The sequence below is a fragment of the Ranitomeya imitator genome, chromosome 2, assembly GCF_032444005.1.
Source record: "Ranitomeya imitator isolate aRanImi1 chromosome 2, aRanImi1.pri, whole genome shotgun sequence".
In the NCBI taxonomy this organism is placed as follows: Eukaryota; Metazoa; Chordata; class Amphibia; order Anura; family Dendrobatidae; genus Ranitomeya; species Ranitomeya imitator.
The window spans coordinates 561,097,937-561,242,115 of record NC_091283.1 but is presented as its reverse complement, the minus strand read 5'-3'; the positions used below and the strand labels follow the sequence as shown (position 1 = coordinate 561,242,115).

The window sequence follows — 144,179 nt, the reverse complement described above, 5'->3', positions numbered from 1 at the left end:
CACAGTCCAGGGCACCAGATCACAGGGCAGGCAGGGTCCGGCCGGCTTGGAGGCAAGTTAGGTGTCCCCTTGTCCAGGTGGAAATCAAAGCCTTCCTCTAGCGCCGTGGTGTTGTAGTCCCCTACTGCCTATGGCTTCAGATAAGGTCCTCACAGATGTTCTCTCTCTCTCTGTCCCCCGTATAGGATAGAACATAACCTGTATGACTGGTGACTTGAGTCTGTTTATAGGGACTCTAGCACGCCCCGGGCTCTAAAGGTGTCACCGTGTCTCCTGGGTATTAAGACGGACAGGTACCTTGAAGTTCAGCTGTCCTGCCGGTCTCTGATGTAAGTCGTAGAGGCCCTTACAACCTCGGTGTATCAGCTACTGGTCTCTGCGCCTCAGAAGGAGGCAGCCTGCTCGTGGCTGGTCTCCCACTGGAATCTTCTCCTGTGCTTCGCTCTCCTACACGCTCACTGCAATATATTCGTCTTTCTGTAAGTTTCTTTCCAGGACCTGCAGCACTGTGGCTCACAGCTCCGTAAACCCTCCTCTGCTTCAGACTGATCCAGTCTGTTTCCTGGCAAGAACTGTTCTCTCCTCTTTCCCTTCAAAAACTACCTTATATATGGGTTGTCACCTAGTAAATAGGATCAAAAGCTCCCCCTGGTGGCCTGGAGTGTGAATGTGTTGCATGCTTGTGTTTACCTGGCGACAGTTATCCCTTCTTGCCTCCAAATGTAACATCACTCTCCCCGTGAGTAAAGCCACACTCCCCCCCCATTAAATCCAGTACTCCCAGACTGGGAAAAGAAGAACAACAATATTTTAGCAAAAAGACATACAATTTTTGAAATGCTATAAAACAATTTAATTCAAGTTAATAATGAAACTGGAGCTTCCCTTTATGGGAGGTGCTGACACTTGAACGTTACAGGCACATATTTACATGGTGGGCCCACTTTTAATAATAGAGCAATTTAATAGAACAATGCAATAATTAACTAACTAGGCAAAGCTATTATCCGCTATGGGTATACTACCTCTTAAGGCTTCAAGTGCAAAGCAAACTTTATCTTTTATTCTAAGTGCAGAACTTTCGTAGCAACGGAGACTACCCATACAGGTATACTACATCAAGTCCATCTGATTCAAAAGTGCGACATTAGACATCTTTAATACTCTCTGCACACAACACTATCTAAACTCAAGTTTCAATTTTGTTCTTATTCAATATATTAACTCACTAATATAACCAACTAGCTGGCATATAGAGGACAATTCTAACTAACTTTGGATATTAGTTTAGCAAAGTGAAACAAGTTAACATTCCCTGCAAACAATATTCAAGTCTTTTAATACGGAGGTAGTGCAATTTAATACTCAAGTCAATCAATAACTTTATAACAGCAGCAACGATGCAAAGGACCCATCATTAACCCCCAACATTGGCTTGGGCGGGCTACAAGGCGTGTATCCAGACCCGGAATCCTGCCGCGCCAAACGGGTTTTTTTCTTCAGGCCTCTGTAAAACAAAGCAACTTTCACAGCAAGATTAGAAGCAGTCTTTTTAAAGCTTCTTTGTAAAACCAGTAGGAAGCACCTTTAAGAAGGTGCAAACTATTTACAAGACAGTTTGTGAACCATTCATCGTCCATGATCCAAATCTTCTTTTAAAGAAACAAACTCTGTAAACAAAGGATCCCTTTAAACGAGGGACCCCTTTAAATAGAAACCTGGTTAGGTTTAATGAACTCTTAAATTGTAGCAGTCATTTTTAAACTGTTAGCATCAATGGGCAAACTTTCAACTATGTACAGTCATGTTCAAATTTTTGCTTTACTGTGGCAGTTTCCATGGTAGTACCTGCAGATTTGGGCGGTTATTAGGTACCACATAAAGTGCATCAATGCTAGGGATAGGAGTCTGGGTGCAGACTGACCACTGATCAATGGTAACCTGTGTGGACTTTGAGCACATGGTGACGGGTGCTCTGCCAGAAGTGGGTTCAGGCATCACCTTGCCAGATGAGAGCGTTGGTGAGTAAAGCAGGGCTGTTTGTGGTGGTGGTTCAAGGTCACGAGCTGGCGGTTTGGTGACCTTCGGTATACACAGTTATGTATGTGCAGGGCATACCACCCTTTATCTCCCCAGTGCCTGGTGCAGGTGACGCGGTCACCAGGGTAGAGGTCCCTATCAGGGTGTCCCTCCCACAGGTGGGCCTCCACATCACACCTGGTGACAAATAAGTCTGGGTAGAGGTCGGGCTCTTTGAAAAAGCCCCAACCGGAGTTGAACCGGAACGCCACCACATTTCCATATCTCCGTGGGCCCCTGTCCTCATGACTCACTTTCCTGGCCCGGGCTTTGGATTGCAAGTCCTTTTCTCTTGCGGCCTGGCATCAGAGATTCTGCTCCCTGTCCTCCCATTCTCGCTGGAGCGCCTGCTGACGACGGTACTCCTCCCGGCTAATGGTTTCCACCTGCTCCCCTTCAGCTTGGGCCTCCCCGGGGAACGCAATCAGGTCGGTGCTGGTGTGCTTCCACCGGAATGTCACCCACTGCCCCTGCATGTCTAGGGCCTTCCTCATCGGCTGCAGCGGGGCATCAGTGGTATGTAAGGTTTCCCAGGGCTGTTCCCACTTGAGGAGACTACACACCCAGCCAGGTGGTAGTGGTGGCGGGGAGTCTATGGGCACTAGCAGGGTGTCCTCGGCGACCGGGGCAGGGTTCATGTTCTTACCTGCCGCCGCGGCGTCTCCGGTGCTAGTCTCCTCTGCTGCAGGCTTGGACTCCAGGAGTTGGCTGCACTGCTGCTCCCGGACGTTTGCGGCTGCGCGGTACCAAGATCGCCGGAGCTGATGACACAGCTCCTCCAGCTCCGTGCCGAGAACCTCCCTGTCCATCGATGATGATGGGGCCTTCTCTTCCTCCGATTGGTTGAAATAGGAGCGGGCTTCCTCCCCCTCCTCCGAGTGACCTCCGCTCGCCATCCAGGTTCTCTTCGGCATCTTCCTGTTCTGGGCGGTCTCTTCTCCTTCCCCCACCATCCCAGGCTAGGAGGTGGATATCTTTTGTTGATACTGTATACACAGTAGATAATATAGGATTCACCAATCACAATAGGTGATGTCACTGCTCACCTCCTCCTCCTCCCTGCATCCTAGATGAGAGCATCCCTAGAAAGCTTTGCCTCAGTATCGAAGTCAATGAGTCAGAGTGAGTCCTTTGCTACCTATGCCCATGTGGCTACTGAAAAGTGATTTGTGCAAAACAGGAAGTAGGGCATGACCTATTAAAAGGCTTAGTGCACAATTTGAAAAATGCAAGATTTCTGATTTTTCTTAAAATACAGCACACATAAAAAATCCTCACAAACCTGTTGAAATCAGATTGTTATCATATTAAAAAATTATCAGAAGAAGAATTTCACAACTTTTTCCACCTTTGATCTAACCTATCTGTACAAATGCATTGAGAAACAAATTGCAATCATTTTAAAGAGGGGAAATTAAAAAAAATAAAATTATGGGGTTATATAAGTGTGAATACCCTCTTATAATTGGGAATGTACTTGTGTTCAGAATTAGCCAATCACATTTAAACCCATGTTAAATAGTAGTCAGTACACAGTTTCCATTATTTACAGTTATTTGATTAACCCCATACGAAGTATAGCTGTTCTAATAGCATTTTCCAAAAAGTTTCTTAGTTGCGTTTTGGCAAAAGCCATGTTCCATAAACAGCTTACAACACAGCAAAGGGATCTCATTGCTAAAAATTATCAGTCAAGAGAAGGGTGCAAAAAATGACCAAAACATTAGATATACCAAGGAAAAATGTGACGATGGTCATCGCATAGTGGTTTAAATTTAGCACAACAGTGGCAATTGCTTAAACTTGACATCTCTCAAAAAAAGGCCTAGGCGCTTACAGCAACACTTAACGACCTGCAGGAATTTCTGGTGAGTACTGTACCGGTTGTGTACTGTATGTAGGTATGTATTCTTCATATTATTGGACTATGGAAGTAGGTTGGCAAGATCTAAGCCCGACAAATATTTTGCCGAAACCTGCATCAAGTCTGTCAAAAGCATGTGGATAAACGTCTTTATGTCTCACGAGACTAAGATTACAATTTTGGCCATAATTACAAAATGTTTGGTGCAAAGCCAACACTGCGAGTCACCAAAAGAACATCATGCCCACAGTTGAGCCATGGTGGAGGCAAAATTATGCTTTGTGGCTGTTTTTCAGAAGCTGGAACTGGGGGGAAAAGTGGAGGGATTTCAAATATCATTCAATTTTGCATCAAACCTTCAGGCCTCTTTTAAAAAGCTGAAGATGAAGAGGAATCTCACCTTTCAGCACAACACAGATCCCAAGCATACTTGTAAATGAACAAAAGTATGGCTTTGCCAGAGTAAGATCAATGTTTTAGAATGGCCCAGCCAAAACCAAGACCAGAATCCAATTTAACATCTATGGGTTAACCTGAAGAGGGCGCTGTACACAGGAGATGCCATCGCAATCTGGCAGATATGGAGCGCTACTGCAAGGAAGAGAGGGGGCAAAGACTGAAAATTCTAGATGTGCCATGCTTATAAACTCCAAACCAAGAAGACTGAATGTTGACAAAAGGGTACTTCAATAAATTATTAGTTTAAGGGTGTGCATATTTATGCAACACCATTATTTTACTTCATTATTTTTCTTTTTCCACCTTATACAATTTTAATTTGTTTATCAATTGAATTGTGCCAATTATAAGTGATATTAAAGGCTTAAACATTTCTGAAATTATGCTTCTTAGTATGATTTTTTTTGCATGACAAAAACCAGGGATTTTATCAAGGTTGTGTAGACTTTTTATAGCTACTCTAAATAGTGGTATTACAATTTAAAAAAATAATTCATACATTTATCAGAAAAACCCAACAAAGCGAATCTGTTAGTAGAAACAACCTTCCTAAACCATCTATATGAGCATATAGGCCGTAGCAAGTTGAATAAAATGATACCTTGTTTTTTTTGATCCGATGTCTTATTCCAGAGAAATGCATGTTTTTTAATATGCAAATGAGCTGTTAATGCAGTGCCTCAGAGTCCTGGTCGTTGCAGTGATGTTGTTCTTCCACCAGGGGGAGCGATGTTACGTCTGATGGCACCAAAGGAGTTCGCCCTGCCAGGTATCACAGCCACACACACACTTCACACGCCAGCCACCAGGGGGAGCAAAAGGTTCTATATATTAGGCCACTCCTCACACTTGGGTAAAACTGGGGATTTGGTTAGGAAGTGAGGGAGAGAGAAGCTGTCTGGAGGGAGAAGGAGATAGTCAGGAGGAGAGGAGCAGACTGGGCTCGGCCCAGGAAAGAAAGAAGGACACGGAGCTGCGCCTGCAACCCATGCGGCAGCCTCCTAAGAAAGGACAAGAAAGGAAGTGTGCCGTAGTGAGTGAGCACCGAAGTCATAGCAACAGGAGTAAAACACCAGTGGGAGACCAGCTAGAAGCAGGCTGCCTCCCACTGAGCGCAGATCCGGTAGCCGGAACACCGAGGGAGTAATAGGCAGGACAGTCGATTCCAAGTTGGCTGCCCGACCTAAGAACCTAAGCAGACAAGGTGGCAACGCGGAGGAGGGGCGACACTAGGGTCCCTATCAAATAGCCTCAGGCCACCACCGTGGGGGACAGTGAGAAGAGTAACAAGAGTGAGGACCCTATGGGAGCTAATGCACGTAGGGACCTACTACGTTACTGTGCGCAAGGGGAAGGCTACTGATTTCCACCTGGATAAGGGGACTCTGGAATTGCCATCAGACCGGCCGGACTCTGCCTACCCCGTCATCCGGCATCCTGAACTGTGGATGCTGAAGCCTTCAGTAAAGGTAAAGAGACTGCACCCATTGTGTCCTCGCTATTCACCGCGCCTTGCACCATCCACCATCACCATCTACACTTCTGGGAAGCCCTGGGGAAATACTTCACCTGTGGGAAGGTATACCTTCTAGCTGCCATTCCATCACCCCAGCGGACCCCTAGGCAGCGTTGGTCACCCTGACCGAATACCACAGGTGGCGTCACGAACACTACCGTTTTCTACAATCTCTAACCCCTTTTATTGGGCGCCCCTCATAGGGCCACGGTCCGGGTGGGGCCACCGTGACATCCCAGCCATGGGAACTGAAGGACTCGGTACCGAGTACCCCATTTCCCTTCCCTGGGGGCGCTGCATTTAGATCTATGATTGGACACAGATCTCCGGGAGAATCTGCCTCCATAGCTTATTATAAATAAAAGAGGGTGTTACCACTGTGAGACATGTAATGGTCCCTCTCTGCTCTCTTGCTGTACATGTCTTACACTGGTAACTCCCCTTTTATTTATAATAAGCCATGGAGGCAGATTCTCAGGGAGATCTATGTCCGGCCTATAGATCTTAACAGCTCATTTGCATATTAAGAAAAAGGTGGATTACCCTGGAATAAGACACCGGATAGTAGATTTCAAGGTATCATTTTATTCCATTTTCTAAGACCAACATGCCCACATAAGACAGCTTACAAGGGTTGATACTACTGACAGATTCCCTATAAACAATAGGTCAATTTCCAACTATGCAATCAATGCCCCCCCCCCAAAAAAAAAAAAATAAGTCTGTATATACAGCAAAATTGTACCTTTTAAAACATAAAACCTCATTTTTTTTAAAAACTGTCATACAAATTCATCAACGGAAAAATAAAGTTTTTACTTTCATTGATGATTAAAGAATGAAAAAGTTAAAAGTCCAAACTGGCTGCAGCAGTGAGGGGTTAATGTAACTATCGGGTATCTGTAATTCAGCAATTTTCTCATCTCATATTCCATTGTCTGTAGAAAACTAGATGTCCTTTCAGTGACAGTAGCTCTTGCTCATGATTACTATTATATACCAGACAATCACCTTTTCTCCTCATACATGATTTTCACTTCACACAGATGGTTTATAATTTATCTGAAGCAAATGCCTGCGAATAAATATGAGTACGGGCTCCAGTGTACTCTTCTCCTTTCCTTCAAATATTAGCCATTAGCCTTTGCATAAAATGTTCACCTTAATAGATGACATTGGAAATACATTAAGGACTATATGGTCGTCGGTATTGAATTTTCTGAGATGAAAATTAGTGTTATCCCTGTGGAAATGAAGCACTGAGTAGAACCTCAAGCCTTGTTTGAAGATTTCCATTAGCCCCCTCTACTTCTGTAATCATTTCTGCAGCCTTACTTTAACCTGTAGCTATATTACATTACTGTAATGGCAGATGCAGTGTTGATGAAATTTTAACACATTACTTTCCAGACTTGGCTAATCCCCCAAGGATACTCCTCAGGGCAATTTATACATATATTCACAACTAGTATCTTTAACAGCAAGTATCAAAGCTGACAGATATAAAGAGATTCAAGCTTCATGGTAAAAACAGATATTTATTGAAAATGTAATACAGTCAAACAACAATAAAAAAAAGACAGGACAGAAAGCCTCCAAAAAAGGGAGAAAGCACAGATAACAATAAATCCCAATATTAAAAATGAGGGATAGTCATATATATATATATACTAGATGGTGGCCCGATTCCAACGCATCGGGTATTCTAGAATATGTATGTATGTATGTACGTCGCGCTTAGCACAGCCACGTAGTATATAGCACAGCCACGTAGTATATAACACACAGCCACGTAGTATATAACCCAGCCACATAGTATATAACACAGTCACGTAGTATATAGCACAGCCACGTAGTATATAGGACAGCCACATAGTATATAGCACATCCACATTGTATATAGGACAGCCACGTAGTATATAGCAGCTACATAGTATATACAGCCACGCAATATATAGCACAGCCCATGTAACACAGACAGCCACACAGTATATAGCACAGCCACCACGTAGTAAATAGCAGCCACGTAGTATATAGCAGCCACGCAGTATATAACACAGCCCACATAATATATAACACAGCCCACATAATATATAGCTCAGCCCACGCAGTATACAAGACAGGCCACGTAGTATGTAACACTGCCCACGTAGGGTATAGCAGCCAGGCAGTATATAACACAGTCCACATAATATATAGCACAGCCCGCGCAGTATATAGCACAGCCCACGCAGTATATAACACAGCCCACATAGTATATAGCAGTGTGGGCACCATATCTATTCCTGTTAAAAAAAAATTAAAATAAGAAATAGTTATATACTCACCCTCCGGCGTCCACCGAAGCTGTCCCGATGCGCGCGATGATGGACGGCGGAAGGTGAGAATAGCACAATTTTTTATTTTTTAAAATTATTTTTAACATTATATCTTTTTACTATCGATGCTGCATAGGCAGCATCAATAGTAAAAAGTTGGTCCGGGATGGGGCGACACACTGGCACTGACTGGAAGGGAGTAGGGAGGGGGCACTGACTTGAGGAGAGTAGGGAGGGGCCAATTCGCGGCCTGATTAAGCCTTTGCTGATTGGTCGCGCTCGGCCGGCCGCGACCAATCAGTGACACGGAATTTCCATTACGGAAGTTAGTTACAGACAGACAAACAGACGGAAGTACCCCTTAGACAATTATATATATAGATATACTTCTATCCAAAAGCTATAACTCAAAAGAAATGCTGGAACAAAACTGTAGCGTGTAACCACTTAAGGCAGGCCGATGTATTTGGAATGAAAGCCATATCTGCATAATCATTAGGTGGTAAGATAAAATGCTAAGTGCAATATGTATATACACTATCTAAAGCATCCAGATGATCACACACAATGAGTCTATGCAGCCTCATAAGGTGCATAAATGCCATAAAGACAATAACAAGAAAATCCAGCCTGTACATGCTAAAAGGATAGTATTTAGCTGATCCAGCATGGTAAGAAATAACAGTAAATATGTAGTTTTATACCTGAATAGGAAACCACCAAATAGGGGAATCAGGTGCCATGTCCTCCCCAAACCCGACGCCATTTCGCCTAAGCTTCTTCCAGGGCATGTCCAACCAGAGAGAGCTCAATAATGAAATACTCTTAATCACCCAATAGGATGTAGCCATGTCACCGAGAGGGATGACCGCATATCCGAAATAGGTGGCGCATAGCGCACTTGCTCTGCCTCTTACAGCAAAAAAGGCCAAGAAAGCAAAAAATCTGCTGAGGTTTGTAAACTTTTGAGCACAAATATATATATATATATATATATATATATATATATATATATATATACACTGCTCCAAAAAATAAAGGGAACACTTAAACAACAGAATATAGCTCAAAGTAAATCGTCACTTCTGTGAAATCAAACTGTTCACTTGGGAAGCAACACTGCTTGACAATCAGTTTTAAATGCTGTTGTTCAAATTAAATAGACAACAGATGGAAATTATTGGCAATTATCAAGACACACTCAATAAAGGAGTGGTTCTGCAGGTGGGGACCACAGACCACATCTCAGTACTGATGCTTTCTGGCTGATGCTTTGGTCACTTTTGAATGTCATGATAGCATGAGATGGACTCTACAACCCACACAAGTGGCTCAGGTAGTGCAGCTCATCCAGGATGGCACATCAATGCGAGCTGTGGCAAGAAGGTTTTCTGTGTCTGTCAGGGTAGTGTCCGGAGGCTGGAGGCGCTACCAGGAGACAGGCCAGTACACCAGGAGACGTGGAGGAGGCCGTAGGAGGGCAACAACCCAGCAGCAAGACCGCTACCTTAGCCTTTGTGCAAGGAGGAACAGGAGGAGCACTGCCAGAGCCCTGCAAAATGACCTCCAGCAGGCCAGAAATGTGCATGTGTCTGCACAAATGATTAGAAACCGACTCCATGAGGATGGTCTGAGTGCCCAACGTCCACAGATGGGGGTTGTGCTCACAGCCCAACACTGTGCAGAACGATTGGCATTTGCCACAGAACACCAGGATTGGCAAATTTGCCACTGTGCTCTTCACAGATGAAAGCAGGTTCACACTGAGCACTTGTGACAGACGTGACAGAGCCTGGAGATGCCATGGAGAGCGATTTGCTACCTGCAGCATCCTTCAGCATGACCGATTTGGCAGTGGGTCAGTAATGGTGTGGGAAGGCATTTCTTTGGTGGGCCGCACAGCCCTCCATGTGCTCGTCAGAGGTAGCCTGACTGCCATTAGGTACCGAGATGAGATCCTCAGACCCCTTGTGATACCATATGCTGGTGTGGTTGGCCCTGGTTTCCTCCTAATGCAGGACAATGCCAAATCTCATGTGGCTGGAGTGTGTCAGCGGTTCCTGCAAGATGAAGGCATTGAAGCTATGGACTGGCCAGCCCGTTCCCTAGACCTGAATCCGATTGAACACATCTGGGCATCATGTCTCGCACCATCCACCAACGTCACATTGCACCACAGACTGTCCAGGAGTTGGCAGATGCTTTAGTCCAGGTCTGGGAGGAGATCCCTCAGGAGACCATTTGCCGCCTCATCAGGAGCATGCCCAGGCATTGTAGGGAGGTCATACGGGCACGTGGAGGCCACACACACTACTGAGCATCATTTTCTTGTCTTGAGGCATTTCCACTGAAGTTGGATCAGCCTGTAACTTAATTTTCCACTTTGATTTTGAGCATCATTCCATCTCCAGACCTCCACGGGATATTAGTTGCGATTTACGTTGATTATTTTTAGATTTTATTGTTCTTAACACATTACACTATGTAATGAATAAAGATTTACAACTGGAATATTTCATTCAGTGATATCTAGGATGTGGGATTTTAGTATTCCCTTTATTTTTTTGAGCAGTGTATATATAGATACATATATATATATAAATACTGTATATATATATCTATATATATAAGAGGCATCATGATTACTCGCTAATCCCGTCCCCTGCACAGTAGCTCCGCCTCCCACCACATCACCACAAAATCCCACCCTCCAACCCATCACCACACACAATCCCGCCCCCAACACATTACCACACACAATCTCGCCCCCCAACCCATCACCACACACAATCTCGTCCCCAACCCATCACCACACACAATCACGCCCCCAACCCATCACCACACACAATCACGGCCCCCAATCCATCACCACACACAATCCCGTCCCCAACACATCACCACACACAATCCCGCCCCTCAACACATCACCACACACAATCTCGCCTCCCAACCCATCACCACACACAATCTCGCCCCCCAACCCATCACCACACACAATCTCGCCCCTAAACCCATCACCATACACAATCACGCTCCCCACCCCATCACCACACACAATCGCGCCCCCAACACATCACCCCACACATAATCCCGCCCCCACCACATCACCACACACAATCCCACCCCCGAACACATCACCACACACAATCCCGCCCCCAACACATCACCACACACAATCTCACCACCCAACCCATCACCACACACAATCTCGCCCCCAAATCATCACCACACAATCCTGCCCCCCCACCACATTACCACACACAATCTCGCCCCCAACACATCACCATCCTTAATCCCGCCCCCACCCCATCACCACCCACAATCCCGTCCCCCACCCCATCACCACCCACAATCCCGCCCCCCACCCCATCACCACCCACAATCCCGCTCCCCCACCCCATCACCACCCATAATCCCGCCCCCCACCACATCACCACACATAATCCCGCCCCCCCACCCCATCACCAGCCATAATCCCGCACCCCCACCCCATCACCACCCATAATCCGCACCCCCACCCCATCACCACCCATAATTCCGACCCCCCACCCCATCACCACCCATAATCCTGCCCCCCCACCCCTTCACCACCCATAATCCCGCCCCCCACCCCATCACCACCCATATCGCCCCCCACCCCATCACCACCCATAATCCCGCCCCCCACCCCTTCACCACCCATAATATCGCCCCCCCACCCCATCACCACCCATAATCCCGCCCCCCACCTCTTCACCACCCATAATCCCGCCCCCCACCCCATCACCACCCATAATCCGCACCCCCACCCCATCACCACCCATAATTCCGACCCCCCACCCCATCACCACCCATAATCCTGCCCCCCCACCCCTTCACCACCCATAATCCCGCCCCCCCACCCCATCACCACCCATATCGCCCCCCACCCCATCACCACCCATAATCCCGCCCCCCACCCCTTCACCACCCATAATATCGCCCCCCCACCCCATCACCACCCATAATCCCGCCCCCCACCTCTTCACCACCCATAATCCCACCCCCCACCCCATCACCACCCATAATCCCGACCCACACCCCATCACCACCGATAATCCCGCCCCCCACCCCATTACCACCCATAATTCCGCCCCCCACCCCTTCACCACCCATAATCCCGCCCCCCACCCCATCACCACACACAATCCCGCCCCCCAACACATCACCACACACAATCTCGCCCCGAAATCATCACCACACAATCCTGCCCCCCACCACATTACCACACACAATCTCGCCCCCAACACATCACCACCCATAATCCCGCCCCCACCCCATCACCACCCACAATCCCGCCCCCCACCCCATCACCACCCACAATCCCGCTCCCCCACCCCATCACCACCCATAATCCCGCCCCCCACCACATCACCACACATAATCCCGCCCCCCCATCCCATCACCAGCCATAATCCCGCACCCCCACCCCATCACCACCCATAATCCCACACCCCCACCCCATCACCACCCATAATTCCGACCCCCCACCCCATCACCACCCATAATCCTGCCCCCCCACCCCTTCACCACCCATAATCCTGCCCCCCAACCCCATCACCACCCATATCGCCCCCACCCCATCACCACCCATAATCCCGCCCCCACCCCTTCACCACCCATAATATCGCCCCCCCACCCCATCACCACCCATAATCCCGCCCCCCAGCTCTTCACCACCCATAATCCCGCCCCCCACCCCATCACCACCCATAATCCCGCCCCACACCCCATCACCACCGATAATCCCGCCCCCCACCCCATCACAACCCATAATCCAGCCCCCCCACCCCATCACCACCCACTATCCCGCCCCCCACCCCATCACCACCCATAATTCCGCCCCCCACCCCTTAACCACCCATAATACCGCCCCCCAACCCCATCACCACCCATAATCCCGCCCCCCACCCCATCACAACCCATAATCCAGCCCCCCCACCCCATCACCACCCACTATCCCGCCCCCCACCCCATCACCACCCACAATCCCGCTCCCCCACCCCATCACCACCCATAATCCCGCCCCCACCACATCACCACACATAATCCCGCCCCCCCACCCCATCACCAGCCATAATCCCGCACCCCCACCCCATCACCACCCATAATCCCGCACCCCCACCCCATCACCACCCATAATTCCGACCCCCCACCCCATCACCACCCATAATCCTGCCCCCCCACCCCTTCACCACCCATAATCCCGCCCCCCCACCCCATCACCACCCATATCGCCCCCCACCCCATCACCACCCATAATCCCGCCCCCCACCCCTTCACCACCCATAATATCGCCCCCCCACCCCATCACCACCCATAATCCCGCCCCCCACCCCATCACCACCCATAATCCCGCCCCACACCCCATCACCACCGATAATTCCGCCCCCCACCCCATCACCACCCATAATTCCGCCCCCCACCCCTTCACCACCCATAATCCCGCCCCCCCACCCCATCACCACCCATAATCCCGCCCCCCACCCCATCACCACCCATAATCCAGCCCCCCACCCCATCACCACCCATAATCCGCCCCCCACCCCTTCACCACCCATAATCCCACCCCCCACCCCATCACCACCCATAATCCCACCCTCCCACCCATCACCACCCATAATCCCGCCCCCCACCCCTTCACCACCCATAATCACGCCCCCCACCCCATCACCACCCATAATCACGCCCCCCACCCCTTCACCACCCATAATCCTGCCCCCCCACCCCGTCACCACCCATAATCCCGCCCCCCCACCCCGTCACCACCCATAATCCCGCCCCCCCACCCCGTCACCACCCATAATACCGCCCCCCGCACCCCATCACCACCCATAATCCCGCCCCCCCACCCCTTCACCACCCATAATCCCGCACCCCACCCCATCACCACCCATAATCCCGCACCCCCACCCCATCACCACCCATAATCCCGCACCCCCACCCCATCACCACCCATAATCCCGCCCCCCACCCCTTCACCACCCATAATCCCACCCCCCACCCCTTCACCACCCATAATACTGCCCCCCACCCCTTCACCACCCATAATACCGCCCCCCACCCCTTCACCACCCATAATCCCGCCCCCCCACCCCGTCACCACCCATAATCCCGCCCCCCCACCCTGTCACCACCCATAATCCCGCCCCCCCGCCCCATCACCACCCATAATACCGCCCCCCCACCCCATCACCACACACAATCACGCCCCCAACCCATCACCACACACAATCACGGCCCCCAACCCATCACCACACACAATCCCGCCCCCCACCCCATCACCACCCACAATCCCGCCCCCCACCCCATCACCACCCATAATCCCGCCCCCCACCACATCACCACACATAATCCCGCCCACCCACCCCATCACCAGCCATAATCCCGCACCCCCACCCCATCACCACCCATAATCCCACACCCCCACCCCATCACCACCCATAATTCCGACCCCCCACCCCATCACCACCCATAATCCTGCCCCCCCACCCCTTCACCACCCATAATCCTGCCCCCCAACCCCATCACCACCCATATCGCCCCCACCCCATCACCACCCATAATCCCGCCCCCACCCCTTCACCACCCATAATATCGCCCCCCCACCCCATCACCACCCATAATCCCGCCCCCCAGCTCTTCACCACCCATAATCCCGCCCCCCACCCCATCACCACCCATAATCCCGCCCCACACCCCATCACCACCGATAATCCCGCCCCCCACCCCATCACAACCCATAATCCAGCCCCCCCACCCCATCACCACCCACTATCCCGCCCCCCACCCCATCACCACCCATAATTCCGCCCCCCACCCCTTCACCACCCATAATACCGAACCCCAACCCCATCACCACCCATAATCCCGCCCCCCACCCCATCACAACCCATAATCCAGCCCCCCCACCCCATCACCACCCACTATCCCGCCCCCCACCCCATCACCACCCACAATCCCGCTCCCCCACCCCATCACCACCCATAATCCCGCCCCCACCACATCACCACACATAATCCCGCCCCCCCACCCCATCACCAGCCATAATCCCGCACCCCCACCCCATCACCACCCATAATCCCGCACCCCCACCCCATCACCACCCATAATTCCGACCCCCCACCCCATCACCACCCATAATCCTGCCCCCCCACCCCTTCACCACCCATAATCCCGCCCCCCCACCCCATCACCACCCATATCGCCCCCCACCCCATCACCACCCATAATCCCGCCCCCCACCCCTTCACCACCCATAATATCGCCCCCCCATCCCATCACCACCCATAATCCCGCCCCCCACCCCATCACCACCCATAATCCCGCCCCCCACCCCATCACCACCCATAATCCCGCCCCACACCCCATCACCACCGATAATTCCGCCCCCCACCCCATCACCACCCATAATTCCGCCCCCCACCCCTTCACCACCCATAATCCCGCCCCCCCACCCCATCACCACCCATAATCCCGCCCCCCACCCCATCACCACCCATAATCCAGCCCCCCACCCCATCACCACCCATAATCCGCCCCCCACCCCTTCACCACCCATAATCCCACCCCCCACCCCATCACCACCCATAATCCCGCCCCCCACCCCTTCACCACCCATAATACCGCCCCCCACCCCTTCACCACCCATAATACCGCCCCCCACCCCTTCACCACCCATAATCCCGCCCCCCCACCCCGTCACCACCCATAATCCCGCCCCCCCACCCCGTCACCACCCATAATCCCGCCCCCCCACCCCGTCACCACCCATAATACCGCCCCCCCACCCCATCACCACCCATAATCCCGCCCCCACACCCCTTCACCACCCATAATCCCGCACCCCACCCCATCACCACCCATAATCCCGCACCCCCACCCCATCACCACCCATAATCCCGCACCCCCACCCCATCACCACCCATAATCCCGCCCCCCACCCATCACCACCCATAATCCCGCCCCCCACCCATCACCACCCATAATCCCGCCCCCCCACCCCATCACCACCCATAATCCCGCCCCCCCACCCCATCACCACCCATAATCCCGCCCCCCCACCCCATCACCACCCATAATCCCGCCCCCTACCCCATCACCACCCATAATCCTGCCCCCCACCCCATCACCACCCATAATCCCGCCCCCCCACCCCATCACCACCGATAAAAGGATGTTGATGTACTGTGAGACACTTTCTATGTATACAGAATACATACTAGTGATATAAACCTTAGTTGTAGAGCAGAATAGTACATAATAATACATAATACATCCATATAAGTGAATTAGGGAAATTTAGGGAACTGTGTACATTAAGCATATTATGATCAAAAAGAGGGCAAAAAAGGGGTAGAAGAAAAAGGAGATGCATTGAAAGCCTCTTCAATGCATCTCCTTTTTTCTTCTGCCCCTTTTTTGCCGTCTAAGTGATCCAGACAAAAAACATGAAAGTATACAAAAGTTCCAAAACGGTTCCAAAAAGTTCCCTTGTATCCAGGGGCAAAGCGCAGGAGCGCCACCGACATTTCAGCACACCATAACCACTCCAGGAACTTGAGGACAATACAGCTCTCGACTTATTCTGTTACACTTGGGACTGTCCCCATGCTATATTGTCAAAGTCATACAACAGCGTAATGAATAAGGCCTGGACAGGCTGAAACGTTTAAGTTTGACCACCGTCGTTCTGTAATGTATTTTTCCTGCGATTTGCATTCTCTATTTCTGATCTTCACTGCTGTGAATAAATGTTTGTCTTCCATCACCCAATTCTTAGTGTGTGCAGTGAATTTCAATTAGATTAATAGTGTAGTGACAGTGCATGAACGTTAATGAGGGGCAATCCAACTACTATATGTGCCCCAGTGTATAGTCAATTTGTGTTACAGTGTCTGAAGGCATTCCCTCACCATAGATTCTAAACTTACACATCCAAAGGAGCCCCAACAAAGCATAAATTAATGGATCCGATAACAGAAAAAATAAATCTAAATGCAAAATAATGGTATGAACATCCATGAGACAAAACTCTTAGGCTAGGGTCACATTGCGTTAGTGCAATCCGTTTAGCGCTAGCGCTAGCGGATTGCGCTAACGCAATGTTTTCTATGGGGCTGCGGTCGGGGTCGCGGTAACGTCCCCGCTCTCGCAGATCCCCGATCTGCGAGAGCGGGGAACGGACCGCGGGCGCGCCTCGGACGCTGCAAGCAGCGTCCGCGGCGCGCCAGGAATCACCGGCGCGTCGCTAGCGCGTGCCGAACATGGCACGCGCTAGTGAAGCGCGTTCCCATTACCTTCAATGGGTGCGTTAACGGCCACGTTGCACGGCGTTAATTTCGCCGTGCAACGCTGTCCGTTTAACGCGTTCCCATAACGCAATGGGAACCCAGCCTTATACAATCCTTCCTTGTTTTTCCCTTCTTACTATATTATAAGGGACCAAAGGAACTGGATCCTCATAAGGGCTCATCTCCACCTGCTAGGAAAACGGACGAGTGCAATCCGATAAAAAATCGGATTGCACTCGGACCAATGTTAAATAATAGGTGACATTCCATTTGCGATTTTTTTTCCCAGCCAAAATCGGACTGAGAAAAATCTGTGTCGTTTGAGAAAAAAATCGCAGCATGCTGCGTATTGCTGAGATTCTCGGACGAGACTCGCCAATGCAAGTCAATGGGTGCGAGAAAAAAAACGCACAGCACTCGCACCATGCGAGCGCTGTCCGATTTTTACGCACCCGTGTCCTTAGAAAAGCCGGCAATTCAGCGCAGAGTACAGTAAAATCACACTGACAGGTTAGATTAGAGTAGATATATACACATAGAATAGGTATATATACATATATATATGTCAGGGAGACACCTATATATATATATATTTATATTTAATGCAGCGCGAGACAGCTTTAAAGCTGGTAATTCAATTACCGGCTTTTGCTTTCTCCTTCCTAAACCCGACATGATATGAGACCTGGTTTACATACAGTAAACCATCTCATATCACCATTTTTTTTGCATATTCCACACTACTAATGTTAGTAGTGTGTATATGCAAAATTTGGCCGTTGTAGCTATTATATTTAAGGGTTAAATGGCGGAAAAAATTGGCGTGGGCTCCCGCGCAATTTTCTCCGCCAGAGTAGTAAAGTCAGTGACTGAGGGCAGATATTAATAGCCTGGAGAGGGTCCACGGTTATTGGCCCCCCCTGGCTAAAAATACCTGCCCCCAGCCACCCCAGAAAAGGCACATCTGGAAGATGCGCCTATTCTGGCACTTGGCCACTCTCTTCCCATTCCCGTGTAGCGGTGGGATATGGGGTAATGAAGGGTTAATGCCACCTTGCTATTGTAAGGTGACATTAAGCCTAATTAATAATGGAGAGGCGTCAATTATGACACTTATCCATTATTAATCCAATACTAGTAAAGGGTTAAAAAATTACACAAACACATTATTAAAAATTATTTTAATGAAATAAAAACAAAGGTTGTTGTAATATTTTATTTAACGCCCAATCCAATCACTGAAGACCCTCGATCTGTAAATAAAAAAACATAATAAACCAACAATATACATACCTTCCGCCGATCTGTAAAGTCCAACGATGTAAATCCTTCTGAAGGGGTTAAAATATTTTGCAGAAAGGCTTTCTAGGAAAGTTCCCACGATCTATGAACAGCCAGCAGAGGGCGCCTCACCGCAAATGCAGGTAAATATAGGTCATTGACCTACTTTACCTTCATTCCCTGGGGTTTTGCAGCGAGGAGTAGCGCTGCATTAGCAGAACTCCTGGCTGCAAAATATTTTAACCCCTTCAGAAGGATTTACATCGTTGGACTTTACAAATCTGCGGAAGGTATGTATATTGTTGGTTTATTATGTTTTTTTTATTTACAGATCGAGGGTCTTCAGTGATTGGATTGGGCGTTAAATAAAATATTACAACAACCTTTGTTTTTATTTCATTAAAATAATTTTTAATAATGTGTTTGTGTAATTTTTTAACCCTTTACTAGTATTGGATTAATAATGGATAGGTGTCATAATTGACGCCTCTCCATTATTAATTAGGCTTAATGTCACCTTACAATATCAAGGTGGCATTAACCCTTCATTACCCCATATCCCACCGCTACACGGGAATGGGAAGAGAGTGGCCAAGTGCCAGAATAGGCGCATCTTCCAGATGTGCCTTTTCTGGGGTGGCTGGGGGCAGGTATTTTTAGCCAGGGGGGGCCAATAACCGTGGACCCTCTCCAGGCTATTAATATCTGCCCTCAGTCACTGGCTTTACTACTCTGGCGGAGAAAATTGCGCGGGAGCCCACGCCAATTTTTTCCGCCATTTAACCCTTAAATATAATAGCTACAACGGCCAAATTTTGCATATACACACTACTAACATTAGTAGTGTGGAATATGCAAAAAAAATGGTGATATGAGATGGTTTACTGTATGTAAACCATGTCTCATATCATGTCGGGTTTAGGAAGGAGAAAGCAAAAGCCGGTAATTGAATTACCAGCTTTAAAGCTGTCTCGCGCTGCATTAAATATAAATATATATATATAGGTGTCTCCCTGACATATATATATGTATATATACCTATTCTATGTGTATATATCTACTCTAATCTAACCTGTCAGTGTGATTTTACTGTACTCTGCGCTGAATTACCGGCTTTTCAAAGGAGACCCGTGCGTAAAAATTGGACAGCAATACGGATGTCATACGGATGTTGCGATAAAAAAAATCGCATGACACTCGCATGGCACTCGCAGACGTTACATCCGTTTTTTCGGTCCGTAAATCGGACCATTTTTTTCTCACACAAGTGGAGATGAGCCCTAAATATTCCAGAGCCACTGTAGGGGTCAGGGACCAGGGCAGCAGCCATGGCCAACAGCAATCCCTGTATCACTCCCTGGACCCCTTCCCGCATAAGATCACATCTCTCTGTTACAGTACCTTGTAGCTGGCTCTCTGCGCCATCTGGACTTGCCCAATACGGGGATGTATTCCTCACAGACGGTTCCGAAATAAAGGAGACACACTCCGGCTTAACTTCAATGTTAACTGTTTTACTCAGCACAGCTTGTTCAAATACAGGCACTTGAAGTATCACAGTTGATTTCTTCCTTTCTGTCCCTTCTCTGTCCTTTCCTTCACTATGCTCAGCCCCGGGTCAGACTGAATATTCTGGTCCCGCAGAATCTGTTGCATCACATGGGGGAGTCCTACACCTTTTTGCCCCGGTTTTAAGAACTGCCGCCCAGGCAAAGATTTGCCACATCTTGTTTGTGCTGCCCGGCTGAATAATCTTCTTTCTCTCTCTAAGGGGACAGATTCCTTTAGCTGCGTCCGTAGCGCTGTCGTACTTCTTTCCTCCTAGAGGAATTCTTCGGTGCTGTGTATGCTATGCTGGGCCCCTTTCTTTAATGGTGCGGGGTGCAGCGACTCCTGGCCAAGCAGCCCAGTGAGCTGCACGGGCACCCAGGCCGCAACTGACTAAAACCAAGAAGCTTAACTATTCTTATCCCACCGTGCCCCCTCCTACTCTAGCTATAAACTATAGTGCCCCTCTCTAATGGCCAACTATGGACACTACGCCCCTAAAACTAAGCTGGGCCCAGGGACAAACTTTCCTTATCCACATTGTGCAAATTGTGCCAAATATGTAGAACAAATGTATGTATATATATATATATATATATATATATATATAATCAGAGCAATATACAGTAAGTATGCTCTTGTACACTGTGGTAATTCACTTTATGTGTAGCAGTACCACCGTGTACGAACACATTAATAACAAACACATAAAGGGGTTGGGGAGAAAAGGGAACACCAAACATTTCACATCCCCTACATTTCCCCCTTTCTTTTAAATTGTTGTCCTCAACCATATAAAATTTTAAAGTGAAAACATTATCAAACATTATAAAGGACTCAATAAGAGTCATGTCCATATTATTCTTCAATGGGGACACGTCCCCCTTCCTTTAAATATGGTACTCCTGTACCGGAAACATAATTCACTGGAGAGTCCTGCTTCTCCAGCAGAATAGGCACAATGGGTGCAACCAAAAAGAAAAAGAGTCCATAAGCTCTAAACATAGTACCCAGCTCGCAGTCCCCTGGGTCAGGCAAATGAACAACACAACAAGCACAGGTCCTTATGACCTCTTCCGGTCACGAAACTTCATTTCCACTGGGGAAAACAGCAGGGGGCTTCTCCTCTGCTCCGGATGGACGCGGAACAGTCCTTTTAGTATACAGTGCCATGGCACCACAAATGCAACAGTTCAGTCTCTTCAACGGCACGCTCCTCTCGCTGCTCCAATAATATCAGGTTCCCTTTTCCAGTCCCGGGTCAGGAGTGACTCTGTGGCTGCAGTAGTCACAGGCTGCCTTGGAGAGGCAGGGGTAGCAGGAGGTTGAGAGGCAAGAACTTTACGGATGCTCGACCATGCCAAGCTAAAGTCCACATGTTGTGCTATCACCTCTGGGGTATATAGAGCCACCACCACCACCAAAATATCCCCGTGGGCAACAGTCTTTGTAGAAGGAGACTCAGTCCCCTTCTTCCAGGAGTCTGGAGTGAATTTGACAGAGGTCGCGTTCACATAGACATTATGATGGGTCTCAACCTTGCAAATGAAGCCATAGCCTTGGCCTATTTCCACATAAGTCAGCTGGCCATAGGTGTGGCAACCAGCCATTGTGCCATCTCCCGGCTGGCACAACTCGGCCCAAGCTTCCTTCTCCCTCTTCTTCTTTTGTTCCATGACCCCGGTGATCCAGGCCCATTGGTCGGAGGAAGGGAAGGGACCCCACGAGGCGAGCAGGACCTGCGGCTCCCTGGGGTGCCTGGTGACACATGGTGCACCTCCCCTCCAGCACCTGGCGAGCTGTAGTATGGCTTTGGACCTCCGACTCCTCTCTCCCAGGGCGGTCTTTCTCTCTTTCTCCTCCGTGTCGGCTTCACCACCATATGGGGCTGTGAGATCCTGCCAACTATGCCAAGTGTAGGGGTCGGGGTCCAGGGCAGCAGCCATGGCCGACAGAAATCCCTGTATCACTTCCTGGACCCCTTCCCGCATAGGATCACATCTCTCTGTTGCAGTACCTTGTAGCTGGCTCTCTGTGCCATCTGGACTTGTCCGGTACGGGGATGTATTCCTCACAGACGGTTCTGCAACAAAAGGAGACACACTCCAGCTTAACTTCAATGTTAACTCTTTTACTCAGCACAGCTTGTTCAAATACAGGCACTTCAAGTATCACAGTTAATTACTTCCTTTCTGTCCCTTCTCTGTCCTTTCCTTCACTATGCTCAGCCCCAGGTCGGACCGAATTTTCCGGTCCCGCAAAATCTGTTCCATCCGGAATTCTTGCCTCACATGGGGGCATCCTACATTGCTTTGCACCGGTTTTAAGAACTGCCACTCAGGCAAAGATCTGCCACATCTTGCTTGTGCTGTCGTACTTCATTCCTCCTAGAGCAATTCTTAGGTGCTATATAGGCTATGCTGCGCCACTTTCTTTAATGGTGCGGGGTGTAGCGACTCCTGGCCAAGCAGCTTAGTGAGCTGCACGGGTGCCCAGGCCCCAACTGACTAAAACCAGGAAGCTTAGCTATTCTTATCCCACTGTGCCCCCTACTACTCTAGCTATAAACTATAGTGCCCCCCTCTAATGGCCAACTACGGACACTACGCCCCTAACACTAAGCTGGGCCTGAGGACAAACTTTCCCTATCCACAGTGTGCAAATTGTACCAAACATCTAAAACATGCACAGTATGTATATATATATATATATATATATACTCAGAGCAATATACAGTAAGTATAGCAATGCTCTTGTACACGGTGGTGATACACTTTATGTGTAGCAGTACCACTGTGTACAAACACATTGAGGGTACGTTCACATTAGCGTTTTGCGGGGCTGCGTCGGGCGCAGCCGCGGCGACGCATGCGTCATGCGTCCCTATATTTAACATGGGGGCGCATGGACATGCATTGTCTTGCGTTTTGTAACGCATGCGTCTTTTTGGCGCAAGTGTCAGGGCGCAGAGGACGCAGCAAGTTGCATTTTTTTTTGCATCCAAAATCATGCCAAAAAAGGACGCATGCGTCACAAAACAATGCGTTTTGCATGTGTTTTTGTTTGCGTTGTGTGTTGCGTCGCCGACGCAGCCCCGCACAACGCAAATGTGAACGTAGCCTAATTACAAACACTTAAAGGAGTTGGGGAGAAAAGGGGACAGCAAACATTTAACATCCCTTACACCACCAAAAGTTCGTATAGATGGAAAAGGGTAAATAGTATCCACTAAACACTGGAAAAAGTTCTTCTAAACCCCATATGCTTTCTGCAGGGGTAAAAACGCATGAAATCTGCACAAAATCCGCAGTAAATCCACACAAAATCTGCATAAAAAATGCATCAAATCCGCACCTGCGCTTTCTGTCAAGAGATGCAGAATCCGCACAAAAAATTCCAGAGGCAAATCCGCAACGTGTGCACATACCCTCAGACTTATGGCAGAAAAAGAACATTTTTGATTTATTTGAGTTTCACAAATTCCCTGCTTTTTGGGATGCACTGGTGGTGACTGTTTGCAGAACTGTTTAGACAAATTTATAAAAAATCGCCTTTTCAGGCATGTGCAGTTGCGCAGCCCTTCGAACTTACAGCGCAGGCGCCGGGGACGCTAATGAAGGAAGAGGAGGCGGTGCCCAGCGCGCAGAGGCCATGAGTGATGGACACTTGTGGATAGAGTTGAAGAAAAAAATGTATAAATACCCAAGTGTATCGACCAGTAGGCACCAACTTTGGGAACATGTAAAAGAGACCTAAGATCACATTTCGATCAAGACATGTTTGAATCTGATAGAGAGCATGCCCAGAAGGATTCAGGCAGTGTTGACAGGCAAAGGTAATAAAAATTACATTTTAGATTTTCATGGGGTAAAATAGTAACAATGCACTGACATAACAAGAATCTGCATATCTAACCATATACTAAATATGAAGTCAAATGTATCTATGAGATAGCTGTAGAAATCGCAGGAACGCGGGATGCAGTGATGAGCAGTAGGCAGAACAAGAGTTAAGGGGTTTAATACAGGGGATACTCCACTCAAGGAGAGTATTAGTGATGAAGGGGGGGTGAAAGCAAAACGCATAAACAAGGGTAACGAAACAGTTGGCTAAACAACAGGCAAACATATCAGTCTGAAGTTTTCGGGGCGATGAAGGCTTGTACTCCCACGGTGGCACCGTAGAAAGCGCGTGAAGTCCCTGGCTTGGTCCTGAAGGAAACCGAGGCACTGTCTCCTGAAGGAAGCAGTGTGTCCGGGTTCTCTGGAGCGAGGTCCTGCAGGGACGGAGCAACGTATGGGTCATGACACAGTCTCTGGTTCTGCCGGAGTGCTGTAAATTTCAGTGGCGGAGGCGGGATGTAAGCCAGACAGCTCCGGCTGATCTTCCAGGTCAGCAGTGGGCCGCGTATCCGTGTTAGACTGAGGAAAGGCACGCGCGGTCAATTCAGTGTTACAGCTGGGTGAAGGCACACAGTCAATTCCCTCACAGTCAGCAGGGGAGCGAAGTAGCGTATGGCAGTGAGGGTCGGCACTGTGACGTCGTCTCACGGAGAAGAGTTAACTGTTTCCTGTTGCGCACTCTGCCTTCCTGCCGAGTTTCTCCTTTTCCCGCTTGCAGCGCCTTTTATGTCTGTCACGCCCCCTTCAGATAAGTGCAAAGGTCCGTCCAGGTCTAAATGCTTTCCCCCCTGCAACACTGGTGACAGTTCCGATGGTTCCGGGACAGGTACAAGAGAGGCACCACCAGCCCAGTCCATATTCCTACATAGCCATGATGATTGTTTATAAAATGAAGGTAGTCTCACATTTGAAGCAGTAGTGGAGGGTGAGATATGGAACTTAAAATTCAAAAGTTCAAAACATTGTTACCCTTTTGCTCATCAATGTACATTTTCAACTTCAGGATTGATTGGGGAAAAATATTTTCTCATAACTGTGACACCTGCCTATAAGCCACAAATCAATAGTGGTCAGATGACTGACATCAGTCATGTCATGCTTACCATCTATAGAAAGGTAAATTATGATTAATAATAAGGCGGCGATCTCAAACTTCTGCGAACGTCTGCAGTGTAGATATAGTTAATATTGGGCGCGTGTGAGATCAGCAATGGGAGTGTGTGGGTGTAACTCAGGTGCTGATAAAAACGTCAAGGTGAATTATGATCTGGGTTCATGTAGAGAGATAGATATCAGTGAATGCACGATCCCGTCACTGGAAGTTTTTCAATCAAAGTGCTTTCCTTCGCTAAGCCGAATCATCTCTATGACCAGCATAGTAAGTTTCTTTGCTAATTTCCTGTTTATTTTATGTAGCTGTATATGCTGTATTCTTTTGCCTCCTTTGTAAAATCTGTTGGACATATTTATAAACACTGCCTATCGTTCTGGATTAAATATAAAATGTAATAGTTCTGTTCCTTTTACTCTGTAAACCGCATTCTGGAGCCATACACTACAAAATACAAGCATCCAGTCAGCCTGTATAAAAAAGACTGGTGGTAGCAGCAAGTAGTTCTTGGGTTATCGTGGAGCTAGCAGTTACCATACCAGGAGTATATACATATTCCATGCGTTGGAATCGGAGGTGTATGTACCATACGCTCACTGTCAGTTTCCTAATAAACGGCCTTATGGAAAGAGCAGTAGCCTCCTCCGATAATCGTCAGTCAACTGCGTAATTGTCCAGACAGTAGGGGGCAGCAGAGGGCTGTTCCTGACAAAAAGATAACAGCGTGGGTAGTTCAGTTACGACTCACCCCCCCGGCTGCGATATTTAACACTATCCAGCACTATCTCTAAACGTATATGACATCATATCAGTTTTCATTTTTCCAAACATCATTTTTAATTGGGTGCATATAAAATACTGCAGATTCATTTGTAGTAAAGTAGAGAAACCAAATGTCTACCACATATTCTGAAATACAAATATTCCACCTTTGAAATCTACTGTCTCTTAAAAAGTTGGCAATATAAAATTATTATCTAAAGCATAAAAGAATAATCAAACATTGCTTCAAAGTATACAGTATTTTATGTTTAATGAGAGGTTGCTAACTTTTATTAGACAATATATCTATTTCAGGATGAGGAAAAAGCTATTAGTTCCATTCTATGCTTAATATTCTATAAATAGATTGACAGCCAAAAGTATATAGATACTACTCCTAATTACTAAGTTCACATGTTTCAGCTTCATCCATTGCACATACAGTGGGTACGATAAGTATTCAGATCCCGTTAAATTTTTCACTGTTTGTTTCATTGCAGCCATTTGGTAAATTAAAAAAACACTGTAAGGGCGCATTCGGACGTCTGTGAAAATTGGTCCAAGAATGGACTGCAATGCACGGACTGGCTGGTGGGTGTCCCGACCCGAGCATGACAGTTTCATAGAAATACATGAAGCTGTCACGCTTGAGTTTGGAGACCCGTCGGCAAGTCAATGCTTTTCAGTTCAATTAGAACGGATGTCTGAGTGCTCCCTCGGTGACATCACCTTAAAAACTGAGTTTTACAAAATGAATTTCTATGGTTATGCAGCGGCACAAAAGCCTCAAAGATCTCAATAAGCATGGTCAAATGTAAGATTTGACATGTCCACATACTTTTGACCCGTTATCAGGATTTTGGAAAATAAATACAGATGTAGATGGAAAGTTGAATTGAGCTCTCAGCTTGCATTTGCGACATTTGATATAATGTGCCATTGAGTGTCTGGAAATTGATATTCATTTTCTAGACTGTGTAGGCCATTTACAACAGGAGCAAAATAAAAAAGTGTCAGATTCTAAATCATTATACCCAGTGATAAAACATGACTACTGTTTTATTGGATATGTTGCCAAGTTAACAAAGATTCTACTACTGAAGCCCCGTCCATATCTGGTGATGTTTGCCGAATGTGGCCATCAAGGATAACTCTAACAACCCCATTTTATAGCACTGCAACAAATCCCTTGCATAGTCATTCACATCATGTGATGGAGACCATTACGATATCTGTAAGTTATTCAATAGTTTAATGGCCTCTGATGCTGGATGGGACCTTGTAGACTTCTCCTGTTTACAGTTGAATCCAATTAAAATTTGACGACTTACACAATCACAGTTTCTCTTGTTTGAGTTAACTTGGGGAGGAGAGAATGGATAAAATTCCAGCTAGGAGAATAATGACAAGAGACCATTTAAGGGAAGCTTAGAGAGAATTTATGGGTCTGTCTTTTGCTACTGTGCCATCTAGAACAAGGATTATTCATAAACAAGTTCTTCCTGAAGGATCATTCCTTTAAAGAGGTTTGATCAAGATGAATGTTCAAGAGCATATTCCTCTTCTGCCTCCCAGCTTCTTGGTTGCCGCTTTGCACCTGGAGTTTGAGAGTTCAGACTCGCACCACTTGTTCAAACGGAGTGCTCCACCAGGCTGTTAGAAGAGCCATGGGAGAAGCAATCGAGTTATATAAAACAAAAATTTCCATAGCTCTAAAATAGTGGAATGAAGATATTCCTGTGGTATTGTTCTGTGCGACAGGTTCTTCTCACTCAGTTGCTGCAGTGATCATGAATGTGGGGCTAGACAAATCCTTCAATTTATTTGGTAAGGCACAATGAGGAAAGTTCCACAATTCATATAATTTAACTGAAACTTATAGGGAGACTGAGATTAGTGAAACTGACAAAATACTATCAAGTAATTTTGGTGAAAATGAGTTCAATTTAAGCTTAGCATTCACTGCCACGTTGGGTTTGTGTGGAATCCACAACTGCCCTTAATCACAACCTCCAGGGACTCCTTTGGTTAAGTCCATTTCCTGAGCTCCAATATTAGCGCCTTCGCTGTCCAATTCTTTAGTGCTATAGGGTTCTCTGGCAAAGATGTATTGCCTTAGATTGCCTTGGTAATAAACAATCAAGACTTTCCCCTTGATAACTTGATAAGATTCCAGACAATTTCAGGTGGTTGGCGAATAAAGGGCTCTTCTGTATACCAAACTTTAAAGACTGACTTGGTATTGAAGGCGTTATATCACATAGAAAATATATTTTAATCAACATGAGAGAGAGGGAGAGAGGGCTGGGAGCTGTCACACTGTATCCTGAAATGGGGAAACACATATACAGTGGGGCAAAAAAGTATTTAGTCAGTCAGCAATAGTGCAAGTTCCACCACTTAAAAAGATGAGAGGCGTCTGTAATTTACATCATAGGTAGACCTCAACTATGGGAGACAAACTGAGAACAAAAAATCCAGAAAATCACATTGTCTGTTTTTTTATCATTTTTTTTGCATATTATGGTGGAAAATAAGTATTTGGTCAGAAACAAACAATCAAGATTTCTGGCTCTCAAAGACCTGTAACTTCTTCTTTAAGAGTCTCCTCTTTCCTCCATTTATTAACTGTAGTAATGGCACCTGTTTAAACTTGTTATCAGTATAAAAAGACACCTGTGCACACCCTCAAACATTCTGACTCCAAACTCCACTATGGTGAAGAACAAAGAGCTGTCAAAGGACACCAGAAACAAAACTGTAGCCCTGCACCAGGCTGGGAAGACTGAATCTGCAATAGCCAACCAGCTTGGAGTGAAGAAATCAACAGTGGGAGCAATAATTAGAAAATGGAAGACATACAAGACCACTGATAATCTCCCTCGATCTGGGGCTCCATGCAAAATCCCACCCCGTGGGGTCAGAATGATCACAAGAACGGTGAGCAAAAATCCCAGAACCACGCGGGGGGACCTAGTGAATGAACTGCAGAGAGCTGGGACCAATGTAACAAAGCCTACCATAAGTAACACACTACGCCACCATGGACTCAGATCCTGCAGTGCCAGACGTGTCCCACTGCTTAAGCCAGTACATGTCCGGGCCCATCTGAAGTTTGCTAGAGAGCATTTGGATGATCCAGAGGAGTTTTGGGAGAATGTCCTATGGTCTGATGAAACCAAACTGGAACTGTTTGGTAGAAACACAACTTGTCGTGTTTGGAGGAAAAAGAATACAGAGTTGCATCCATCAAACACCATACCTACTGTAAAGCATGGTGGTGGAAACAATGCTTTGGGGCTGTTTCTCTGCAAAGGGGCCAGGACGACTGATCCGGGTACATGAAAGAATTAATGGGGCCATGTACCGTGAGATTTTGAGTGCAAACCTTCTTCCATCAGCAAGGGCATTGAAGATGAAACGTGGCTGGGTCTTTCAACATGACAATGATCCAAAGCACACCGCCAGGGCAACGAAGGAGTGGCTTCGTAAGAAGCGTTTCAAGGTCCTGGAGTGGCCTAGCCAGTCTCCAGATCTCAACCCTATAGAAAACCTTTGGAGGGAGTTGAAAGTCCGTGTTGCCAAGCGAAAAGCCAAAAACATCACTGCTCTAGAGGAGATCTGCATGGAGGAATGGGCTAACATACCAACAACAGTGTGTGGCAACCTTGTGAAGACTTACAGAAAACGTTTGACCTCTGTCATTGCCAACAAAGAATATATTACAAAGTATTGAGATGAAATTTTGTTTCTGACCAAATACTTATTTTCCACCATAATATGCAAATAAAATGTTAAAAAAACAGACAATGTGATTTTCTGGATTTTTTTTTCTCAGTTTGTCTCTCATAGTTGAGGTCTACCTATGATGTAAATTACAGACGCCTCTCATCTTTTTAAGTGGTGGAACTTGCACTATTGCTGACTGACTAAATACTTTTTTGCCCCACTGTATAGGGGAGTAATGAACTTAATTACATTAGCAAAACACAAGCTGGGCAAGGAATGACGACATATAAACCACAAAGTTGCACAAGAGAAGGAAAGTTTCAGTAAAAATAAAACTGATCATTCTTGAAACTCATCCCATTAGGATATTTAGTATCTAAACATAGAATCCAGTAAGCTTCCGTAAGAGTAAGCTGTTTTTGCCAATTACCACCACGTTTGGGACATGCAGCTTTCTCTAAGGCTTCTTTCACACATCAGGTTTTCAGTGTCAGGCTAAATCTGGCGAATGTAGGAAAAACTGGATCCGGCGCAGACTGGGAAAAACTGATGCGACGGATCCGTTTTTTTGACGGATTCGGCTAGCCTATCTAGATTATTGGATAAAAAAAAATTTTGGAGCATGCTCAGGTTAAAAAAACGGATCAGGCTGCCGGATCCGCCTTTTTCCGGATCCGGCACCTTCCGGCTCCCATAGGCTTCCATTTTAGCAAACAGCCGGAAGCGCCGGATCCGGCGCTTCAGGCTTTTTCGCCGGAGACAAAAAAACGTTGCTATGGACGTTTTTTCAAGAAACCGGAAGCAGCAGATTTGCCGGATCCGGCGAAAACCGATTGAAACGCAATGTCATCCGGCACTAATACAAGTCTATGGGAAAAAAAACCTGATCCGGTGGCAACATTCGCCTGATCTGGTTTTTTGAAAATTAGCCAGATTTAGCCTGACACTGAAAACCTGATGTGTGAAAGTAGCCTAATCAAAAAAAAGCCAAGTGTGTAAGAACCCCCTTGTGAACTGTGACAAAGCGTTTAGAAGCACCTGAGTATGTGCTGGTTTTGTTAGTAATATTAGCTATATGTTGCACTATCCTTTTCTTGAGTTTATGGGTGGTACAGCCTATATATTTTAATTTGCACTTCAAACATACATTACAGTACACAGCATACTTCGTATCACAGTTAATAAAAGAAATGACATTGTAATTGTTGTTCGGGGATATTACAAAGGAACGTGTTCTGTCCAGTACGAATGCCCATACGTTACACCTATTTCCCACACATTTGTGAAAACTAATGATGAGCGAATGTGCTCTGATAATGTCTTATCCAAGCATGCTCGGGTGTTATCCGAGGATCTGGGAGTGCTCGTCAATTATGTTTGAGTCTCTGCGGCTGCATGTTTAGCCACTGTTAGACAGATCTTTGAGTAATAATAAGTTCCACAATTGTATGTGTTCAATAAAAGTTTGCCTGTTGAGATCTTATAAATGTGCCCCTGTCGTGTTAGTGTGTGATGACTGTGTATCACCATGCAGGAACAGGGTCTGCACATACCACAGCTTCAGGTCATGGGAGGAAGGAAAAGAGAGTACACAGACAGGACAGCAAGGGATCACAACTGATTTTTTCCATGAGGTAAAGCATTACCCTGTCTGGTTTATCATATGAGCAAAAAGGGGATGACGGGCAGCTACATACAAGTACGTATAGAAAACCTACTGCGTCCAACTCCCTCCTGAGATGGGAGTCTAACCATCCTTTCCCGCTAAGGAGGGGAATCCCGAAGGGACAGTACCTACGAATTAGGAGAAATTGCTCGAACCCCTTTACTTTTAAAAAACAGGCGGATGACCTCAGGACACGTTTTCATGAACGAGGGTATCCCGATAATGTCCTTAGAGAAGCATTTATCTCAGCATCATCAAGAGACAGGCAAGATCTTCTTACCCCGGGTGAGAAGCGGGAGGAAAGTAACCCCACCAGATTCATCACAAAGTATACAAATGGGGCAAAAGACCTAAGAACAATCTTACAACGTCATTGGTCCATTTTACAGATGGACAATGACCTTAAAGATATGGTCACGGTTTCCCCACAGATTACTTTCAGAAGGGGACGATCAATTAAAGACAGGGTAGTCCACAGCCATTTCACCCCTCCCTCTTCACAGGCACAAGGTTGCACCTGGCTTGGCGGGCAAACGAAAGGATGTCATAGGTGTGGAAATTGCAAATATTGTGATTCTGTCAGTCAGGGCAAAGAGTTTGTTAGCAACGTGACAGGAAAGAGGTATGACATACGCCAGTTCATTAACTGTAAGACGAGGGGGGTGGTTTATAAAATGACGTGTGTGTGTGGAATGGAATACGTCGGGAAAACCAGTCGAGAATTTAGGAGGAGGGTGGGTGAACACCACAGAGACATTATAAATAGGAGAGATACCCCTATAGCAAACCATATCAATCGGTTACACAATGGCAATGTGAAAGGGATCAGTTTCATAGGGATTGAGAAGATTGTCCAATCACAAAGAGGAGGTGACTGGGACAGACGTATCCTCCAAAAAGAGTGCATGTGGATCTTTCGTCTACAGACTCAGAGCCCATTGGGCCTGAATGAACAACTAAACTTTTCTTCTTTCCTTTAGGCATAGTGGTCTGAGAGGGACTCTAGAGACAGGGACAGCCGCCGTCGAGTGGGGGCGCCACTGCGCAGGTCCTAGGGTGCCAACCTCCGCATTAGGCAGGACTGCTATTAGTCAGGGGTCAACAGGGACAGCTGTGAGTGTACCCCTGCTTTTCTGTCCTTCCTTTTACTCTGCTTGGACTAAGGGTCCGTGGTGTCTCTCTTAGTATTCTTGTGGCCCTCATTGCCTTATTATTCTCGCTTTGTTTCGCGTTTTTTCGCGTTTTTTCTCCTTCGCCAGTGTCCATCTGTTTTGGTTTTCATTAATTGATGTGATAAATAATATACGTGGATATACTAGTTTAGAAGTGGTTACATCTAGTTGAACAATATGCGTGGATATGCCAGTTTGTTAGTTACACTTAAATGGCTGATAGTCCTAGAGGTATATGGAGAATAGGGACCGCAAAAACCTGTACATTTTCCCTTTGTAAGGGACAACATCTAAAGCTATGTGCACTTTGACGCAGCTAGATGTCTTTTCTGTATATTTCTCTGAGGGTGGAATGGCTTGGTTCTACTCCTCTGTTTATCTGTAAGGTACCGGCACTGATCAGGTGATCATGCGTCACCATTTGATGTGTGCGGGTCAAAGCTCCTAAGCGTGCGTTCCAGCAGCAGGAAACAGGATGAGCACCTGTATAACACGCAAGGCTTAGAGCTTAAGGGCAGCGCACGATGTGACGTAGACTTTGTTACACATTATGCGCATGCTCGGAGAACCGGAAGTGACGTATCGGTGTCCGGAAACATGCGGGACGGTGAGGTGCATAGCGTCTATTTAAGACCGGCAAGAGCTTTAGATAATTAGCAATGCTCACCGATGTATGCTGCTAAGATGTCAGTACCCCCCTGATGAATATTATTATGAAACGTTGGGAGGCATCAGCTCTAGAGGGATTGAGGAACGGAGTGCTACGTTGCACTTATCAAAGAGAAGGATCCCTGGCACTCTGAAAAGGCACCGCTGGGAAGACCCGGTCCCATGGATGAGTATAAACCTTAACATATTTTGATATAAATCCATTCGATGCACCAATTGAACATATACCTAACAGTGTATTGAGAGGGGTATATATGTATTCCGGAAGCATCTATGGTTTAATAACATGAGAGAGGTTTTTGTATTCCTCTGTTTATTTATGGAGCATGCGTTTTATGTGTAAACACCATATGCAGTAATAAGTGACAGCAAGAGGATCCGCTGTGTTTTCTGGGCATATGCCAGCATGTACATTGGTTTGTTGGTCTAAACCAGACGGATTTTGGTCACATTATTAGGTTAACTGTGGGGTGAAATTTATAGCACTCTTTCCGTGTCCAGGGAAGGTGCTGAAAGAAAAAACGCCCCTCAGAGGTAACAAGCAATAATAAAGGGGACTGATGTGGTATCTCCATTATCTGCTATACCCAATAAAGGGCTAAAATTCTACTAACCCTGGGAAAGAGGCATATGTGTGGTTTGCCAAGATTTTCTTACGGTTTTATGTTTTGCACTATGTTGTGAGCACCGGCACTTTGTAACCACGTGGTAATATAGTGATTTTAGCGTATAATAATAAAAGCTATGTTTTAATAGTATTTTCTAACCAGCTGCAAATATATGAGCAAGTGTTTCTGCTGCATCTCCAGACCCCTGAGCTCTTCATAAATCAAGTCAATGATGTAGGAGCGCCAGCCGCCACTGAGCTCTTATGCCACTGATTTGATTATTTGCTCACAGGACTGAGACAGAGATGTGATAGAAACACTAGCCTATGTAGTGGCTTTTGAAAAATACTCATCCCCTTGGCATTTTTTATGTTTTGCTATCTCACGACCTGGAATTTTACTAGGTTTTTTAGGGTATGCATCAGTTCATGTAAAAAACATGCCTTCAACTTTGGTCATTTGGTTTTCTATTTATTCTACTGTAAAACAAATAGAACAAAATAACTGAAATCTTCAAGTCTGACCCCAGATTCTCAATTGGATTAATGTCTGGGCTTTGACTAGGCCACTTGAAAACATTTATATGTTTCCCCTTAAATTACTCGAACATTGCTTTAGCAGTATGCTTTGGGCCATTATCTTGTTGGAAGGTGAATCTCCTTCCCAGTTTCAAATAACTGACAGACTGAAAAAGGTTTTGCTCAAGAATATCCCTGTATTTCACACCATCCCTCTTCCCCTCGACTCGTACCATTTTCACTGTCCCTGCTGCCAAAAAAACATCCCCATAGCACGATGTTGCCACCACCATGTTTTTCTGTGGGGATGGTGTTCTCAGGATGATGACCTGTATTTTTTTGGTGCCAAACATAAAGTTTAACTTGGGGGCCAAAAGTTAAATTTTGGTCTTATGTGACCATAGCACCTTCCTCCATACGTTTGGGGAGTCTCCCACATGTCTATTGACAAACTCAAAATGAGACTTAAAATTTTTGTGTGTAAGTAAAGGCTTTTGTCTGCCCACTCTTACATAAAGGCCACCTCTATGGAGTGTATGGCTTATTGTGGTCGTTTGAACCGATCCTCCAGTCTCTGCTTGGGAACTCTGCAGCTCCTTCAGGGTTACCTTTGGTCTCTGTGCTGCCTCTCTGATTAATTCCCTCCTTGCCCAGGCTGAAAGTTTTGGTGGGCGACTCTCTCTTGGCAGGTCTGTTGTGGTACCATGTTCTTTCCATTTGATGATAATGGATTTGATGGTGCTTCAGGAGTTCATCAGAGATTGGGATATGTTTTTCATAACCCAACCCTGACTTGTACTTCTCAACAACTTTATCCCTTGTTTGGACACCTCCTTGGTCTTCATGGTGCTGTTTGGTTAGTGGTGCCTCTTGCTTAACCCCTTAATAACCATTGACGGACAGAGCATGTCATGAGCGGGTGTCAGTTCCCGTACCATGATGTGCTAAGTCCGTCATGCATTTAAACTGTCACGCAGTGACAGTTCCATGACGACAGCTGTCACAGACAGCTGAGCATCACAGGAAGAGGTGCAGGAACCCATGCCACAGATGGCTGTGATCGGTCAATCAATCTGACTGCGCTGCTAATGGCCGAGCTTCTGCAGTAACAGTCAGGGGCTGTTTTTTCCTATGAGCTTTTATAAAAATAAAATATTTGGGGCTAAAACAACCTTTCAGCGGTAAAAAATTAATTGTTCTTTCTTCACCGCCCAAAGAAATATACTTCTGTGAGGCACATGTGGTGTCAACATGCTTATTGCACCACTAAATGATTTCATTGACAGGTGTAGTTTGTAAAATGACATCACTTACGGGGATCTCTGATGAGTTATTACCTCATAAAGTGACACTGGTCAGATTAAAAAAATGAGGCTTGGTCATTAATGTACAAAGTGGCTCTGTCCTTAAGGGGTTAATGGTATTGCAGCCTCTGTGGTCTTTCAGAAAAGTTGTGTATATACTGACAGACCATGTGACACTAAGATTGCACACGAGTGGACTTCCTTTCACTAAGCATGTGACTTATGAAGGTAATTGCTTGCACCAGAAATTTTTAGAGGTGGCATGGCAAAAAGGGTGAATATATATGCACATGCTAATTTTTAGTTATTTTATCCCCTAAATTTAACTCCTTCCAGACTTTTGCAGTGATAATACATCCACGTGTCCTGGGCCTTATTGCAGGTGTGAGGGAGGGCAAGGGCTGTAGCCGTACAGTCAAGTCCCACGAAGGAATGAATGAAAAACTGCCTGCGCAGCCTCCCCACCTGACCGGACATGAACACATTGGCATGGGAAAGTTTCTGAACATTTTCCCACGCTGTAAAGTTCACCTCACATCAGGCTGTGAGGCTGCGCAGCCTCAGTGACGTCAGCGGTAGTCACTAAGGCTGCGCAGACTCACGGCCTGACGCGGTGAACTTGACAGCGTAGGAAAATGTTCAGAAACTTTTCCACGCTTATGAGTTCATGTCCGGTCAGGCGGGGAGGCTGCCCAGGCAGCTTTTCATTCATTCCTCCGTGGTTTACAGCCCGGCCGGTAGATTAGCGTTGCTCCGGGTTGTAAACTAATCTTACAGATGTGCCTTTTCTGAGGTGGCTGGGGGCAGATTTTTTAGCCGGAGGGGGCAATAACCATGGTCCCTCTCTAGACTATTAATATCTGCCCTAAGTCACTGGCTTTCCAGCTCTGGCGAGAAAATTGCACAGGAGCCCACGCCAGTTTTTTTCCGTGAATTAATCCTTTAATTTAACACCTACAATGTCCAATATTTGACACACGCACACTACTAACATTATTAGCCAGGGACATATATAAATCTAATGGATATGCAATGGTTTACTGTATGTAAACCATGTCTTATATCCTGTCGGGTTCTGCAATGATTTTACAGAACCCAACAATTGAATTATCGGCTATTCTGCTACCTAACTCTCTATGAAATATAAAGATATATAGATATATATGTGTGTCAATTGATAACTATTGCAGGTACCTGGATGTCTCCCTCATTTAGCCTTGATCGAGTGAAAATGAAACCCTCATGGATCATAAAAAGAAACTTTCCAGGAACCTATTAGAGCGAATCCCCTTGTTTGATTTCTTGCCCCCCATGGATATGGAGCACCATCCAGGGTCGTGGGGACACTCAGTACCGGGCCCGTTCTTAAAGTAATATATCACGGCAGCAGTGACCCTGGGTGTCCAATGAAAAATGATGATTAAAGGGAATAAAGTTTATGGGGAGATTGTTTGTGACGCCACCTGTGGTGTTCGGCAATGGGTGGCCGACACTGCTGTTCAGGTCCACTGGGGCAGTTGGTGACGCAGCAGAGTTGGTACAGCTCTCCACAGGTAGAGCTAGGCCCCAGGGCAGCGAAAGTGTTATGTGATGGTGGTGGTCGTAGCACAGTAAATAACTCAGAGGAAACAGCAGGGTGCAGTTTCCACACTTTACTCACAGTTCAGATGTTATTCCCAAGCCGGGGTGCTGTGTCCTCCAAGTCAGGGGTTCAACCAGCTCTCAGGTAGTTTGGGGTGCACTCCACCAGAACCCTGTTGTTATGTTCCTTTCCTGGCATTCTCTCTGTGCTGGCTCTCTCCTCTCTTGACCTGCACCTTCACACACACTGTCCCAAGCCAGCAGCCTCAGATCTTGTCGGGCGACGTCCTTTTGATCCCCTTGATCCTATATGGCTGCCTTTTCAGCGAATATGTGTGGATATGGCTGTGGCACATACAGATTACCACAGCCTCCGGTTGGCTAGATGAGTCTTGAAGTTCTCCTCTAGTCTTGGGGGCTGGTTCCCCCACTGCGACCTGGTCCCTCCACCCAACTAAAGTCGGAATGGATACGGGGCCCCACGGGTGTATTGCTCACTGCCTGTGCCCCTAGGACCCCTTCTCTCTCAGGAGCTTCTCTCTATCCTTTCTCTATGCTCTCTCATGCTGGGATGAGCTCCTCACTGCTCAAGTCCCCAGCTCCAACTGTCTCACTCCCTAACCAACTCCTACCTCTTGTTTCTATGGCAACTCCTCACAACTGACACTCTCTCCACTTTCTCCACCAACACCCTCTACCTAGTCCCTCCCTGGCCTGGAGAGGTCTAGTGTTGGATGCTAGTGTGTGGGTACTGGGTAGTGAACCCTCCTTACCCGAGAGCGGAGTGCCACGCCTCTTGGCTGAGGTGCAGTACCTCTGTGATGACTGGACCCTCAGGGGTGCCACAGATATAATACTCAGAGGACATGCAAATATTTTCTGTTCCATAAACTCATGAACTTAGTTGCCATTAGGTTTTACTTGGGAAATCAGGCCTTGAGACTTTTCCCCTCTTATTTCTGTTTATTTTGTGACTTTTTTTCATCTATTTCTACTCTTTTCTCTGGCTCTGGCTTTGGGGAAAAGCCCAGGACCCCTTCAAACACCATTCAGAGAGCTAAATTACTTTTGACCAACATATGATGGGGATATTCCTAGTAAATGGAGAGTGGATAATTTTACTCTGATTGTCTTACTAAAACCTAGTGACATGTGTATAAGTGATAAATGTTGTTTGTGGGAAAACAACTTTAGGCCTCTTTAACACATCAGTGTCTCCGGTACGTGTACTGACAGTTTTCTCACGTACTGGAGACACTGACACACGTAGACCCATTCAAATGAATGGGTCTATGCACATGTCTCCGTGTCATGGACCGTGTGTCTGTGTGCAAAACACGGAGACATGTCCGCTTTAATCCGGCAGCACGTACCGCAATATGTCCCGCACACGTGCACACGGAGAACAGTGTGCACTCTCCTCCATGTGCATGTACCGCCCGCAGGAGAGACAGCGCTACAGTAAGCGCTGTCCCCTGCTTTTGGTGCTGAAGCCGGCATTCATTCCTTCTCCCCAGCACCGTTCGCTGGAGAGAAGGAATGAAAAATCAAGGTTTTTTTATTTTTTTAGTTAAAAATAAGTTTGTGGGTCACCTCCCGCCTCCCATCCCCTGTGCGCCCGCCAGCTTGCAGAGAAATACTCACCCAGTTCCAGCGATGTCTCCTCTCAGCGGCCGCCGGCAGCTTGTCCTGTGTGAGCGATCACATGGTACCGCTCATTACAGTGATGAATATCACCATGTTTTGAATCGCCCGCTTTATCAATATGAAAAAATAATTCACTCTATTGCTAAACGACGTAACAAGAAAAAAAATGTCAAAACATCAGAATTACGTTTTTTTGGTCACCAAAAGATCGTATCTATACCAAAATGGAAGCTCGGCATGCAAAATATAAGCCCTCACCCAGCCCCAAATCACCAAAAATTGACACACCACAGGTCTCGGAAAATGGCGCCTTTTTTAACCAAAATTTGGATTTTTTTTCACCACTTAATTAAAAAAGAACCTAGACATTTTTGGTGTCTATGAACTTGTAGTGACCTGGAGAATCATAATAGCAGGTCAGTTTTTAGCATTTAGTGAACATGGTAAAAAAAAACAACAACTGTGGAATTGCATTTTTTTTGCAATTTCACCTCACTTGGATTTTTTTTTCCTGTTTTCCAGCACATGATATGTTAAAACCAATGGTGTTGTTCAAAAGTACAATTCGTCCCGCAAAAAAAACAAGACATCACATAGCTATATTGACTGAAAAATAAAAAAGTTATGGCTCTAGGAAGAAGGGGAGCAAAAAACAAAAGTGAAAATACCTCTGGTCGTGAGGGGGCTAAAAGAACTTTCAAGAAGTTCCAAGCATGACTTACAGTGGGGAATATAAGTACCATATATACTCGTGTATAAGCGGAGTTTTTCAGCACTTTTGTGCTGAAAATTCCCCCCTCGGCTTATACACGAGTCACGATACAGAAAGCCGGTGGGGGAGGGGGGCCGGTGGAGCAGCGGGTGCCAGAGGCCGACGCACACATCATACTCACCTACCTGCGCGCCCTCGGTGCTGGTGGAGTGCCCCCGTAGGGCTGTGGGGCATTCGGAGCCGGGCCCTTCTGTTCTCGGTGGGGATGTAACGGTGGCTGATCCGGTCCGTGGCCCTCGGGAGGTCCGTTGATGAATTGGGGGAAAGGTCTTTAAAGGGATAATGTTCGTGACGCCACCTGTGGTATTCGGTCAAGGTGACCGACGCTGCTTAGGGATCCGCTGGGGTGATGTTATGGCAGCTAGATGGTATACCTTCCCACAGGTGAAGTATGTCCCCAGGGCTTCCCAGAGTGTGGATGGTGGATGTTGTAAGGCGCAGTGAATAACGAGGACACAAGGTTTCTGTCTCTTTACCTTTACTGAAGGCTTCAGCATCCACAGTCCAGAGTAGGGACCACAAGGTAGGCAGAGTCTGGCCAGTCTGAAGGCAAATCCAGAGTCCCCTTATCCAGGTGGAATTCAATAGCCTTCCTCTAGCGCCTGGGGGTTGTAGTACCTCCCTGCTGAGCAACTCGGTAAGGTCCTCACAACTATTGTAGATCTTAAGGCTCTTCTCTCTGTCCCCCTGACGGATAGGACAAACCCGTATGACGGGTGGCCTGAGGCTTTTTATAGGGACCCTAGTGATGCCCCGGCCCCCACAAGCCTGCCTCCTGGGTAAATCGTCGGGCAGCTAACGTGGAATTAACTGTCCTGCCAGTCTCTGAAGTAACGGCATAGAGCTCTAGACTCCCTCGGTGTTCTGGCTACCCATCCTGTGCTTCAGAAAGAGGCAGCTCCGTGTACCTTCCTTCCGTAGGCCACAGTCTGGAGCTGGCTGGATCCCAACCCAGCCAGCTTCTGCCAAACTCGGTCAGGACCCACTGACTATCTCCTTCTCCCTCCAGTCAGCTTCTGTCCCTTTCTCTGACTAACTTCCTCCCCAACCCACCCGTTTTACCCAAGTGTGAGGAGTGCCCTAATAGATAAAAGCATGGCTCCCCCTGGTGCACTGGAGTGTGAAGTGTGTGTAGTGGTTTTGATAGAGCCAACCAAAAAGAACCAAAACCTACCCCTAAAATCATCAATCTTTATTTATTAATTACTTACAATACCAGGTATTGTACGTAATTAATAAATAAAGATTGATGATTTTAGGGGTAGCTTTTGGTTCTTTTTGGTTGGCTCTGTTATATACTCCCCTTTAAATAATTGGTTGGACAGTTGTACTTTTGTAGTGGTTGTGATACCTGGACAGAAGATCTCCTTCATTGCCTTCAGACGTAACATCACTCCCCCAGGTGGAAGAATAACATTACTGCAACGAACCAGGACTCTGGGGCGCTGCACTGGCACTGCATCTCGTTCCGGCCGCCGGTGCCTGCCAACAGCTCTTCCTGTGCTCAGCGGTCATGTGGTACCACTCATTAAGGTGATGAGTATGGACGTGTCTCTGCTCCCATAGGGGTGGAGCGCATATTCATCACCTTAATGAGTGGTACCACGTGACCACTGAGCACAGGAAGAGCTGCAGGCAGGCGCTGATGGCCGGAATAAGATGCAGTGCCAGCACCCAGGGCGAGCAGGTAGAGTATGATTTTTTTTTTCCAATAGGAAACATGCACACAGGGATAGGGAATAAGGAGGCATGCATACAGGGACGAAACTGGGATGCATGCATACAGGGACAGAACGGGGGAGGCATTCATACCAGGACAGGGAAGGGGGAGACATGCATACAGGGATGGAATTGGGCAGGCATGCATACAGGGACGGAACGTGGGAGGCATTCATACCAGGACAGGGAAGGGGAAGGCATGCATACAGGGACGGAAAGTGGGAGGCATTCATACCAGGACAGGGAAGGGGAAGGCATGCATACAGGGACTGAACGGGGGAGACATGCACACAGGGAAGGATCGGGGAGGCATGCATACAGGGGCAGGGATGGGGAGGCATTCATACCAGGACAGGGAAGGGGGATCCATTACTAGCAGGACAGGGATGAGGGGAGAATGCATACCCGGCTTATACTCGAGTCAATAAGCTTACCCAGTTTTCCATGGCAAAAGTATACACGGTATTTGATTCTCTGCCGATTTTGCAAGTTTTCCCACCTACAAAAACTGGAGAGGTCTGTAATTTTTATCATAAGTACACTTTAACTATAAGAGACAGAATTGTAAAAAAAATCCAGAAAAATCACAATGTATGATTTTTACATTATTAATTTGCAATTTATTGCATGAAATAAGTAATTGATACAATAGAAAAACAGAACTTAGTATTTGGTACAGAAATCTTTATTTGCAATTACAGAGGTCAGACGTTTCGTGTAGTTCTTGACCAAGCTGGCACAAACTTCAGAAGGTATTTTGGCCCACTCCTCCATACAGATCTTCTCCAGATCTTTCAGGTTTCAGGTGCTGTCGCTGGGCTACATTGAGTTTAAGCTCCCTCCAAAGAATTTCTATTAGGTTCTGGAGACTGGCTATCTTGTAGAAAAATTGGCATTCAGGTAAATGTTGTAAGCAGATGATTTTATTGTGTGCAGGTGTGAGGGAGGGCCAGGGCTGTAGTCGTGGCTGAGCATATCTGTTTACATGCGCCCTGGCCTCCCACCACATGAAAACAATGTCCCCTTTTTAGCATACCTTCTGTTACATCTTCGCTTCCACCACGGTTCCCTGCTCCCTCTTGCACTCACCTGTCTTCGGCGCCTCGGCGCGCCTCCTTTGCTGCGGGTTCCCGTCCGGCATCCTCTCATCTGCGTGCGCGCCCGGACTCTGCTTCTCGCCGGCTGCGCGCGCACGCTCGGTTCAGCGCTGTGCCTGTACGTCTCTGAGAGTCTCCCTGCCGCTCTATCTTTTCCTCTTTTTTCCCTGGAGGACTCCAACCCGGAAGTGCTCACAGCACTGGCCTTATTAGTCTGCCTCTTCCTCCAAACCTTGCCTTGTGATCATTTGTACCTGCAACTGACCTTGGCCGCACTATTGTCCTGCGTCTCTTTTGCCTGACCTTGTGCTTCTTTGTTTATCTCCACGTAGTCCTGCTTGCTAGTCCGCTTCTTCAGCACCGTCTCTGCTTCTCTCTCCAGCCTGTCCTCAGTTATCTTCCGGACTTGTGTTTCTTTCTTGTACCACTACTTCACCTTGTCTTCCAGCTGCCGTGGCGATAGTCTCTCGCGGGTCTGCCCCTAACGCTCCCTGTATAGGGGGCGGTTCCATCTGGTCAGCTCGCCCGTGGGAGGATCGTTGTCACGGTCCAGTGGGTCCACCCCTTCGTTCCTTTACGTCTCCTTCATTGTCACACTAGTCACAGTAGAAGTTACAGGACTGCACTCGGACAACATCTGAGTGCAGCCTGATTCTTACACACCCCTTCGTTCCTTTACGTCTCCGTCATTGTCACACTAGTCACAGTAGTAGTAGTTTCTGGACTGCACTCGGATGACATCTGAGTGCAGCCCGATTCTTACACCTTCGGCTACATCATCTGCACCATCAGGGTCTTATCTGAGCGGCCGAAGTTCTGCTACTGGTGTTGTTGCAAAATAGGGACAGAGTTCATTTTCAACTTAAAACAGCTAACTTTACTGGTTTCTTCTCTCAGCACATCCATGTCTTTTACAGCATCAACATTAGGTTCCACACAGCACATTTTCGTCGCTTTCCCTGTGCTTTTCAGTGTGTTCCCTGTCCGGCCTGACTACCTTTAGGGAAACCCCTGTCTGTTTAGCTCCAGTAGCCCCAGACATAAGGGCATCAGCCCAAGTAGCAAGCTGCCACATTTTCGGAGCAACCTGTAGTACTGTCCTGCTGAGACTCTTGCGGTAGCTCTTGCTCTCACTACAGCTGTCACTACTTCTTACACTGCTGTTGTCACTGCTTCTTGCACTGCTGCTGTCACTGCTGCACTTATTGCCGCTGACCCTGGACGGCTGGGCTTCCTGTTATGGACCTGGTGGTTAGGAGCACCCGGAACGACCTGATGGTTAAACTCACACAGGACAAGCTCTGGGAAGTGGGAGCTCTGCTGACCGCAACCCCTAATCCTATCACACAACTAGAAATAGCCGTGGAGCGTACCTAACTCTGCCTAGACGCCTCTTCACAGCCTAAGAGCTAACTAGTCCTAAAGAGAGAAAATAAAGCCTACCTTGCCTCAGAGAAATTCCCCAAAGGAAAAGGCAGCCCCCCACATATATTGACTGTGAGTTAAGATGAAAGTCACAAACACAGAAATGAAACAGGTTTCAGCAAAGGGAGGCCAGACTTACTAAACAGACTGAGGATAGGAAAGGTATCTTTGCGGTCAGCACAAAAAACTACAAAAAGACCACGCAGAGTGTGCAAAAAGACCTCCGCACCGACTCACGGTGCGGAGGTGCCACTCTGCATCCCAGAGCTTCCAGCTAGCAAGGCAAAATCATGATAGCAAGCTGGACAAGAAAACAATGAACAAATAATAAACTAGCAGGAACTTAGCTTCTGCTGGAGTAGACAGGTCACCAGAAAGATCCAAGAGCGAACTGAACCAGTGCAAGAACATTGACAGCTGGCATGGAGAAACGATCTGAGTGGAGTTAAATAGAGCAGCCAGCCAAAGAATAAACTACGTCACCTGTGGAAGGAACCTCAGAAGCAGAAGCTCCACTCACAGCCACCAGAGGGAGTCCATGGACAGAACTCGCCGAAGTACCACTCATGACCACAGGAGGGAGTTCGATAACAGAATTCACAACAGCTTCCCTCTTGGAACGTTGCGGGGCCCACTATGTTGCCCGGGCTAAGGCCCTACGGGACAGCCTGGGCCCTCTGGCTCTTCTGGCCTGTCTCAGCTCCCAGGCTTCTCTGACTAGAAAACAGGAAATTCCCCTTCTTACCCACAGCAGGCCCCTCCTAATTTAAACTAAATAGCAAAGCCACTAGAGTCTCAAGGTCTACAAATATTCAATTTTCAACAGCGGAAAAAAAAAAGGCAGCAACACTTACCTGCCCAGATCTTGGAATAAATGCACTGCAGGGTGCAGCCAGCCCATAAAGCAAGATGTTAGTGTTAGCCGGAGTATTACCACAGCAGCGCGTGTTACTTCATATAAGCAGCAGAATGATGCAATCAGTGAGAGTCCTCTGACCTTTTTGTACAAACTTTAACAATCACAGCATAGCTGACAAATGAACACTCATAGACATTCAATGCAGACTACAACAGGAATGGAGTTGTTGCATTTAAACTTATTCCAACACCCCCACTCAACAACTGCTTATCCTGTTAGTCCCATTGCAGTTCTGAATTCTTCAAACTTGGCTCTTGACAATGGCTTTGTCAAAACATCTGCTAACATCTTGTCAGATTCACAGTAAACGAACTTTAGAACTTCACGCTCTACTAAGTCACGCAAGTGATGATGTTTAACATCAATGTGCTTTGTTCTTGCACTTATCCTTTCACTGCTGGCGAGCTTGATACATCCTTGGTTGTCCTCATAGATAACAGTTGGTTCAGCTAGTGGTTTGCCGAATTCTTCCAAAAGTTGCTTCAACCAAATTAACTCTTGACTTGCATGAGCAGCTGATGTATATTCTGCTTCTGTAGAAGACAATGCAACTGACACTTGTTTTCTACTGGACCATGAGATTGAAGTGTGTCCTAACTTGAACAAGTAACCACTTGTTGATCTTCGATCACTTGAGTCTCCAGCCCAATCTGCATCTACATATCCTCTGAGAATTAGATCTCCTGATGCAGAAATCTTTAGACTTAACTCTTGGGTTGCCTTAAGATACTGAAGAAGTCTCTTAATTGCATTCCAATCTCTTTGGCGTGGCTTGCTTACACGTCGGCAGAGAATTCCCACTGTGGCTGAGATATCTGGACGGGTTGTGGTTGCTATGTATAGAAGTGCCCCCACTGCTTGTCTGTAACTGTCATTTGTGGGTAGCAGATCTTCTTCTCCTTCCAATTTTAGGTAAGATGGATCCATTGGAGTTGATATGCCTTTGGCTTCTGACATTCCAAACTGGTTTAGAACTGTGGAGATTTTAGAATTTTGATTAAGAAGAAAACTTCCATCTTCCTCTCTCTGGATTTGGATTCCCAAATAGTATGTCACATCTCCAAGGTCCTTGGTCTCGAAATGCTTGTTCAGAATTTGACCTAGTTTTGAAATTTCTCTCTCTTCTTGATGCGCTATTATTACATCATCCACATATAGAATAACATACATCCAATCTTGTGATACACCTTTTGTATACAAACATGGATCCGCTTGAGACCTTTTAAATCCTTCGTCGATTAACACTTTGTTCATCTTAGTGTTCCATGCTCTTGCTGATTGCTTAAGGCCGTAGAGAGATTTTTGCATTCTGCAAACAAGGTTCTCTTTACCCCTTTTAACATAGCCTTCTGGTTGAGTCATGTACAGCTCTTCTTCAATGTCTCCATGTAGAAAGGCTGTTTTGATGTCAAAATGTCTTACTTTCATCTGCTGAACAGCAGCTATGGATAATAAAGTTCTGAATGTAGTTTGCTTGGCAACTGGAGCAAAAGTAGCATCATAATCTTCACCATATTTTTGTGAATATCCTTTTGCGACCAATCTTGCTTTAAAACGGTGAACATTACCTTCGGAGTCATATTTGTTCTTAAAGACCCACTTACATCCAATTGCTTTCTTGCCTTGAGGTAGCTCTGTGAGCTCCCATGTTTTGAGCTTATGAAGGGATTCCATTTCTTCATCAGCAGCTTTTATCCATTTTTGCTTCTTATGAATAGGCAGTTTTTGCATTTCCTGCCATGACTGTGGCTCTTCTTCTGGAATTGATCTGACCATATAAGAAAGGCGTTTAGCTGGAATTCCTTTATTTGATCTTCCTGATCTTCTGATCTCCTGAGGTTGGCTTGGTTCTTCTGTTTCTTTTTCAGTACTTTCAGAGCATATCCAGACTTCAGTATTTTCTTTGAGATTCTCTTCAATGTCTGGAATCACTGACTGAAATTCTTGTTCCTTAGGTTGAATTATTTGCGTAACCTCATGAAATTTGAGCGATACTGAGTTTTCATCAATCACTACATCTCTGCTGATTGTTACTGTGTTGGTCTGTGGGTGCAGGATTCTGTATCCTTTCTGAGTTTCACTGTACCCCACAAGAACTCCTTCCTTTGCATGAGATTCCCACTTAGAACGTTTTTCTTTGGGAACATGCACAAAAGTTTTGCTTCCGAATATCCTGAGATGCTTCAGGTTGGGCTTCTCACAGTTCCATAGCTCATATGGAGTTTTACTTGTAGCTTTACTTGGCAGTCGATTTTGAAGATAGGTAGCAGTCATGATGGCTTCTCCCCAATATGTTGTAGGTAGGTTTCCATCAAATAGCATACTTCTTCCACTTTCACAAAGAGTTCGGTTCTTTCTCTCTGCTGTGCCATTCTGCTCTGGGTTGTATGGAACGGTTGTCTGGAACACGATTCCATTCTTTTTCAGGATGGTTTGCACTTTACCACTTGTATATTCAGTTCCATTATCTGCTCGCAGTACCTTTGGTATTCTTCCAAATTTGTTAAGAACTGCAGCAAGATATTCTTCAAGTTTCTGTGGAACTTCATCTTTACTTTGAAGTAGGTAAGTAACAGTATATCTGGAATAATCATCAATGAATGTGAGAAAATATCTCTTCTTGCTGGGAGTAAGAACACTCATTGGACCACACACATCTGTATGTATCAAATCCAGTATCTGTGCAGATTTAGTAGTGCTTACTTTAGGAAACGATTTTCTGGACATTTTCCCTTTTAGGCAACTTGTGCACTTCATTGTTTGATTACACTGGTTGATTGCAATACCATTTGCAAGTTGAGCTAGTTTCTTTACTGCTTCTGGATCTCTGTGGCCTAGGCGTCTGTGCCACACATGAATACAGTCCTTATGAAAATCTTGTCTAGCACTGTAAACAGTTTCATTGCATTTCAGCTGATAAAGTTCATCTTTGATTTTTCCTTCGGCAAGGGTATGACCCTTCTTTGAAATGATGCATCTGTCATCCTTAAATGTAACTATATTTCCCTGTTGTGCAAGCTTCTTTACAGATAAAAGGTTACTTTCAAGTTTGGGAACATACAGCACGTCTTTAACTGGGATTTTTCTGACTTGTGCTGAGGATTGAACTTGACAATGGAGATAACCATCTCCTATTCCTTCTGATGTCATATAGTGACCATTAGCTAAAATTACCTTTTCAGACTTGCTTTCATCTAGATTAATGAAGAAATCTTTATCACGTGTCATGTGAGCAGTCGCTCCAGAGTCAATACACCAAACATGGTTTGCATATGGGCTTGTGCTGACCCCAAATGCAGTCGCAATACATGCATCTTCCTTCTTTACAGCTGTTTTAACCTTTTGATGACTGTCCTGCTTTTTAAACTGATTCATTCTTGCTTTCCACACTCTGCAGTCTGCTTTAAGGTGACCAGGCTTTTTACAGACAAAACATTCACGAGTTTCCTTTAAATGACTCTGAGCTTTAGAAAAGTACTGTGTCTTTAATGCTGCTTCTGCTTTGCATATATTATTGCTAATAGTCTCTGACTTTCTCTTGTATTCATCTGCAAGTTTCCCTTTCACATATTCTAGTGTGAGTTCATCATCTGGTCTGGCATCTAATGCAGTCACAAGCGTGTCATAACTTTCTGGAAGACCACTTAATAGTAATGCAGCAACATGAAAATCTTTAATTTCTTCACCAATACCCCTTAGGCGCTCCACAATCTCTAGGGTGTTTCTGATATAGTCCTGCATATGCTGGCCATCACTTAATTTAGACTGATACAGCTTTCTCATAAGATATAGCTTATTGCTGAGATTTGACCTTTCATGCACTTTCTGTAATTCTTCCCACATTTTCTTTGCAGTATCACATTTGCATACATGTACAATCTGGTTATCATCTATGCTGAGGGAAATAGTGCTTTGTGCTTTCTGATCAGTCTCTAGCCAATCACCCGGTACTGGGTCAGGCACAGGCTGTTCAATACATTTCCATGTACCCTCTCTTATAAGTAACATCTTTACCTTGAATTTCCAGGAGCTGTAATTGTGATTTGTGAGACTTGGCACTGTGTACTTCACTGCATTCCTTTCTGTAGACATTCTTGTCTCTTGTACCTTTTTTTTTTTTTTTTTTGTTACTGGCCCTTTAAGCTGCGCTGTCCGGTGCTCTGTACACTGCGGTACCTTTGCGTTCCGGTGTCCTTGTATTCCGGGGGTTCCTCTGTGCTGTCTGCGCTTGGCTCGCTGCTTATTCCGGTGACTGGGCTTTTTACCATTTACTTTCCGGTGGCTGGGCCCATAACCTGTTAGCCGGAGTATTACCACAGCAGCGCGTGTTACTTCATATAAGCAGCAGAATGATGCAATCAGTGAGAGTCCTCTGACCTTTTTGTACAAACTTTAACAATCACAGCATAGCTGACAAATGAACACTCATAGACATTCAATGCAGACTACAACAGGAATGGAGTTGTTGCATTTAAACTTATTCCAACAGTTAGCAACACAGGTGCAAAATACCAGATCAACAGCCACTCTCCACATACCCACTCCTGGAGGGGGTGACTGCCCAGTATACAAGTGCACAATAAAGGCCCACATAGGGCGTTGTTCACACAATGGTACTGCATAGTGTCTGGCTCACAGCCTATTTTCTACTTTTCGATTAGGCGGGCTGGCCAGCACACTCTCAATTCATCCCAGTGCGAACACCCCTCATGCGAGACCGAACGTGTTTGAGCTTGGCTGCACCCCCAAAAAATATACAAAAATAGTGAGGTATTGGTTGATATTTTGGCCAAAATACGCAAGCTCGTAACCCACACCAAGGGTCCCCTGTATTTTGCACCTGTGTTGCTAACATCTTGCTTTATGGGCTGGCTGCACCCTGCAGTGCATTTGTTCCAAGATCTGGGCAGGTAAGTGTTGCTGCCTTTTTTTTTCCGCTGCTGAAAATTGAATTTTTGTAGACCTTGAGTCTCTAGTGGCTTTGCTATTTAGTTTAGGGTAAGACTCGTAAGAGTGGGGACCCTTGGCGTGGGTTACGAGCTTGCGTATTTTGGCCAAAATATCAACCAATACCTCACTAATTTTGTATATTTTTTGCACTATATTTTTCGGGGTGCAGCCAAGCTCAAGCTTCACGCATAAATTGGCCAATGTCTGTAAGCCCAATTGCCATGTCAAGGAGTCCTTCATAATTGGGTCCCTGTCCTGTTTTGTCACCTCTCCTGGGCAAAAAAAGCCTACCGTAATTGGTTCCCTGTCCTGTTTTGTCACCTCTCCTGGGCAAAAAAAGCCTACTGTAATTGGGTCCCTGTCCTGTTTGGACATGTGCACTCCCACTCCCAATAGCCACAGGTGAATTTAAGCAGATAGCTGGCCAACTCCTGACCCATAAATTGTAGGCTTTTTTGCTTAGGAGAGGTGCCAAAACAGGACAGGGACCCAATTATGAAGGACGCCTTGACATGGCAATTGGGCTCACATACATTGGCCAATTTATGCGCGAAGTACCTTCCTTTTTTCATAGCAATTTTTGCAGATAAATATTTCATGTGTACATTATATAGCGCTTTTTTCCTATTTTCTATGGCAGTAATGCATTTTCAATGTTCTACAGTAATCATTCTTGGTAAATAATGGTGCAACCTTTATCGTTTTTCATAATATAAAGTAGTACATGTCTTAACTATGTGGCAGGGGTTAGGGTAGCCCCCTCATAGAATATAAAGTAGCCCCCTCATAGGGTACAATGTATCCCCCTCATAGTATATAAAGTAGCCCCCTCATATAATATAATGTAGCCCCCTCATTGCATATAATGCAGTCACCCCATAGAATATAATGTAGCCCCCATAGAATATAATGCAACCAGCCTCATAGAGTATAATGCAACCCCTTCAAATAGTATAATACAGCCCCCCACAGAATATAATGTAGCCCCCTCAGAGTATAAGCCCCCTCATAAGGTATAATGAAGCCGCTCCATAAAATATAATGCAGCCCCCCACAGAATATAAGGTTGCCCTCTCATAGGGTATCATGCTGCCCCCCCTCATAGGGTATCATGCTGCCCCCTCCAAAAGGGTATCATGCTGCCACCCTCCAATAGGTGGGCGCCCCACGAGGAAGCACTGACAGCGAAACGCGCGTCGGGGCCCTTTGTCCACGTCTTGGCAGTAGGTTGATACTATGTATTCATTTATCTCTACCACCCTCCCTTTATTCCTGCATGTCAAATATATGCCTTCACCTCTGAGGGTAGTTAACCCGTGATGGTGTTTTTCTTATACAAGATATTACCTAGTACATTATGGCTCTCTAAAGAAGCATGTTATACTGATTCTATGCACTGGCAGTTGCTTATGGGCCTTTTGTCTATTTATTTATTCTTGTGTCTGTTCATATATACTACTCCATCCAAGTGTTTCGAATAGCAATAAAGGGATGTGTTTATTGTTATGACTCTACCGCAATCTCGCCTGGCATGGTTCCTAGGTGTCAATAGCCCTGTTATCATTTGTTGTATGAACTTTTTATTATTCTCTTTGAACTATTTATTAAAATGAGTATATTAAATAAGAATTCTGCTCTGTGATTCATTTTTTTTCTCTCTTTGGGCAATACACCCTCCAATAGGGTATCATGCTGCCCCCTCCAATAGGGTATCATGCTGCCCTCCTCCAATAGGGTATCATGCTGCCCTCCTCCAATAGGGTATCATGTTGCCCCCCTCCAATAGGGTATCATGCTGCCCCCCTCCAATAGGGTATCATGCTGCCCCCTCCACAGGGTATCATGCAGCTCCCTCCCCATAGGGTATCATGCAGCTCCCCTCATAGGGTATCATGCAGCTCCCCCATAAGGTATGATGCAGCTTCCTCCCCATAGGGTATGATGCAGCTCTCCCCCATAGGGTATGATGCAGCTCCCTCCCCATAGGGTTTGATGCAGCTCCCTCCCCATAGGGTATGATGCAGCTCCCTCCCCATAAGGTATGATGCAGCTCCCTCCCCATAGGGTATGATGCAGCTCTTCCATAGGGTATAATGCAGCTCCCTCCCCATAGGGTATGATGCAGCTCCCTCCCCATAGGGTATGATGCTGCCCCCACCAATAGGGTATGATGCTGCCCTCCAATAGGGTATTATGCTGCCCCCCACAGGGTATTATGCTGCCCCCCACCACAGGGTATCATGCTGCCCCCTCCACATGATCTCATGCCGCCCCCTCCACAGGGTATCATGCAGCTCCCTCCCCAGAGGGTATCATGCAGCTCCCTCCCCATAGGGTATCATGCTCTGCAGTTGGCCTAGCACACAGCAGGTACACGATTAAGTGACGTCATTGCGCACCTGCTGTGTGTCAGAGGCAGAGGGGGATGATGGGAGAGGGAGTGTCATCTGACGCTCCCTCTTCCATTAGAATGTGGCGTGCACTGGGGGGGCGTTGTTGACACCGGGTCCCCCTGGCTCACGGCCCCATAGTGGCTGCTTGGGCTGGAGGCCCCTGGGGAAGCGGGGGCCCTGGTCTACGGGCCCTGATAGCGGGCAGTGTTAGCTGCAGCTTGCGGCAAACACTGCCCACTATTAAAGTAAAATGAAGTCACTCCTCTCCACGCCCATGGAGGCATGGGGAAGCGTGAATATTCATTTCACTTTAGCAGCTTGAACAGGCTTAGGCTTCCTGTCTCCCACTGCTGCTCTGCTAGCACCGGGGGCCCCCATAACAGCTGTGTGGTGTGCCGGTTTTAGTGACACTCCACTGGTTGGGGGCCCCTGGAGCAGTGGGGGCCCTAGGCAGCTGCTGGCCCTGTGTGCTAGCATGAATCCTCCAGTTCTCCAGTGGCCCAGTCCGACCCTGGCTCTACTTCCCATTTTGTATTCTGAGATAACTTCTAGCTGTAGCGTAGAAACTTTGAGGCACTGAAACTGAGCGGAATCTGTGACTGTGCTGTGTGATACCTGTTTTTAGATATGTAACTTCAGTGACTTTAGATACACCAGCAGGCAAAAGGGGAAGTGAGTGTCTCAGTGGAGCACAAAGTGTAAGAAATTGTATCAAGTTTTTGGAATGGGGATTAAAGTGGGCAAACAGGAGGGTCTTTTACTTACTGATGAGAAAACTGCCCCCCAGATAGTAGCTGAAAAAGAAGGTGTAAAGTATGTGAAAAATTTTAGACAGCTCATGAAAGTATCTGAGATTCATAAGAAAAGCAGACTTCAGGCTGCGGAATGGTATGACTTATTGAAAAGGAAAAAAGGAAAGTTGGTTGATGTTAAATTGCTGAATGATGCTAATACATGGTATAAAGTAGCAGCATACCAACATCATTTAGGAGGTACAGAAAGATATGTGAACAAACCAGGAAATGATTTTTATGTGTATAAGATGGGGAAAGGTGTTAAGCCATCAGCGCCTCCCCCATATGGGGACGGGAGATATTGGACATGTGCAGTCTGCTCCCAACAGAATCCATGGTATAGGGAAAATTGCACAGAGTGTGGCACTCCCCATCCCTCCATACAGGGAGAAGGCATCATTGTTCCATCCATGCCCTCTCAGGCTGCACAATAGGGGAGGAATTTTCTCCTCCTCCCCCTCTTCTGTCACTCCCCTCTCCTCCTTCTTCATTTCTCTCTCCTCCTCCTCCTTCTCTGCCACATCTATCTCCTCCTCCTTCTCTGCCACACCTCTCTCCTCCTTCTTCTCTGCCACACCTCTCTCCTCCTATTCCTCCTTCTCTGCCACACCTCTCTCCTTCTTCTCCACATCTCTTTCCTCCTCCTCCTCTCTCTCTTTCTTCTTCTCACCTCTCTCCTCCTCCTACTTCTCCTATGTTATGGCTGTGTCTCTATATCCAGTGCTGACACCACAAGGCACTTTCTATGTCCCAAGTACAAAACAGCCATTGCCAGTTATGATATCGGGAGAGGAGTGTGACCTCCCTGCCCACAGTACTGCAGGCAGCCCACAGACACATCAGGCAACAGACAGCTCAGTCCGGGGTGCAGAGGGGGGAGGACAGACATCACCATCTGCTGATAATGTACAACTTCAGCACCGGTCAGAACTGCCAACATTCAAACCAACATGAAACTATAATCCACCACAGCTACAGTCAAGGGAGGGAACATTCCCACACAAAAAAAAGCAAATTCTAAATCCAAATATCAACCCGTGCATGACCCCAGCAAACAGTATCGCAACTACTCCTCTGATGAAGATGAAGAGGGAACATCATAATGCTCTCCAGTACAAGGAAAAGAAATCCACAGGCACCAAGAAGGCAGGGGCAGATGGAGACACCACCCTTACACTTTGTAAACTTTCCTTAGGCTTCTTTCACACTAGCGTCGGGCTTGGCCCGTCGCAGTGCGTCGGGCCGAGGTTCCCGATGCTAGCGTTGCCTCCGCCGCACAACGGGTGCAGCGGATGCTGCTTTTCAGCGCATCCGCTGCCCCATTGTGAGGTGCGGGGAGGTGGGGGAGGAGTTCCGGCCGCGCATGCGCGGTCGGAAAAGACGGTCCGTCGGCTGCAAAAAATGTTACATGGAACGTTTTTTGCGGCCGACGGTCGGCCGAAACACGGCGCAACCGTCGTGCGACGGTTGCGACGTGTGGCAATCCGTCGCAATGCGTTGCGTAATGTTAGTCAATGGAGAAAAAAAGCATCCTGCAAACACTTTTGCAGGATGTGTTTTTTCTGCAAAACGACGCATTGTGCCGGATTGCAGTTAACGCTAGTGTGAAAGTAGCCTTATGGACATAACTGTTTATCAGTATCACCCATGGTAATTCTGCTTCATGTCACCTGTCTTATCCATGTTTTTTTTTTCTTTCTGTGATGTTTTGTGCATAAATATGTGCTTCTCCAGAATTTCTTTAAGTCTATACCTGATGAAGAGGCCTGAGTATTCTCGAAAGCTTGCAATTTGCTACCATCTTTTCAGTTAGCTATTGAAAGGTATCAACCACTGAGGACTTTCAATTCTAAATATTTTTCTATATACTGGCTAACACGGTACCAATATATATATCTTTCCTGTATCTACATCTATGAAGGGATAAACATGGTTGCATGAACAGTTTTCCTTTTCCCTTGCTAATGTGGTGCAGTAAGAGATGGCTCTTAAAACAGAATTTTACAGTCTGTCTATACTTAATTTCGCCACAAAGAAATGCCTGATTTCAATTTTGTTCCATTAAGAGCAATCTTGCAAATTGATGCATATATGAGAAGAATAGAGGAAGAACAGGCTCAAAAGAGGTTGAATCTGGAATATCTAAGAGACAAGACATCGAAGAGACAGGCGTTTTAGGTCAGCGGGACCTTTTCGCAGATAGAGGAACTGATTGAGCTCTTGAATAAAGATTTTTCATCTTGATTTCAAATAAACCTCATGTCTCTGATGTGTATTTAGCTATTAGTTTGCAACATAAATTGCACCACCAAACCATACAATATTTATGCATATAATATATATCATGTATTGTATATGCACAGTCCTCAACTGTGAAATTGCACCATCAAGACGGAAAAGTCTTGGAATTATGGAAATTCGAGGATTGATAGACATGTTATTGATACACAGATGATTAAAAATGGAAACTAAATTTTTGCTGCTGTGATCAACCCGCATGGAATAAATGTGCTTCTATAGCATTAAGTGTCTCCAGACTTGTCTGTGATCAAGAACATCTCCTATGCAATTGGACAACAATTGCAAATGGAGCTGCCAGAAGAGGATCTTGATTATGTGCACAACTGCATTTAGTGTGGCAGAATATTCCTCAGACAACCAATAATAACCTCATTGATAGAAGTTGTATAAGTATTTCTGCACACGGCGCTCATACTCAACATTAAATAAGTTGATTTGTTTTAAAAATTTTGTTTCTACATTTTGATAATTTGAATATTATTATCATGCCTATTGATCCAGTGATTTCCATAATTCCACAACTTTTCCATCTTGGTGTTTATAATTTTTATGCTGAAGAATGTAGTTACATATATAAAGTTTGAGTCTAAAATTCAGGTCATGCTACAAAGCAATAAGGCTAAATATCAATTTTTATATACCGTATTTTTCGGATTAAAAGATCCACTTTTTTTCCCAAAATTTTCGGGGGAAATGGGGTGCGTCTTATAATGCAGATATTACCCGCCGCGGTGGAGCAGGATCCCAAGGTCGCTGCTGGAGGAGGCAAGACTGGAGGGTTGCTGCAGGCCGCAGGCTGGGATGAGGGGGTGTTCGGATGTGTGGCGCGACGCTTGCGGGTGTTCGGTGCTGCGGGGGCTCTGCGACATTTTGTGAAAGCCCTGAGCCCCTGCAGTTACATGGTTTCCTATGCGGTGGGCTCCGGGAAAATGGCTGCCGGGATCTTGGTGCCGAGGTCTCCATCTGCGTATGCGCCCGCCCCATGGAAGTAGAATAAAAGTAAAACTTTACCTGTTTAAGACTTCAGCTTTAAAACTGAAGATATAAATGAATGCAGCCTAAAAAGGACCGTACAGGTTCTGAACCATCAGATTTTCCGTATTATTGGACAGTCATTGAAAAGTCTATCTTCTTTCTAAGGTTGCAGCTTATTGGGGACGTGGAGTCACCTCTGGTTCCAAGTAGAAAACTGCAGCATTGACATAGCTCAGACTGTACATGGTTTCCCGATGAGAGAGAGTGGTGAAAGCAACCTTGCAAAAGTTGAAAAAAAAATCCAAACACAGGGAAAGAAAAGGTAAAATAATCTGCAGATATTACTTTTTTTTAAAAGGGATATTCCCAATTATTATACAATCGTATAAATACGCTCTGTTATGGGGTCAATTCTCCTTCATCATTTTTACTGTCAAAGTGGCACTGCTGTACAGGGAGCTGCTTCGTTCACATACATACGGCTGTGTTGCACTGCCCAACACTGCAGATAGATGGCAGTGCTGCTGTAGAGGGGAAAAAAATGCTGCTGCCCCTGTTCTTTTTCAAGGTCCTGACAATCAGACCCCTTCTGATCAGTAAGTAAAATACCATTATGTTTAATGTTGGGGGATCTCCTTTAGGCTGGAGTCACACACAACGTATAACAAATCGTTCTGTTTTACACGGACGAGAATCACAGAAATGTTCCCTGAACAGTGATCCGTATGTCATCCGTGTGCAGTGCGAGGATGCGATTTTCTCGCATGTAAGCATTCGTGTGACATCCATATGACATTCGCATGGTGAGATTTTCTCGCCGGCTTGCAAACTGGACATATAATGGATCCATGGGCTCAAATATTCGTGAAAACATCTATAATATAACGCTGGGAGCGTCACTCTGTCCGAAGCCTTTATAGACTGCGCAAGCGCAAGCGCAGTCTGGGCCTCACAGAGTGACGCTCCCGGGAGATCACGGTATGCGTAAACACTGAACGCACACCGCGATCTCCACCGGAGAGTCAGGGACCGCCAGGAGGGTAAGTATATTCACCTGTCCCCGTTCCAGCGCTGCGTGCGGCTCCGTCTCCCAGGTCCTCTGCTGTGACGTTCCCAGTTCAGAGGGCGCGATGACGCGCTTAATGCACGCCGGAACGGGACAGACAGGTGAGTATAGCAAGTGCTGGGGGCCTGAGCTAGCGGTGACTCCGGCACCTGACCCCCACAGCGCGTCGGTGTCCCCGCCTGCTCAGGCCCCCAGCACTCGGCGCCCAGCGACGATAGGTGAGTATGGTATTTTTATTTTATATGGCAGCAGCATAAGGGGCATATACTGTATAATGGAGCATCTTATGGGGGGCATATAATACAATGGTGGCGCAGGATGGGAGCAGCACATGACAGAACGGGGGCGCAGGATGGCAGCAGCACATGACAGAACGGGGGCGCAGGATGGCAGCAGCACATGACAGAACGGGCGCAGGATGGGAGCAGCACATGACAGAACAGGGGCGCAGGATGGGAGCAGCACATGAAAGAACGGGGGCACAGGATGGGAGCAGCACATGACAGAACGGGGGCGCAGGATGGGAACAGCACATGACAGAACGGGCGCACGATGGCAGCAGCACATGACAAAACGGGCGCAGGATGGGAGCAGCACATGACAGAACGGGGGCGCAGGATGGCAGCAGCACATGACAGAACGGGCGCAGGATGGGAGCAGCACATGACAGAACGGGGGCGCAGGATGGGAGCAGCACATGACAGAACGGGGGCGCAGGATGGCAGCAGCACATGACAGAACGGGCGCAGGATGGGAGCAGCACATGAGAGAACAGGGGCGCAGGATGGGAGCAGCACATGAAAGAACGGGGGCACAGGATGGGAGCAGCACATGACAGAACAGGGGCACAGGATGGGAGCAGCACATGACAGGATGGGAGTAGCAAATGACAGAATGGAGGCGCAGGATGGGTGCAGAACATGTCAGAATGGAGGCGCAGGATGGGTGCAGCACATGTCACAATGGGGGCGCAGGATGGGAGCAGCACATGACAGAATGGGGGCGCAAGATGGGTGCAGAACATGTCAGAATGGAGGCGCAGGATGGGTGCAGAACCAGAATGGGGGCGCAGGATGGGAGCAGCACATGTCACAATGGGGGCGCAGGATGGAAGCAGCACATGACAGAATGGGTGTATAAAAAGAGAAAAAAGCAGTAGACCATAGAAGGGGATCACCTCAGACACGGATCAAGTATAAAGACAAATGAATTTTATTGATACATAGAGACCATATACATATGGACACAAGAAAACATCAAGAAACAACTATTAAAAACATTTAAAAATGGTCATACACAAGACCTACAAAGATAACACTTAGACCCATAATAAGGTCAAGAAACCCCCTAAGTGCCAACTCCCCAGTACATATAATAAACCATGCATGAGACCTACACCTGATTGAGCAGTCTAAACATATATAAAGGTGATGTCTGTGTGAACAGTGTCGTACGCTTTAGACAGAATAGATATAGAAACTCATGCCTGAAAATTCACACCATAGCAAAACAGTACTAATGGGTCCAAAAGGTCAAAATATCTTGTGATAAATCACCGATAAAGTGCAGGCATATATCGCAGATAAGATGGTATACACATAGCATGGTTTATTATATGTACTGGGGAGTTGGCACTTAGGGGGTTTCTTGACCTTATTATGGGTCTAAGTGTTATCTTTGTAGGTCTTGTGTATGACCATTTTTAAATGTTTTTAATAGTTGTTTCTTGATGTTTTCTTGTGTCCATATGTATATGGTCTCTATGTATCAATAAAATTCATTTGTCTTTATACTTGATCCGTGTCTGAGGTGATCCCCTTCTATGGTCTACTGCTTTTTTCTCTTTTTATACATTGATATCATATTGGTAGACCTGGTTGGATCCCTCTTCAAATTGTGGTGCCCCCTTCCCTTGGTTAGTTTACATGACAGAATGGGGGCGCAGGATGGGTGCAACACATGACAGAATGGGGGCGCAAGATGGGTGCAACACATGTCAGAATGGGGGTGCAGGATGGGAGCAGCACATGTCAGAATGGGGGTGCAGGATGGGTGCAGCACATGTCAGGATGGGGAAGCAGGATGGAGCAGCACATGACAGGATGGGGACGCAGGATGGAGCAGCACATACCAGGATGGAGACCATATACCAATATAGATGCTAGCCACCCGGGCGTAGAACGGGTTCAATAGCTAGTATATATATATGTCAGTGAGACACATACCTCTCTGTGTTCATTATCTCATTAAATACATTTACATTTGACCAGCTTGATTTTCCTGAAACTGAGGTAAAAAAACTCACTAAATACTCAACGTGTGCACATGGCCTCAGTCCTTGCCCCTGGGACGGCACAGGATCTTCACCAAGAATGCCACATTGGCCAAACCCTTTTTGTGGGTCGTAGATTAGGACTGTTGGCAATTATGAGTATAATGCCAACCAGCCATCTCTGGTAGGATTTTTATTTTGCTGGCTTGTCAGCTATGTTCTGCTTCTTACATGAATGGCATATTATGATTAGAATACCTAACAAGCAAAATCAGAGAAAAAATAATCACATTTAGTTACAGATACCTAAGAATTGGTATATCACGGATAAGTATTTATACATGGAAAACATGGAAAACATTGCGCATGCGCGATAGGAAATTGCGGACCCAACGTACGAAAAAACGTTCCCTTGAACATTTTTCGCGCCGACGGTCCGCCAAAACACGACGCATCCAGTGCATGACGGACGCAACGGATGGTCATACGTCACAATCCGTCACTAATACAAGTCTATGAGAAAATGCAGGATCCTGCATTCTCAAAAAACTACGGATTGTGACGGAAGCTGAAAAACGCAAGTGTGAAAGTAGCCTAAGAGATGGTTACATGTCCCAGCAGGCAGTAGGAGGCTGACCATTACTGTTGAAAAGACTGAAATAAACGACTTGGAAATGATTTGTGACATTGACACACATGCACTTCTGTTCCCTTGGGCATCTGGAAGTTAGACAAATAAATGTAAAGTCTTAGGAACTAAGGAGGGAAGGAAGAGAACATCCAGCATGTAGGGCATATACATGGTGGCATGTTTTTCTGAAAAGTGCAAGGATTTCAAAGATGAAAATTACTGTTTGTGGCTCTCAGGTCTATCTTTCTGACCAATAATTATTAAAGATACATGAGGGAACATCATCAGTGTATTCTTACTATTAATTAGTGTACAGTCATGGCCAAAAGTTTTGAGACAAAATTTTTTTTTTCACTGCTTCAGTTTTTTTTTAGATCTTTTAGTCAGATCTTTCTACGGTTACTGATGTTCAATTATAAGAATTACATATGTTTTTAAGCTTTTATTAACAACTAGCTGAAGAGCCCGGCGTTGCCTGGGCATAGTAAATATCTGTGGTTACGGTAGTTATAGCACCTCACTTCTCTTATTTTCCCATCACGCCTCTCATTTTTCCCCTCACATCTCTCATTTTCTCCCTAACACTTGTCATTTCGACCTCACATCTATCATTTTCCGATCATTCTACTATTTTCCCTCACTCCTCTCATTTTGCACTCACACCTTTTCATTTTCACCTCACACCCCTCATTTTCACCTCACACCTCTCATTTTCCCCTCAGTATATACATGTTTGTCATCTCCCTTATATATAGTATACACCTGTATGTCATTTCCTGTATTTAGTATATACCTGTATGTTATCTCCCCTGTAAATAGTATATACCTGCTGTATGTCATCTCCTCCTGTATATTGTATATACCTATGTGTCATCTCCTCCTGTATATAGTATATACCTGTATGTCATCTCTTCTGTATATACTATATACCTGTATGTCATCTCCTCCTATATATAGTATATACCTGTATGTCATCTCTTGTATATAGTATATACCTGTATGTCATCTCCCCTGTATATAGTATATACCTGCTGTATGTCATCTCCTCCTCTATATACCTATGTGTCATCTCCTCTTTTATATAGTATATACCTGTATGTCATCTCCTCCTGTATATAATATATACGTGTGTCATCTCCTCCTGTATATAGTATATACCTGTAAGTCATCTCCTCCTGTATATAGTATATACCTGTGTGTCATCTGCTCCTGTATATAGTATATACCTGTGTGACATACGCACGCACGCACACACACACACACGCACATTCATACACACACACATTCAGCTTTATATATTAGATTACATCAAGTTTATGCAGAGTCTCAATATTTACAGTGTTGAGCCTCATTTTTGCTGTGCTCTGGTTCTGAGGGTGCCCGGTCGCAGTTCCCCTCAGAGCCCTTTATCTCTCCTCTGCTCCTTTCCTCTGTAGCTCCACCACATTCAACCCCTCGGGTTCTCTGTCCTTCCTTGAGCTGCAGCTCAATCATGGCTGCCAGCTCTGCTGTCTGCTCTGCGTCTCTCCTCCTAGACATCTGCTGGACCAACTCCTCACTCCTCCTCCAGACCAGGAAGCCTATCGCTAAGGCAAGCTCCCCTGAATCCAGGTCCTGAGCTCCCGCTTCTGGCCTGGATTTGGAATGTGTTGTGTGTGGGTGCCTTACCTGGTAAAGAGAACTCCACTGCCTCCAAGCATGATATTACCCTCCCCGAAGGGAAGGCAACATCACTGTAACAACCGGTTACCTGGGGTATTACCTAAGCATCGGATTCTTGGAATTCAATTCAGTCTCTCCAAGTCTCACAGTATCTATCACAGTCATGATAACAAAAGTCCTAAATTCATATTAGAAAGTCGAGAATGTGGCGGGTAATAACGCCCACCCCCAGACTAACTCAGTCCGCTCCAAAGAAATCATGTGAATAAGGAGAAGGAGGAGAATGCAGAGCATCGATGAAAATTTAGTAACAAATTTAATTTTTATTAATCCATATAAAAGTTAAAAATATTGTATCACAATATAACACAATAACAAGACGACGCCAGTCAAAATGCAGAAAAACTACCCAAAACACCCCAAAGAGGGCCCCCCATGGTCCAGTGTATGTCAAAATGATTGATGGTCTATACCAGGTGAGCTCGCACAACAAAGTACCATAGCCACAGACTTCCTAAAAAAAATAAATGTCACTAAATATCATAGCAAGTGCAAGAAGTCTGCTGTAAGTGAGCAGGGCTTACCGGTAGAGGAGCGTGATGAGAGGACCGCCGGATGATGGACTCCGACACGCATTTCGTGGCAGCACAGTGCAGCTTTCTCAAGGGGATATCCCTTTGCATTTTGACTAGCGTCATCCTGTTATTGTGCTATTTTGTGATACAATATTTTTAACTTTCATATGGATTAATACAAATTTAATTTGTTACTAAATTTTAATCGATGCTCTGCATTCTCCTCCTTATATCACAGTCAGTGGGGGATTGGGCAATCAAATGTTCCATCCTGTTTAGAAGGGCTATTTCACAGAACCACTCCTCCAGAGTAGGTGGAGAAGTACTTTTCCAGTGACGAGGAATGATATTCTTAGCAGCCTGTATTATTAAAGACCTTTTGTATCTGGTGAAACTAGTTGGGATCATTAAGAGCAAATGAGATTTAAGGTACCGTCACATTTAGTGACGCTCCAGCGATATAGACAACGATCCGACCTAAAACTAGATCGCTGGAGCGTCGCTGTTAGGTCGCTGTAGAGATGTCAAACACAGCAACTCCAGAACGATGCAGGAGCGATCCAGTGACGTACTTATCGTTTTCGCTGGTTGTTCGCTCCGTGAAAAACCATTGAAGGCATCGTTGCTTTTGCTGTCAAACATGACGAATCACGCCGACCTGACGACCAAGTAAAGTTCTGGACTTTCAGCTCCGACCAGCAATATCACAGCGGGATCCAGATCGCTGCTGCGTGTCAAACACAACGAGATCGCTATCCAGGACGCTGCAACGTCACGGATCGTTGTCGTTCTCGTTGTAAAGTTGCTCAGTGTGAAGGTACCTTTAGGAGAGTAGGGCACAGAGAGACTAGTCATTTCTTTAATATAATATCCGGAGGACAGGGAGCCAAACGTAGGATAAAATGTAAAATCTTTATTGATGGATACAAAATATTAAAATTTGAACAATCCATAACACGTCAAAGTAAGAACGTAACCAGTAAACATGTAAAGGGGAAAATCCCCTCCCCCCAACAATCCCTCATATATCGTATAAAGCCAGCAAAGAAAGAAGGCAACATATAATGCAGGCCTGCCAGGAACACCAAAGGGTAACGCCCATGTAAATGAGGACGCACTAAATATCGTACATAGTCTGTCCCGAATATCTAGGGGTAAAACAGTGTGCCCAACAAACAAATGGGACAAAAAGATGAAGGTGACCAGGTAGCTTACCGCAAGGGGGATGAAGAGGGAAGGGTGCAGCCAGAGAGCGACCCCCGACGCGCGTTTCACGGCGCTGCACGCCGCTTTCTCAAGGGGATAAGGAATAGTAAGGAATAGGACCTTAAAATACCCCCCCGACCCCGGTCACATGGGTGCGACCAGCCAATGAACGTGACGCAAGCGGCGCATGCGCCCTGCAACGGCGAGGCCCCAGCATGAAGATCTGGCGTCAACCAGAGTGCGCAGGCACCGGAATAAAGTCCCGGAGCAGGCGCACAAGGCAAAAAGACACCCGCCCCCATGCCAGAACCGGCCGCATACAGCGCGATGCGCACGGCCACTAAAGCAGGAGTCCCACCGCAAATAGCAAACCCAGACACATGTAGTATTATATGAATACAGCGAAAGGGATGGATACATGATAATCATATATATAGAAAGCAATTTACAAAACGCTGTCATGTGCATGTACATAGAGTCCGCTATGCGGTAGTCATCCACATCATGGTCCAGTTGCTTGTGATTAGATGGATCCATATATGGTCGGGCCGGTAAAGATAGGGTCCATATATCCGTATACTGGTAGTAAGGGAAGAAGGAATGCAAAAAAATAACAACAAATTAAAAACACAGCGAAAATGACAGCAACCCTAACTGACATGGTGGAAAACCCAACAAAGAGAAAAGACAGGAGATAACAAATGCAATCCCAAGGGAGTGTATATGATCATAAAGATGTATTATAAATAAGGAGCAAAACTCAAAGATTCATTTAGGCCTTTAGGGGTCACGGTATCCAACAAGACGATCCACTTAGTCTCAATCTGAGCCAAGCGTTTCTTATTGTCGCCACCCCTAATGCCCAAGTGGAGCGCATCAATCCCTCTCGCATCACAGTTATGATACAACCGAAAATGACGAGGAATCGTCTTAAGGTCATCTATGGTGGGCACTGTCCTGGCCACACCAATGTCCCGCACGTGCTCCCGTACGCGGACACGGAGTTCGCTGGTCATGAGACCAACGTATACCTTAGGGCACGGGCAGGTGGCATAGTATATAACATTGGTAGTGCCGCAGGTTATACGCTGTCTTATTTGAAATTCTCTAGATCCATCACTTGACAGAAAATTTGAGCAGCACAGGACATTGGTGCAGGCAAGACAATGCCCACATGTATAGGAGCCAGGACAAGGGCTACCAGAACCGAAGACATTTATAGGGGCAGGAACATAATGGCTCCTGACCAGAATGTCACTGAGATTTTTGCATCTTTTGGAGTCATGAGAGGGAGATCGCCCAGGAAGGCAGCTAGGGATGGCTCAGTTTGGAGGAAAGACCAGTGCTTTGTGAGGATGGTGCGCATGTTTTCCCACTCATGATTATAAGTAGAAATAAATCTGATAGGTGCGCTCCCACCCACAGCATGACGTCGTTTATTGGAATGTAATAAATTGCTCCGAGGAGTCTGTCTAGCACGATCATAGCCAGCTTTAATTGATCTGTGGCTGTAACCGCGGGCCATGAACCTTTGCCTAAGGTCATTAACCTGATGCTCAAACCTTGTCTCAGAGGAACAAATTCGCCGCATCCTGAGGAACTGCCCAACCGGGACGGCCCTGACAGTGGCTGGGTAGTGTGCAGAGGTAGCGTGCAACAGCGAGTTAACCGACGTGGGCCTCCTGAAGACATCCGTCTGGATGCGCTGGTCAGAATCGACCTCCAGACGGATGTCCAGGAAATCAACAGTGGTTACGTTGAAGGTATAGGTAAGACGTATGTTGCACAAATTATCATTAAGACTCCTCATAAAATCCTCGAGCATCATCTAATCACAAGCAACTGGACCATGATGTGGATGACTACCGCATAGCGGACTCTATATACATGCACATGACAGCGTTTTGTAAATTGCTTTCTATATATATGATTATCATGTATCCATCCCTTTCGCTGTATTCATATAATACTACGGCTTTAGTGGCCGTGCGCATCGCGCTGTATGCGGCCGGTTCTGGCATGGGGGCAGGCGTCTTTTTGCCTTGTGCGCCTGCTCTGGGACTTTATTCCGGCGCCTGCGCACTCTGGTTGACGCCAGATCTTCATGCTGGGGCCTCGCCACTGCAGGGCGCTTGCGCCGCTTGCGTCACGTTCATTGGCCAGTCGCACCCATGTGACCGGGGTCGGGGGGGTATTTTAAGGTCCTATTCCTTACTATTCCTTATCCCCTTGAGAAAGCGGCGTGCAGTGTTATGGATTGTTCAAATTTTAATATTTTGTATCCATCAATAAAGATTTTACATTTTATCCTACGTTTGGCTCCCTGTCCTCCGGATATTATATGATAGCTTTGGAGCGGATTTAGTTTGTCTGGGTGCCCCTAGAAATTATTTTTCAGGGTTTTGCTTCCCAGACTGTTGTCATGTTGACGGGATTGTACAGGTCCTTCTCAAAAAATTAGCATATAGTGTTAAATTTCATTATTTACCATAATGTAATGATTACAATTAAACTTTCATACATTATAGATTCATTATCCACCAACTGAAATTTGTCAGGTCTTTTATTGTTTTAATACTGATGATTTTGGCATACAACTCCTGATAACCCAAAAAACCTGTCTCAATAAATTAGCATATTTCACCCATCCAATCAAATAAAAGTGTTTTTTAATAACAAACAAAAAAACCATCAAATAATAATGTTCAGTTATGCACTCAATACTTGGTCGGGAATCCTTTGGCAGAAATGACTGCTTCAATGCGGCGTGGCATGGAGGCAATCAGCCTGTGACACTGCTGAGATGTTATGGAGGCCCAGGATGCTTCAATAGCGGCCTTAAGCTCATCCAGAGTGTTGGGTCTTGCGTCTCTCAACTTTCTCTTCACAATATCCCACAGATTCTCTATGGGGTTCAGGTCAGGAGAGTTGGCAGGCCAATTGAGCACAGTAATACCATGGTCAGTAAACCATTTACCAGTGGTTTTGGCACTGTGAGCAGGTGCCAGGTCGTGCTGAAAAATGAAATCTTCATCTCCATAAAGCATTTCAGCCGATGGAAGCATGAAGTGCTCCAAAATCTCCTGATAGCTAGCTGCATTGACCCTGCCCTTGATGAAACACAGTGGACCAACACCAGCAGCTGACATGGCACCCCACACCATCACTGACTGTGGGTACTTGACACTGGACTTCAGGCATTTTGGCATTTCCTTCTCCCCAGTCTTCCTCCAGACTCTGGCACCTTGATTTCCGAATGACATGCAAAATTTGCTTTCATCAGAAAAAAGTACTTGGGACCACTTAGCAACAGTCCAGTGCTGCTTCTCTGTAGCCCAGGTCAGGCGCCTCTGCCGCTGTTTATGGTTCAAAAGTGGCTTTACCTGGGGAATGCGGCACCTGTAGCCCATTTCCTGCAGACGCCTGTGCACGGTGGCTCTGGATGTTTCCACACCAGACTCAGTCCACTGCTTCCTCAGGTTCCCCAAGGTCTGGAATCGGTCCTTCTCCACAATCTTCCTCAGGGTCCGGTCTCCTCTTCTCGTTGTACAGCGTTTTCTGCCACATTGTTTCCTTCCAACAGACTTACCATTGAGGTGCCTTGATACAGCACTCTGGGAACAGCCTATTTGTTGAGAAATTTCTTTCTGGGTCTTACCCTCTTGCTTGAGGGTGTCAATGAAGGCCTTCTTGACATCTGTCAGGTCGTTAGTCTTACCCATGATGGGGGTTTTGAGTAATGAACCAGGCAGGGAGTTTATAAAAGCCTCAGGTATATTTTGCATGTGTTTAGAGTTAATTAGTTGATTCAGAAGATTAGGGTAATAGGTCGTTTAGAGAACCTTTTCTTGATATGCTAATTTATTGAGACAGGTTTTTTGGGTTATCAGGAGTTGTATGCCAAAATCATCAGTATTAAAACAATAAAAGACCTGACAAATTTCAGTTGGTGGATAATGAATCTATAATATATGAAAGTTTAATTGTAATCATTACATTATGGTAAATAATGAAATTTAACACTATATGCTAATTTTTTGAGAAGGACCTGTATATATCATTTCTTTAATAGTCTGAATTACCTGAGTCCATGTTATTTATGCTTTTCTTGGAGACAAGTGGCTTCTTTGCTGCCCTTCCTGACTCCAAGCCAGTCTGACTGTACATGCAGATGCACTGCACCTGCCTGCTGTCATTCTTGAGCAACCTCTGCACTGGTGTTAATCCAACTTTACAGCTGAATCCTCTTTAGGAAAAGATGGTCCTGTCACTTGCTGGACTTTCTTGGGTGACCTGAAGCCTTCTTCACAAGAATTAAATATAAATTTTTTTTATGATCTGATAAATGGTTGATTTAGGGGCAATTTTACAAGCAGCAATGTATTTGCATTACAAGCACTTTTGATGCAAAACTGCACATATTACCTCAGGTAACCACAGGGTTGGACTGGCAATCGGGCACTTCTGGCAAATGCCACTCGCTCGATCCGCCTCCCCCCGCCGCCGCCGACTCACCCCCCTGCCGTCGCATTCAACTATACCGGCGTCATAGATGCCAGTACAGTTGAATGCAATGATGGAGGAGAGAGCGTCTACAGACACACCCTCTCCCATCATTCCCCACTCTGCCTCTGACACTGCGGGTGCGCGATGATGTCATATCATCGCGCACCTGCTGTGTCCCGGGCAGACTGCAGCCGCTGAGACAGGAGCAGGAAGCAACGCGGGGCACGAGGAAAGGTGAGGAGAGTGTTTTTTTTTTTTTTTTTTGCTGGACTGTGGGTACATTCTCGGGGGGAGGAGGAGAGATGTGGGCTGTGCTGGATATACCACTGCGGGCTGTGCTGGATATACCACTGTGTGGGCTGTGCTGGCTATACCACTGGGCGGGCTGTGCTGGATATACCACTGTGCGGGCTGTGCTGGATATACCACTGTGCGGGCTGTGCTGGATATACCACTGTGCGGGCTGTGCTGGATATACCACTGCGGGCTGTGCTGGCTATACCACTGTGCGGGCTGTGCTGGCTATACCACTGTGCGGGCTGTGCTGTATATACCACTGTGCGGGCTGTGCTGTATATACCACTGTGTGGGCTGTGCTGGATATACCACTGTGCGGGCTGTGCTGGGTATACCACTGTGCTGGCTGTGCTAGATATACCACTGTGCGGGCTGTGCTGGATATACCACTGTGCGGGCTGTGCTGGATATACCACTGTGCGGGCTGTGCTGGATATACCATTGTGCGGGCTGTGCTGTATATACCACTGTGTGGGCTGTGCTGGATATACCACTGTGCGGGCTGTGCTGTATATACTACTGTGTGGGCTGTGCAGTATATACTACTGTGTGGGCTGTGCTGTATATACTACTGTGTGGGCTGTGCTGGATATACTACTGTTTGGGCTGTGCTGGATATACTACTGTGTGGGCTGTGCTGTATACTGCTGTGTGGGCTGTGTTATCTACTATGCGGGCTGTGCTATATACTATGGGGAGTATATTATCTTCTATGGGGAGGCCATGTTATGTACTATGTGGCTGTGGTATATACTGTTGTGGGGGTATATTATATTCTATGTGGGAGGTTGGGTTATATACTATATTATAGGGAGGTGGGCTGTATTATATTCTATGGGGTTACATTATACTCTGTGGGGTGGCTGCATTATACTCTGTGGGGTGGCTGCATTATACTGTGGGGTGGCTGCATTATACTCTGTGGTTGCCGCATTATATTCTGTAGGGTGGTGGCTACATTATACTATATGTGGGCTGCATTATACTGTATCGAGGACTATGGGGAATACGTTATACTATATGAAGAACTAAAATACACCTAATTCAGTGGGCACCATCCAAAATAACACCTATGAATCAAGTGGGTTCACTACCGGGCATGTAGAAATGTATCTCAGAATAAACAAGAAAGAAAAAAAGAAAAAAAAGAAAAAAAGCACATGCCCATTAAAGTTGGAACTCCACACAAGAATATTGTTTATAATAAAGTATCAAATTTTATTTTTACAAGGAAATACTACACACAATTAAAAACAGTTAAAATTACTCCAACGAGTAAAAAACTCCATTGTTACAAAAAACCACCATTACGTGTGAAATACACTTATGTAGACAAATGTTCTGGCATTACAAAAATATCCTATTGCACCAATTTGTGACTACTGATAATGCTGCATTGAGATAACATATACCAATAATATCTATATATCCTGGGGCCTCTAGATTGATGGTACCAGATGTGATAAGAGGAGTTAGGTCCCGTATACTGCTATATGTGTTCACTTATACCCTCTAGTGTTTAAACACGGCAAATGTGCATACCTAAATAATAAATAGAGTCTCTAGCCATACCTAGGATTGGATCTCCAGAGATGTACATACAGGCACAGCCCTAATTATGAGTCAATAGTCTCTATACAGGGTACATAATAGGTTGGCTCATGACCACTTAGTGGGAAAAGAAAAAAGCATATACTTATCCCTAGGCAGTCCTCTACAGTCACTTAACGGTCGCCCCCTGGTCCCTTAAAGCAGCGGTGCAGCCAGTATATGAAGGAGTGTGGAAGCCCACGCGTTCCGACACACAGAGGTGTCTTTCTCAAGGTGAGTATATATACTATATATATATAGTATATAGTATGTATATATATATATACTATATATATAATATATAGATATTATTGGTATATGTTATCTCAATGCAGCATTATCAGTAGTCATAAATTGGTGCAATAGGATATTTTTGTAATGCCAGAACATTTGTCTACATAAGTGTATTTCACACGTAATGGTGGTTTTTTGTAACAATGGAGTTTTTTACTCGTTGGAGTAATTTTAACTGTTTTTAATTGTGTGTAGTATTTCCTTGTAAAAATAAAATTTGATACTTTATTATAAACACTATATGAAGAACTATGGGGTGCATTATACTATGGGAAGTGAATTGTACTACATGGATGACTGTGGCGGTGCATTATACTATATGGAGCACTATGAGGAGTGTATTATGCTATATGGAGGACTGAGCAGTGTATTTTAATATATGGAGGACTATAGGGAGTGTATTATACTATATGGAGGACTGTGGGGTGTATTTTACTACACAAGTAAAATGCTGCATATGTAATGATCAGAGGTCCGAATAAGATCCAGTGAGTCACAAACCAAGACCAAGGCAGAAATCTCCAACGGTATTTACTCAAAGGCAAATTAATCAAGGTAATATGGAGAATATTAAGGCAGATGCACCCCAAAGATACACTAATTCAGCAGCAGCTGAAATCACTGTGCCACTCAAAGGTCTCCTGAGAACTGTGTACTACAACAGACTAGTAAGAAATTTACCTAACAGGCAACTAAAAACAGGAACAAGTGTAAATTGAATGTAGTGTTATTAAGGGAGCCCCTGGAATGGCACATTGAGTATAACTTACACAACTCTAATATAAGATACACCTCTAAAGTAACAATCTAACACTCTGAGCAGAGATACCCGGGTATCTATAACTATGGTACCGTATCCTGAGATGGATTTCCTCTCAGGCAGGAATCCGCACAGGCTGCAGCCATTTCATATCTTCAGCGCCAATAAGTTACAGCAAACTCCTCTTGTCTTGTCGGCCGATGCCGAGCCCAAACGCCGGGGACTTAGTGGTCTCACGATGTTGTCTCTGCTTCTGTAGCTCCTAGGAATGCTTCCACGACAATCCGTCCGTCTCTGTATCAGCAGTCTGTCCAGACTTGGTTCTCCACTCAATGCACAGGGAATCCACAGACTTCCAAATACGTACTGGGTTCTTAGTAAAGTCTCAGTCTTTTGTTAAATAAAGGGTTAACTCCTCTCCAGGAAACGTTAGCCTCACAAGTCTCTCACAGAGTTAAACAAAAGGTTAGTTCTTCTCCAGGGGAACGTTAGCAACAAAAAGTCTCTCAAAAGCTTCTTTTCCTCCAAAAACACTTGCAGTAAATCCACACACAGTCTCTCTTTAAGATATCACAGCAGCTTCTGCCTTTGCTTCCCGCCTTTTTCTCTCTCAGCTCTCACTTCCTAGTTTCACTTTACACCCGAGACACCAGACCCCACCCAGCAGCACACACTGTCTCTGGGAGTTTTGCACGGTCTGTTCTCTTCTGCAATAGGCAAAAACCACAGGGTCCTAGTGCCCTCTCAGTGGGACTACAGTTCACCCTCTTACACATATTCAGATTGTTTTTGCCGGAACAAAAATCAATGTTCTCAGCAGCACATTGCCGCTGTAAACTGTAGATGTGCTGCTCATAACATGATACTGTATGGGGATCGGTTAGTGATCTGTTAGTGATCGTTCTGTCCCAGTGGCGTAGGAAGGGGGGTGCGGGGGGGGCGGTCCGCCCCGGGCGGCACAATGCTGGGGGCGGCCGGCGCTGCAGAAGAAGATAAAAAAAAAAAAAAAAGACGCCCCTTTAAATCTTCGGGCGGCGCCGTCCGCCGCCACGACCAGGGCCAGCTCCCCCCACCCCCGGGTCCCGCCCCCGCCCCCGCCCCCGCCCCCCGCTCTATACTCACCTCTCCTGGTTCCTGCGGCGCCGGCAGCTGCAGCCTCCTCTGACTCTGCGACGTCTCAGAGCAGAGGGCGCGATGACGTCACTACTGTGCGCGCCGCTCTGCCTCTCTGTCCTGAGCGTCGCAGAGCCGGAGAGACGCTGACTGCACCGGACCTGCGCTGGGAACGGGAGAGGTGAGGATTTTACTTTTTTTTTTTTTTCTTTATTTCTGACTGTCTGGGGCTGGGGCAATGCTGGAGACCATGGGGCAGAATGCTGGACACACTGGGGCAATACAGGAGACTATGGGGCAGATTGCTGGACACACTGGGGCAATACTGGAGACCATGGGGCAGATTGCTGGACACACTGGGGCAATACAGGAGACCATGGGGCAGATTGCTGGACACACTGGGGCAATACAGGAGACCATGGGGCAGATTGCTGGACACACTGGGGCAGTACAGGAGACTATGGGGCAGAATGCTGGACACACTGGGGCAATACAGGAGACCATGGGGCAGATTGCTGGACACACTGGGGCAGTACAGGAGACTATGGGGCAGAATGCTGGACACTCTGAATACTGGAGACCATGGGGCAGATCTCAGGACACATTGAGGCAATGCTGGAGACCCTGGGGCAGACTTCTGGACATACTGGGGCAATACTGGAGACCATGGGGCAGAATGCTGGACACACTGGGGCAATACAGGAGACCATGGGGCAGATTGCTGGACACACTGGGGCAATACTGGAGACCATGGGGCAGAATGCTGGACACACTGGGGCAATACTGGAGACCATGGGGCAGAATGCTGGACACACTGGGGCAATACTGGAGACCATGGGGCAGAATGCTGGACACACTGGGGCAATACTGGAGACCATGGGGCAGAATGCTGGACACACTGGGGCAATACTGGAGACCATGGGGCAGAATGCTGGACACACTGGGGCAGTACAGGAGACTATGGGGCAGATTGCTGGACACTCTGAATACTGGAGACCATGGGGCAGATCTCAGGACACATTGAGGCAATGCTGGAGACCCTGGGGCAGACTTCTGGACATACTGGGGCAATACTGGAGACCATGGGGCAGAATGCTGGACACACTGGGGCAATACAGGAGACCATGGGGCAGATTGCTGGACACACTGGGGCAATACTGGAGACCATGGGGCAGAATGCTGGACACACTGGGGCAATACTGGAGACCATGGGGCAGAATGCTGGACACACTGGGGCAATACTGGAGACCATGGGGCAGAATGCTGGACACACTGGGGCAATACTGGAGACCATGGGGCAGAATGCTGGACACACTGGGGCAATACTGGAGACCATGGGGCAGAATGCTGGACACACTGGGGCAGTACAGGAGACTATGGGGCAGAATGCTGGACACTCTGAATACTGGAGACCATGGGGCAGATCTCAGGACACATTGAGGCAATGCTGGAGACCCTGGGGCAGACTTCTGGACATACTGGGGCAATACTGGAGACCATGGGGCAGATTGCTGGACACACCGGGGCAATACTGGAGACCATGGGGCAGAATGCTGGACACACTGGGGCAGTACAGGAGACTATGGGGCAGAATGCTGGACACACTGGGGCAATACTGGAGACCCTGGGGCAGATTGCTGGACACACTGGGGCAATACTGGAGACCCTGGGGCAGATTTCTGGACACATTGAGGCAATGCTGGAGACCCTGGGGCAGACTTCTGGACACACTGGGGCAATGCTGGACACTGGGGCAGATTGCTGGACACACTGGGGGTAATATACTGGACACACTGGGGCAATGCTGGACACTGGGGGTAATATGCTGGACACACTGGGGCAGACTGCTGGACACACTGGGGCAGACTGCTGGACACACTGGGGAAAGGCTGGACACTGGGGCAGATTGCTGGACACACTGAGGGCAGATTGCTGGACACACTGGGGGTAATATGCTGGACATACTGGGGCAGATTGCTGGACACACTGGGGGTAATATGCTGGACACACTGGGGCAAATTGCTGGACAACATGGGGGTAATATGCTGGACACACTGGGGGTAATATGCTGGACACACTGGGGGCAGGACTTGAGGCATGGGCAGAATGTAGATACGGGGCATGATTGGAGACACGGGGCAGGATTGGATCATGGGGCAGGACGGATACGATGGAGGCTGGTGGGGCAGGATGTGGAGATCATATGGGGTAGAATGGATACTCATGAGGGCAGGATGCGAGAACATATGGCTGGAGCCAGGAATGAGATAAACGGGGCCAGGGTGGGGAATATTATTACCATAGGGGCTAATTAAGGGATATTATTACTGCAGTGATGTATTTATTTTATTTTTTGAGTATACTGTTTTAAATGAGGGGGCGATCCTGTTACTGTGCAGAGTGACACTATATCACCTTTTTTTCTTCATGTGATGTAATGTAGAAGTTGTGAAAAATTAAGTAATGTGTTCTGCAAGCGGAGCTCGAGATAACTGTGTTATTTCCTGCAGAAACGAGTCCTGGCTGGGAGAAATGATGGCGGTCTGTGCTGGCTGAAAGATGAAGGACTTCACCTAGAGACGTCACTGGTGAGTCAGTGTTACCTATACACTGACACTATACACTGTATACTATATAGAGGTCCTGTGTACAATGTCACCAGTGATCTCTGTATTACCTCTACACAGACACTGCATACTAAGTACAGATCTCCTGTGAATACTGGCACTTATGGTGATAGTATTGTGGTTTTTTTTTTTATTACTGATCAGTATTGTAGTATTCAGTCACTATGTGGTGGTAATATGTGGTCTGGAAATGGTGCGGTGGTATTTGTCCCTTGTATGTAGTATTATTCGGTCACTATGTGGCCTGGTCATGGTGTGGTGGTATTAAGTCACAGGTGTGGCATGTGGGGGTGACACCATTAGGCCCAGTTTAAGTTCTGCAAAACAGGAAAACCATTTTTGGTAACCTTTGTGTGTATTGAGCTGGGGGGGGGGGGGGGGGGCGCCAAACTCGGGAACAGCCCCGGGCGGCAAAAGCTCTAGCTACGCCTCTGTTCTGTCCCATCATTCTTTCTCAGACAGTGGAAAGAGGCCGGGAAACAAGCGTTGAACAACTTCAGTATTGTCGATCAAACTCATTTAGCGGCCTGAACTCAGCGCTTGTAAATACTACCGAAATGCTTTTGTGTGATGTGCAATATGTTAGCATTTGGTGCCCCATTTTAAACTTTGCCTAGGGCCCCACTTTGCCTAAAACCGGCCCTGCCTACAAGTGTACAAATATATTATACAGTCACCATGTGACAAGTGGGCCTGTGTAACTTCAAATGCCAGGGCTGAATTTTAGTCCCAGTCCAGCCCTGAGTAACCATGGTAAACAGAAGACAAAGATTTCAAGCACCAGCTCACTTTTAAATGAATTAGTCTACTCTTATAATCCAATCAGCATGACAACATGACATCTGCTGCCTTGTCCTCATTAACACTTTCTCTTGAATTAAGGTATCTTCACACTCAGCGACATTGCAGCGATACCGACAACGATGTCGATCGCTGCAACGTCGCTGTTTGGTCGCTGGAGAGCTGTCACACAGACAGCTCTCCAGCGACCAACGATCCCGAAGTCCCCGGGTAACCAGGGTAAACATCGGGTTACTAAGCGCAGGGCTGCGCTTAGTAACCCGATGTTTACCCTGGTTACCAGCGTAAAAGTAAAAAAAACAAACACTACATACTTACCTACCGCTGTCTGTCCCCGGCGCTGTGCTTCTCTGCACTCCTCCTGCAGCACTGACTGTGAGCACAGCGGCCGGAAAGCAGAGCGGTGACATCACCGCTCTGCTTTCCAGCTGACCGACGCTCACAGCCAGTGCAGGAGTGCAGAGAAGCACAGCGCCGGGGACAGACAGCGGTAGGTAAGTATGTAGTGTTTGTTTTTTTAACTTTTACGCTGGTAACCAGGGTAAACATCGGGTTACTAAGCACAGCCCTGCGCTTAGTAACCCGATGTTTACCCTGGTTACCAGTGAAGACATCGCTGGATCAGTGTCACACACGCCGATCCAGCGATGTCTGCAGGGAGTCCAGCGACGAAATAAAGTTCTGGACTTTCCTCAGCGACCAACGATCTCCCAGCAGGGGCCTGATCGTTGGTCGCTGTCACACATAACGATTTCCTTAACGATATCGTTGCTACGTCACAAAAAGCAACGATATCGTTAACGATATCGTTATGTGTGAAGGTACCTTTACTGAGAAGATCAGTGGAGTGATTGAAGCAGATCATTTGTGTCAGGGCTGAAATCAAGTGGAATTTTTTTTGTGATTAACCCCTTAGTGGCAGAGCCAATTTTGTACTTAATGACGAAGCCAATTTTTACAATTCTGACCACTATTACTTTATGAGGTTGTAGCTCTGCCATGCTTCAAGGGATCCCATTTATTCTGAGAATATTTTGTCATGACATATTGTACTTCCTGTTAGTGGTAACATTTCTTCAATAGAACTTGCATTTATTTATTAAAAAAATGGAAATTTGGCAAAAAGTTTGAAAATTTTGCAATTTTCAAACTTTTAATGTTTGTGTCCTTAAATCAGAGAGTCATATCGCACAAAATAGTTAATAAGTAACATTTCTCACATGTCTACTTTACATCAGCATAATTTTGGAAATATAATTTCTTTTTGTTTGGACGTTATAAAGGTTTAAAGTTGACCGGTGGTTTCTCATTTTTCAAACAAAATTTACTAAATAATTTTTTTAGGGACCACCTCACATTTGAAGTGAGTTTGGGGGGTCAATATAACAGAAAATACCCAAAAGTGACACCATTCTAAAAACTGCACCCATTAAGGTGCTCAAAACCACATTCAAGAAGTTTATTAACCCTTCATGTGCTTCACGAGAACTAAAGCAATGTGGAAGGAAAAAATGAACATTTTACTTTTATCACCAAAAATTTAATTTGGAAGCGAACTTTTCTATTTTCACAAGTGTATCAGGAGAAAATGGACCACAAAATTTGTTGTGCAATTTTTCCTGAGTATGCCGATACCCCGTATGTGGGGGAAAGCCACTGTTTGGGCTCATGACAGGGCTCAGAAGTGAGGGAGCACGTTTGACTTTTTGAAAGCAAAATTGGCTGGAATCAATGGCGAGCGCCATGTCACGTTTGGAAACCCCCTGATGTACCTAAACAGTGAAAAAAAAACAATTCTAACTCCAACCCTAACACTGCCCTAATCCCAACCCTAGCCACAACCCTAACCACAACACCACCCTAACCTCAACACCACAAGCCTAACCCCAACACAACCCTAATCCCAATGCAACCCTAACCCCAACCCTAGCTAAAACCCTAAACCAGGGATTCAAGCTTGAGGAGGCTAATTTGCATATTCCAGGTGCCTTCTGGGAAAAGCGAAGAGTCTCCCTAAGCTAGAAGATCGTTGGGTACAGCCGGGACCAGCTGCTTGGAAAGCATCACCAAACCAGGGATTCAAGCTTGAGGAGGCTAATTTGCATATTCCAGGTGCCTTCTGGGAAAAGCGAAGCGTCTCCCTAAGCTAGAAGATCGTTGGGTACAGCCGGGACCAGCTGCTTGGAAAGCATCACCAAACCAGGGATTCAAGCTTGTGGAGGCTAATTTGCATATTCCAGGTGCCTTCTGGGAAAAGCGAAGAGTCTCCCTAAGCTAGAAGATCGTTGGGTACAGCCGGGACCAGCTGCTTGGAAAGCATCACCAAACCAGGGATTCAAGCTTGTGGAGGCTAATTTGCATATTCCAGGTGCCTTCTGGGAAAAGCGAAGTCTCCCTAAGCTAGAAGATCGTTGGGTACAGCCGGGACCAGCTGCTTGGAAAGCATCACCAAACCAGGGATTCAAGCTTGTGGAGGCTAATTTGCATATTCCAGGTGCCTTCTGGGAAAAGCGAAGCGTCTCCCTAAGCTAGAAGATCGTTGGGTACAGCCGGGACCAGCTGCTTGGAAAGCATCACCAAACCAGGGATTCAAGCTTGTGGAGGCTAATTTGCATATTCCAGGTGCCTTCTGGGAAAAGCGAAGAGTCTCCCTAAGCTAGAAGATCGTTGGGTACAGCCGGGACCAGCTGCTTGGAAAGCATCACCAAACCAGGGATTCAAGCTTGTGGAGGCTCATTTGCATATTCCAGGTGCCTTCTGGGAAAAGCGAAGAGTCTCCCTAAGCTAGAAGATCGTTGGGTACAGCCGGGACCAGCTGCTTGGAAAGCATCACCAAACCAGGGATTCAAGCTTGTGGAGGCTCATTTGCATATTCCAGGTGCCTTCTGGGAAAAGCGAAGAGTCTCCCTAAGCTAGAAGATCGTTGGGTACAGCCGGGACCAGCTGCTTGGAAAGCATCACCAAACCAGGGATTCAAGCTTGTGGAGGCTCATTTGCATATTCCAGTTGCCTTCTGGGAAAAGCGAAGAGTCTCCCTAAGCTAGAAGATCGTTGGGTACAGCCGGGACCAGCTGCTTGGAAAGCATCACCAAACCAGGGATTCAAGCTCGTGGAGGCTCATTTGCATATTCCAGGTGCCTTCTGGGAAAAGCGAAGCGTCTCCCTAAGCTAGAAGATCGTTGGGTACAGCCGGGACCAGCTGCTTGGAAAGCATCACCAAACCAGGGATTCAAGCTTGTGGAGGCTCATTTGCATATTCCAGGTGCCTTCTGGGAAAAGCGAAGAGTCTCACTAAGCTAGAAGATCGTTGGGTACAGCCGGGACCAGCTGCTTGGAAAGCATCACCAAACCAGGGATTCAAGCTTGTGGAGGCTAATTTGCATATTCCAGGTGCCTTCTGGGAAAAGCGAAGAGTCTCCCTAAGCTAGAAGATCGTTGGGTACAGCCGGGACCAGCTGCTTGGAAAGCATCACCAAACCAGGGATTCAAGCTTGTGGAGGCTAATTTGCATATTCCAGGTGCCTTCTGGGAAAAGCGAAGAGTCTCCCTAAGCTAGAAGATCGTTGGGTACAGCCGGGACCAGCTGCTTGGAAAGCATCACCAAACCAGGGATTCAAGCTTGTGGAGGCTAATTTGCATATTCCAGGTGCCTTCTGGGAAAAGCGAAGAGTCTCACTAAGCTAGAAGATCGTTGGGTACAGCCGGGACCAGCTGCTTGGAAAGCATCACCAAACCAGGGATTCAAGCTTGTGGAGGCTAATTTGCATATTCCAGGTGCCTTCTGGGAAAAGCGAAGAGTCTCCCTAAGCTAGAAGATCGTTGGGTACAGCCGGGACCAGCTGCGTGGAAAGCATCACCAAACGAATTTTTGCCTGTAGGACATTATTGCAAGAGAGCTTGGCTGAGTAGATTACACAAGAAGGAAAACACACAGCAAGTCAGCAGGATCTAGGAGCAACATGGCAGATGTGACAACCTACATGGTGAGCTGCAGCATGTGCTACATGTTCACAGATCGACCAGAAGAAGAATCAAATTTCACCTGTCAGAAGTCTAGACTAGTGGCCCTTTTAGAAGAAAAGGTGCGGGGTCTGGAAGAAAGAATAGCAACTTTGAAACTCATCAGAGAATGAAGACTTTCTAGACAGAACAGAAGCATCTCTACTGGTCACAGAAGGTGAAAAAAGTGTCAGAGAACCTCCAAAAGCAAATGAGTGGAAGCATGTGACCAAAAGAAGCAAGAAGACCATGGAGAAATCACCAACCACACAACTGAAGAACCGATATCAAATCTTTGTAGAGGATGAAGATGGCACACCTAAGGATGAAGCAATACCAGCAAGCAAAAAAGAAACGGGCACACAGCAACAAGTGACAGCAAAAAGTACAGCCAAGAAGCAACGAAGAGTGGTGGTGGTGGTGGGAGACTCACTACTGAGAGGCACAGAAGCAGCCATCTGCAGACCGGACATACAGTGGGGCAAAAAAGTATTTAGTCAGTCAGCAATAGTGCAAGTTCCACCACTTAAAAAGATGAGAGGCGTCTGTAATTTACATCATAGGTAGACCTCAACTATGGGAGACAAACTGAGAAAAAAAAATCCAGAAAATCACATTGTCTGTTTTTTTTAACATTTTATTTGCATATTATGGTGGAAAATAAGTATTTGGTCAGAAACAAAATTTAATCTCAATACTTTGTAATATATCCTTTGTTGGCAATGACAGAGGTCAAACGTTTTCTGTAAGTCTTCACAAGGTTGTTGGTATGTTGGCCCATTCCTCCATGCAGATCTCCTCTAGAGCAGTGATGTTTTTGGGTTTTTGCTTGGCAACACGGACTTTCAACTCCCTCCAAAGGTTTTCTATAGGGTTGAGATCTGGAGACTGGCTAGGCCACTCCAGGACCTTGAAATGCTTCTTATGAAGCCACTCCTTCGTTGCCCTGGCGGTGTGCTTTGGATCCTTGTCATGTTGAAAGACCCAGCCACGTTTCATCTTCAATGCCCTTGCTGATGGAAGGAGGTTTGCACTCAAAATCTCACGATACATGGCCCCATTCATTCTTTCATGTACCCGGATCAGTCGTCTTGGCCCCTTTGCAGAGAAACAGCCCCAAAGCATGATGTTTCCACCACCATGCTTTACAGTAGGTATGGTGTTTGATGGATGCAACTCAGTATTCTTTTTCCTCCAAACACGACAAGTTGTGTTTCTACCAAACAGTTCCAGTTTGGTTTCATCAGACCATAGGACATTCTCCCAAAACTCCTTTGGATCATCCAAATGCTCTCTAGCAAACTTCAGACGGGCCCGGACATGTACTGGCTTAAGCAGTGGGACACGTCTGGCACTGCAGGATCTGAGTCCATGGTGGCGTAGTGTGTTACTTATGGTAGGCCTTGTTACATTGGTCCCAGCTCTCTGCAGTTCATTCACTAGGTCCCCCCGCGTGGTTCTGGGATTTTTGCTCACCGTTCTTGTGATCATTCTGACCCCACGGGGTGGGATTTTGCGTGGAGCCCCAGATCGAGGGAGATTATCAGTGGTCTTGTATGTCTTCCATTTTCTAATTATTGCTCCCACTGTTGATTTCTTCACTCCAAGCTGGTTGGCTATTGCAGATTCAGTCTTCCCAGCCTGGTGCAGGGCTACAATTTTGTTTCTGGTGTCCTTTGACAGCTCTTTGGTCTTCACCATAGTGGAGTTTGGAGTCAGACTGTTTGAGGGTGTGCACAGGTGTCTTTTTATACTGATAACAAGTTTAAACAGGTGCCATTACTACAGGTAATGAGTGGAGGAAAGAGGAGACTCTTAAAGAAGAAGTTACAGGTCTGTGAGAGCCAGAAATCTTGATTGTTTGTTTCTGACCAAATACTTATTTTCCACCATAATATGCAAATAAAATGTTAAAAAAACAGACAATGTGATTTTCTGGATTTTTTTTTCTCAGTTTGTCTCCCATAGTTGAGGTCTACCTATGATGTAAATTACAGACGCCTCTCATCTTTTTAAGTGGTGGAACTTGCACTATTGCTGACTGACTAAATACTTTTTTGCCCCACTGTAACTGCAAGAGAAGTATGCTGCCTTCCAGGTGCGATGATCAAGGATGTGACCGATAGGATACCAAAGCTCTTCAGCTCCAAGGACGTCCACCCATTTCTTCTGATTCATGTTGGCACCAATGACACGGCAAGGAAGGACCTACCGACAATCTGCAAGGACTTTGAAGAGTTGGGGAAGAAAGTAAAGGAACTGGATGCACAGGTAGTTTTTTCTTCTATCCTTCCAGTAGACGGGCATGGCACCAGGAGATGGAACAGGATCCTTGATGCAAACAACTGGCTAAGACGATGGTGCAGACAACAAGGATTCGGATTCCTGGACCACGGTGTGAATTACTTGTACGATGGACTCCTCGCCAGAGACGGACTACACCTCAACAAACCTGGGAAACACACATTCGCCAGAAGACTCGCTACACTCATCAGGAGGGCGTTAAACTAGAAGAAGAGGGGACGGGAAGAAAAACATTAGACTTGAACAAAGAAGATCCAGGAAAACATACTCAGGAGATTGGAACAAAACAAAATCCTCTAAACTGCATGCTCGCAAACGCCAGAAGCCTGACAAACAAGATGGAAGAACTAGAAGCAGAAATATCTACAGGTAACTTTGACATAGTGGGAATAACTGAGACATGGTTAGATGAAAGCTATGACTGGGCAGTTAACTTACAGGGTTACAGTCTGTTTAGAAAGGATCGTAAAAATCGGAGAGGAGGAGGGGTTTGTCTCTATGTAAAGTCTTGTCTAAAGTCCACTTTAAGGGAGGATATTAGCGAAGGGAATGAGGATGTTGAGTCCATATGGGTCGAAATTCATGGAGGGAAAAATGGTAACAAAATTCTCATTGGGGTCTGTTACAAACCCCCGAATATAACAGAAACCATGGAAAGTCTATTTCTAAAGCAGATAGATGAAGCTGCAACCCATAATGAGGTCCTGGTTATGGGGGACTTTAACTACCCGGATATTAACTGGGAAACAGAAACCTGTGAAACCCATAAAGGCAACAGGTTTCTGCTAATAACCAAGAAAAATTATCTTTCACAATTGGTGCAGAATCCAACCAGAGGAGCAGCACTTTTAGACCTAATACTATCTAATAGACCTGACAGAATAACAAATCTGCAGGTGGTCGGGCATCTAGGAAATAGCGACCACAATATTGTACAGTTTCACCTGTCTTTCACTAGGGGGACTTGTCAGGGAGTCACAAAAACACTGAACTTTAGGAAGGCAAAGTTTGACCAGCTTAGAGATGCCCTTAATCTGGTAGACTGGGACAATATCCTCAGAAATAAGAATACAGATAATAAATGGGAAATGTTTAAGAACATCCTAAATAGGCACTGTAAGCGGTTTATACCTTGTGGGAATAAAAGGACTAGAAATAGGAAAAACCCAATGTGGCTAAACAAAGAAGTAAGACAGGCAATTAACAGTAAAAAGAAAGCATTTGCACTACTAAAGCAGGATGGCACCATTGAAGCTCTAAAAAACTATAGGGAGAAAAATACTTTATCTAAAAAACTAATTAAAGCTGCCAAAAAGGAAACAGAGAAGCACATTGCTAAGGAGAGTAAAACTAATCCCAAACTGTTCTTCAACTATATCAATAGTAAAAGAATAAAAACTGAAAATGTAGGCCCCTTAAAAAATAGTGAGGAAAGAATGGTTGTAGATGACGAGGAAAAAGCTAACATATTAAACACCTTCTTCTCCACGGTATTCACGGTGGAAAATGAAATGCTAGATGAAATCCCAAGAAACAATGAAAACCCTATATTAAGGGTCACCAATCTAACCCAAGAAGAGGTGCGAAACCGGCTAAATAAGATCAAAATAGATAAATCTCCGGGTCCGGATGGCATACACCCACGAGTACTAAGAGAACTAAGTAATGTAATAGATAAACCATTATTTCTTATTTTTAGGGACTCTATAGCGACAGGGTCTGTTCCGCAGGATTGGCGCATAGCAAATGTGGTGCCAATATTCAAAAAGGGCTCTAAAAGTGAACCTGGAAATTATAGGCCAGTAAGTCTAACCTCTATTGTTGGTAAAATATTGGAAGGGTTTCTGAGGGATGTTATTCTGGATTATCTCAATGAGAATAACTGTTTAACTCCATATCAGCATGGGTTTATGAGAAATCGCTCCTGTCAAACAAATCTAATCAGTTTTTATGAAGAGGTAAGCTATAGGCTGGACCACGGTGAGTCATTGGACGTGGTATATCTCGATTTTTCCAAAGCGTTTGATACCGTGCCGCACAAGAGGTTGGTACACAAAATGAGAATGCTTGGTCTGGGGGAAAATGTGTGTAAATGGGTTAGTAACTGGCTTAGTGATAGAAAGCAGAGGGTGGTTATAAATGGTATAGTCTCTAACTGGGTCGCTGTGACCAGTGGGGTACCGCAGGGGTCAGTATTGGGACCTGTTCTCTTCAACATATTCATTAATGATCTGGTAGAAGGTTTACACAGTAAAATATCGATATTTGCAGATGATACAAAACTATGTAAAGCAGTTAATACAAGAGAAGATAGTATTCTGCTACAGATGGATCTGGATAAGTTGGAAACTTGGGCTGAAAGGTGGCAGATGAGGTTTAACAATGATAAATGTAAGGTTATACACATGGGAAGAAGGAATCAATATCACCATTACACACTGAATGGGAAACCACTGGGTAAATCTGACAGGGAGAAGGACTTGGGGATCCTAGTTAATGATAAACTTACCTGGAGCAGCCAGTGCCAGGCAGCAGCTGCCAAGGCAAACAGGATCATGGGGTGCATTAAAAGAGGTCTGGATACACATGATGAGAGCATTATACTGCCTCTGTACAAATCCCTAGTTAGACCGCACATGGAGTACTGTGTCCAGTTTTGGGCACCGGTGCTCAGGAAGGATATAATGGAACTAGAGAGAGTACAAAGGAGGGCAACAAAATTAATAAAGGGGATGGGAGAACTACAATACCCAGATAGATTAGCGAAATTAGGATTATTTAGTCTAGAAAAAAGACGACTGAGGGGCAATCTAATAACCATGTATAAGTATATAAGGGGACAATACAAATATCTCGCTGAGGATCTGTTTATACCAAGGAAGGTGACGGGCACAAGGGGGCATTCTTTGCGTCTGGAGGAGAGAAGGTTTTTCCACCAACATAGAAGAGGATTCTTTACTGTTAGGGCAGTGAGAATCTGGAATTGCTTGCCTGAGGAGGTGGTGATGGCGAACTCAGTCGAGGGGTTCAAGAGAGGCCTGGATGTCTTCCTGGAGCAGAACAATATTGTATCATACAATTATTAGGTTCTGTAGAAGGACGTAGATCTGGGGATTTATTATGATGGAATATAGGCTGAACTGGGTGGACAAATGTCTTTTTTCGGCCTTACTAACTATGTTACTATGTTACTATGTTACTATGTTACTATGTTACTAACCCTAGCCCTAAACCTAACCCTAGCCCAACCCTAAGCCTAGCTCTAACACTAGCCCCAACCCTAACCCTAGCTCTAACCACAACTCTAACCCTAGCCCCCACCCCAACCCTAGCTCTAACACTAGCCCTAACTCTAGCTCTAACCACAACTCTAACCCTAGCCCCAACCCCAACCCTAGCTCTAACACTAGCCCCAACCCTAACCCTAGCTCTAACCACAACTCTAACCCTAGCCCCAACCCCAACCCTAGCTCTAACACTAGCCCCAACCCTAACACTAGCCCAACCCTAACCCTATCTCTAACCCTAACTCTAACCCCAGCCCCAACCGTAACCATAGCCCCAATCTAACCATATCCCAACCCTAACTCTAGCTATAACTCCCACCCTAACCCTAGCCCCAACCATAACCTTAGCTCTTACCTCCAATACTAACCCTGATGGAAAAATGGAAATAAATAAAAAAAATATTTTATTATTTTTACCTAAGGGGGGCTTGATTTACTATTTTTTTTTATTTTCATCACGGTGATAGCGTCTATCACAGTGATCAAAATGAATAAGAATAATCTCCTATTGTTGCCGGGTGCCGGACAGCAGATCTCGGCGGGCGCACTGCGCATGCACTCACCATTATCTTTCTGGAAGAAGATGGCGAGGGCTGGGGAACAGGACCGGCAGATAGTGGAAGTAACCGGGGGCTGGGGGGACCCAATTTCTGTCTCCTCTGATGTGTTACATCATGTCAGAGGAGAGAGAAATAAATGGGAAATCAGACTTTTTTTTGCGGTCACCGTTATGCCGTGAATAACGGCGCTTGCAACACTGGGGACAGTAAAAACCAACCCGAATCATGTTCTCCGGGGTCTCAGTTACCCCAGTAGCTGAGAACCCGGAGATTTTGCGACACTGCGGGGTGCTATACCCTTATTTCTCCGCACCGTTAAAAAGCGACGCTGAGGAATAAGTACCCGTAACTGCCGCCGTTAAAAGGCGTATCAGCGGTCATTAAGGGGTTAAATTAATTTTCATGCCAAGGGATGACTTTGCAATTGTTTGCAGTTCATCTTTAAAACAATCTGGAGTTTATGCAAACTGCCACTATTAAAACTGAAGCAGCAAACTTTGTGAAAAACAAAACTTGTGGCAGTCTAAAAACATGCAGGATAGAAAGAAAATAACAATGCCAGATTTTGCATAGTTAAACATAGAGAACTAGAGAAGATTTAGGCCGGGGTCACACTAGCGTGTTTTACGGACGTATGAGAGGTGCAGAAAATACGGATTGCATACGGTACAATGATTCTCTATGGCCCAGCTCCTATCTGGCGTATTTTACGCATCCATATTTTACTGTCTTGTACGGCCGTAGAAAATCGCAGCATGCTGCGTTTGTCAGCGTATTGCGCAAAAAAAGATCACCAATGAAAGTCTATGGATGCGTGAAAATAACGACTTGCACACGGAACAGCAGTGTGACTTGCGCAAAATACGGCAGGTGACAGGAAATGTGCCAAGCCCTCAATTAGGAAGCTCAGACATGCTAATTAGCTGAAAAAGCCAGACAGAGATCCTGGAAGTCTGCCGCACGCCTCCACAGAGTCCCAAGCCGCATGGCATCCATTATTAATGTGGATATGCTCCTCATCCTGGTCCAAGAAAGGCCTGAAATATGGGACCAGCAGGATCCTAACTAGTCAGACAGGGCTAGGAAAGAGGCAGCTTGGAGGGCCATCTTTGGGATCCTATTCCCAGATTTTGAACAACGAACACGTGCGGTGCAGACACAACTTTGTAAGTACACTCATGTTTAGACATTAATTAACATAGAAAAATCCTTTACCTACATGATTTCATGAAGATTATTTTTTGGGTTAGTCTGGTATTTTTTGGTTTTGCATTTTATGAAAAAAAACATGATGGTGAACATGAGAAAGGGGTTACGTACAGAGATAGAGATGTTGCTTACGGTAATATTTTTTGTAACGCCAGACTGGTACAGAGGGGAGTGGACCCTGTCCTCGTGGGGTTACATTTTATTGTGTATCCTTTTTTTTTTTTTTTAATCCATTTTAGATTTACTAACTTCATTTAAAAAGCCATTTTATTATCCACGTTAAAATATGATCAATCAATGACAACTTTTGTAAGCAATGTGCACAGTGACCTTATAGAATATTTGATTCTATGTCATTGCAGTGGAAGATGTTATGAGACGATGGCGCAGCATCAGGGACCAGGATCGAAGAGAAAGGCAGCAGTGGGTCAGCAGCTCCAAGCAAAAAAAGAAAATACATATACTATGATCGTCTCTCCTTTTTGGATCCCAGTATGGATCTAAGACCGTAAGTAAAAACCTCACAACACAATACACATATGATAGCAATTGTCTAAACTCTTAATTATGGGTATTCATTTTCAGAATTATATAATAGAACACAGTCCAACCTCACTGAGAGGGAGACCGGGTCAGACTCTGAGGTTGTCATTGATCCGGTTGGTGTAGAAGAAGAGGTGGCAGGCCTATCTTTGGCCTCTTCTAGGTCCATCCTTCCTGGACCATATCCTTCAGCATCCCAAGATCCAGCAACAACTGGCCAAGATGCAGCACCACCACCCACAGCAGCACCAGATCCTGTAAGCCAGGAAGATCATGGACACAGCAGCAGCCCTACGGTCTCACTGGTGTCCTCCTCACAGCCTGCTGGGGCATCACGCAGAAGCCGCAGGAGAGAGCTGCAAGAGAGTAAGAGGAATGTGGACACTGGGGTCCTTAATTATTTGGCCAGGGCAGCCCAGGATGATGGTGAGGAGGCCTTTGCTCGCAGCCTGGCCCGGTACCTCCGTCCCCTTCCCCGTGAGGTGAGGCTACGTGTGAGAGGGTGTATTCAAATCCTGATTGATTTATGCACCTTCCCAAATGACTCCTATGAGGTGTTTGAATTTATTGAGACAAGGCAGCTGTCACCACATAACCTCATGCGCCTTCCACGAACTCAACAGGTACATGGTCAACCAGGATTTGAAGCACCTCCTCCACGTGTGCCTACACCTCAACCCCTTCCCACCAAAAACCCACCAAGGCCAGCACCGTACCATATGCCTTCCTACCACCAACCTTCCCAATATGGCCACTTGTCCAGACCCAGTGCTGGAGGCTGGTCCCAACCTAGGTTTGAATGACCTGGCCATATTGGGGGAGGGGATGAGACACAGCCCTATTTTCAGCATCATGAGGCACATACTCAATACCCATATGGCCAGTCCGAGCAAGGCCACTATTTTGAGCAGCCCCACACATCAGCCACACAGGGCGAAGGACAATTGGCCCAACAAAGGCCACCTGACCAAGACACCCAGCTGCCGCCTTCACCTCCACCAACTTATAGAAATCCGTAATGGTTTGTTTGTTTTTACAAAATTTGCATGGTTTTAACAAAAATCTTGTTCTTGTGCTATGTTTGCACATGTTTGGTTAATAGTTATTTAAAAAAAAATTATGCCAAGTTTCATTGGCCAAAAAAGACATATGAAACAAATAAATACGTTTTTTTGTCAAAAATAAATGGTTTTGCTATAAGTAAAAATTATATTACAAAGCCAAATTTTTTTGGTTTGGACAATCATTATTACATCAGACTCAATTACTATGTTCCTAAACATCAGAAAATGTAAAAAAACAAAACAAAACACACTGTTACATTTGTATTGAAAATTTAACATTACGAAACATATACATCAAGAAACACATTACAACATAGAAACAGCATTGTCTTGCCAGGGAGTAGCTCCCTCAGGAGAAACAAAATAATTTGTAAAAATGTCACGCACTTTTAAGCCAGAAAGGGGACGCTGCGGAGGAGGGTGTGGTGTAGGCCTACGAATATTGCTCAACATGCCTTCAACACTATCAGCTGAGGAGCACTCATGAATTCTTGTGAAGTTGTGTAAAACAACACAAGCTTTTATTACTTCATTAACATTAGCCTCACTTAGCTGAATAGCAGACTGTAGGACCCGCCATTCGGCACACAGAATTCCAAAGGCGCACTCCACCAGTCGCCGCGCCCGTGAAAGCCTCAAATTAAACACCCGGCGCCGGTGGTCCAGGTTGCGACGGGGATAAGGCCTCATGACATGCCTTGTCAACTGGAAGACCTCATCTGCCACAAGAACATATGGCACTGCTTCAACATTGGAGCCTGGGAGTTGTTGTGGTGGTGGTAGGCCCAACTGGTTTTCACGCAGCCGCCGACCCATAATGGACAAATTGAAGACTCTAGAGTCTCCAGTTGGACCATAGGCCCCAAAATCTACAATTATAAACCTGTAGTGACTGTCAACTACAGCTAACAGAACTACAGAGAAAAACTGCTTATAATTGTAGAATTGGGACCCAGAGTTTGGCGGCTAAGGCTACTTTCACACTAGCGTCGTACGACGCACGACGCAATGCGTCGTGGCGACGTACCGACGCATGCTGTGAAAGCGCAGCACAACGGGGGCAGCGGATGCAGTTTTACAACGCATCTGCTACCCCAGGGAGGAGGGGGCGGAGTTCCGGCCGCGCATGCGCGGTCGGAAATGGCAGACACAACGCACCAAAAAACGTTACATGCAACGCTTTTTGGTGCCGACGGTGTGCCACAACACGACGCAACCGTCGCACGACGGTTGTGACATGTGGCAATGCGTCGCAATGCATCGCTAATACAAGCCTATGGAGAAAAAACGCATCCTGCAGACAACTTTGCAGGATGCGTTTTTTCTGCAAAACGACGCATTGCCACGTGCGTCGTACGACGCTAGTGTGAAAGTAGCCTTACACACCCTGATATGTTTCCCATCAAGGACTTCAATACAGTGGGGAAAATCGCAATTGTCCTTAAATCCACAGGATATTTTAACCCCTTAGTGACAGAGCCAATTTGGTACTTAATGACCGGGCCAATTTTTGCAATTCTGACCACTGTCACTTTATGAGGTTATAACTCTGGAACGCTTCAACGGATCCCGCTGATTCTGAGATTGTTTTTTCGTGACATATTGTACTTCATGTTAGTGGCAACATTTCTTCGATATTACTTGCGATTATTTATGAAAAAAATGGAAATATGGCGAAATTTTTTTAAATTTTGCAATTTTCAAACTTTGTATTTTTATGCCCTTAAATCAGAGAGATATGTCATGAAAAATAGTTAATAAATAACATTTACCACATGTCTACTTTACATCAGCACAATTTTGGAAACAATTTTTTTTTGTTAGGGAGTTATAAGGGTTAAAAGTTGACCAGCAATTTCTCATTTTCACAACACCATTTTTTTTTAGGGACCACATCACATTTGAAGTCATTTTGAGGGGTCTATATGATAGAAAATAATGAAGTGTGACACCATTCTAAAAACTACACCCCTCAAGGTTCTCAAAACCACATTCAAGAAGTTTATTAACCCTTTACGTGCTTCACAGGAACTGAAAACATGTGGAAGGAAAAAATGAACATTTAACTTTTTTTTGCAAACATCTTAATTCAGAACCATTTTTTTTATTTTCACAAGTGTAAAAACAGAAATGTAACCATAAATTTTGTTATGCAATTTCTCCTGAATACGCCAATACCCCATATTTGGGGGTAAACCACTTTTTGGGCGCACCGCAGAATTTAGAAGTGAAGGAGCGCCGTTTGACTTTTTCAATGCAGAATTGGTTGGAATTGAGATCGGACGCCATGTCACGTTTAGAGAGCCCCTGATGTGCCTAAACAGTGGAAACTCCCCATAAGTGACACCATTTTGGAAACTAGACCCCTTAAGGAACTTATTTAGATGTGTGGTGAGCACTTTGAACCCCCAAGTGCTTCACAGAAGTTTATAACGTAGAGCCGTGAAAATAAAAAAATCGCTTTTGTTTACACAAAAATGATCTTTTCGCCCACAAATTCTTATTTTCACAAGGGTAACAGGAGAAATTAGACCACAAAAGTTGTTGTGCGATTTCTCCTGAATACGTCGATACCCCATATGTGAGGGTAAACCACTGTTTGGGCGCATGGCAGAGCTTGGAAGTGAAGGAGTGCCGTTTTACTTTTTCAATGTAGAATTGGCTGGAATTGAGATTGGACGCCATGTCGCGTTTGGAGAGGCCCTGATGTGCCTAAACAGTAGAAACCCCCCACAAGTGACCCCATTTTGGAAACTAGACCCCTTAAGGAACTTATCTAGATGTGTGGTGAGCACTTTGAACCCCCATGTGCTTCACAGAAGTTTATAAGGCAGAGTCGTGAAAATAAAAAAAAAAATTTTTTTCCACAAAAAAGATTTTTTAGCCCCCAAGTTTTTATTTTCACAAGGGTAACAGGAGAAATTGGACTCCAATAGTTGTTGTCCAATTTATCCCAAGTACGCTGATGTGCCATATGTGGGGGTAAACCACTGTTTGGGCGCACGGCAGAGCTCGGAAGGGAAGGAGCGCCTTTTTGGAATGCAGACTTTGATAGAATGGTCTGTGGGCATTATGTTGCGATTGCAGAGCCCCTGATGTACCTAAACTGTAGTAACCCCCCACAAGTGACCCCATTTTGGAAACTAGACCCCCCAAGGAACTTATCTAGATGTGTGGTGAGAACTTTGAATGCCCAAGTGCTTCACAGAAGTTTATAATGCAGAGTCGTGAAAATAAAAAATATTTTTTTTTCCACAAAAAAGATTTTTTAGCCCCCAAGTTTTTATTTTCACAAGGGTAACAAGAGAAATTGAACCGCAAAAGTTGTTGTCCAATTTGTCCTGAGTATGCTGGTACCCCATATGTGGGGGTAAACCACTGTTTGGGCGCACGGCAGAGCTCAGAAGGAAGGAGCGCCGTTTTGGAATGCAGACTTTGATAGAATGGTCTGCGGGCATTATGTTGCGTTTGCAGAGCCCCTGATGTACCTAACCAGTAGAAACCCACCACAAGTGACCCCATTTTGGAAACTAGACCCCCCAAGGAACTTATCTAGTTGTGTGGTGAGAACTTTGAATGCCCAAGTGCTTCACAGAAGTTTATAATGCAGAGTCGTGAAAATAAAAAATATTTTTTTTTCCACAAAAAAGATATTGTAGCCCCCAAGTTTTTATTTTCACAAGGGTAACAGGAGAAATTGGACTGCAATAGTTGTTGTCCAATTTATCCCGAGTACGCTGATGTGCCATATGTGGGGGTAAACCACTGTTTGGGCGCACGGCAGAGCTCGGAAGGGAAGGAGCGCCTTTTTGGAATGCAGACTTTGATAGAATGGTCTGTGGGCATTATGTTGCGATTGCAGAGCCCCTGATGTACCTAAACTGTAGTAACCCCCCACAAGTGACCCCATTTTGGAAACTAGACCCCCCAAGGAACTTATCTAGATGTGTGGTGAGAACTTTGAATGCCCAAGTGCTTCACAGAAGTTTAGAATGCAGAGTCGTGAAAATAAAAAATATTTTTTTTTTCACAAAAAAGATATTGTAGCCCCCAAGTTTTTATTTTCACAAGGGTAACAAGAGAAATTGGACCCCAGAAGTTGTTGTCCAATTTATCCCGAGTACGCTGATGCCCCATATGTGAGGGTAACCCACTGTTTGGGCGCACGGCAGAGCTCAGAAGGGAGGGAGCACCATTTGACTTTTTGAGCGCAAAATTGGCTATCGTGTTTGGAGACCCCCTGATGTACCTAAACAGTGGAAACCCCCCAATTCTAGCTCCAACCCTAACCCCAACACACCCCTAACCCTAATCCCAACCTGATCCATAATCCTAATCACTAACCCTAACGATAATCACAACCCTTACCCCAAAACAACCCTAATGTCAACCCTAACCATAACCCTAATCAAAACCCTAAATCCAACACACCCCTAATCCTAATCTCAACCCTAACCTCAAACCTAACCCTAATCCCAATACACACCTAATCACAACCCTAACCTTAACCCTAATCCCAAACCTAACCCTAATCCCAAGCGTAACCCTAATGCCAACCTTAACCCTAATACCAACCCTAATCCAAACCCTAATCCAAACTCTAACCCTAACTTTAGCCCCAACCCTAGCCCTAACTTTAGCCCCAACCCTAACCCTAGCCCTAAGGCTACTTTCACACTTGCGTTGTTTGGCATCCGTCGCAATCCGTCGTTTTGGACAAGAAACGGATCCTGCAAATGTGCCCGCAGGATGCGTTTTTTGCCCATAGACTTGTATTGCCGACAGATCATGACGGATGGCCACACGTCGCGTCTGTCGTGCACTGGATCAGTGTTTTGGCGGACCATCAGCACAAAAAAACGTTCAATGTAACGTTTTTTTGTACGTCGCATCCGCCATTTCTGACCGCGCATGCGTGGCCGTAACTCCGCCCCCTCCTCCCCAGGACATAGATTGGGCAGCGGATGCGTTGAAAAACTACATCCGCTGCCCACGTTGTGCACAATTTTCACAACGTGCGTCGGTATGTTGGGCCGACGCATTGCGACGGCCCTGTACCGACGTAAGTGTGAAAGAAGCCTAACCCTAAATTTAGCCCCAACCCTAACTCTAAATTTAGCCCCAACCCTAACCCTAAATTTAGCCCCAACCCTAAATTTAGCCCTAACCCTAATCCTAGCCCTAACCCTACCCCTAACCCTAGCCCTAACCCTAGCCCTAACCCTACCCCTAGCCCTAACCCGACCCCTAGCCCTAACCCTACCCCTGACCCTAACCCTACCCCTAACCCTACCCCTAACCCTACCCCTAACCCTACCCCTACCCCTAACCCTACCCCTAACCCTAACTTTAGCCCCAACTGCTCTTCTCCTGCCGGCTGGCAGATGGAGACAGATGGCGGGCGCACTGCGCATGCGCCCGCCATTTTCTTTTTGCCGGCGGCCAGGAGGAGCAACAGGAGGACCCAGGGACACAGGTGAGTATGGCAGGGTCCCGAATCCCCCTATTTCTCTGTCCTCTGATGTGCAATCACATCAGAGGACAGAGAATTACACTTTGACTTTTTTTTTTTTTTTGCGGTCGCCGGTAAACAGTTAATTACCGGCGATCGCAAAACAGGGGTCGGTAAAACCGACCCTGATCATGCTCTTTGGGGTCTCAGCTACCCCCGGCAGCCGAGACCCCAAAGATTCTCGTGGGGCCGGCCGGCGGGCGCACTGCGCATGCGCCCGCCATTTTGAAGATGGCGGCGCCCACCGGGAGCCACGAGGAGCACAGGGGGAGATAGGTGAGTATTGGGGGGCTACCTGGGACCCCTTTTCTCTGAAATTAAAAAGAGATCGCGGTTTTTTTTGTTTTTTTTGCGATCGCCGGTAAACGGTTAATTACCGGCGATCGCGAATGCGGGGTGGGTTAAAAACCCCCCGAATCATGTTCTCTGGGGTCTCGGCTACCCCCGGCAGCCGAGACCCTGGAGAAAATCCGACTCTGGGGGGCGCTATTTACTTTTTCCACAGCGCCGTTAATTAACGGCGCTGCGGTTTAAGTACCCTTAGCGGCCGCCGTTAAAAGGCGTATCGGCGGTCGCTAAGGGGTTAAGCCAATTCTCCATTTTGGGCTCTGACATCACAAGTTGTTGTAGTCTGGACCAAATTTCCATACACGTAGCCCGCAGTATGCCTGAAATAGTGGACCTCCCAATAAGAAACTCCAGATGGAGTCCGGCTTAAGACAAGCCAGTCGACAGGAACCTGAAAGAACAATGAAAATTTCTAATTAGCAATGTACTAATGATTGTGTGAAATCATATGGTAAACAATTAGTAATGTTTGTATTTTCTAAGGGTGCTTAACAGTGTACCTTTAAAAATATACACTGACTACATAAATCTGGCTTTCAAAATATTGTTTAAATGTTATTTTGCTAGACTTTACCAATCTATTTCGTGTAACAACTAAATTTGTATGAAACAGCCAAAAAAAGGGCTTTTTTAACACATCATCAACATACAGTATGTGAGGATGGTGAATACATACTGTAAAGTAAGTAGAAGACGCTCCTCTGCGGATATAGCTTTACGCATGCTGGTATCCTGGTAGGTAATGCCTGGTCGTACTGTCTCCAACAAGATGTCAAAGGTGGGTATGGTCATGCGACAGTAATGGTAGAATTTGGAGGGATGTGTCCGCAGTGATGTATAGAGCCTGTGGAAATGGCCTTTAGTGAGGCGTTGCTGCAAAAGTGGATGCACCCACAATCTTCTCCTCCTTCGCGGATCTACTATCACGGAGTATGGGTGGCCAAACTGACGTGACAGCACCCAGTTAAATAACACCCGCTGAGTTGGTGTGAAATGCAGGAGGTCACACATGTTGCCAAAGTACCACCAACACTACAATAGAAGCACAGCAGCAAAATGGCCAGATGGGGGGTTACACCTGTTGTAGAGGCCTTAAATAGGGTCGCTGATTATTTAAATCAATTGCAGGCCAGAAAACCGTTAAATGTCCATTTTGTAAGGTTGCGTAAAAAAACGCATTACGGATGTCATACGGATTACATACGCTGGTTTAGTTGCGCAAAATACGCAGCCCCACCTTAGCAACGGATTGCATACGGAACACTGTTTTTGGAAGATTTCTGCATATTGCGCACGTAAAAAACGGGCCGTGTTTTACTACGCTTGGTATGACCCCGGCCTTACAGTTGAAAAAAATCTCTCTTTGCAACATAGCCCTTAGATTGTTGAGTGATTTCAGCTTTGCCCTATATTAGTTACCGAGCATTAGGACTCTTTCATAGCAGCTGCACAATTGATGGCCTTTATGGAATCAGTGTCTAAATAGTAGAGTAGAATTACAGCTAATGATAATTGCAGAAACAAGAGCTCTGTTAATCATCAGCTGTAGTGCTAAGACTCAGCCAGCAGACAGGTTTATGAGAAAGATTTCAGCATTACAACTCTGGCCATAAATATAAGGTTTATAGTCCAATGGATCAGGTGTGCGTGACATAAAAAAATCTTTATGCAGGCTAGCCATAGATAAATATTGTTTCTGATTTTGAAGTAATTATGGTTTAGTGAAATATACTGGATAAAGCCAATGCCTTTAAACTGAAGGTAATACATACATTGTAACATGCACGTAAGCTGTTGCTGAAAGGTTGTTGACTTCCATTGAACCATAGACTTGTATGGGTAATTTTGATCTGTGACAGATAAAAACAAACACATCTGAGATTTTTTTTTGTGGACACAGGGTCTGCAAAAAAGCAAGTCCTTCTGTACAGCTGTATAGATTATAATGGATAAAGTGAAAAATAGAATTTCTCTTCTAAAAACAACACCACGTATTTATACAGGTTGTGAGTGGTACTGCAAGTCAGCCTCATTTGTTTCAATGGAGCTGAACTGCAAAATAACACATGGAAGACCTTAATACACTTTACTGATTGAAGAAAACTTTGCTTTTAGCACCCTACACACATCTGCTTAAAAGAAAGGTATGAGTGAAATGGTCCATTTTACTATCCATGTGGTTTTCTGTTGGCCACCCGTGTGTATGTGTGTACCATCCGTGTGCCATCCATGTGTATGTGTGTACCATCCGTGTGCCATCCATGTGTATGTGTGTACCATCCATGTGCCGTCCGTGTTCTGTCTGTGTGACATCCATGTAACATCCATGTTCTGCCTGTGTCACACGTACCAGAATAGAATGCAGAATAGAAATGACAAATTTTTACGTGTTAAAGATGTGCAAAGATATAGATAGATACTAGATAGATAGATAGATAGATAGATAGATAGATAGATAGATAGATAGATAGATAGATAGATAGATATCCATGAGAGATATAATTTGTGCCCTGTGGATGTATTAGCCTAATAAATAAATAAATGGAAAAAAAATGTGGTAAAAAGCAAAGGTAAAGCCAACAGCTGAGAGCTGATATTATAAAGCTGGGAAGGTCCATGGTTATTGGGCCTTTCTCAGCCAAAAAATACCAGCCCACAGTCGCCCAAGAAGTTGGGCTTGACCCTGAAGTGACTGCTTGCAAACACTATTGAGCTTCAGAACAAGGCTCTATAAACATTGTACGGAGGATTCACTAGACTTCGCTGGTTTTGCTTAGAGTGCATCAGATTCGGTGGACTAAGTCAGACCAAGGGAAAGTGTCTTTGTTTTATTTCTTAGTGTTTTTTGTGTATGTCCTTTTCAGGTTTCAATTCGATGGACTATGTCGGACCTACGTGGGATTTCTTTTTTAATAAAGTGGTGAACCAGGGAAAGTGTTGGGGATGTTTATTTAAATAAAATATTTTTGTGTGTTTCCTTTTTTTCCTGGGTTAGTAATTGGGGGTGTCTGATTGGCACCTCTCCGTTACTAAAGGTACCTTCACACTCAACGATATCCCTAGCGATCCGTGACGTTGCAGCGTCCTGGCTAGCAATTTTGTTGAGTTTGACACGCAGCAGCGATCTGGATCCTGCTGTGACATCGTTGGTCGGTGCAGAAAGTCCAGAACTTTATTTCGTCGCTGGACTCCCTGCAGACATCGCTGAATCGGCGTGTGTGACGCCGATTCAGCGATGTCTTCACTGGTAACCAGGGTAAACATCGGGTTACTAAGCATGTTTACCCTGGTTACCAGCGTAAACGTAAAAAAAACCAAACACTACATACTTACCTACCAGTGTCTGTACTCCGGCGCTGTGCTTCTCTGCACTGTGAGCGCCGGCCAGCCGGAAAGCAGAGCACAGCGGTGACGTCACCGCTGTGCTTTCCGGCTGGCGCTCACAGTCAGTGCAGAGAAGCAGAGCGCCGGAGGACACACAGCTGAAGGTAAGTATGTAGTGTTTTTTTTACGTTTACGCTGGTAACCAGGGTAAACATCAGGTTACTAAGCGCGGCCCTACGCTTAGTAACCTGATGTTTACCCTGGTTACCAGGGGACCGGCATCGTTGGTTGCTGGAGAGCTGTCTGTGTGACAGCTCTCCAGCGACCAAACAGCGACGCTGCAGCTATCGGGATCGTTGTCTGGATCGCTGCAGCGTCGCTAAATGTGACGGTACCTTAACATCAGTGCTTGATGGCAGCTGTGTTTTTGGACAATTCACAGATAACATCAATCCAAAGCACCAATACCCTGATTGCCTACGCACCATAGCATCGGGAAGAGCCAATGCAAAGCCCCAGAATTGAAGCATCTAATGTGATGCTCCACTTCTAGGGTGTTTGGGGGCTGGTATTTTTAGACTGGGAAGGGCCCAGTAGCTTGGGTCCTTCCCAGCCTGATAATATCAACTCTAAGCTGTCTGCTTTACCTTTGCTGGTTGCAGAAAATAGGGGAACTGCACATTATTTTTTTAATTCATTTATTTATGTATTTATTTTATTAGGTTAATACATGTACAGTAAGTGTGGCACCCCTAGGGGTATTTGCCACAAAAATAGTTACTGACAGTAAATGCAAATACTAAAATAGCAAGACTGCACTACCACCTCCGGCCAGAAGGGGGAGCTCCAGAGACTCCCCTTGATCCATTCTGGTCTGAGAGAAGAACTGGCAGTTGGGCCAAGGAGCTGATAGTGAGAGGTCATACAGTTGAATCTCTAACAGCCCTGTGACTGTTACCAGGCCTAAATCACCGGCCTGAGGAGAAGAGGGATAGAGAAAAAGGACATTGTGAGAACCGGGTAGCATTAATCACTACCCAGAACAGGCGCAAAGACGGATACCGGATCCGTGGCTGTATTCATTACATATAACACAGCAACCGGAAAAACGTGAGGTGATATCAGCTTCACTAGGGTCGGACGCAGCAACAGACACAGAGTTCAGCGGTACTCCTGGAGGGGGTAAGCCGATAAAAGGACTCGGGTTGCCCGTCGAACCAGGACCCGTAGGGGACAGATTGGGCCGGCAGCCAGTTCACATACAGCAGCAGGGCCACACAGATATTGCGTACAATAAGAGGCGAAGACCCCGGCAGGGTCAAAGTAACTCAGAGTTCCCATACAGACTCCGGTGACAGGACTGGTTGTAAATCCTTTTTTGTTAAAGTAAACTGGTTAAACGTTTCAGTGCCTCAGTCTTTCATTTGGACAATAGCCATCTATCCAGGATTGGGATCATCACCGCTGGGAGAACCTGCTGCTGATCAAGTAAGTGCCTGTTCCCTCACGATACCCTTTACACTGTGCATTGCCTGAGGCCACAGCACCGGGTCAAGCCACCCGTGACACCCCCCTCAAGAGACAGACCCCATTGGTCCGGTGCTGGGTATCCCGGTCTCTTGGGCGTCACAATTGGCGTCACGAACAGGATCTAGCCAGCCCGTATACCGGGTATTGTGTGCCGTGATTGGAGCCCAAAACTGTGAAAACTTGGATGAAAAATCTTGAAAATTGACTTTATTAAAGAAAAATCCATTCTCCATTGAAAACTATTGAAAGTGACTTTTCCCCATTGGTTATGATGGAGTAAAGATGGCCGCCATCCCCTGAGGTAATCACTTCATAGCTGTTAGGCACGAGACTGTTAATTGAGCTACGCCATCACCTGAGCCCCAGTCTAACTGAAAAACTTCAGAATCCGCCATTACAGAGCGCGGTGGGTGGGAGCAGCAGGGGGCGTGTCATTGTGGGCGGCACCAAGCTGAGCGCTCTGACATCAGAGCAAGGGGAAAATCGATCCTGCTGCACAGCGGAACGAATCTACACTATCCCGACGGAAGCGGAGGACCGGAAGGGTCCGGATTAACTAAGGGGGCACAGTATGTCGCAGCACGGAGACGCCGCAGCACCCGGCGACGCTAATGCAGCTGAAAGACAGAGTGTCGATAGAGAGTCTGGTAGCGCAGCGGTGCAAGGAGTGGCGCCCATCATGCCGGTGCTGATGCCATATACCCCGGGTGGCCCATGGCTTCCAATGTATGAAGGTGAGCCTAATACCCTTGACGATTTCAGAGAAAAGATGCTGGCCCATTTTGACATGTTCCCTGTGGGTGAAGTTCAGCGTGTTAGTCTCCTGATGATGCAGTTAAGTGGCCATGCTAAGCGAGAAGTCACAGCATGGGCAGCTGATCTAAAAGGCACTGTTGAACGCATATTTGCTGGATTAAAAGCTACATTTGAAACCACTGCCAGCAGCAAAGCTAAAGTACGATTCTTTAATTGCAAACAAAAAGTTAATGAGGGCGTGAGAGACTTTGCCTTAAACCTGCAGGAAGCCCTTAAATCACTTACACTGGCTGAACCCATTTTTAACACCGGAGCGGATAAACTGCTAAGAGATCAATTTATTGAGGGACTCTACACCCCTTCTCACCGGGGGCATGTGAGCATGCTTGTTTTTAAGAACCCTGAATTGACATTTGCCCAATTAAAGGAGAGCGTTATACGTCTCCAGCTGGCAGAGGCACCTCGGGATCAGGATCCTGCGCAACTCATGGCAGAGGCTCCTCAACAACATGGAGTACCAGTGACATCAGCTATGTCCGGGGCCATTGCTAAGCCCCTGGGGCCCAGTACTAATGAGGCTCTTCAACAAAAGCTTGACTCTTTAACTGATGTTGTTGCTTCAATGGCTAAAACCATGCAGTAGATGAGAGGACCCAAGATGGAGTTGTCAAACCGTAGAGAAGGTGTTCCATGGATGAGACCCCGGAGATACCCGACATGGAGAGGACGACCCCGCGACCGCTACCAACCGGATGGACAGCCCATTTGCCGCCGTTGCCAGCAGCCAGGCCACTTTGCACAAGATTGTGATTTAAACGGGAATCCCCTGGGAATGCGGGCCGCTTCGCAGGAATGAACTTTCAAGGCCCAACACCCTGGCACGACAGGTACATCGGAGGACGACCCATTATCCCTATCGTGCTGGACGGAATGCCCCTCAACGCTTTGCTGGACACAGGTTCCCAGATTTCATCTATACCGTATATCCTTTATAAGAGGTACTGGGCTGATGCAGATATTGATAAAGGGCCCTCTGATGTTGAACTAGATATATGGGCCAGTAATGGTAAGTTGGTACCGAAACTAGGATTCAGGGAGATGACCATAAAGATTGGTAAAGTAGAATTGAAGAAACAGGGTATAATTGTTGTTGATGTTGACCGGCGGAACTGTGAACCAACTGTATTGATAGGAATGAATGTGTTAGAGCAGGGGTCCCCAACTCCAGTCCTCAAGGCCCACCAACATATCATGTTTTCAGGATTTCCTTAGTCTTGCCCAGGTAATAATTGCATCACCTGTGCAATGCAAAGGAAATCCTGAAAACATGACCTGTTGGTGGGCCTTGAGGACTGGAGTTGGGGACCTCTGTGTTAGAGAACTGCTTTTCCGAAGTCATTTCTGTCTTACAGCAAATTGCTGAAACTGCCCAATCCTGCCAGCAGAGAGTTCTCCGGAGGGAAATAAAAGTATTGATGTTAAGGCAACAGGTAGAAGTTGCAGGTGGAGAAATCGGCAGTGTGAGGGTAAGTGATCCAACATCTATTGTAATCCCACCAAAAACAGAAATGCTGGTATGGTGTAGAGCAGCCATTGGTACTAAGGGACGAGATTATCAAGCCTTAATAGAACCAGTGTACACCGACAGCAGGCCCACTATACTCACAGCACGAGGGATAGTCGAGGTACACCGGGGACGAGTGCCGGTACGACTTTTGAACTGTGGAGAGGAAGAGGTCACTTTGCCAAGGTATGCTACAATGGCAAAGCTATATACTGTTGACAACAATGCCATCACAACCATTGAGCCCTTAGAACCAACCTGTCAGGTGGAAGGCAATGGCTCAGATGGAGAAATGGAGGATTGGTGCCAACAGCTACACGTGGGCATAAATTCAACACCTACCCATCAAAAACAAGGGGTGTATAGGCTAGTGATGGAATATGAACAAGTCTTCAGTAAACACCCATTGGACTTCGGACGGATAGAAGGGGTAGAACACACAATCCCCACCAGTGACCATCCCCCAATAAAAGAAAGATATAGACCCATACCGCCCGCTCACTATCAATGTGCAAAAGATATGCTGAGGGAGATGAAACAGGCCGGGGTAATAAGAGACAGCTGTAGCCCCTGGGCGGCCCCTCTAGTGATTGTCAAAAAAAAGGACGGAACCATGAGAATGTGCGTAGACTACCGGAAGATTAATAACATCACCCATAAAGACGCCTACCCCTTGCCTAGGATAGAAGAGTCCTTAACTGCTTTGAAATCTGCTAATTATTTTTCCACCTTAGACTTAACAAGCGGGTATTGGCAAGTCCCTGTGGCTGAGCGAGATAAGGAAAAGACGGCATTCACCACACCAATGGGTCTATGTGAATTTAATCGCATGCCGTTCGGACTCTGCAACGCATCCGGTACCTTCCAGCGGCTGATGGAATGCTGCCTCGGACACAAGAACTTCGAGACCGTCCTCCTGTACCTAGATGATGTGATCGTCTACTCAAAGACTTACGAACAACACTTAATAGACCTGGCAGAAGTGTTCGAAGCCTTATCCAGGTATGGCATGAAAGTCAAGCCATCCAAATGTCACCTTCTCAAGCCAAAGATACAGTACCTGGGACACATCGTGAGTTCGGAGGGAGTAGCACCAGATCCCGAGAAAATAAGCGCCATAAGGGATTGGCCAAGACCTACCAGCGCAAAAGAAGTGAGACAATTCCTGGGATTGGTGGGTTACTATCGCAGATTTATAAAAGGATTTACCAAGTTGGCAGCACCCTTGCAAGACACCTTGGTAGGGCAGACGAAGAAACCTTCAAACCGAAACCCTCCTTTTCAGTGGAACGACGAAAGGGAAGACTCCTTTGAACAACTAAAGAAGGCACTAACCGGAGAAGAGGTTCTGGCATACCCAGATTACCATCAACCTTTCATCCTCTACACCGATGCCAGTAATGTGGGACTAGGAGCGGTGCTGTCACAAAAGCAAGAAGGTCGGGAGAAAGTCATCGCCTTTGCAAGTAGAAAGCTCTGGCCTACTGAAAGAAATTCAGAAAATTACAGCTCCTTCAAATTGGAACTACTGGCAGTAGTTTGGGCTGTGACTGAACGTTTCAAACACTATCTGGCCGCTGCAGAATTTATTGTCTATACTGACAACAATCCGTTGACCCACCTGGACACAGCCAAATTAGGTGCGTTAGAACAGCGATGGATAGCCCGGTTATCTAATTACAACTTCAAGATCAAGTATCGAGCAGGTCGCAAGAATGGAAATGCCGATGCCCTATCCCGGATGCCACACTTGAGAGATGTAGAAGAAGAAATGGGGGAGCTTGAAGAAATTGAACTACCAGCCTTCCATCATCCCAAGGCAAAACATCATCAGTCAAGTACCTATCAGAAACAACAAGAGGTGAATTTAAATCCGTTAGCACACCATAGATGGGCTGACACCCAAGACAGCAATCCGGCTGTGAAGTTGGTGAAGGAACTGTTAACTGAGCAAAGTGCATATCCCGATGAGGATGCCCCAGAAGAGACGCATCAACTCTGGAAAGAGAGAGGCAAAATGTTCCTGTATCAAGGGAAGCTCTGTAGAAGGTACACCAATCCGAAAACACATGAATTGGTTTGGCAGATTATCGTGCCTAAACAAGATGTCAAGATGGTCCTCGAAGCTTACCATAATGGTGCTGGTCACTTCGGTTGGAAAAAGTTAGAAGTACTTCTAAGAGAAAGATTTTATTGGGTCGGGATGAGAAAATCAATCGAACAGTGGTGCAGAAATTGTGGCCCGTGCAACCTCAGAAGAAACGATCAAAAGAACCAAAGAGCACCACTGCAGCCCATAATCACCAAACAACCACTTGAACTTGTAGCCATGGACCACGTGAAGTTGACACCAAGCCGGTCTGGCTATGTCTATGCCTTGACCATCGTGGACCATTATTCACGCTTCTTGGTAGTAGTACCCGTAAAAGATCTGACAGCAAAAACAGCAGCCAAAGCGTTCCAAACGTACTTTTGTAGACCCCATGGATATCCGGAACAGGTTCTCACCGACCAAGGTACAGCCTTTGAATCAGAGATCTTCAGAGAATTCTGTAATATGTATGGTTGCAAAAAGATCCGGACGACGGCCTATCATCCACAAACAAACGGCTTATGCGAGAAGATGAACCATATTGTAATAGAACTACTAAAGACTTTACCTGAGGCAGAAAGGAATCAATGGCCAGAGAAATTGCCTGACTTGGTGGATCTGTATAATCATGTCCCGGTGAGTTCCACCAATTGCACCCCAGCTTACCTTATGCGTGCAAGACCCGGCCAATTACCAATCGATCTAGAAATGGGAATTCTGAAACCAGACGCAGAAGTCCAAGACTCCAATTGGGATATCATACGGCAAAAGCAGTATCGCCAAGTGCAAGAGAGTGTGGAAAGAAGCCTTCAGCAAACTAGAGAAAGACAAGAGCGAACTTTCAACCAGAATGCTCTAGCGACCCCATTAAGACCAGGTGACCAAGTGCTCAAGAGAAATCGTCGAACCAATAAACTGGACAATCAGTGGGAAGCCGTACCCTACACAGTTTTACCAACAAGAGTGGATAATCCTAAAATGTGTCTCATTAGCAAAAACGGAGGCTTAACATCTGTACTAGTGTCAAGAGACAATCTTAAATTATGTCCGGAAGCATTGAAAGAGCCAGACGTTGTCCAGCCAGAACCAGAAGTTATTCAACCCATACAGGTTCAACCAGTAAAGGAAAAAGAAGAGGAAGTGTATCACACCTGTATAGGAGACTTTCCCAAAACCCTACTAACATACCATGGTGCAGTAGTGGTTCCCATGGTGGCCTTTTACCCAACACCGAACCCAATACCAGAAGTCCCAAGACAGGAAGAGGCTGACCCCGTACTACAGGAGGTTCCAGGCCAGGAAGAACAGATTCCTGGTCAGAGTAATCCCATTCACGGTGGACTTGCCAACTCCATAGTCGTGGAATTATCTTTAGCAGAGCGGGCAGATACTACATCCGCAGTAGACAGTAGTACACCACATGAAGAGACACCGCTATTACGTAGATCACAGCGTAGTACCCAGGGTCAATTACCGGCCAGGTATGCAGATTACCAACTATAAAGCTCATAATGTGAATTGCATATATGTTATGCCGTATATAGTTAAACAGAAAATGTAGTATAGTCATTGTTATCAGTCTGCAACGTTTAAGCCCAGTGCCTACAGAGACTTGTCTGTATGAACTTCTTGCATATTCTTGAACTTTTTATCAGCCCGGAGGCACTAAATCAAAGCTCCGGAAAGACTGCTTTTTGAACTTTGCTCCTCGCTCTTTTTGAACTTTCTTTAGACTTTATATTGATAACTCCGTTGGAAAAATGGAACTAAATTCCTGGACACTAAGTACAGTGCCTTTCCTAATACCTTCAAGGATAGAACTGTATTAATGGACGCTATTTGAAGTGACTTTGTACAGAACTATATTTTTGTTTCCTCGAGTGGTTTTTGTAACTTTTCATTTTTAAGACTCTGTACATATTAATTGTTATTTCAAAATGTTATTGTCCCACAGTCCCGGAGTACTGTTCTTAACTAAGGGGGAATGTGGCACCCCTAGGGGTATTTGCCACAAAAATAGTTACTGACAGTAAATGCAAATACTAAAATAGCAAGACTGCACTACCACCTCCGGCCAGAAGGGGGAGCTCCAGAGACTCCCCTTGATCCATTCTGGTCTGAGAGAAGAACTGGCAGTTGGGCCAAGGAGCTGATAGTGAGAGGTCATACAGTTGAATCTCTAACAGCCCTGTGACTGTTACCAGGCCTAAATCACCGGCCTGAGGAGAAGAGGGATAGAGAAAAAGGACATTGTGAGAACCGGGTAGCATTAATCACTACCCAGAACAGGCGCAAAGACGGATACCGGATCCGTGGCTGTATTCATTACATATAACACAGCAACCGGAAAAACGTGAGGTGATATCAGCTTCACTAGGGTCGGACGCAGCAACAGACACAGAGTTCAGCGGTACTCCTGGAGGGGGTAAGCCGATAAAAGGACTCGGGTTGCCCGTCGAACCAGGACCCGTAGGGGACAGATTGGGCCGGCAGCCAGTTCACATACAGCAGCAGGGCCACACAGATATTGCGTACAATAAGAGGCGAAGACCCCGGCAGGGTCAAAGTAACTCAGAGTTCCCATACAGACTCCGGTGACAGGACTGGTTGTAAATCCTTTTTTGTTAACGTAAACTGGTTAAACGTTTCAGTGCCTCAGTCTTTCATTTGGACAATAGCCATCTATCCAGGATTGGGATCATCACCGCTGGGAGAACCTGCTGCTGATCAAGTAAGTGCCTGTTCCCTCACGATACCCTTTACACTGTGCATTGCCTGAGGCCACAGCACCGGGTCAAGCCACCCGTGACACCCCCCTCAAGAGACAGACCCCATTGGTCCGGTGCTGGGTATCCCGGTCTCTTGGGCGTCACATAAGCTACACACGCAGGACACTAATCATATATCTCACAGATATCAATCTATTTATATATCTATCTATTGTCTACAAATATCTTTGCACATCTTTAACACATAAAAATATGTAATTTCTACACTGTTTTCTATTCCGGTATGTGTCACATGGACAGCACACAGATGTCATCCGTGTGCGGGAAGTGTTTTTCACTGACCCATAGACTTGTATGGGTCCGTGTGTTGCGTGCTTTAAGTAAATAATGGATATTTCTCTTGGTGATTCAAACAGACACACAGTATGTGGGAAAACATGGACATGTAAGCAGAACCATAGATCATAATGGGTGTGCGTGTGTACATGTCTCTGATACTTGCCTCTGTCACTCGAATTCTATTCCTCAACCAGAGACGCCATCTCCTGCTATGCTGTGTGACTTTGTAGGGAGATGGATCAGGCTGGTAGTCTCTCTTGCGTGTCCGGGCCGGAACTGTCGGGGCTGTCACCATTGTTACCGGCGGAAGGACTTTTTGACCAGAGCAGGCCTTGGCATCTGACTGTTCGGGGCAGGTCTGATATAAAAGGGACTGAGCGCAGGAGAACGGGGCTTTTGGCGGGTACCCAGTGTGTGCAACAAGAGAAGGTTGATTCCCTCTCTGTTGACCGACAACAAACCTACAGGCCCGCTTTGCACCCTTCCATCCCCCACGCAGATAGACTGTACATCTCCAAAGACCATCTCCCAGTTACTCTCTGACCTTTACAATTCTAACCGGTCTGTACCGCTGACTTCTGTCACCACTCTTTGCAGCACTGATCCTACGGTGCACGCAGATTGTAGTAGTGAGACTGCGGCCTCCACTCCGGGACTTTGTACACCAATAGCGATGCTTCAGACCTCACCCTGGTCAGCACCTTCTTCCAGGACCACGAGACCACATGTAAGAAAACCAGGATACTCGTCATTCAGAGACAGTGCTCCACTTTCCTCTAGGACTGGCTCAAAGACTTTTCGCCACACCTACGGCGCCATCATGGGATTTTCCAGCCTCCATTGTCTAGGAACCAGAGACTGATAAGTTAACTCGTTATTTGACCCTTTGTTATTACTTTCTTACCGTTTACACATTGTGTGCCTATTTACCTTCACCCTCTTACGCCCTGCGTGGAGTATCAACTGCTGTGATAACTATACATAAAACACAGTTAACTCTTGCTCTGCCTCCTGCTCATCACTGCATCCTGCGTACTTGTTAGCACCTTACAACTTCATACAAAGGAGTCAAGCAGGATGAGGCAGCATTGGGCGGGGAATAGAACTGGAGTGACAGATGCTTCTGATCTAGAAAAGCTCTTCAGCCTCATTTGATATCAAATCAAATGCAGCTTTCACACTCACGGCCGAATGAACTGGCCATGTAAAGATATTGCTGGCTTGTCTGCGAAAGAGCTACATGCATATATAAATAGTTTTGGGGTGTGAAATCCTGCTGACTGATTCCCTTTAACCCCTTTCTGACATTGGGTGTAGTAATATGCCCACATTGGACTCCCTCCCTTTAATGTGTGCTCCGGCGCTGAACTCACGTGTTTTGAACAGCTGACATGTGCTTCTAACAGCTGCGGGTGGAATTGTGATCCACCTGCGGCTGTTAACCCATTAAATGCCGCTGTCAATCTCAGACAGCGGCATTTGACTCGCGCTTCTGGCAAGCGCACTGGAAATCCTGCCCATCGGTGACCACATCACGTGATTGTGAGTCTCCGATGGGTTGGCATAACAACCAGAGGTCTCCAGCAGACCTCTATGGTTGTGATAGCCGGATTGTATGAGCGTCGCCCAGTGGTCGGCTCTCATAGCAAGTGAGCATTTCTGCTGCATACAGGCGATCTGATCATGGCCTGTATGTAGCAGAGCCAATTGGATTATGACAGTTTCTGGTCTCCCATGGAGACTACTGAAACATGCAAAAAGTAAAAAAAAAAGTTTTTAAAAATATAAAAAAATAAAGAAAAATATAAAAGTTCAAATCACTCTCCTTTTGCCCCATTCAAAATAAAACAATTAAGCTTTGTGCACACTATGCGGATTTTGCCGCGGATCCGCAGCGGATTTGACCGCTGCGGATCCGCAGCAGTTTTCCATGCGGTGTACAGTACAATGTAACCCTATGGAAAACAAAATCCGCAGTGCACACGATGCAGAAAAATCCACGCGGATTCTCTGCGGAAAAAAAGAAGGAGCGTGTCACTTCTTTCTGCGGATTCCGCAGCGGATTTCAACTTGCACCAATAGGAAAGTGCAGTTGAAAACCCGCAGAGGAATCCGCAGAAGAAACTGCACACAAATCCGCAGTGAAAACCACAGCGGTTTTGCACTGCGGATTTTCCAAATACGCGGCGGAAAAATCCACGGCAAAATCCGCATCGTGTGCACATACCCTTAAAAAAAATCCAATACACATATATTTGGTCGTCACGTTCAGAATCGCCCGATCTATCATGTGAAGAGCAGAACAAAAATGATTACCTCAATGAACAAAAATAAAAAAAAAGAATTTGTGATAAATATTGGCCTGTCCATTCAAGAACATTTTAGCTATAGTATGAAATCCTGTTTTTCTTGTCTGTGGAATTGCCTTTGTACTGTTTGTTGTGAAACTGCCGCCCACGAAACTGTTTTCTTTTCTTTTCTTTCTTTCCTGTTTTGTCTCTTTGTTTAAACATGCAAAACTTGTATAACCACTAAACCTACTGAAACAACTATATAAAGAAGGGATAGCACTTTGAAGGCAGGCGTGCTTCAGAAACTTCCCAGTGATACACTATACAAGACGTGTCTTGTGTATTATTTCTGGTGATTCTCCATTTCCAAAGGCTGCTCCGACTGAGTGTGATCCCGACATTTCCTGGCGCCCGAACAGGGACCCGAGGTCTGTGTATTCCTTCAAGAACACCGGCAGAATACGAACGAAAAGAGAATCTGGGATAATGGACGGCAGATGAACAAAAACCTGGCCAGGTAAGAGACACTGTTAGATCTCTTATATCTGCCCTGCACTGTCCGTAAGATTTTCTGTGTCGTGTTCTTTAGCGGGTAGTTCTAGTAGAGGAGGATACCTATAGCTCGGGTTCTTGAACTATTTAGGAATTGATCACCTCACGGAGTACGGCATTGAATGAGAGTGAATGTGAATAGAAGGTGTGTGGAAGTTGGGAATAGCCCTATAAGCCGCCCAGGGGGTTGAAACAGAAGAAGTGACTGTCCCACTGGGCAACGTAGTTGCGTCCTTTCGGGGAGACCTCCGCGCCTATGTTCAATCTCTGATCCTGTCTTTGACAAAAGCCTGGTGACGGATAAGTGTATGATAGTATGAGCCCAGGACAGATAAATTAGCCTGGGACAAGAATACGTTGTATGTGATAGTATAAGCCCAGGACAGATAAATTAGCCTGGGACAAGATACGTTGTATGTTCTTTTTTCTTTTTCTGTCTGGTTGCATTTGTGTTGTTTGCTATAGGTGTAGGAATCAGGATTTTCTTACATCAACACAGTTTAAACATCCTAGCTCCTTAGGAAGAAGGTAACGAGGTATTCTCATACCCAAACGCCACCTAGGGCAAGATAAAGACATCCTAGCTCCTTAGGAAGAAGGTAACGAGGTATTCTCATACCCAAACGCCACCTAGGGCAAGAAAGCTCAGGATAAGAAAATGGGGAATAAGCAAACAAAGTCGGAACCAGAAGAATTAGATATCTATACTATCATAAAGGAGAGAAGTGGTGAAGATGCCACTAAGGGGCTGAAAAAGATTTTTAGTAAGTTTGGAGTTACTAGGGCAGAAGCTTTTAGAAGAAAACTATGGGAAGGAATTCAGGAAAGGAAAAAAGGCATAATCAGAGACAAGAAATGGATAGATCAGATCCAAGCATTGATTGATGTCTCTAGGGTAGCAGAAAATGAGGGATGGACATATAATCAACAGAGTAAAAAGTGGTGTATTAGACCCACAGGCTGTGGAGAAAAACAAAATGTGGAATCTAAAAATACCCCACCCCCATACCTTAACCCACATGCCCCATCTTTTCTCCAAACACCACCTCAAAGTTTAGCCGGACCAGGAGGATGGGTATGTCTGCACTGTGGACAACAAAATCCAGACTGGAGAAATGATTGCCTAGCCTGTGGTACACCTAGACATGGCGCTGTACTTGCCCCTGTTAGGGTAGTACCAAGACCCTTTAGGGAACCTGGTGCTGACGGAGTAATGGGAACTAGATATCACCAAACTCGACAATATTTCCCTTGGTCCCCCGCTGAAGGCATGTCTCTCTTGCATAACGCACCAGATCCCACCCAGTGTCCAGTTAGATTTGCACAATATATACAGCAAATTATGCAGACTCACGCTGGAGTTTGGGCAGATGGAGAAGAATTATGTAGAATGAAAATGACTCCTGGACTCTTCCAGGAGCTATTAGCAAATCTACAGGTACATAGGCCCCAAGCAGGAGATGGTGCCTTACAAACGATAGAATCAGGTACACAATTTGTAGATCACTTAATGGTTTTCATGAGGGAGAGACAGAGGCAGAGAGGAACAACGGGAGTGGTGGCTCAGAAATCTGGACAATCAGTAGACGAATATTATCTAAGTGTAGAAAATAATTTCAGAGATGAAGGCATGGATCTAACCGCTCCAGGAATGATGAGGTTAGTTACAAAAACCTTTATAGATGGATTGTCTCCAAAAGTGAAGGAAAAGCTTAAGGCCGCAACCCCTGATTGGAGAACCTTGGAAGACCCACACCTGGCTAGACAGAAAGCTGTAGGGATAGAAATGGACTTAAGAGAAAATTCTAAGCCAGTAAGAATTGCACAGGCTAATACTGGCTCTGCTAATCAAAAGTTTACTTGTCATTACTGTAAGAAGCCAGGACATTTCCAAAGGGAATGTAGGAAGAGAAAAGCAGATATAGATTCAGGAACCTTTGTACCCAAAAATAGGATAAATAACCCAGTGCCTGATCAAACAGACAGCTCAGAATGACTGAAATTTATGCAGGTCTCTCTTCCTTCTAGAAGACCAATAATACAAGTTGAAGTTGAGGGTAAAAATGTACCTTTTCTGATAGATACAGGAGCAACATCCTCCATTTTAAATCAGGACTTTTTACCATATCCTGACAATATATCCTCAAAGGTTACATATGCAGAAGGGTATGATGGTAAAATTCAGGCGTTGCCCTTTACAAAACCTTTAAATGTGAGCTTTGGCCCTAAAACTTTTGTATCCAAATTTTTATTTGCTAAAGGTGCACCTACCTGCTTGTTGGGTACTGATGTCTTAAGTAAAATGCATGCAAACATCCATTTTAGAGAAGATGGCACAGTTATGCTGACCATCCCTGAAGATGCAGAAACTCTGGAACCATATGTTAGAATACAGGCAATGGAGGATTTTCCCGAAATTTACACTCAACAAGCAAAAATTGACTTGTCTCGGGTTCCTGACAGCCTATGGGCAAAAGGAGACACTGATGTAGGATTTTTATCAGTAGCTCCTATACTGTTAGAAACTGCCCCGGGAACCATATTACCTCAGCTTAGGCAATACCCCATCAGCGCCCAGCAAGAACAGGCGATTTCTCAACAAATTCAGGATTATGTGTTACAAGGTGTTTTGGTAGAAATCAGGTCACCCGCCAATACACCCTTATATCCTGTTAAAAAGAAAGTGTCCTCCAAAGAAACTATGGTGAAATATCGCATGGTGCACGACTTACGGGAAATCAATAAGGTTTTGGCACCGGTCACCCCTGTGGTACCGAATCCTCATACCTTACTGTCTCAAATTCCCAGCACTGCTGCATATTTTACGGTAATTGACTTATCAAACGCATTTTTTTCTGTGCCACTACATAAGAACTGTTGGCATTTGTTTGCCTTTACATTCAAGGGTAAACAATTAGCATGGACAAGATTGCCACAAGGTATGGTACACTCACCAACTTTGTACTCTGAAGCAATGCAGACCGTGCTAAAAAATTTCATCCCAGAACCAGTAGTCATTCTACAGTATGTAGATGACTTACTTATTTGTTGCCCTGATGAGCAGACGGCAGTTACCTCAACTGTTAATTTCTTAATTTTCCTAGCGCAAGAAGGCTGTAAAGTAAATAGACAGAAACTCCAGGCTTGTCAACAAACAGTCGTGTTTTTAGGTCACTGCATATCACAGGGCATCAGACACCTCACACCTCAACGTACGGAAGCCATACGTAACATGCTTGAACCCAGGAATCACAAACAGCTGCGTGCTTTCCTAGGTATTGTTTCACACTGTAGACAGTGGATCATACATGCAAGTCAACTCATGCAGCCTTTATATGACTGTATTGCCAACACACCATATTCACTCAGTGAAGAGGCTAAACAGTCATTTTCCTCTTTGAAAACAGCACTGGTATCAGCTCCGGCTTTGGGACTCCCAGACTACACTAAACCTTTTCAATTGATGGCAGCTGAGATATCCTCACATGCTACAGGGGTGCTCACACAAAAACATGGAAACAAACAGAGACCTGTGGCATACATATCAGCTCATCTGGACCCTGTAGCTAGAGCCGCACCTTCTTGTGTAAGAGTAGTAGCCGCAATTTCACTGTTATTAGATAAAGCTTCTGAGATTGTTCTTGATCACCCACTTCTAGTTCAGACCACTCATGATGTACATGGCATTCTTAACCAGGTCCAACCTAAACATATTTCAATGGCCAGACACCTCCGTCTCCAATGTTCCCTACTACTGCCGCCCAACATTTCCTTTGCCAGGATTCAGACTCTTAATCTCGCGTCTTTGCTCCCTTTAGAGTCTGAGGGGGGTACCATACCTGGGGAAACTGCAACTGCACTCTCCAACTCCTTTGACCCATCAAAGTCAATGCATGATTGTGTACAATTAATGGAACAAGAGACTCAGGGCTTATGTAATGTACGTGACAAGCCACTCTGTAATGCTACATTTGAACTTTTCATAGATGGCAGTAGATATGCAGATATGAATGGACAATTTCATACAGGTTATGCGGTAGTAACTCAGCATGAAGTGCTGAAAGCAGAACCTCTCCCTGCTAATCAGTCTGCACAAGAAGCAGAACTTACGGCATTAGTTGAAGCTCTAAAAATAGCCAAAGATCAGACAGCAAACATATACACTGATTCTAGATATGCACATGGCATTATTTTCGATTTTGGCGTAATATGGAGAGCCAGAGGTTATATGACTGCTTCAGGCCAACCTGTTAAACATGCCTCCCTCATTAGACAGATTCTGGAGGCAGCACAAGAAACTAAAGAAATAGCGGTGATAAAGGTAGCTGCACATGTGAGACTCGACACCGAGGAAGCCAGGGGTAACGATAAAGCCGATAAGGCAGCAAAACAGGCAGCACGTAAACCCTTACATCATGCCCACACACTAGATAGCTCTGAAGATGATGAGGAAAGATTGAAGGAAGCTCAGAAACAGGTAGACGACGAAGAACGAGGGCAGTGGCAGAAAAAAAGGGGCAGAAGATCAGCAAGGATTATGGAAAAAAGGAACTTTGTTGTGTTTACCCAGAGCCTGGTACCCCGCAGTGGCAAGTGACCTCCACCTACCCACGCATGTGCCGGCAAATGGTATGACGCTCAAGGTAAAAGAAAGGTGGTTGGCTCCAGGCTTTGGTAATTTTGCTCGGAACATGTGTGCTGCATGCGCTATATGCCTGGCACACAATCCAGGTCAGGCCATTAAAACCCCAACCAAGCATCATGTAAGACCACTGTATCCCTTTCAAAGACTCCAGATCGACTACATCCAACTTCCTAGGTACAATGGATACGAATATGTGCTTGTGTGTGTGGACATGTTCTCAGGGTGGCCAGAGGCTTATCCAGTTCGTAAAGCCTCAGCAAAAACTACTGCCATTAAAATAGCACATGAACTGATACCCCGTTACGGCATGCCTGAGGTGATCGAGTAAGATAGGGGTACCCATATTACTGGGGAAATATTCCAGAATGTTATGAAAATGTTGGGAGTAGAAAACCAGTTTCACACTCCATATCATCCACAGAGTTCAGGTAAAGTGGAAAGATTAAATGGGACAATAAAATTAAAAATCCAGAAGGCCATGGCAGAAACAGGAAAGCCTTGGACCGAGTGTCTACCACTTGCCCTGTATTCCATCCGAAACACCCCAAGGGGGAAGGCTAAGCTGTCACCACATGAGATTCTTTTTGGTAGAGCAGCAAATTTGGGTTGTTATTTTCCACAACAACTGATGTTGAATACTGAGACTTTAACTGCTTATGTACAAGAATTACAAAAACGTTTAACTAAAGTGCATTCGCAAGTTTTTGCTTCCCTTCCAGATCCAGAAAATCTCGAAGGAGGCCACAAGTTGGAACCTGGTGATCAAGTCTACGTGAAAAGACACACCAGAAAGACTCTGGAACCGAGATTTGACGGACCTTTTCCAAGTCCTGTTAACAACTCCAACAGCAGTCATGCTTGAAGGAAAGGCATCATGGATACATGCAAGCCATTGCAAAAAAGCAGTATAAGACTCATGATATTGATGTTAATAATGTTAACCTCAACGGAGGCATGGGAAAGACTGAATTCTCTAGCCCCTTTGAACAATAGATTCGTACAACATCATAGAAAATTAGTACATGACTTGTTAAATAATACGCAACCCCTGGCAGATTGTTGGATCTGTACCCATTCACCAGTATCAGCCACAAGTATACCTTTTCTAGCAGTTCCCGTGTCAGCTGAAGAAATATTCGCTTGGCCTAATTGTTCAGACAACCTGGCCAACAACCAACCTGGCAATACTAGACTATGGAATACTACAATCGCCATACCAATTGTGGGATGGGTAGAATTTCCTTGGTGGCAGGGCAATCTTACAGGAAAAATAGACAACTTACAATATTTAGCATTCAAGGGAGGAAAATGGGTACCTAGGAATAAGACTGGATTAACTGATTTAGGACAGGTCCCCACTGAAAATCTACAGCTCAGTTTCAGTACAACCACCCCTTCCTCTGATGCTTTCAAACCTACAGTATTGGAAAGATACATACATAATAGAAAATGGGAACATTCTGAGTTGTTCCCCCAAGGTGATGCAAACAGTTGTACAAGTAAGCCGGGGAACCTGGTTTGTAATGAATCCAATGAGTATGTCAACGGAATACATGTATGTGGGAATCCCGCAGCCGGGTACTGTAGCCCCTTGGGACAAAAACCCTCTTGGTGTATGCTTCAGAATGTATCTAGTTTTGTGGATTTGGCTCACAGATTGGTATTGCAGCACTCAGCTTTGTGGGATCTGCCTGAGGGTACATTTTGGATATGCGGAGAAGGAGCATATAAATGGCTTCCCGTAGGTATAAAGGGTACTTGTACATTAGGACGCCTAACCCCGGCTACTTTCATAATTTCAAATAAACAAGTGAATATGCAAGCCGTGCCCAAGCACACACTGTATAAAAGAGCTGCAGATAACTCACCACGTCCCTCGGGGAGGCCGCATATAGTACAAATGGGAATTCCCAACAAAATTGCTAGTACCATTTTTATTTATCCTATGTTAACACAAATGTGGGATAAATTAGTTAGAGCCACGAATTATCTAGATGATCAGATTTGGGATATATTGGACATATTAAATACTAGTATAGCTGTACAGAATCAGCTTATAATAGTCACTAACCAACATACCCTGGTATTGGATTACCTAACTGCCTCACAAGGGGGTATGTGTCAAATCATCGGACCCACCTGCTGTCATTATACAGACCCGAATAGTACTATGAGTATGAGATTTAAATTAAAAGACGTACAACGACTCAGGGATCAGTATGACAAAGACAATGACCAAAATAAGGATAGCTGGTGGTCAGATACCTTTTCTTTTCTTAACCCGGCGAATTGGTTCAGAGGGATCGGTGGGTGGGTTACCGGGATTATGCAAAGCCTAATACATACAGTTATGGTTATTGTAATTATATATGTATTATTCAAGGTTGTACTCAAGGGTATCTCGGTATGCACAAATAAATTTTGTGTAATGGATGCGAGAATATAAAGTTTTTTTTTTTGTAATATCACAAAAAGAATGACTAAAATGATCGACAAGGTTTTGAATGGAATATGTCAAAGGGGGGATTGTGAAGAGCAGAACAAAAATGATTACCTCAATGAACAAAAATAAAAAAAAAGAATTTGTGATAAATATTGACCTGTCCATTCAAGGACATTTTAGCTATAGTATGAAATCCTGTTTTTCTTGTCTGTGGAATTGCCTTTGTACTGTTTGTTGTGAAACTGCCGCCCACGAAACTGTTTTCTTTTCTTTTCTTTCTTTCCTGTTTTGTCTCTTTGTTTAAACATGCAAAACTTGTATAACCACTAAACCTACTGAAACAACTATATAAAGAAGGGATAGCACTTTGAAGGCAGGCGTGCTTCAGAGACTTCCCAGTGATACACTATACAAGACGTGTCTTGTGTATTATTTCTGGTGATTCTCCACTTCCAAAGGCTGCTCCGACTGAGTGTGATCCCGACAATCAATATAAAGAAACAATTAACCTGACGCTAAACGGCGTAACGAGAAGAAAGACAAAACACCAGAATTCCTTTTTTTTTTGTCACCGCTGCATTGCAATAAAATGCAATAGTGGGTGACTAATAGATCATATCTACACCAAAATGGTATCAATAAAAACATCAGCTTGGCGCACAAAAAATAAGCCCTCACACAGCCCCAAATCATAAAAAATTGTCTTGGGAAATGGTGATTTTTATTTTTTTTTTAACCAAAGTTTGGATTTTTTTCACCACTTAAATAAAAAAGAACCTATACATGTTTGGTGTCTATGAACTCATAATGACCTGGAAAATCATAATGGCAGGTCAGTTTTAGCATTTAGTGAACATGGTAAAACAAAAAATAAAAAACAATTGTGGAATTGCAATTTCACCGCACTTTGAATTTTTTTCCCATTTTCCAGTACACGATATGTCAAAACCAATGGCTCTGAGAAGAAGGGGAGGAAGAAACAAAAACGGAAAATGGCCCCAGGGGTTAATTCTGCCAAAATATTCTGCAGCACTGTATCCCACTGTGCTATTCAGGGCCGGCGTCAGCACCCGGCACAGCGGGCAAATGCCGGGGCCCTGGGGAGAGGGGGGGGCCCACTCATGCTGTCATAGATACAGCTGGGAGAGCAGAGCAGGAGATAACATGCTCTCTCCCCCCACAAAGTCACTGCTGGCTGCGTTCTCTTAACCCCTATGTGCCAGCTCTAACACAAGCATCTTCTCACTCAGTCAGTGCAGCCAGGCAGGCACACATAGGGGTTAACAGAAGGCAGCCAGTGTGACTGTTTGTGGGCGGAGAGAGCAGTTCTCTGCTCTCCCCCCTGGCTGGCTGCAGACAGTGCTGAAGTTTATCAGGCAGATTCCGAGGAGCTCCATCCTACCCATGCCCCAGTGAGTGTTATGGTATCCAGCAGTGGTTGCAGTTGTGGCTCAGTCTGCTGCTGTCTGTCTCTGCTGCCTAAAAATGTGGGTGATGTCTGGAGGAGCAGCTGGTGGGGTGCAGCCTGTAGCCGCCCAGCTCACCCAGAATACATGCATGCTGCACCAAACCTGCACCAGTGGGGTAGGAAGAAGCTTAACCCCTTCCCATCTGTATGAAGGTTATTGCTAAACCTTAAAGATAACAATCCGACCCGCATAAATGGGGTTAACCAGATGCCAGGAGGAAGGGGAGTTGCTGCTATGGATAAATCTGAGCTGTGGGCTGTACGTTGGGGCCCCGTGGCCCCAGGCTGGTGACTGGAGGGACTCTGCCCAGTGCTGGCATGTGGGTGATTTCTGCTCCGGAGTCTCAGCTTCTCTCCTCCACATCACACTGTGCAGTCACAGCAACATTGGTTGTCTCTGTCCAGGTCCCAGCAGCTGCCACTGCTCCCACCACGGACATGGCATCACTTAACCCTTCCCCTGCAGCCACCGGCAACAAATCCACATTATTCCTTGATTAAATCAGGTTCCAACCCAATAGAGGAGCAGACATTTCCTGCTGTCATTAGGGTCCGGGAGGGGGTGACATTGGCTGCCCTGCTACTCTGTAGTGGGGGGTGACAAGTGTAACATGGGGTAACGATGACAGAGAAATGCACAGGATAATAGTGAGCGCGACAGAGGGCAGTGTATGGTATGGAGCAGTCAGGGGGTGGGCTGCAGGATCCCCCCATACTGTACATGACTGCTCGGGACAGGGAGGCGTTTAATGAGCTTCTAATGACGGGGCACTAATTGGGTCATTAGGGTTTGTGGAAAGGATTCAGCATCAGGTCCCTCATTAATGCCCGAGCCGCCTGTTACTTTGTAGCACAGATCTGTTAGGGCCGCAAAACCAAACAACGTTGTTTATGTAGAAAAGTCTTTGTTTCATAGAAAAACTCAAAACAGAAAAGCACCTCTCCTGTATATATACACTGCACAGCACCTTTCCTCCTGTATATATACACTGCACAGCACCTCTCCTGTATATATACACTGCACAGAGCCTTTCCTCCTGTATATATACACTGCAGAATTTACAATAGCTGTCACTCATGTAAGAAGTGAAATCTGGCATTGTACTATACATTTCTCTGCTGTATCTGTGCATCATAAATCGGGGTATGTGTTAAAGGGGGGGGGGGCCCACTGAGACTCTTTCGCCCGGGGCCCTCGAAAACCTGGAGCCGGCCCTGGTGCTATTCAAAAAAAAAACCAGCTTCCGCATGTTACCATACCAAAATTATCAACTAAAAGGGATTGTTCGCTACTAATTAATGATCCCAGAGTGGTAAAAGATATATATATATACTTCCCGAACAAGCATCGCTCCTCCATACTCAGCACTGTGTTCTCTGACAATCTCCTGGGATCCGCTGCTCAACTGCACTTTTCAGATGTAGATGACAGGCAGACAAAATGGACAGTATTTGCTAAGGGAAGTTCACCAGAATTTTAGAATGATTGCCATAAAAAAAATGGCATTGCGCCAAAATTATTTGGTGTTTTATAAACTTTTGCTTCTCATATCCTCAGATTGCCAAATCAAAGGTTGCATTTACACTGACCAATTATTCTTAGAACACTCATTTCCTGAGTGTAATCAAGCTGTCAATTACCTGATCAAGAAGCAATAAGCTTGTTTTGCCAGTTGAAATTATTCTTAATAATATTTTTGAACCCCTTCATGACCCAGCCTATTTTGACCTTAATGACCTGGCCGTTCTTTGCAATTCTGACCAGTGTCCCTTTATGAGGTAATAACTCAGGAATGCTTCAACGGATCCTAGCAGTTCTGAGATTGTTTTTTCGTGACATATTGGGCTTCATGTTAGTGGTAAATTTAGGTCGAAAATTTTTTGTGTTTATTTGTGAAAAAAATGGAAATTTGGCTAAAATTTAGAAAATTTCGCAATTTTTAAATTTTGAACTTTTATTCTGTTAAACGAGAGAGTTATGTGGCGCAAAATAGTTAATAAATAACATTACCCACATGTCTACTTTCCATCAGCACAATTTTGGAAACAAATTTTTTTTTTTCTAGGAAGTTATAAGGGTTAAAATTTGACCAGCGATTTCTCATTTTTACAACGAAATTTCCAAAACCATTTCTTTAGGGACCACCTCACATTTGAAGTCAGTTTGAGGTGTCAATATGGCTGAAAATACCCAAAAGTGACACCATTCTAAAAATTGCACCCCTCAACGTACTCAAAACCACATTCAAGAAGTTTATTAACCCTTCAGGTGCTTCACAGCAGCAGAAGCAACATGGAAGGAAAAAATTAACATTTAACTTTTTAGTCACAAAAATGATCTTTTAGCAACAATTTTTTTATTTTCCCAAGGGTAAAAAGAGAAACTGGACCCCAAAAGTTATTGTACACTTTGTCCTGAGTACGCTGATACCCAATATGTGGGGGGGAACCACTGTTTGGGTGCACGACAGGGCTCGGAAGGGAAGGAGCGCCATTTGACTTTTTCAATGAAAAATTGGCTCCAATCTTTAGCGGACACCATGTCGCGTTTGGAGGGAGTTTTAAAAAAAATTAAAATAGCAATATAAATCTGATATTATTTACAGTATATACTAAAGAGATTGAAGTAGGCCTAAAGGAAATGTTATAAAAGCAAAAATGTTTATTGATACAAAGAACATACATCTAAGAACATAGAAAAGGGTAAAAAGGAATGAAAAGCAAGGTACCATAGATCAGCAAACTAGACCAAAAACAGTGCAAATTATATGAAAACAAATACTGTTGTGAATTCTGTGGCAGAGCTTCCTCCTGTGGTCACAAGTGGTACTTCGGCTGATTCTCTCTGGGAGCTTCCGTTTGTGGAGGAAACTGGTACTGCTGCTTCTGAGTTTCCTCCCTCAGGTGATCTGGTGAGGTCGTTTTCTGTCCAGCTTGTCTATTTGTTTTGCTGGAAGCTCTGGGACGCAAAGGGTGTACCTCCGTGCCGTTAGTTCGGTACGGAGGGTCTTTTTGCCCCTTTGCGTGGTTTTCTTTAGGGTTTTGTGTAGACCGCAAAGTTATCTTTCCTATCCTCGTTCTGTCTAGAATATCGGGCCTCACTTTGCTGAATCTATTTCATCCCTACGTTTGTCTTTTCATCTTACTCACAGTCATTATATGTGGGGGGCTGCCTTTTCCTTTGGGGTATTTCTCTGAGGCAAGGTAGGCTTATTTTTTCTATCTTCAGGCTAGTTAGTTTCTCAGGCTGTGCCGAGTTGCATAGGTAGCGTTAGGCGCAATCCACGGCTGCCTCTAGTTGTGTTTGGAGAGGATCAGGGATTGCGGTCTGCAGAGTTCCCACGTCTCAGAGCTCGTTCTATTATTTTGGGTTATTGTCAGATCACTGTATGTGCTCTGACCTCCATGTCCATTGTGATACTGAATTGCCTTTCATAACAGTACAGGAAGCCAAAAGTACTAATGATTCTCAATAGAGGGAAAAAAGAAGTTCTGAGACCATTTTTTTTTCTTGGCTTTGTGTTTTGTCTTTTTTTTCCCCTAGACATTTGGGTGGTTCAGTACACAGGTGTAGCGATGGACATTAGAAGTCTGTCTTCATTTGTGGATCAGCTCTCAGCAAGAGTACAAAAGATTCAAGACACTATTGATCAGAAATCTATGTTAGAACCAAGAATTCCTATTCCTGATTTGTTTTTTGGAGATAGAACTAAGTTTCTGAGTTTCAAAAATAATTGTAAGTTATTTCTGGCCTTGAAACCTCGTTCCTCTGGTGATCCAGTTCAACAGGTTTTGATTATTATTTATTTTTTGCGCGGCGACCCTCAGGACTGGGCATTTTCTCTTGCGCCAGGAGATCCTGCATTGAGTAATATCAATGCGTTTTTCCTGGCGCTCGGATTGCTGTACGATGAGCCTAATTCAGTGGATCAGGCAGAAAAGAATTTGCTGGCTCTTTGTCAGGGTCAGGATGAGATAGAGGTATATTGCCAGAAATTTAGAAAATGGTCAGTGCTCACTCAATGGAATGAATCTGCGCTGGCAGCTATGTTCAGAAAGGGTCTCTCTGAAGCCCTTAAGGATGTCATGGTGGGATTTCCTATGCCTGCTGGTTTGAATGAGTCTATGTCTTTGGCTATTCAGATCGGTCGACGTTTGCGTGAGCGTAAATCTGTGCACCATTTGGCGGTATTACCTGAGATTAAACCTGAGCCTATGCAGTGCGATAGGACTTTGACCAGAGTTGAACGGCAAGAACACAGACGTCTGAATGGGCTGTGTTTCTACTGTGGTGATTCCACTCATGCTATCTCTGATTGTCCTAAGCGCACTAAGCGGTTCGCTAGGTCTGCCACCATTGGTACGGTACAGTCAAAATTTATTCTGTCCGTTACCTTGATCTGCTCTTTGTCATCATATTCTGTCATGGCGTTTGTGGATTCAGGCGCTGCTCTGAATTTGATGGACTTGGAATATGCTAAGCGTTGTGGGTTTTTCTTGGAGCCCTTGCAGTGTCCTATTCCATTAAGAGGTATTGATGCTACGCCTTTGGCCAAGAATAAGCCTCAATACTGGACCCAACTGACCATGTGCATGGCTCCTGCACATCAGGAGGATATTCGCTTTCTGGTGTTGCATAATCTGCATGATGTGGTCGTGTTGGGGTTGCCATGGCTACAAGCCCATAATCCAGTATTGGATTGGAAATCCATGTCGGTGTCCAGCTGGGGTTGTCAGGGGGTACATGGTGATGTTCCATTTTTGTCAATTTCGTCATCCACCCCTTCTGAGGTTCCAGAGTTCTTGTCTGATTACCGGGATGTATTTGATGAGCCCAAGTCCGATGCCCTACCTCCGCATAGGGATTGTGATTGTGCTATCAATTTGATTCCTGGTGGTAAATTCCCAAAAGGTCGACTGTTTAATTTATCCGTGCCTGAGCACACCGCTATGCGCAGTTATGTGAAGGAATCCCTGGAGAAGGGGCATATTCGCCCATCATCGTCGCCATTAGGAGCAGGGTTCTTTTTTGTAGCCAAAAAGGATGGTTCGCTGAGACCTTGTATAGATTATCGCCTTCTTAATAAGATCACCGTTAAATTTCAGTACCCCTTGCCTTTGTTATCTGATTTGTTTGCTCGGATTAAGGGGGCTAGTTGGTTCACCAAGATTGATCTTCGTGGTGCGTATAATCTGGTGCGAATCAGGCGAGGCGATGAATGGAAAACTGCATTTAATACGCCCGAGGGTCATTTTGAGTATCTAGTGATGCCATTCGGACTTGCCAATGCTCCATCAGTGTTTCAGTCCTTTATGCATGACATCTTCCGAGAGTACCTGGATAAATTCCTGATTGTGTACTTGGATGACATTTTGATCTTCTCGGATGATTGGGAGTCTCATGTGAAACAGGTCAGAACGGTTTTTCAGGTCCTGCGTGCTAACTCTTTGTTTGTGAAGGGATCAAAGTGTCTCTTTGGTGTGCAGAAGGTTTCATTTTTGGGGTTCATCTTTTCCCCTTCTACTATCGAGATGGATCCTGTTAAGGTCCAAGCCATCCATGATTGGACTCAGCCGACATCTCTGAAAAGTCTGCAAAAGTTCCTGGGCTTTGCTAATTTTTATCGTCGCTTCATCTGCAATTTTTCTAGTATTGCCAAACCATTGACCGATTTGACCAAGAAAGGTGCTGATTTGGTCAATTGGTCTTCTGCTGCTGTGGAAGCTTTTCAAGAGTTGAAGCGTCGTTTTTCTTCTGCCCCTGTGTTGTGTCAACCTGATGTTTCTCTTCCGTTCCAGGTCGAGGTTGATGCTTCTGAGATTGGAGCAGGGGCTGTTTTGTCGCAGAGAGGTTCTGATTGTTCAGTGATGAAACCGTGTGCTTTTTTTTCCAGGAAGTTTTCGCCTGCTGAGCGGAATTATGATGTGGGCAACCGAGAGTTGCTGGCCATGAAGTGGGCATTCAAGGAGTGGCGTCATTGGCTTCAAGGAGCTAAGCATCGCGTGGTGGTATTGACTGATCATAAGAACCTGACTTATCTCGAGTCTGCTAAGCGTTTGAATCCTAGACAGGCTCGTTGGTCGCTGTTTTTTGCCCGTTTTGACTTTGTGATTTCGTACCTTCCGGGCTCTAAAAATGTGAAGGCGGATGCTCTGTCTAGGAGTTTTGTGCCCGACTCTCCGGGTTTATCTGAGCCGGCGGGTATCCTCAAGGAAGGAGTAATTGTGTCTGCCATCTCCCCTGATTTGCGGCGGGTGCTGCAAAAATTTCAGGCTAATAAACCTGATCTTTGTCCAGCGGAGAAACTGTTTGTCCCGGATAGGTGGACAAATAAAGTGATCTCTGAGGTTCATTGTTCGGTGTTGGCTGGTCATCCTGGAATCTTTGGTACCAGAGAGTTAGTGGCTAGATCCTTTTGGTGGCCGTCTCTGTCACGGGATGTGCGTTCTTTTGTGCAGTCCTGTGGGATTTGTGCTCGGGCTAAGCCCTGCTGTTCTCGTGCCAGTGGGTTGCTTTTGCCCTTGCCGGTCCCGAAGAGACCTTGGACACATATCTCTATGGATTTTATTTCAGATCTTCCCGTCTCTCAAAAGATGTCAGTCATTTGGGTGGTCTGTGATCGCTTTTCTAAGATGGTCCATCTGGTACCCTTGTCCAAGTTGCCTTCCTCCTCTGATTTGGTGCCATTGTTCTTCCAGCATGTGGTTCGTTTGCATGGCATTCCAGAGAATATCGTTTCTGACAGAGGTTCCCAGTTTGTTTCGAGGTTTTGGCGAGCCTTTTGTGGTAGGATGGGCATTGACTTTTCTTTTTCCTCGGCTTTTCATCCTCAGACTAATGGCCAGACCGAACGAACCAATCAGACCTTGGAAACCTATCTGAGATGCTTTGTTTCTGCCGATCAGGATGACTGGGTGTCCTTTTTGCCTTTGGCGAGTTCGCCCTTAATAATCGGGCCAGCTCGGCTACCTTGGTTTCGCCATTTTTCTGCAATTCTGGGTTCCATCCTCGTTTCTCTTCAGGACAGGTTGAGTCTTCGGACTGTCCTGGTGTGGATACTGTGGTGGACAGGTTGCAGCAGATTTGGACTCATGTAGTGGACAATTTGACCTTGTCCCAGGAGAAGGCTCAACGTTTCGCTAATCGCAGACGCCGTGTGGGTCCCCGACTTCGTGTTGGGGATCTGGTTTGGTTATCTTCTCGTCATATTCCTATAAAGGTTTCCTCTCCGAAGTTTAAACCTCGTTTCATTGGTCCTTATAGGATTTCTGAGGTTATTAATCCTGTGTCTTTTCGTCTGACCCTCCCAGATTCTTTTTTCATACATAATGTCTTCCATAGGTCATTGTTGCGGAGATACGTGGCACCTATGATTCCATCTGTTGACCCTCCTGCCCCGGTTTTGGTGGAGGGGGAATTGGAGTATATTGTGGAGAAGATTTTGGATTCTCGTGTTTCAAGACGGAAACTCCAGTATCTGGTTAAATGGAAGGGTTATGCTCAGGAGGATAATTCCTGGGTTTTTGCCTCTGATGTCCATGCTCCCGATCTTGTTCGTGCCTTTCATGTGGCTCATCCTGGTTGGCCTGGGGGCTCTGGTGAGGGTTCGGTGACCCCTCCTCAAGGGGGGGGTACTGTTGTGAATTCTGTGGCAGAGCTTCCTCCTGTGGTCACAAGTGGTACTTCGGCTGATTCTCTCTGGGAGCTTCCGTTTGTGGAGGAAACTGGTACTGCTGCTTCTGAGTTTCCTCCCTCAGGTGATCTGGTGAGGTCGTTAGGTGCTTCTCTACTTAACCCCACCTAATGCTTTGGTTCATGCTTCCTGTCAATGTTCCAGTGTTGGACTTGTGTTTCTCTGGATAATTCCTGTGGCCTGCTGCTCTGCATAGCTAAGTGCTTCTTGCTATTTGTTGCTATTTTTTCTGTCCAGCTTGTCTATTTGATTTGCTGGAAGCTCTGGGACGCAAAGGGTGTACCTCCGTGCCGTTAGTTCGGTACGGAGGGTCTTTTTGCCCCTTTGCGTGGTTTTATTTAGGGTTTTGTGTAGACCGCAAAGTTATCTTTCCTATCCTCGTTCTGTCTAGAATATCGGGCCTCACTTTGCTGAATCTATTTCATCCCTACGTTTGTCTTTTCATCTTACTCACAGTCATTATATGTGGGGGGCTGCCTTTTCCTTTGGGGTATTTCTCTGAGGCAAGGTAGGCTTATTTTTTCTATCTTCAGGCTAGTTAGTTTCTCAGGCTGTGCCGAGTTGCATAGGTAGCGTTAGGCGCAATCCACGGCTGCCTCTAGTTGTGTTTGGAGAGGATCAGGGATTGCGGTCTGCAGAGTTCCCACGTCTCAGAGCTCGTTCTATTATTTTGGGTTATTGTCAGATCACTGTATGTGCTCTGACCTCCATGTCCATTGTGATACTGAATTGCCTTTCATAACAAAATACGTTGGTCAAAACTCATAACTACAGCATTTAAAAACCGTTATATAAGAAATGAGTCATACAAGCACTGTAGAATGTGAAAAAGTGATGGCGAAAAGTGCGTCGGGCTGGAGGAACGTGGCTCCCATCCACATCGAGATTTTCCTTAATTATCTACAGTATTTCAGGTAATATCTTTGAAGTTTTCAAATTACTGATGTTAGGACTGGTCTAGAGGATTTAGTGAAACTATTGCAGGCACTGTTTATTCATGTATGAGAGATATACTTGTATACATATATAAATGCAAATAGGTTCCACCCATTTACCACTGGACAAAATTAATTATACAGTGTATGGCCTGAATTAGACATAATTAACCATGCTTTATTGATTGACCACTTAATGGTTTGTTTAATTATTGATAAACAATATTGAAAGCATGGATTATTATTTTCAGGTATGTGCTTTGATTGAAAACTGTTAGATGTGAGATGCAGGGAGAGGAGGAGGGACGAAGGAGCTAACCATGCTGAGAATGTGTAGCCTATGACTAAGGGCTCATTTCCACTTGCGAGAAAAAAGGACGAGTGCAATCAGATAAAAAAATCGGATTGCACTCGGACCAATGTTATTAAATGGGTGACATCTCATCTACGATTTTATTCTCAGCTGAAATCGGACTGAGAAAAAAATTGCAGCATGCTGCGCATTGCTGCGATTCTTGGACGAGACTCGCCAATGTAAGTCAATGGGTGCAAGAAAAAAAATCGCACAGCACTCGGACCATGCGAGTGCTGTCCGATTTTTATGCAACGGTGTCCTGTGAAAAGCCGGCAATTCAGTGCAGTGTACAGTAAAATCACGCTGACAGGTTAGAATAGAATAGATAAAATTAATGTCTACACATAGTATAGGTATATATATATATATATATATATATATATGTCAGTGAGACACAAATATATCTACTATATAATTGTCTAAGGGTCACTTCCGTCTTTCTGTCTGTCCTTCTGTCTGTCTTTCTGTCTGTCTGTCACGGATATTCATTGGTCGCGGCCTCTGTCTGTCATGGAATCCAAGTCGCTGATTGGTCGTGGCAAAACGCCCACGACCATTGCCACGACCAATCAGTGACGGCCACAGTCCGGCGGCAATATGGCCGCTCTTTCCTCCCCACAGTCAGTGCCCGCTCCATACTCCCCTCCAGTCATCCAGTCAGCCCTCACACAGGGTTAATACCAGCGTTACCAGAGCGCGGTGTAACGCACTCCGGTTACGCAGCTATTAACCCTGTGTGACCAACTTTTTACTATTAATGCTGTGTATGCAGCATCAATAGTAAAAAGATCTAATATTACTAATAATAATAATAAAAAAAAAGTTATTCTCACCCTCCGACGTTGCGCCATGTCCTCGGCAGTGCAGGCGGCAGGTTCCGGTGCTAAGGATGCAATGCGAGAAGGACCTGCCATGACATCATGGTCATGTGACCACGACGTCATCACAGGTCCTGCGCTCATACCAACCCTGGGACCGGAAGCTGCCGCGTGCACCGCACACAGGCGACATGACTACAAGGGGCCTTCGGAAGGTGAGTATATGTTTCTTTTTTATTTTTTAACCTGTTACATATGTGGCTGGGCAATATACTACGTAGTTGGGCAATATACTACGTGACTGGCCAATATACTACGTGACTGGGCAGTATACTACGTGTCTGTGCTGTATACTACGTGGCTCTGTGCTGTATACTACGTCGCTGTGCAAAATACTACGTGGCTGGGCAATATACTACGTGGCGGGGCAATATACTACGTCACTGGGCAATATGCTACGTAACTGGGCAATATACTACATGACTGGGCAATATACTATGTAGCTGGGCAATATACTACGTGGCTGGGCAATATACTACGTGGCTGGGCAATACACTATGTGGTTGGGCAATATACTATGTGGCTGGGCAATATACTACGTGGGCTGTGCAATATACTACATGGATATGCATATTCTAGAATACCCGATGCGTTAGAATCGGGCCAACATCTAGTATATATATATATATATATATATATATATATATATATTTATCTATTTAATACAGCACTAGCTTTTGCTGTCTCCTTATCAAACCCGACAGGATATGAGACATGGATTACGTACAGTAAGGCTACTTTCACACATCAGTTTTTTCGCCACCTGCTAATTTCGGCGTCACGCCGCAGCACTGGATCCGGCATAATTTATGAAAACCGGATGGGACGGATCCGGTTTTCAGCCGGATCCGATGTCTGGATCCGGCGAGAAACCGGATCCGTCCCATCCGGTTGGCATCCGTTTCGTCCGGTTTTCCATCCGGTTTTTGACGGATCCGGTTTTTAAGAAGGCCCCTGGGAGGCTCCAAAATGTGATTGGCCCCCTCAAAACTATATATACATTCTTCCTACAGCCCATCAGTGACAGGTTGGAGAGGAGCAAGTGTTTGGAGAGAAGATGGATGCCGTTATTGCGAAGATTCTGCAGAACAACGTGGATTTCATTGTGGAGGCGAATCGCTTGAAAGCAATTGTTCTTGAGAAGGAGCGAGAGAGACAACGCATCATGCGTCTGCGCCGACGCCGTTTGTGGATCCACTCCACCACCGCACAGAGAATGACACGTGGGGTGTTTTCTACTCTGCACATGGAGCTACGAGGAAACCCAGAGAAATTTTTCTCATATGTGCGGATGAAAGCGGAGAACTTTGATCTATAGGTGGACCGAATTGAACATCTCATCCGAAAAAGTGATACGTAGTGCCGATTCTCTATTTCACCGGCCGAGCGTCTGATGGTCGCTCTTCGGTAAGCCATTTTTATTGTATGTACTCCTGTAGTACACTTTAATTGATTGTAATTTGATTTTGTAGTAATTTCTGCCTTGATTTTGATCACAGATTCCTTGCTACAGGAGAATCCCTTTCGTCACTACATTTCCAGTTCAGATTGGGAATTTCCACCATCTCTGGAATTGTAAAGCACACTTGCCATGCACTGTGGGACTCTTTGCACGATTAATTTATACCACATCCCACAATGGAGAATTGGTTGGAAGTAGCCGAGAAATTCCAGCAAGTGTGTCAGTTTCCCAATTGCTTGGGTGCGGTGGACGGGAAACATATCAGTATTGTGAAACTGGCTGCATCTGGATCAGAATATTTTAACTATAAAAAGTACTTTTCCATTGTGCTGATGGCCATCGCCAATGTGGATTACAAATTTGTAGCGGTGGATATTGGCGCATATGGCCGCTCTAATTATTCCCAAGTTTTCAAACTGTCTGCAATGGGGCGTCATTTGTATGGAAACACCTTTCAATCCCCCCCGCACCAAGACCACTGCCTCAAACCTCTGGGCCACCAATGCCTTTTGTTTGTGTTGGGAATGAAGCCTCCCAGCTGTCAGAACTAGAGTTGAGTGACTTTTACTTTTACTTTGTCAAAAGTCGGGTCGGGTGAAATCGGACGATTATTGCGAAAAGTTGGGGGCCAACTGAAACACGAAACCCAATGCAAGTCAATAGGGAATCAAATTAGTCAGTGAGTGGAGGACAGGAAAACACCTACAGTGCCCATTTTAATGCCAAAAACATAAATTCTAATTACTTAAGCTTGTCAATCTTAATTTACTTTATAATAATAGTTAGGCATTGAAAACTGGGGGTCATTTGGCTAAAGTTGTGGGGGGTAGGGCTGGCTCAAGATTTTCGTGGGCCCAGGAAACGCGGAATACGTCACGGCGGTGGAGCAGGTAGAGGTATTTCAACTTTGCAAGTGCTGTGATCCTGAGCAAGCAGGGGGGGCCCACTCGTTGGCACTTGCACAGGGCCCCTCATAGTACGGCGGTGTGTTTGACGGAGGGTGGTGCCTCCCACTGGCAGAGACACTTTTGCGTACTATGAGGGGCCCTGTGCCAGTGACGTCGCCAACGAGTATGTCCCCCCCACCTGATGAAGGAACCTGCACTTTTATCTGCACCTTCCTCTTTGTCCCCGTTTAAGGTGGTATAGTATGCGGGAAGGGGAACCTGACTTTCAGCAGGGTCAGATTCTGGCTGTGTAGACTGCAAGGGGAATGTAGTGGTCTGGGTAAATGTACCAGCAGACTCATCTAGCAGGGGCTGGGCAATGGGCAGGATGAGCAGGAATCACAGATATAGGCCCAAATAATAAAGTAGGCTAAATGCAGTTCAAAATTGGTAACAGGACTAAACAGGCGGCATTGCTTTGTTCGGTGGAGGAAAACTGTAATGAGTGGCAGACACAGTTAGTAGGCCCAAATAATAAAGTAGGCTAAATGCAGTTCAAAATTGGTAACAGGACTAAACAGGCGGCATTGCTTTGTTCAGTGGAGGAAAACTGTAATGAGTGGCAGACACAGTTAGTGGGCCCTAATAATAAAGGGGCTAAATGTCTGCCAAAAAATTGTTCATAAATAAACAGGCGACATTGCTTTGCTCAGTGTCGGAAAATTGTAATGAGTAGCAGACTAAGTTAGTAGGCCCAAATAGTGGGCTAAATGTCTGCCAAAATATTGTTCATAAATAAACAGGTGGCATAGCTAGGTACAGGGGTGGGCTCCTCTGCTGAGTAGCAGACAGTGGTAGTAGGCGCAAAGTATTAACTGGTCTAAATGGAGGCCGGGGCCCCTGTATATTTTAACTATCATCTATCATTTCAACAAATTTGTATTGGCAGTGCCATTGAAGGATTTAACAGCACAGACTACACAGTGGTGGAGCAGGGAGAGGTAAGTATTGCAAGTGGTAGAGCACTGTTCGAGCTGGGGGGAACACTCTCTCGTGGGCGGCGGTTCTGGCACAGGGCCCCTCATATTACGATGGTGTGTCTGACATTGGTTGTGCACCACCACCATCAGAGACACTTCATTGTACTATGAGGGACCCTGTGCCAGTGCCGTCGCCCAAGAGTGGGCCCCCCCCACCTGTTCAGGCAAACGGCACTCGCACGGGTGCTTGCGCCAGGTGGTGACCACGGCCCTGTGTGGGGAGTCAGCCCATTTAGGGAGGTATAAAAATGGACTATGGTGGACATTCAGCAACTGCAAATGGAGGAATTGGAGAAGTCAGTAAGAGGAGGCCAAAAGCAAGACATTTTTCAGGCAAGCTACGTGTCAGCAGGGGAAGGTGGGGCAAAATAATTTATTAGGTTCTGTAGAAGGACGTAGATCTGGGGATTTATTATGATGGAATATAGGCTGAACTGGATGGACAAATGTCTTTTTTCGGCCTTACTAACTATGTTACTATGTTACTATGTTACTATGAAATCCATGATTGGTTCATTTTAATGAAGGTTAGATCCAGGGCCGTATTTGCCACTAGGCACTTGAGGGCACGTGCCTAGGGCGGGGACGATGCGGGGGGTGGCACCTGAGCAAGGTTTTTTTATTAAAGTCCTGGGTCTTTTGTGTGGCCTTTATACAGTATGGAGCATCATGTGTGGCCATTATACAGTATTGAACATCAAGTGGGGTAATTATACAGTATGGAGCATTATGTGTGGCCATTTTACAGTATGGAGCATCATGTGTGGCCAATGGTCATTATACAGTATTGAGCATCATGTGTGGCCATTATACAGTATGGAGCATCATGTGTGGCCATTATACAGTATAGAGCATCATGTGTGGCCATTATAGAGTATGGAGCATCATGTGTGGCCATTATACAGTATGGAGCACTGTGTGGCCATATTTATTTTTGTTTATAATTATTGTATATGAAACAGTGCGATCAGCAGTGCTAAATGGGTGTGGTTGGGACGTGGATATTGGTGTGACTAGTTGTGAAATGGGTGTGGTCAGAGGCGTGGCCTAAAATTTGCCGCGGTGCACTACATGCGCCGCAAACTTTATACCTCTTTCCCTTCTTAAAAGTTGGGAGGTACCACATTTACCAGATCACTGCAAGTGCCACAAATCCCATGGTGAATGAATGAGGCCGAACACATTGTTGCCATAAGTGATCTGTTACGCAGCAGATGCAGAAAAACTGCCCGATCTTCTGCAAAAGGCTACTTTCACATCAGTGATTCTTCCCAAAGTCTATGCCGATAGTGTCATACTCACCAATGGGGGAGGCAGCACTAAAAGTGCCTAGGGCAGCAGAAACTCTAAATATGGCCCTGGGTAAGGCCCACATAAATTTTACCACAGGGGTATGTAGCGTTATAGATGACCTGAGTTGTACTGCAAGAAATGAACGTTCGAATCTGAAATGTTTTTTGGCCATGTGAAGATGTAAAGGTTGTGGCCCTGCAAATATTCTTGCAGGTCATGCAGTCTACTTTTGGGCTTTTTTGGCTTAGCTACACAGTGACTTCTAACCAAGAAGTAACTCAAATTCCTGTTTCTCCTTGCTGTCATGAGAGGTCTTTCTGGTAAATAATTTGCTAAAGTCAAATCTGTTTTTAAAATGGACCAGTGCTTGCTTAGAATCTGATGAACCTTGTTTCTTTGACAGTTATAAGTGGAAATGAAATGTATGTTTGAGTTAGTGTTAATATATTTAGTATGTCTACTTGGAATTAAGAGTTTGTCTTGAGAGGTCTTTCTAGCTCTCTGATATGCCTGTTTAATATTCCTATGGCTATAACCTCGAGTCTCGAATCTAATAAATTGGTCGCTTGATTTTCAAACAGATCCGAGGTAGAACATATGCGTTTCATTCTATAGATCTGGTCCGTAGGGATGGCACGTATTGTTCTGTCCCCACATGAGGCGAATGGAGGTGTGGTTGACTAATAAGGGTTGTGAGAGAAAAAATCGTACCTTCAGTAATTTCCTCGATATGAGGCAGACAGGACCAATGCTGCTCAGTGTCCAAAGAGATGATGCACACCAGGGATTGTGCAATCTAGACTTGTTTATTTGGAAATCTGGACTTACAGCGTATAACTGGTAATACAGTACTTTCTCCAGAAATGCAGGTGTAGACAAGGTACAGTAAGAGGTAGCACCAAGAATGACTGCAAGTGTGAGCAGCAAGAGAGGTTGAAAGACTGATGCCTTCCTAAGCCCAGTTAAAGCGTGTCCTCTCACAACAGCCTGAAACTGAAACTGAAATGGCTGCCAGAGGAAGAGAAGACTTGACCCCTGAACCGGAAGTAAAGACATGCCCACAAGAATAAATGAATAACAAGCTGCCATACAGAAAAGGGCCATTGGGTGGCAGCACAGCAAAATGCAACAACATACCTGGAACAGCACACTCCCCGTCTGAAATTCCGTAAGGGATTTCACTATATTAATGTCCTTGAAATAAAGTCCAACAACCTAGAAAATGAAACCAAACATGCATGTAATGCAATAACAACAACTGTAAATAAGAAGACACAAAAGAGAATAGTAAAACCAAAAACACTCAGTTTGAAAAAATGTTGCAGTAATCCGCAAGTGCTAGTAAAAGATGTAAAAAACAGGGTATTTGGTTGATACGTTTTTTGCAAAAAATGTATACTAAGCTGCTCTACCAATCTTCACGGTATACCCTTATCAGAGCAGTCCTAACTAATGTATGCAAACTGTAAATAAGATAAGACATTAATTTACGTCAGTTCCTGCGATAATCCAAAGGAAAACCCATCTTCGGATCAGAGAAGCTGCACTAGGCCAAACTATCTCCGATCCAACTGTAATCCAATGGACAAAGTACTATTGCAGAGTTCTGTTCATAGTTTATCCTCCCGAAATGTCCTCAGCAGAGAGTGGTTTTTGGCAGACATGCCAACCATGCCAGTCTTTGTCTCCATGTGAATTGTGATAAGATCTCACAATGTGGACTAACCTTGCGATAGTCTTAATGAGTTTCATCCAATTGGAGAAGCATTCGAAGCGCTGACAACCGAGGGTGGAGGTTGGTTTAGCGTTCGTGGCCAGAGCACTGACCTCGAAGCGGACTTTTGGATCATCATCCGGATCCTGGAGGCTGAAGACTTCCTGGAAACATTCTCTTCCCTTCTGTTCCAGCAGAAACTTTGGACCTAAAAGCCAAGAAGAGTTAGCAAAGGAATTTATAGACATAGGTCTAGTGGCATGGTCGGCTGGATTAAGTTCAGATGGGATATAGTGCCACTGTTCAGGTTTGGAAGACCTTCTTATTCTCTCAATGCAGTTACTGACGTACATGTAGAAGCACCTTGTTTGGTTGTAGATGTAACCTAAAACAACTTTACTGTCACTGTAGTATTGTGCATCATCTATGTGAGTGTCCAGCTCATGCTGAATAAAGTCTGCAAGTTCTACTGCAAGCACAGCCCCACAGAGTTCCAGCCTGGGAATAGTGTGGTCAGGCTTGGGAGCCAACTTGGCCTTGCCGAAAACAAAACCAACGTGATCTTGATTGTCGGATCCCGTCACCTTCAGGTACGCAACAGCTGCAATGGCCTCCGTGGATGTATCGGAGAACACATGGAGTTCCGTCCTAGTGCTAGCAGCAAGTGAGATTCTGGCGTAGCATCTCGGTATATGGATTTCATCCAAAGCGCACACAGACTGCTTCCAGGTTTCCCATTTCGATTCCTTATCAGGAGATAGTGGGGCATCCCAGTCCTTGACGGTTTCGGATAGCTGTCTCAGAAGGGATTTACCTTGTATGGTAATTGGTGCCACGAATCCTCGTGAGTCATATAGGCTATTTACCACTGACAGGACCCCATGTTTAGTGAATGGTATGTCTGCACAGTTGATTTGGAAACCGAAGGTGTCGGCTGACAGGTTCCACCTCAGGCTTAAGCTTCTCTGCACAGGCGGACGGTCTGGTCCCAGGTCTATGTCCTTGAATCCAGGTGCGTGGTCACTTGACTCAAAGGCTCTCATGACAGCCAGGCTGTTTGAAGCAATTTTGTGCAGTCTATGCTTGGCTCGGTACAGCATACGTTGGGTCCTTTAAAGAAGGTTGATTGCTGCTTCTTCTGTGGGTAGAGACTTTAGTCCATCATCTACGTAGAAGTCTTTCTCTACAAAGTCTCTGGCGTCTGTTTCATACTTGGACTCTCCTTCTAGTGCGGTTCTCCGCAGGCCATATGTTGCCACTGTTGGTGAAGGGCTGTTCCCGAATACGTGCACCCGCATGTGATACTCCACCATCTCTTTGCTGGGGTCATTGTCCTTGTACCACAGGAACCTGAGAAAATTCCTGTGGTCCTCTCTGACTATGAAACAGTAGAACATCTGTTCAATGTCGGTAGTGATGGCAATGGGCTCTTTCCTGAACCTCATCAACACTCCTACTAGGTTGTTTGTCAGATGAGGACCTGTGAGGAGGACATCATTGAGCGATACGCCTTGATGTTTGGCACTTGAATCAAAGACAACTCTAATTTGCTTAGGTTTCCGGGTGATATACTCCAAATGAGGGTAGGTACCAGCACTCCTCGTTTTCCTTTAAGGGAGGCGCTGGCTCCGCATGGTTGTTATGGAATATTTTGCCCATAAAGGTAACGATGTGTTCTTTCATCTCCGGTTTATTGCTTAGTGTGCGCTGGAGGGAGTTGAATCTGGACAAGGCTTGTTCACAATTGTTCAGGAGCCTTACCCTGGTAGCTTGGAAGGGTAAGGGAAAAACCCAGTGATTAGTCTCGTCCTTAAGGAACTCATTATCCATTATCCTGACGAATTCCTTGTCTTCCATAGACTGGGCTAACTTGTTGTCATCCTTAGTGGTACGAAACACCGATCTTCCCAAGTCGTCTGCATAGGGAGAAGGGATAACATCAGGCAGCTGTACAGGATCTGGAAGCTTTTCACCTCATAGTGATGAGGACATGGTTTGCAGAAAGTAGTGCGCCCGTCTTGGCGTACGTAGGTCTTAAAGGAATGGACTCCTGTTCGGTCCAAGCATACATTTCCTATGACTACCCACCCCAAGTCAAGTCTCTGGGCATAGGGGGCATAGTCAGAACCATTACACTGTTGGCGGACCTTATGTATCCTTAAATTATCTCTGCCGAGCAGAAGTAGGATTTCAGCGTCTGTGTCCAAAGGTTGGATAACGCTGGCTAGGTGCCTTAAAGGGACTCTGTCACCCCCTCCAGCCGTTAGAAACTAAAAGAGCCACCTTGTGCAGCAGTAATGCTGCATTCTGACAAGGTGGCTCTTTTAGTTATTGGTGCAGTCAAAGCAGAAATAAAGCGTTTTATAATTTCGCAAAAATACCTGTCTTTAGTCCTGGAGGCAGGTCTTAACCCCCTGCTGCACATGCCACACTGCCGTCACTCAAGGCTTCTTCGGTGCTGGGCGCCGCCCCCTCAGTGCTGTTTTCAAATCAAATCCGGCGCCTGTGCTGTTTTGTTCTGCATGGGGCAGGCGCAGTGAGAACTGCCCGTCTGACCTCAGATGCAGTCTCACAGACTGCGCCTGTGTGGCCACCCAGCTTGTGAATCCCAGCCCCGCACTGTGCATAATGCATAACACACTGCGGGGCTGGGATTCACAAGCTGGGTGGCCGCACAGGCGCAGTCTGCGAGACTGCATCTGAGGTCAGACGGGCAGCGCTCTCTGCGCCTGCCCCAGGCAGAACAAAACAGTGCAGGCGCCGGATTTGATTTGAAAATAGCGCGGCGCCGAAGAAGCCTTGAGTGACGGCAGTGTGGCGTGTGCAGCAGGGGGGGGGGGGGGGGAGACCTGCCTCCAGGAATAAAGACAGGTATTTTTGCAAAATTATAAAACGCTTTATTTCTGCTTTGACTGTACCAATAACTAAAAGAGCCACCTTGTCAGAATGCAGCATTACTGCTGCACAAGGTGGCTCTTTTAGTTTCTAACGGCTGGAGGGGGTGACAGGTTCCCTTTAAGTGTGGTTGGTGGAAAGCAGCTTCCGGGGTAGGAATCTCATCCCTTTGGTCTGGTATTTGATCGCATTTGATTAGCGTAGGTAGGGGTATTTCTACGTCTCCATTGACGGGAGAAGCAATGAAACCTTGTGCTCTTCTGCCGCTAGTCTCTATGCGCCCCGAGCAAGTATTCAGAATATAGGGCGTTGCTGGTCCCTTGATTCTAAAGGCTTCAAAGAACTTAGGTCCAGCTAGGGATCGATTGCTCTGATCGTCAATGATGGCATACATTTTTACTGCCTTCTCTGGTTGCCCTTCTAAACTCTGATTAGGCATATCCTGGCACAGCATTTAGCACTTTGACTCTCCCCACATACCTCTGAGCATGAGCAGGAAACTGCTGTGGTGGACTTGGCGTGATTCTGTGGCTCCCCGCCATGGCTTATAGCGGGACTAGAGGTAACTGCGACTGCTGTATCGCTGGTGGCTGAGGCTGGGTGCAAGGCTGATGGGTGTCTGTCGCTGTGACACTCTTCACACTTAATGGGAGATTTACAGTTTTTGGCCATGTGTTCTGATGAAGCGCAGCACTTGAAACATACCCCAAGTTCGCTGAGGATTTTCTTTTACTCCTGCATGGTTTTGGACCTGAAGCCTCTACATTTGTTAAGTGAGTGTGGTTTTCTGTGAATGGGACACTCACGATTGAAAGACTTATCCCTCGACGGAATAGTGTATTGCTTATCGGCAGGTACTACAGGTGATGGCAGTGTAGCAATATGTTATATGTTCATGTGGCCTCTAGGGGTCTCACTACTTTTATGTGTGTTCTATATTCTTGGTTTGGAACTTGTTGGATGTTGTTGTACTCGGATTTCATGTAATGGAGGTTGAGACATGATGTGAATAAAGAGCCTGGAGATACTCACAGAGTGTGATTTATGACAGGATTCATCAAACAGAACATGGTGGCAGCCGGGCACAGAACCTGCAAATTCTTAGAGCTTATATGAGGCTGGAACTGCACAGATCACTGCAACTGTAAGTACAGATTCCCTGACAGTACAGAAAAATGGAGACTGGTCTGAAGCCCCCTCAGAGACTGGATGTCACTTCATGTAATCTGTCCCAGACTTGGAGACATTGGAAGGAAGAGTTTACACTGTATGTGGATCTGACTGTGGGCCCCACTGATCACACGATTCAACAAACAGAACAGGCAGGTTAGTCTTTCTGACGCTTACACTGTTCCTCGAGTCCTTGCGTCTATGTGCGATGCTTTCATACCTTGATGAAGGTGTTGCTGGAGCTGCAGTTAGACTCCAGGAAGTCGAGGCTAGGGTAGTTCCTCATTTGGGCTTGTTCGTCAATGAACTTGCAGAACTGAATGAACGGAGGAAAGGTGACGTCATGTGACCTTTTATACCTGGAGACGCACACTGCCCACTTCTCTTGCAGACTATGTGGCAGCTTTGAGATGATTGGGTTCACCCCATGGGCAGTGTCCAGGTAGCACAGTCCAGACAGACGAGGGTCAATTTAGCAAGTTCCAGCTCCATAAGCAGGTCACTTAAGTCCAGAAGCTTATGGGCTTCCTTACTGGTTGATCCTTGAAACATTCTGCAGTCTCTTGAATAGGGACTTTTCTATGGCTTAAGCGCTGCCGTAGGTTATTTCGAGTCTCTGCCAAGCCGCAGCGAGACCTGCTTCAGCTTGCCCCACATAGACAGTCCTAAGACTCTTGATACGGTTTGTGGATTCAGGACCCAACCATTTTACCATGAGGTCGAGCTCCTGCTCCGCGGATATGTTGAGATCAGCAATGGCGTCCTTGAAGGTTGCTTTCCAGGCTCTGTACTTCTCTACACGGTCATCGAATTTTGAGAGGCTAGTGCTGATTAGCTCTCTGCTCACCATGAACCTGGCAAACTCGGACATGTCTGATCCTTCACTTCTTGTTACCGTATTAGCTTGTGGTGCCCCTCGGGCGTATAAGCTGTGTGGCGTGGAAGGGTGAATTGTTCCCGGGTAGAATGATGTTGCTGCAGGGTTGAGCTTTGGTTTGACCTCTGGAAATTCTGATGACTGCTGCTTGAACCGTGGAGGCAGGCTGGAGTGTGCCTTGTGATCGTCTTGCGGTGATGACTGCTCCCGAGGGGGTGCATCACAGCATTGGTCTTGGGTCTCTGTAGGGGCAGGGGCTGTGGGCGATACTGGCACCATAGGTTGGGCTGACTTGGATGTTTCCGCAATGTTAGGTTGAACGTCGCTGGAGAAGGTGTGCGCTGCAGGTATCTGTTTCTGCACGTAGCTGGGTCATCTTCTTCCTGCGGTGGCAGGCAAATTGGGTCGAGGTTCTGCTTCAATGCTTGCTCGAGTATTTTAACTTTGGCTAATGCGATTTCTTCCTCCATTTCGGTTTGAAGAATCTTTGCTCTGTCCTCTGCTTCTGTTTGAAGAATCCTTGCTTGAGCCTCTGCTTCTGCTTTCTTTGCTTCTACTTCTGTTTGAAGAATATTTCCTCGAGCCTCTGCTTCTGCTTTCTTTGCTTCTGCTTTAGCCTCTGCTTCTGCTTTCTTTTCTTTGTATGAACGTCTTACTTTGGACCGTTCTGCGTTTAAACGGACCTCCAGGATTCTGTCGCTGAGGGCTGAAGTTCTTGAGCAGGATGATTTGTATGACCGAACAGAGTGTTTAGATGAGGCTGACCTGTGCGATCTAGTTTCTTGCAGATGGGCGATACGAAGCTCTGCTTTTTCTTTGGCGTCTTGCACGGCGGCGTCCCTTTCTCTGTCTGTGCAGTCTGCCTTGCTTAACTCTAATAGGGCTCCGTTGATTTTAGAGTCTTTTAGGAATGCAGCATACTTTGCGGACAGTCTCTTGTATCTGTCGTGGGCCACATCTAGCTGTCTTATAATGTCCTGTAAACTCGCTGCATCATCTTTGTGGCGTTGGCCGCTTGACAAAAGGGAGGCGACTCATTCCCACAGGTCGTCCAGGTTGTCATTGAACTCATCCCTTGTAGAACAGTAATTCTCAAGGACCTTTAGTGTTGGCTTGAGGGAGCGTACTGGTCGTGCATCTGGGTCTACTGCAGAAGCGGGCTCTGCTTCCTGGTCTTCATAATGGACAGTATCAGGTTGTATTTGCTCTGTTTCAGCATTGGGGAACTGCGTAAGGTCCTTTTCGGCCATTTTGATTTAAGGTGCACTGTCCCTTTAAGAAACTGAACTTTTGAATTGGGGGCTGGAAATCACGGTGCAGCTTAGTTGCGACCCCCTTATAAGATTGCCAAGGTGTTTTTGGAGAATTGTGGGATTCTGCAGTCCAACAATCTGCAGCGATGTGGTATATAATGCACAGAGAGTCTTTATAAACAATGCGGTCTGAGGTGATGCTGCAGGAGATTTCTTAGCAGAGCAGGGCTGCAGTATGTGAGCAGACAGAGTGTGGGCACATGGATAGGGATATAAGGATGATTCTGGCCGGGCTTCAAGGCAGTTTTTCGACTGTTCTATCCCCACATGAGGCGAATGGAGGTGTGGTTGACTAATAAGGGTTGTGAAAGAAAGAATCGTACCTTCAGTATTTTCCTCGATATGAGGCAGACAGGACCAATGCTGCTCAGCGTCCGATGAGATGATGCACACCAGGGATTGTGCAATCCAGACTTGTTTATTTGGAAATCTGGACATACAGCGTATAACTGGTAATACAGTACTTTCTCCAGAAATGCAGGTGTAGACAAGGTACAGTAAGATGTAGCACCAAGTATGACTGCAAGTGTGAGCAGCAAGAGAGGTTGAAAGACTGATGCCTTCCTAAGCCCGGTTAAAGCGTGTCCTCTCACAACAGCATCAAACTGAAACTGAAATGGCTGCCAGAGGAAGAGAAGACTTGACCCCTGAACCGGAAGTAAAGACATGCCTACAAGAATAAATGAATAACAAGCTGCCATACGGAAAAAGGCCATTGGGTGGCAGCAGAGCAAAATACAGAGTAAAATATACTGTAGCAACATGCATAGAACAGCACACGTATAGTGGAAGGAGGGTGGGCAGAAGCAGAGTGAAGTAATGAATTTGTAGATGTGCTTTTTCTGTAAACGTCAGTCTGGGATCAGTGACCTGTCAGCAATCTGCATTATGAATATCTAATCAGAGCACCACATACATCCACCCCGCCTAAGGGCACGAGAATCTCATTAACACAAAACTGAAAATAAAGATTAAGAAACAACCACAAGACGGATTTCATCATCCAAGGTATCATTTTATTCAGTATAACTGCACCGACCTGACACTGTGTGTAGGTTACTGTGCACAATCCTGCTGACATGTTCCCTTCAAGTGCTCAGCATAAAACACAAGAATGTCATCCCAGCCTTTTTCTTGAAGAGATCAAAAATATTATGTACCACAAAATGTTACCAATAAAACCACTAACTTATACTGCAGAAAACCAGCCCCGACTGAGGTCCATCATCTGTCACTGGAAATATAGGGGGTTCCCACGTTACTGGTAGAACAAAGACTTTGGAAAAGCAACATAGCTCCCACCCTCTCAAATAAAAATCAATGAAATCTGAAATCCCAAATCCCCATCCCCCTTCTTCTGAGCCCCACTGTGATTAAACCGCAGTTAGCAGCCACATGTTTGGCATTATTGTGACCTGGAGAGCCAAATTAAGAATTTACGGGGTGCATATCTCCAGAAGCACAAACAGGGCACAATGTAGGGGGTGCTAAAATATATGGGGGCACTATATTATATGAGGGCACAATGTATGAACATAAAAATTGCCCATTAGGGATACCGTTCCATTTATAGAGAGATTAAAAGCTCACATAATGTAGCAGACTATTTGTAGTTGTTGGCTTCCGAAATAAATTAGTCTTTACTGTTGGGCCTTCCAGTGAGATCCTGAGAACCAGGAAATCTACAGTTGAATACGAAAAGTTGGAAGTCAAAGTAATATTCCATTGGTTGTTATTCAAGGAGGCAAAGAAAAGTATACAATCTTCAAGGATTTACAATTCCTAGCGAACAAAGCCACATAATACCACAGTGGATCCAAGTAACCATTAACCCCTTACCGGCATCGGACGTACTATACCGTCCGATGCCAGCTCCCCTGCTTTGATGCAGGGCTCCGCGGTGAGCCCGCATCAAAGCCCGTAATAGGCGCGGGCAGAATCGCGATCTGCCCGCACCTATTAACTAGTTAAATGCCGCTGTCAAACGCAGACAGCGGCATTTAACTACCGCTTCCAGCCGGGCGGCCGGAAATGACTTCATCGCCGACCCCCGTCACATCATCGGGGGTCGGCGATGCTTGTATATTGTAACCATAGAGGTCCCAGAGACCTCTATGGTTACTGATCGCCGGTGGCTGAGCGCCACCCTGTGGTCGGCGCTCACAGCACACCTCCATTTCTGCTACATAGCAGCGATCAGCAGATCGCTGCTATGTAGCAGAGCCGATCGCGTTGTGCCAGCTTCTAGCCTCCCATGGAGGCTATTGAAGCATGGCAAGAGTTAAAAAAAAAAGTTTAAAAAAATGTGAAAAAAATAAAAAAAACATAAAAGTTTAAATCACCCCCCTTTCGCCCCAATCAAAATAAATCGATAAAAAAATATCAAATCTACGCATATTTGGTATCGCCGCGCTTAGAATCGCCCGATCTATCAATTAAAAAAAAGTATTAACCTGATCGCTAAACAGCGTAGCGGGAAAAAAATTCGAAACGCCAGAATTACGTTTTTTTGGTCGCCGCGACATTGCATTAAAATGCAATAACGGGCGATCAAAAGAACGTATCTGCACTGAAATGCTATCATTAAAAACGTCATCTCGGCACGCAAAAAATAAGCCCTCAACCGACCCCAGATCATAAAAAATGGAGACGCTACGAGTATCGGAAAATGGCGCAATTTTTTTTTTTTTTTTTTTTTACCAAAGTTTGGAATTTTTTTTCACCACTTAGATAAAAAATAACCTAGTCATGTTAGGTGTCTATGAACTCGTACTGACCTGGAGAATCATAATGGCAGGTCATTTTTAGCATTTAGTGAACCTAGCAAAAAAGCCAAACAAAAAACCAATGTGGGATTGCTTTTTTTGCAATTTCACCGCACTTGGAATTTTTTTCCCGTTTTCTAGTACACGACATGCTAAAACCAATGATGTCGTTCAAAAGTACAACTTTACAAAAATAAGCCCTCACATGGCCAAATTGACGGAAAAATAAAAAAGTTATGGCTCTGGGAAGGAGGGGAGCGAAAAACGAACACGGAAAAACGAAAAATCCCCCGGTCATGAAGGGGTTAAAGGATCCCTGTGTATGCGATACGGACTACTGCCCCTATCATCAATAAATATATCCAAATCAACACAACACAATGATTTCAGGGTGAAACGAAAATATACAAAAAGGTATAATTTATTAATTAAAATGACCACACATGAGATCAAACAACAACTCCAGTTAGTAGAAAGCCGTGTAAGTGAAGTATGCAAAGAGTGGAAAAAGCATTATGGAATGTTACAGAATGTCAGGACACACCGGGACAT

At 45.7% G+C, this 144,179-nt stretch overlaps 1 long non-coding RNA gene across 1 annotated transcript; it reads left to right on the top strand.

Moving 5' to 3' along the window:
• Positions 1-25,587: 25,587 nt before the first annotated feature.
• Positions 25,588-88,685, top strand: LOC138667591 (uncharacterized). The gene is made up of 3 exons (XR_011318841.1): positions 25,588-25,656; positions 87,512-87,657; positions 87,735-88,685. It is a non-coding gene; the product is annotated as an uncharacterized lncRNA (long non-coding RNA).
• The last annotated feature ends 55,494 nt before the right edge of the window (positions 88,686-144,179 follow it).